This window comes from Ictalurus furcatus, chromosome 9 (assembly GCF_023375685.1).
Source record: "Ictalurus furcatus strain D&B chromosome 9, Billie_1.0, whole genome shotgun sequence".
NCBI lineage: Eukaryota > Metazoa > Chordata > Actinopteri > Siluriformes > Ictaluridae > Ictalurus > Ictalurus furcatus.
In genome coordinates this window covers 6,536,812-6,680,990 of record NC_071263.1, presented here as the reverse complement: position 1 = coordinate 6,680,990, position 144,179 = coordinate 6,536,812, and the positions used below count along the sequence as shown (strand labels likewise).

General features: G+C 40.7%; 1 protein-coding gene across 1 annotated transcript; it reads right to left on the bottom strand.

Annotated features, from left to right (window-relative positions):
* Positions 1-70,298: 70,298 nt before the first annotated feature.
* Positions 70,299-133,866, bottom strand: LOC128612443 (ankyrin-3-like). Its single transcript, XM_053632621.1, has 9 exons — positions 133,755-133,866; positions 123,195-123,419; positions 116,686-116,840; positions 106,661-106,872; positions 99,619-99,826; positions 95,400-95,496; positions 71,511-71,739; positions 71,160-71,285; positions 70,299-70,829 (listed from the first exon to the last, which is right to left on the bottom strand). Exons 1-9 carry the CDS (start codon positions 133,775-133,777, stop codon positions 70,590-70,592), a joined length of 1,515 nt encoding a protein of 504 aa, XP_053488596.1. The 5' UTR covers positions 133,778-133,866; the 3' UTR covers positions 70,299-70,589.
* Between the last annotated feature and the right edge of the window lie 10,313 nt (positions 133,867-144,179).

Here is a 144,179-nt window from a genome sequence, read left to right as displayed (position 1 = left end):
TCACACTTTATCACCAACTTTTACATTTTAATGTAAACAATCATATTTCGTATTATTTTAGGTCAGAAACATTTCATAGTACTATATTATGTCTAACTATGTGAAAAAAATCATATTGGAGTACGTCGGGCAATTGATTATATGAGTTTGTTAGAAAAACCACTTTCCTTTGCTCCTAGCGCCTTCTGAAGCGCTGTATAGCGTTTTGAGCGTATAAAGAGCACAAGTGTGTATGGGGAGACAGGATAAATGGGAACTAGATTTCTTATTGAACTTTTGATGAAAAGTGACTTTCTAGACATAAAATGTCACTTTTTTCACCTTATCACACTTTGTCATCAAATTTTACATTTTAATGTAGACAATCATATTTCGTATTATTTTAGGTCAGAAACATTTCATAGTACTATATTATGTGTAAATATGTGAAAAATTTCATATTGGAGTAGGTCGGGCAATTGATTATATGAGTTTGTTAGAAAAACCACTTTCCTCTGCTCCTAGCGCCTTCTGAAGCGCTGTATAGCGTTTTCAGCGTATAAAGAGCACAAGTGTGTATGGGGACACAGGACAAATGGGAACTAGTTTTGTTAATGTAGTTTTGATGAAAAGTGACTTTCTAGACATAAAATGTCACTTTTTTCACCTTATCACACTTTATCATCAACTTTTACATTTTAATGTAAACAATCATATTTCGTAATATTTTAGGTCAGAAACATTTCATAGTACTATATATGTCTAAATATGTGAAAAGAATCAAATTGGAGTAGGTCGGGCAACTGATTATATGAGTTTGTTAGAAAAACCACTTTCCTTTGCTCCTAGCGCCTTCTCGTTCGCTGTATAGCGTTTTGAGCGTATAAAGAGCACAGGTGTCTAAGGAGACACAGGATGAATGGGAACTAGTTTTGTTATTGTACTTTTGATGAAAAGTGACTTTCTAGACATAAAATGTCACTTTTTTCACCTTATCGTACTTTTTCATCAACTTTTGCATTTTAATGTAAACAATCATATTTCGTAATATTTCGGGTCAGAAACATTTCATAGTACTATATTATGTCTAAATATGTGAAAAGAATCAAATTGGAGTAGGTCGGGCAACTGATTATATGAGTTTGTTAGAAAAACCACTTTCCTTTGCTCCTAGCGCCTTTTCGTTCGCTGTATAGCGTTTTGAGCGTATAAAGAGCACAGGTGTGTAAGGGGACACAGGATGAATGGGAACTAGTTTTGTTATTGTACTTTTGATGAAAAGTGACTTTCTAGACATAAAATGTCACTTTTTTCACCTTATCGTACTTTTTCATCAACTTTTGCATTTTAATGTAAACAATCATATTTCGTAATATTTCGGGTCAGAAACATTTCATAGTACTATATTATGTCTAAATATGTGAAAAGAATCAAATTGGAGTAGGTCGGGCAACTGATTATGTGAGTTTGTTAGAAAAACCACTTTCCTTTGCTCCTAGCGCCTTCTCGTTCGCTGTATAGCGTTTTGAGCGTATAAAGAGCACAGGTGTCTAAGGAGACACAGGATGAATGGGAACTAGTTTTGGTATTGTACTTTTGATGAAAAGTGACTTTCTAGACATAAAATGTCACTTTTTTCACCTTATCGTACTTTTTCATCAACTTTTGCATTTTAATGTAAACAATCATATTTCGTAATATTTCGGGTCAGAAACATTTCATAGTACTATATTATGTCTAAATATGTGAAAAGAATCAAATTGGAGTAGGTCGGGCAACTGATAATGTGAGTTTGTTAGAAAAACCACTTTCCTTTGCTCCTAGCGCCTTCTCGTTCGCTGTATAGCGTTTTGAGCGTATAAAGAGCACAGGTGTGTAAGGAGACACAGGATGAATGGGAACTAGTTTTGTTATTGTACTTTTGATGAAAAGTGACTTTCTAGACATAAAATGTCACTTTTTTCACCTTATCGTACTTTTTCATCAACTTTTGCATTTTAATGTAAACAATCATATTTCGTAATATTTCGGGTCAGAAACATTTCATAGTACTATATTATGTCTAAATATGTGAAAAGAATCAAATTGGAGTAGGTCGGGCAACTGATTATATGAGTTTGTTAGAAAAACCACTTTCCTTTGCTCCTAGCGCCTTCTCGTTCGCTGTATAGCGTTTTGAGCGTATAAAGAGCACAGGTGTGTAAGGAGACACAGGATGAATGGGAACTAGTTTTGTTATTGTACTTTTGATGAAAAGTGACTTTCTAGACATAAAATGTCACTTTTTTCACCTTATCGTACTTTTGCATTTTAATGTAAACAATCATATTTCGTAATATTTCGGGTCAGAAACATTTCATAGTACTATATTATGTCTAAATATGTGAAAAGAATCAAATTGGAGTAGGTCGGGCAACTGATTATATGAGTTTGTTAGAAAAACCACTTTCCTTTGCTCCTAGCGCCTTCTGAAGCGCTGTATAGCGTTTTGAGCGTATAAAGAGCACAAGTGTGTATGGGGAGACAGGATGAATGGGAACTAGTTTTCTTATTGAACTTTTGATGAAAAGTGACTTTCTAGACATAAAATGTCACTTTTTTCACCTTATCACACTTTATCATCAACTTTTACATTTTAATGTAAACAATCATATTTCGTATTATTTTAGGTCAGAAACATTTCATAGTACTATATTATGTCTAAATATGGGAAAAATATCAAATTGGAATAGGTAGGGCATTTGATTATATGAGTTTGTTAGAAAAACCACTTTCCTTTGGTCCTAGCGCCTTCTGAAGCGCTGTATTGCGTTTTAAGCGTATGAAGAGCACAAGTGTGTATGGGGAGACAGGATAATTGGGAACTAATTTTCTTATTGAACTTTTGATGAAAAGTGACTTTCTAGACATAAAATGTCACTTTTTTCACCTTATCACACTTTATCATCAACTTTTACATTTTAATGTAAACAATCATATTTCGTATTATTTTAGGTCAGAAACATTTCATAGTACTATATTATGTCTAAATATGGGAAAAATATCAAATTGGAATAGGTAGGGCAATTGATTATATGAGTTTGTTAGAAAAAACACTTTCCTTTGCTCCTAGCGCCTTCTGAAGCGCTGTATAGCGTTTTGAGCGTATAAAGAGCACAAGTGTGTATGGGGAGACAGGATAAATGGGAACTAGTTTTCTTATTGAACTTTTGATGAAAAGTGACTTTCTAGACATAAAATGTCACTTTTTTCACCTTATCACACTTTATCATCAACTTTTACATTTTAATGTAAACAATCATATTTCGTATTACTTTAGGTCAGAAACATTTCATACTACTATATTATGTCTAAATATGTGAAAAACATCAAATTGGAATAGGTCGGGCAATTGATTATATGAGTTTGTTAGAAAAACCACTTTCCTTTGGTCCTAGCGCCTTCTGAAGCGCTGTATAGCGTTTTGAGCGTATAAAGAGCACAAGTGTGTATGGGGTGACAGGATAAATGGGAACTAGTTTTCTTATTGAACTTTTGATGAAAAGTGACTTTCTAGACATAAAATGTGACTTTTTTCACCTTATCACACTTTATCATCAACTTTTACATTTTAATGTAAACAATCATATTTCGTATTATTTTAGGTCAGAAACTTTTTGTAGTACTATATTATGTCTAAATATTTGAAAAATATCAAATTGGAATAGGTCGGGCAATTGATTATATGAGTTTGTTAGAAAAACCACTTTCCTTTGCTCGAAGCGCTGTATAGCGTTTTGAGCGTATGAAGAGCACAAGTGTGTATGGGGAGACAGGATAAATGGGACCTAGTTTTCTTATTGAACTTTTGATGAAAAGTGACTTTCTAGACATAAAATGTCACTTTTTTCACCTTATCACACTTTATCACCAACTTTTACATTTTAATGTAAACAATCATATTTCGTATTATTTTAGGTCAGAAACATTTCATAGTACTATATTATGTCTAACTATGTGAAAAAAATCATATTGGAGTACGTCGGGCAATTGATTATATGAGTTTGTTAGAAAAACCACTTTCCTTTGCTCCTAGCGCCTTCTGAAGCGCTGTATAGCGTTTTGAGCGTATAAAGAGCACAAGTGTGTATGGGGAGACAGGATAAATGGGAACTAGATTTCTTATTGAACTTTTGATGAAAAGTGACTTTCTAGACATAAAATGTCACTTTTTTCACCTTATCACACTTTGTCATCAAATTTTACATTTTAATGTAGACAATCATATTTCGTATTATTTTAGGTCAGAAACATTTCATAGTACTATATTATGTGTAAATATGTGAAAAATTTCATATTGGAGTAGGTCGGGCAATTGATTATATGAGTTTGTTAGAAAAACCACTTTCCTCTGCTCCTAGCGCCTTCTGAAGCGCTGTATAGCGTTTTCAGCGTATAAAGAGCACAAGTGTGTATGGGGACACAGGACAAATGGGAACTAGTTTTGTTAATGTAGTTTTGATGAAAAGTGACTTTCTAGACATAAAATGTCACTTTTTTCACCTTATCACACTTTATCATCAACTTTTACATTTTAATGTAAACAATCATATTTCGTAATATTTTAGGTCAGAAACATTTCATAGTACTATATATGTCTAAATATGTGAAAAATATCATATTGGAGGACCTCACACAATTTATAATATGACTTTGTTAGACAAACCACTTTCCATTGCTCCCAACCGCTTAAAAATCGCTGTATAGCGTTTTCAGCGTCTGCAGAGCACCAGTGTGTATGGTTACATAGGACGAATGTGAATAAGTTTTGTTAGTGCACATTTGATGAAAAGTGACTTTCTACACTTAAATTGTCACTTTTTTCACCTTTTCATTCTTTATTATCAAGTTATAGATTTTAATGTAAACAATCATATTTCGTATCATTTAAGGTTAGAAACGTTATAGTATTATATTATGTCATAAATATGTGAAAAATATCGTATTGGAGGACGTCACGCAATTAATTATATGACTTTGTTAGAAAAACCACTTTCCTTTGCTCCCAGCCGCTTGAAAATCGCTGTATAGCGTTTTCAGCACCTGAAGAGCACCAGTGTGTATGGACACACAGGACGAATGTGAATAAGTTTTGTTAATGCACATTTGATGAAAAGTGACTTTCTACACTTCAATTGTCACTTTTTTCACTTTATTATCAAGTTATAGATTTTAATGTAAACAAGCATATTTTGTATCATTTAAGGTCAGAAACATGTTATAGCATTATATGATGTCAGCAGTGAGATGCGCGAGCTGATAGTGAATGTTCAGATCCAAATCCAGCCCCTCTAGTAAAGAAGAGAAGGAAAAATGTCAACGGGCACTTAAACACACAGAAGCGGTATTAGGCGGATATTGACGAATTGGATTCACACTTTAAGATCTTTAAGAGTAACACACTATGTTTTATTAGTCACAGAGAAATATAAGAGCTGAGGAGTGCAGGCTGAGAAACACTCACACTCTCGTACAGTCAAGGGCGAGCGTGCAGACATTACACCCATACACACACCCACACACTCTCTCTGTCTCTCCCTCTCTTTCACACACACACACACACACAAAGGCCCAACGCACACACATAACATTATAACTTTATAAGAATAATAAAAATGAGTATTAAGATATTATAAGGATAATATAAGGAGTAGTAGGATATGCAGGATATTAGAAGGATAATATAATGATATTATGAAGTAGGGAGTACAGTAAACCAAGTTTATTGGTTTAAGGTTTAAGCAAGCAGTATAACCATATATAAAACAGAGATATAGAGCAAATATGAAATTAAATCATAAACCAGAAATACAGAAAAATGTAAAAGAAACTTACTCATAATTCAGATGGTGAAGATTCTTGTCTCGCGAGGAAGGGTCAGGCGTGGTGTAGACGGGGGCCTTAATTTTAAGAGAGAACCATGAGGAGCCATTTATAAGGGTAGCTGAGTCAAGTTACCCCCCCCCCCCCCCGCGAGATTATAGTGAGACCAAGGTTTTGGACTAAACTGTTATCTCTCTCTCCCACTTTCAATCCTAATGGTAGTCAGAAAGTCCTCTTTCAAAACATCATGGTAAATTTGATAAGCCTTTTTTAAACATCATGGTAATGTAGATGAGCTCTTTTTTAACCCTATTGGTATTGATATCATAGTCTTTCTAAAATATATTGGTTATTTACTGTATAAATACAGTATAAATACTGGAGCTTCAGCTCCAGGTGTCAGATCACTTCTGAGAATTCTCATCAGTGTGGATCTCATGTGGTGGAAAGAAACCAATAAATCTGGAACCTTGCTTCTTCTCACTCATGGCTGGTGTCTTATTTTTCTATCTCCAACTGGGTTAAGATCTATATGTCTGTAATCTCTCCCATGGGACTTCACTCTCTAAGCAACAGATAGGCCGTGTAGGAAGAAGGTATTGCAGATGCCTGTTATTTCAAAGCTCTTTCTTAGTGGTCTGTTAAAGAAAGTCTTTAGAAAGACTAAAGCTGGTCTCCAAAAGAACCTTGAGTGAGTGAGAAGATGTAAGAGAAGTGTGAACTGATTGTAATTGTATAAGGGCTATATATAAGGTTCATAAGACTGTTTAATGAAATTGTATGTGTTGTGTGAGTGAAAGTCCTGCAATACCGCTGGTTAAAAATTCCAGGGCTGGATAGGAAGCAGGTGGATATGAGGCCTCAAACCCCAGATACCGGCCACTAGAGGTGGCGGCTGCATTGGTGGGGGACCCCTAATATCGCTGGATTGAGTCCAGGTCTGGATAGAGAGGGGTGTAAATCCTGGGCCCAGGTCCGGGTCACGCAACTTAGGGAACGGACCCAGCGTGCCCGGTGTATGAATGTGTAATAACAAATGTGTGTGCTTATAATATGAGTGTGGTGTGAGAGCGTGCATGCATGTGCGATAAGCTCTGAAACTTAGTTTTGGAGACCGGGAAAAATGTATTCATTAGTGCTCTGAACATGAGCTCCATACATAAGGAGATATGTGTGTTGGATAAGCTTTGAAAATTAGTTTCGGAGAAAGTTGCATTTAATTTATATGACTGTAAGCTTCATACATATGGAGCTGGTGTGAAGGTGCTTTATACTCTGAAACCACAATTGTGTGTATGTAATAAAATAAATATGTGTTATAGTGTGTGAATATAATATGTGTATGTGAGCTTGCAGGCGTTGTTGATAAAAAAGGAGTGTATGTGTGTGTTCCTATCTGTTCCTATCTGCGAAGGCAGGCCTGCCGTCTGTGTGGAAGAAAGAAAAAAAAAAAGGAAAAACAATACTGTGTGTGTGCTCTTCAGATTGAGCTGGGTAACACAGAACATTGTGAGATATTTTTGCTTTTTTTGAATGTTCTGAATCTGGTACAGACTTTCTGTGAGTCGGGTGTGATTGTGTGTATTATAATTACTTTGGTATCAATAACTGCTGTGTGAGTGTTTTAAAAATTGGGGAGCATTCAAGAACATTGTAAATATTTTAGACATCTGCCAGACTGCCCATTGTGTAAATAAGAACTTCTAGACCTGTAATATATAACAACATATTCCCAGATTGTGTGATCCAGGGAAAAAGGAAGACTGAAGGTGGGGGAAAAAAAAGTGTGCATTTTCAGGCCATTGTTGAGAAATGAGTGAGTCAGTCCATTGGGACCTTTCATTTATATTCCATAAATTATGAATGTGCTGTTTAGTTAAATGACAAATAATAATAATATAATTTTCCTCTGTTGTATTCCTTCCTGAAAAAACTTATGATAAATGAAAAAGTACAGGCCCCAAAATTGGGTAAAACTGAATAGGTGTTGTAAAGATTATGTCCAAGAACAGTGTAAACATGTAAGAATTGCCGGATTGCCCGTTGTGTGAAGCTGTGTGAATTACCTCTATTCAAACTTAAGAATCATAAGATTAATTGAATTGTCATATGAAATGCATTGATATGTATGTACTCTGAGTGTATGTGAGTCCCTAGGGCAGCTGGCTGGACCGAGTACGGACAGAAGGGGAAAAACAGGCATAAATCGGTACGAGATAGGCTAAGCAGGCCGGAACAGCAGGACAAGGTAGGAGGAAAACATTTGGCTCTCAGTGTTCTTGTTATTTCACCCTTGCTGGCTATCCCATGTCCCCAGGACACACCCCATTTTCTTCCCCCTACCGCTCTCCTCAGGATTACCCTCTTCTCACCTGTCAGTCTGCCGTACTCTCAGTGTTAACAATGTACTGGCCAGAAAAGGAGGCGGAGGACATCACCATCCGTCGTGCGCAGGGGATCACACAGCAGGCCACCAGACCCAACAGGAGAAGGAGGGCGAGCAGGGACACTCCCAAGCGGGTCAGGGCAGCAGTCCAATCTCCAGAAAGAAACCAGGAGAGCCACGGCAGGAGGCGGAGGCTAGACCCAAAGCCGGAGTTAGCTGCTTGCTCCGCTTGGAGGGCCTGTAACTACAAATCCCTGCAGGCTGGTAGCTACGACACCCGTCACTTCTACTCGGGGCAAGAGAACAAGGTCCATATCATAGTAAGGAGTGGAGAGAAGCAGAGGGCCAGTTGGGCTACTGACATCAGACTGAGACAGTTTATCTAGTTTTTCCACAGCCCGCCGCTTAGTCTGGGCTCGAGTGCCGTAGGCAGGGCTCAGGGATGCATCCGAATCACTGTCACTATCGGTGAACACCACTGCCTCAGTGGGCTGCCTTGTACTGACTAGGCCTGAGGTCGACGGTTGTTCGTCGGTAGTGTCTTGCAGTAGCGGTCCCTTACCTCGTTCGGCGCGGCTGCAGTGGTTCAAGTGATACCAGTAATTCCTCCCCTCAACTTTCACAGCCGTGGGGGTTGCAGCGACCACGGTGAAGGGTCCTTCCCGACCTAGATATTCCACTTTTTGTCTACAAAATTGCAACTTTTCTTTACTTACTTTGTGGCCATTTTCAGCCAACATTCTTAGGACCTTTAGCGAGTCGTGCTGGCATTGTTCTTTGGACGCACTACAAATCAAAAGGTCGTCGACATACTGCAAGATTGTGCTACGGCACTCCAGGGCTGAGAGGTCTTGAGCCAGTATCTGATTAAATATGGATGGGCTTTCACAGTATCCCTGCGGAAGTCTAGTGTATGTGTACTGCTGCCCTTCATATGTGAAAGCAAACAAATGCTGTGAGTATGGGTGCAGTGGCACGCTAAAAAATGCTGAGCATAAGTCTATGACAGTAAACCATTTGGTCCCTTCTGGAATGTTCGACAATAGGGTGTGTGGGTCTGGCACTACTGGTGTTTCAGGTATCACGACTTGGTTAATAGCACGCAAATCATGTACTAGCCTCCACTTCTCTGAGTCAGGTTTTCTAACTGGAAAAATGGGGGTATTGCACTGACTTCGAGTGGGGATTAGTACTCCGGCCTCTACCAATCCATGTATTGTGGGCCTTATGCCTTCTCTAGCTTGCGCTGACAACGGATACTGTTTCTGGTAGGGCAACCTTGCCTTCTCTTTTACCTTAATCTGAGCTAGGTCGGCGGATTTAACAAGCCCTACGTCGGTCGAATGTTTCATCCATAGCTGATCTGGAACAGTTTCAGTATTTCCTCATTGTCCTGATCTTTTGCTGCCTTAACTGCCATTTGCGAACCACCTTGGTCCGTGCTTGTGCATATGCAGACAGTAGTGGCCAAGGCAGTGTCAACTGCCGTTGTTGAGATTCGCACAAACTTTCCATCAGGCGACTTGTGCAAAGACGGATTGGTAATTGGTTTCCACTCTTTTACTTCTTTCGCCTGCCTTATCATTGGCCCTACATCTTCCGGTTCAAGGCCTTTGGTGACCATGAGAGTGACATAGGGCGCCGTCCCTTCCAGCTGATACCAGTTTGTGATTCTCTCTGGGAGCTTGATCATAGCCGCCACTCCCTGTGGGCAGCTTATTATATCCATGGTTTTAATGTCCATTACTTGTCCCTGTTCCATGTCTTCCCAAAGCTGAGCGTATTCCTGGTCTTGTCCACCATCATCATATTTAATAGTGCAATGTAAAGGGCCCTCCACCTCTGTGCAATCGGGCCGCATGTACTGTAACCATGGTTTCCATACTGCGTATCTGTGCCAGAGTTCCGAGTTAGATGGATCGGACATCTCCAACCAGTATACCATCCTCACTTTACGGGTGGTGCTAGGTGGTTCGTGCAACAGTAGGTATTGTGTGGATATTGATTTAGGGTATGTCACCCAAATCCCAGTCACCTCGCACTGTATCTGAGCCCCCAGCTTACACAGGGCATCACGTCCCAGTAGGTTAACAGGCGCTCCTGGCGAATATAACAGGGGAGCTTGTATTGTCACGCCATCCAGAGTTAGTTCTTGAGGCTCGGTGAATTGTAAGGTCTGTATTTTTCCTGAGAAGCCCATAGTTTGAATTGCCTTACAGGTGAGAGGGAGCTGTGAACCTTCTTTCCCTATGCTTGAGTATGTAGCTCCAGTGTCGATCATAAAGGCTGCTCGCAAGGTGTTTCCAATAGTCACTGTGACAGTTGGTTCTTGTTCTGGGTGCAGTGTGGTGACGGACTGCATCAGCTCCCCCCGGGCTTCTCTAGGCCTCCTCAACTCTGGCTGGGTCCTGGCTCCCTATAGGGGCCATACATGGGGCCACCTGGGGGTACTGGGGGGGGGTACTGGGGGTAGTGCTTGCCACTGAGGTGGCATTCTATAGCTCTCCGGCGCTCTCGGTCCAAGCACCTGGCCTCTTCTTTCGGCCCTATCCACGCGGTCTCCCCAAGTTGGTCGTGGGACGCGTGGACAATTTCTCCTGAAGTGGCTAGGGTCGCCGCATCCCCAGCACCCTTCAGCTACCATATTTGGTCTTTACAGAACTCGACCCCGTCCGTATCCTCGTCCCCTCCCCCAGGGGGGTGGCGACCCTGGGTACATGGGGGCCCTCATTTGATATATGTAATCCATCTGGGCGGGGTGCAACATAGTAGTTATGTGTGGGACTTGCGGTTGCGGGTGGGCCTGGTATCCACTGGCCAGCAGCAAAGGGTCAGCCTGTGCTGAGGTTGCCGTTTGTGGATGCGGCACCATTAATGCCACTTGTTTGATGTGTTCCTTCCTCCGTTCCTTCTCTTCCTGTTTAGTCTTGGTCAGTTCGCCGAGCTGTGCTTTACAGAGTTGGCTCATTAGGGTTTCAGTGGCATCTTTAGCTTCTTTTTTCAGCTTTCTGTGTTGCTCCACGTGATGGGTCACATGTGCCAGAAATGAAGCCCATTCCATTGCGTTGAGCCACACCACTTCCTCTAACTTCTGCTGCACCTCCCCAGGGAGAGCCTTCTTCAGCAGCAGTTTGAACAGTCCCACACTTGCCACCGAAATCGTCCCATTTGGCACCCGTCTCATCCCTCCATTTGTCTTGAAACTCTTGTATGAAGGTTATCACGTTTTCTTCGTCTTTCAGTTTTATATTTTCGAGCGCATACTTGTTTTTCACAGCCGTCGCCATTTGGAATGCTTGACCTGCAAGATTTTTCAATTCATCCATTTTACCCACGACGTATGATATCCCGTCCTCCAACCGTCGAATCCTGCCCTCCAATTCCTTATCCTCCTCAATAGCATATGGGGAGAGCACCACATCCCCCTCTATACGGACCACCCGCCCCTCATTGTCTCTTGGCTCCCCTTTTTCTCCTGCTCTTGTGTGTGGAGCCCCTCGTGCTCTGTTTTCACCCTCGTGCCCTCTCTCACTCCTACGACCTTCTTGATTTTCACTGGTCCTATGCGCCTCCTGGTCCTGTATTTCCTCCAGTTTCTTGTCTCTTTGCTTGTGCACCATCGGCTGTGACCCTGGCCTCGTGGTTCTAGTGCTGGTGGGAAACTCCCCGTGCTCCGGCCACGCCAGAGTGTGGGTCCAGTTTTTCATGTACTCCTGTAGTTCCCTGTCCCTCTCTTTGTTGCCTACATGTGGGAGGTCCAGCCGTGGGCTTTCGCTCTCGACCGGGGTTCTATCCTCGTATCCCGCAGCTCCTTCTTCCATTTTGGTAGGTTCTCCATCCTCCCGCATTCGATGCCTCATTCTTTGGTATCCGGTGAATGTTCCCTGAATGTCCACCTCAGTTTCCTTCCATTCATCTTCTCTGTCCTCCAGGTCTTGCATCATGTAGAGCCCGGCAGGTGGGGCACTTCTGACAGGTCTCACTGGAGGGCGGTACTGCGGGTTATATGGGGGCGGGGCCTCGGCCCGTTCTTTCTGAATGGCCTCTTTTATCTTTTTTTCTAGGCTTGCTTCCCTTTCTTCTTTCTTCCGTACCACCGCCTCTGCTCGTTCTCTCTGCCGTCTATCCTTCTCCTTCTCCTCCGTCCCTGCGTTCACAAACCAGTCCACTATCTTCTCTGTCTTCACACATTTCTCCCTCACTCTCAAGCCTTTTTTCTATTCATTCCATACAGCTAATCTCTCTTTCATTATCTGGCATAGCTGTTCATCAAAAGTACCTTCCTCGGGCCATTTCCACTCACCACTAGTCTTCTCACTCCATTTTTTACAATAATGCCTAATGTCTTTCTCATCTGTACAGTGTTTGCTAATCACCCTCTCTATCGGGCTCATCCCTTTCTTACATTCGGCCATAACTCTACTGCAGGTCATGTCTCACACGTCTCAGCCCTTAGAGTCTTTTGTACATGCCCCCACTCTAAATCCCCTAAGTTATCCCTCACAGCCAAATGTTTTTCTCCTACCTTGTCCTGCTGTTCCGGCCTGCTTAGCCTATCTCGTACCGATTTATGCCTGTTTTTCCCCTTCCGTCCGTACTCGGTCCAGCCAGCTGCCCTAGGGACTCACATACACTCAGAGTACATACATATCAATGCATTTCATATGACGATTCAATTAATCTTATGATTCTTAAGTTTAAATTTAGGTAATTCACACAGCTTCACACAACGGGAAATCCGGCAATTCTTACATGTTTACACTGTGCTTGGACATAATATTTACAACATATATTCAATTTTACCCAATTTTGAGGCCTTTACTTTTTCATTTATCATAAGGTTTTTTGGGAAGGAATACAACAAGGGAAAATTATATTATTATTATTTGTCATTTAACTAAACAACACATTCATAATTTATGGAATATAAATGAAAGGTCCAAATGGACTGACTCACTCATTTCTCAACAATGGCCTGAAAATGCACACTTTTTTCCCCCACCTTCAGTCTTCCTTTTTCCCTGGATCACACAATCTGGGAATATGTTGTAATATATTACAGGTCTAGAAATTCTTATTTACACAATGGGCAGTCTGGCAGATGTCTAAAATATTTACAATGTTCTTGAATGCTCCCCAATTTTTAAAACACTCATACAGCAGTTATTGATACCAAAGTAATTATAATACACACAATCACACCCGACTCACAGAAAGTCTGTACCAGATTCAAAACATTCAATAAAAAAGCAGAAATATCTCACAATGTTCTGTGTTACCCAGCTCAATCTGAAGAGCACACACACACAGTATTGTTTTTTCTTTTTTTTTCTTTTCTTCCTGCGGGAGGCCTTTATTCAGACTGGTCTTCAAAACTAAATTATTTATATTTATATTAGTACACACACAATTGTGGTTTCAGAGTATAAAGCACCTTTATGGAGAGGTGTTATTTGCTTGCACAGAGGAGAACACTCTCACTGACACACTCACTTATCCAAAACTAATTTTTGGAGTTTATCACACACACACCAGCTCCGTATGTATGAAGCTTATAGTCATATGGATTAAATGCAACATTCACATTCGTCTCCAAAACTAATTTTCAGAGCTTATCAAACACACATATCTCCTTATGTACGGAGCTCATGTTCAGCATGCACTAATTAATACATTCTTACTTGTCTCCAAAACTAAGTTTCAGAGCTTATCGCACATGCATGCACGCTCTCACACCACACTCATATTATAAGCACACACATTTGTTATTACACATTCATACACCGGGCACGCTGGGTCCGTTCCCTAAGTTGCGTGACCCGGACCTGGGCCCAGGATTTACACCCCTCTCTATCCAGACCTGGACTCAATCCAGCGATAGTAGGGGTCCCCCACCAATGCAGCCGCCACCTCTAGTGGCCGGTATCTGGGGTTTGAGGCCTCACTTCCACCTGCTCTCTATCCAGCCCTGGGTCTTTCACCAGCGGTATTGCAGGACTTTCACTCACACAACACATATACAATTTCATTAAACAACCTTATACACCTTATACATAACCCTTATACAATCACATATCGTTTCACACTTCTCTTACCTTTTCTCACTCACTCAAGGTTCTTTTAGAGACCAACTTAGTCTTTCTTCCCACCCCAGGGCTTCCCACTCGTAACAACAGCTCACTAAAACAGAGCTTTGAAATAACAGGCGTCTGCAATGCCTTCTTCCTACACGGCCTATCTGTTGCTTAGAGAGTGAAGTCCCACGGGAGAGATTACAGACATATAGATCTTAACCCAGTCCCATCTGGGGTGCCAAATGCTGGCTCAAATTTAGCCTATTACCTGAAGACACTTAAAAATTCAACATAGAAGCAAATACTCACATCTGCAAACCCAGTTGGAGATAGAAAAATAAGACACCAGCCGTGAGTGAGAAGAAGCAAGGTTCCAGATTTATTGGTTCCATTCCACCACACGAGATCCACAGTGATGAGAATTCTCAGAAGTGATCTGACACCTGGAGCTGAGGCTCCTTCATTTATACAATGTTCTACACAAAGAATACCATTATTTTTTAGAAAGAGCTTATCAAAAATACCATTCTGTTTTAGAAAGGGCTTATCAAAATTACCAGTATGTTTTGGAAAGAGCCTTTTCCAACCACCATTAGGTTTGAAAGAGGTACGAGACACAACATTTCGGAGAGACCTTGGTCTCACAGTTATCTCGCAGGTGCAACGTGACTCAACTATCCTTATAAATGGCCCCTCTTGGTTTTCTCTTAAAAATTAAGGCCTTCGTCTGTATTACTCCTGACTTTTTCCCGTGAGACAAGACTCTTCCCCACCTCCAAGTATATTATGACTTAATATGATTGACATGTTTAGACTTAATATGAGATGGTTCACATGTTAATGACTTATGATTCCTTAGTATGTTTATGCTTTAATATGATACTACGACATATTTCACATGTTTATATACGACATATTTCACATGTTTATAACTTAATATGAGAAGTTTCACTTGTTTATGACAATATGATTCTTTGACATGTTTATAACTTGACATGATACTATGATGTGTTTCACATGTTTATGACTCAATATGAGATATAGCACTTGTTTATAACAATGTTTCTTTGACATGTTTATAACTTAATATGGGATGGTTCACTTGTTTATGACTTGTTGATTCGTTGACTTGTTTATGAGATATTTCACTGGTTTATGACTTAAATGTTTCTTTGACATGTTTATGACTTAATATGAGATGTTTCACTTGTTAATGACATGATTCTTTGACGTTTATAACTTCGTATGATACTATGATGTGTTTCACATGTTTATGACTCAATATGAGATATAGCACTTGTTCATGACTTAATATGATTCTTTGACATGTTTTTCACTTAATATGATTCTTTGACATGTTTATGACTTAATATGAGATGGTTCACTTGTTTATGACTTAATATGGTTCTTTGACATGTTTATGACTTAATATGAGAGAGTTCACTTGTTTATGACTTAGGTTGATTCATTGACTTGTTTATGAGATATTTCACTTGTTTATGACTTATGTTTCTTTGACATGTTTATGACTTAATATCACTTGGTAATGACTTAATATTATTCTTTAACATATTTATGACTTAACATGGTTCTTTGACGTATGACTTAATATGAAATGTTTCACTTACTTATGACTTAACATGATTCTTTGACATCTTTATGACTTAATATGAGATGGGTCAATTTTTAATGACTTAATATGATACTGTGATTTGTTTCACATGTTTATGATTCAATATGAGATATTCTTTCTTTTGTAGGTGTTAATTTTGTAGAACATTTTTCCTCACTTCCCTTAACACAGTCGTACTCAAAGCACAACACTCAACACCACTTTGCCATGGGGGAACAGTTATGACCTAATCTTTGGTAGAGGAGGAAAACGGAAAACACACTGGGTATGGTAACTGCAGGAGTAGTGAAAAGCAGTGACACAGCTGACGAGGCAATACATGTGTTAATTATTTATTTTTATATTATGTTTAAAAAAAAATCGGTTTTAGGTAAAATGGTTGGCGCGTATTGATGGGTGGATGTGTGCGACTGCACCTGGCGCATATTGAAGAGGGTGATTGCCAACGTCCTGGCAAAGAACCTCAATTGGCGGGGAGTCAATGGAAAGACTTCACTGGCCAGTCTCCAACTCGGAGAGATCGTGATTGGTAAATATATCTGTTTACATACAGAATTAGCTGGCTCTCTCAGATTATACGTAAGGGGTAATCCACGGCTAGGTGTGCATTAAATGATTTTAATGCACAATGTGCAGGCAAAGAACCACTCATTCAAATCGCTTAATGCACACCTAACCATGGATTACCCCACGGTCTTTCCACAATTAATAAAATGTGGCAGGGTAAGTGATTTGGCTATCCTATTGGTTCTGCTTGGGATAGGGTTTCGGCAGACCAATAGGATGAGAGCTACCCGATTATTTAAGGACCCTTATTTTGGTAAGCAGATAGGTGTCTTGGTGATTCCGAGTTCCTCAGATCCCTGGCATTTCCGGTTCCCACTTCTGGTCAGGCTTTGTCACGGCGTAATGAGGTGAGTACCCCAAGGCTAATTTGTTTGTTTTATAGTTTTAGAGCGGCGATGGTGGCGCGTGCATTGTGGCGAATTGGCGCCAGAGATCACGTAAAGTGATCGCAACATTTAGCCGGTGGCCGAATGATGAGTATGTATGTCGAGCCGCGGTGACTGTGAGTAATTATAAGAGTAAGGGTACGGAGTTGAGCTAAGTTCTCTAAGACGAACTTCTAGCCGAAGACACTACATGTGCGCCGCTGCTGTTTTGCTTTACCTGGTTTTTGTTTAACAGTTATTTTCTTCGTTTGATTTATTTTATTTTTTTTTTCAACAATTGTGTTTTGCTTAGTGACTGATTTGCTTTTACTTATTGTTTTGGATGTATGTCTGGTTTGCTTTGGATCTACATATAGTAAAAGTGAGTAATCTGAGAGTGGTTAAATTAGTGTTTCCTAGCCTCAAACCTGTTTCAGGTTTGTTATTCCACCTAACCACTTTACTACTGAGAGGGTATATGTTGAGCCTTACTGTCTCCATGCTATAGTGGCCATAATTGTTATTATTGAATAACAATTATTGCCATAATTCTGGTTCTGCTTGGGTGCTATCCACTGCCTCCTTTTCTTGTGGTGGTGTCAGTGGGCCTGGGTGTTATAGCTACCATACCACAGTGTTTGTAATATTTGTCTTTCTGTGTCTTGTTGTTTAGTGTTTGTATAATTTTGGGTTAACTGGTGTCTTCTTTCTCTCTAGGAGCCAGTGAGTCTTGGTGGGACCGGGGAGGCTAGTTCTTAGTTTTAAAACCCTTATTGTGTTTCATGGGAAAGAAAATCTAAAATCACATCTTAAGTTTTAAATGATGCTTAAGTGTCATAATAAAATATAATTTTTTATATTCGTACTCATGTCTCAATCTCATGTTCCTTGCCCCGATTGGTGAAACTTATCTGTTTGCCTTTTGTTTGGGAGTATTTCCCTGGTTCTCCCCCAGGGTGGCGGATTTACTGAATTTGGGATGGACATTTTCCCTCCACTTGGGAATATTGCCACATTCTGGTGTGGTCAGCAGGGTAGACGTCCTCCCTTCATATTGGAATGCCACATTCTTTGGCGTAGTTGGCAGGATTTACCTGGTAAGGCAAGGATTCATGTAGATGAGATGTGGGTACGCTTGAATTAATATTGATTGTGACTTGTTCTTTTTTTTCAGAAGCAAGACAGCAGAGTGCATTCGACCTTTTGGGGGACTCTCTGTTGTCCTGTTCCATTGTGTGGTGAGTGTAGTGGTTGTAGGTAGGGAGGAGGAGATGCAGGAGTTGTGAGGATTAGTGGCGCAATTAAGAGCAGACACCGACCGGTTGTGTCATGAACAGATGTCAGATGAATCACCTGGTTCTAGCACTGCTCCTTTTGTTGCCACCATGCCGGAATGGTTTCTTTGTGCCTTGGGACCGACGGTTTCCAAAATTTAGTGGTAAATCCAGCGTAGTATAGTCATATAGTAGATTTTAATGTAAAAAAAAAAACACTTTTGTATCATTTTAGGTCAGAAGCATGCACAGTATCATATGTTATAAATAAGTGAAAAAATGTCATAATGGATTAAGTCACAAGTTGATTATATGCGTTTGTTAGAAAAACCACAGCTTGAAACTCGCTGTAAAGTCTTTTCAGCGTATGAAGCGCACCCCTGTACATGTACACACAGGACTAATGAGAACATGCTTCGTCAGGGTACATCTGATGAAAAGTGACTTTCTTCACTTCATTTATCACTTTTTGCACCTTATCATAGAGTAGATTTTAATGAAAAACTCATATTGTTTTAGGTCAGAAACATGTGTAGTATCATATGTTATAAGAATGTGAAACATGTCTTACTGAATCGCCTCATTGATTATAAACGTTTGTAAGAAAAACCACTTTCCCTTGCTCCCACCGGCTTGAAACTCGCTGTATAGCATTTTCAGTGCACCCCTGTGTGTGTGTGTGTGTGTGTGTGTGTGTGTGTATATATATATATATATATATATATATATATATATATATATATATATATATATATATATATATATATATATACACACACACACTAATGTGAACACGCTTTGTCAGGGTACATCTGATGAAAAGTGACTTTCTTCACTTGAATTGTCACTTTTTGCACCATCCATCCATCTTCTATACCGCTTTATCCTTTTCAGGGTCACGGGGAAGCATCGGGCACAAGGCTGGGTACACCTTGGACAGGGTGCCAATCCCTCGCAGGGCACACAATCACACACACCCATGGACTCTTTGGACATGCCAATCAGCCTACCATGCATGCCTTTGGACTGGGGGAGGAACCCGGAGTACCCGGAGGAAACCCCCGCAGCACGGGGAGAACATGCAAACTCCGCACACACGGTCACGGTGGGAATCAAACCCCCGACCTTGGAGGTGTGAGGCGAACTTACTAACCACTAAGCGACCATGCGCCCCACTTTTTGCACCTTATCATACTTATACTCATATTATCATATAGTAGATTTTAATGTAAACAATCATATTGCATGCACAGTATCATATTATGAAATAAATAATTCATTATGACATTTTTCAGTTGTCACTCAATTGATTATATGCGTTTGTTAGAAAAACCACTTGAAACTCGCTGTATAGCATTTTCAGCGCATGAATATGTACGCTGAATATGCACTCTGTATATGTACACTCAGTACGAATGAGAACACGTTTCGTCAAGGCACATCTGATGAAAAGTGACTTTCTTCACATAAACTCTCACTTTTTGCACCTTATCATACTTTATCATATAGTAGACTTTAATGTAAAAAATCATATTTCCTATCAGAAACATGCATAGTATCCTATGCGTGATTGCGTGTAGACACGTAACACAAAGAATTAATTTTTCATAATAAAATCACTTCATCTAGCAATGCAAACGCGTGTAGATATTTATTTCAGATTTATTACAACAAATAAACACTTAATTATTAGAAATATGCATTCATTGTTACTTCTATAACAGTTTGAATTATTTTATTTTAATATAGTTTTATAATGGCCTATAATTAATTAATACCAAAAACGGGACTGCAATGTTGTTGGTTTTTTTCTGCATGGGATTTGATATAACAGTATATTACTGTTTATGAGATCAGTAAATTGAAATTACATTAAATGACAATATACACATTTCTGTTAAAATTAAAATTGTAATTCTAATTAAAGAGTGTAAACATTAAATTATTATAAAACATTTGTTACTGTAAAAAAAAAAACACATTATAGTGAGAAATTAAAATTGTTTATTTCACTTATTACCAGATTTTTTTTTCAACCAGGGTCGACCTCTAATTGTCATTTGTGAACACGTCGTACCGTTTTCTATTTTTCTTTTTCAAAATTGTTCAAAAATGATTTAACTAAACTTATAAATGACATGTTAACATTAAACACCAATTACTTGTTTTACTTATTTAAAAAAATATATAAAAAGGGTTACTTTACAAATAATACATGAAAACAAATCAGATAATTAATAAATAAGTTTCATAATATTAACCTTTCATTGCATAATTGTTCATACAATGACAGTGAATTTTGTTAACATTTGGTTAATATTCTTTCTAAGATCTTGGTTTGTGACAGGTTTGTAAAAAACAAACAAACCGTAAGTTAAACAACAGAATTTTAAATTTGGGGTTAACGGTCCCTTGAAGGACATATGTCCAATACAGTAAATGTGGGAAAACTATAATGTCAGTTACACCTAAAATGTAAAGCATAACATATTGACACTGCAGCAGCAAACTCTAAGAAACTCAGTTGTTGGCTTTTGTTGGACCGATTGTAGTTTGTTTTTGCAATGTCAATTGTCTTTCAGTGGACTAAACCAGATGCCGGTCCAGGTTGACACAGCATCTCTTCTGCTGTCTAATTCTTTGTAAACTGCAATGAAATACAGGAAGCATAATGTGACAAACAATAATTATTGTAATTACAGTTCAAATAATTTGTGACCAACATTAAATTAGACAAGTTTGTAATACATGCTTTGTATTCAATCTTTTTTCTTTAATCCCCCGTTTGGTTCTCTTTACAGTGTTTCTTTATGATTTATATGAAATCTTGACTTTTTTTAATATGTCTAAAAAAAATTCCTATAATGGTACAACAAAAAAAATGTGCAGAAAGTTCTGGTTAGAAAAAATTCTAAACAGAAAATAGCTTTATCAAAACTTTGAAGTGAGGTTTTGTGTGAAAAACGCATTTACAATTATTCAGGAAATTTGCTAAAGCCATGACTCCAAATAGTATTTTGAAATGACTCCTACAGTCATGTCATCACATGACTGTAGATAAGCCCTGACATATACGGAAAGAGGAAATTACAAGAGTACATGCAATGCCACCGCATGTGGGCTGTCACTAATTTTACGTAATGAAGGTTAGGACGGATGCAAATGCAGATAAGAGATTAATGAAAGTGAGACAGGCAGACAAATCCAAAACATGAGACAATAGTGAGGTCAAGAAACAGACAAAGGGTCAGGCGATTGGCAAACAGGCATAAACTGGGCAAGGCTAGAATTATACAGGGTATAATCGCCTGGTACAGTGATAACTAATACTTCGCAAAGAGTAAATGCCTAGAAACTCCTTTTAAACTATGGTGTGATTGTGTGTGAGCTCAGATGCAGGTGTGCGTGATTAGAATGAATGAGTGTTTTGGGAATTGCAGTCCATGGCAGCCATGTTTGTAGGCCACAGTGCAGGATGGGAACTGTAGTCACTGGTTTGCTGTGATGTGACAATTGCACCTATGCATTATTCATGAATGACATGCCATTATGTGGCTCTTTACATCACCACTACAAGTTTAATCTAGTTAATGCAAAATTTCAAGTTCTGGGCTCACCATTGGCCGAAACATAGATGTCCGTATACGCAATTTCGTGTTTAGGCACAATAACGCTTACAGACAATATTTTATCTGTACACCAAATTCGTCTGTACACGTAAGGTCTAAAAATATTTTTTGTCCTTTCGGCATGCTACTACTCCCTACATCCTACATCCTACTCCCTACATCGTACTACTGATCTGCGGCAGAGCACATTCAGAAAAGGACATGAAGGTGGAGGATGACAGGAGTTTGAATTAAGTTTAGAGCAACACAATAATACAATCTTTCATAGACGTATTCATGTTTAAACACAATAAATATAAATAACATAATATTCCATTAATTACTTCTATATATATCATGTTGCTCAAGCAAGTGGCAAAACACTTAAAGATGGTACTTCTCTTATATGAAAAGATAGTATCACAAATATTTTAAATGAAAACTTGCCATCCGCACAAACAAGGAATCCTGCGGGTCATTCACAACTTTCCATTCACTTGTGTTCCGTTACGTTGTGAACTTTTCATATACAAATATATATTCTGATGTTTCTAGCAATAGAGTCACCAAGTACCAATGCGATAGGCTGATATCTCAAGTACAGAGCAGGGAGAGTTGTCACCTGGGAATGAGATGGTTGTGGTGCACTTGAATTCAAGGGCTGATTAGGTTTATTATCTATTTTGGCTTGAGTCTTCACAAAGTGATAATTTGCACTTTGGAGACAAAAAGACTTTATTTTTAAATTGTCTTTTGCTTTTGTTTAATTTTATTACATTTGACAGTGAGAAAATGTAATTGCTTTCATAAATCTGTATTTTATTTCTCGCTTAAAGGCAAGTTCTTGTCTTTAATGGCAGTGAAATCAGGTACTTACAGTAAGATGATTTGCATACTCTTAATGGGGTGCCCAAAAAAACAGATTTACACATGGGTGTGAGGCTCTTCTAGATAAAGAAAACTTTCCTGCAAATTGACAATTCTATTGGACTTGAATACTTTTTATTACAGCTTTCAATATGGCCCATGGGAAATAAGGAGGTAGAGGAGCCTGGATGAAGAAAACATTGATGTGGTGAATGAATGACTGGATGGATAGTTGGCAGTCTGGATGGATGCTTGGAAGAGAGGAACCAGGGGTGTCCATTGCATGGAATAAGTTATTTAAAGATGGCAGTTGAGCAGATAGAAGAATCCACTTTCTCCTACTCTTTTGCTCTATTGATTCATCAGTGGATAATCAAGGCAGGAAAAAGCCCCCAAAAGATTATTTTCTGACTCAATACATGCAGTAAATCTAACTGAGTTATATAATGACAGTACTTAAATAACTAAACATAGCTACAGGATGCTACAGGAATCTGCGTTAAACTCATGGTTGTTTTGTGCTCATAAAAACACTAGCATCTGATTACAGGAGCAAATAATAATAAAAAATAGCTACACATTTACAGTCTCTCTTTTATTCCACATATGAATATATAACAATGTTTCATTGCCAATAAAGTGTCTCCTTTTAATAAACACACTATATATATATATATATATATATATATATATATATATATATATATATATATATATATATATATATATATACACATAAAGTATAACTACAAACACAGGAAAATTGGTGTTTTCCTGAAAGTAAGAATTGTGCATACTGACAAAAAGGAAGCATCATGCAGAGACTGCTTCATCCTACACAACTGTCACATTTTCGAATCCAGACCCATGCGTAAATTGGAGGTGGGGTGGGTGTAGCCCAAAAAAATTTACGGTAGAAAAAGTATTTTTAAATTAGTAAGAGCAGTAAGACTGTGTTCAGCAGTCTGTTTTCAGAAAACTGTATTTGAGCACATACTAAACACCAGCTTATTTAAGTCTGAGTACTCACTATATCAAAATGTCTATAGTAATCGTTCAACCATTTTCTTTCACGAGAGTTTCAGGTTCTGAATGCAAGAAGCTGCTATAAAAAAAAAAATAATAATAGTTAAAAAAAAAAAACCCCACCACCCCCCAAATATCTCACAATCATTACAGTGATAGGCTTGACTTTCTGGACAGTACTTGTGGAAAGGGCTTAAAAAAGAAATAATTGAAGAATGGGTGTTTGGTGGGATCTAAATTTTACCATCTGCTTTCTTCACAGCGCTATCATCTGCAAAACTTCTGGTGCCAGAAATGTTACCATAGTCAAATATGGGCCCTTCCAGCAAAGTCACAATATCCATCCGGTTCACTTTGGTCAACACCGCAGTCAGAGCATCCGCTGGGGAAAGAGTACACACAAATATTCTGGTGTACATATTTTATGTAAAATACATGACCAGAACTTGTCTAAAACATTGTCTATTATTGTGTCTTAAAATAATCTTACACTGTTTCAATGAAATACACAATACAGTATCTCCCAAAAGTGAGTACACCTCTCACATATTTGATTATATCTTTTCATGTGTCAACACTGAAGAAATGACACTTTGCTACAATGTAAAGTAGTGAGTGTACAGCTCGTTTAACAGTGTAAATTTGCTGTCCCCTCAAAATAACTCAACACAGCCATTAATCTGCTGTATTAATGAGCCTTTTTTTTCAGATCCTCAGAGAGTTCTTTGCCATGAGGTGCCATGTTGAACTTCCAGTGACGAGTATGAGGGAGTGTGAGAGCGATGACACCAAATTTAACACTCCTGCTCCCCGTTCACACCTGAGAACTTGTAACACTAACAAGTCACATGACACTGGGGAAGGAAAATGGCTAATTGGGCCCAATTTGGACTTTTTCACTTAGGGGTATACTCACTTTTGTTACCAGTGGTTTAGACATTAATGGCTGTGTTTTGAGTTATTTTGAGGGGACAGCAAATATACACTGTTATCCAAGCTGTACACTCACTACTTTACATTGTAGCAAAGTGTCATTTCTTCAGTGTTGTCACATGAAAAGATATAATAATATATTTACAAAAATGTGAGGAGTGTACTCACTTTTGTGAGATACTGTATGTACTATGTGTATGTGAAAGAGGAAGATGCATCTTAATGCATAGAATTAATGTTAGCTTAAAGTTAGAATGAAAAAAAGTGTGTGCATCCCTGAAATAGAGAGGGAAAGAGAGACAAAGACTCACTTGTTGCATTTTTTCCATCTCTGCTCACCCATTTGTTCAGCAGCATGAAACTCTGGGCAGTGAGGGATTTGGGGTTCTCCATGCGGATGTGATTGATCTCATCCACTGAGAAATTCATTTCTCGTGCCAACTCTGCATCAGATAACAAACACATTATATTACCACATGCCACACCAAGACTACAAAATACAGGTCTTCCTGATCAAACTAACTGAGCAGATCTATACAGCTCCCAAATTTTTTCAACATCAACATGAGTTTTGAGCTTTAGATGCCAAGGTGGAAAGAAGTGCTCTTAAAATGCGTTAAAATGTACTTGAAAGTTTGCTTACGGTACATTTGTATTACTAACATGGTTACCTAAAGTGGATTAAAATTGTATTCTATTGCACTTTAACATATTTCTAAAAAGTATACTTAGCGTACTTTGCTAATAAATACAGTATATGCTTAAGCTTTTAAGAAATATGCTAAAACACAAGCCGTTTTTGCAACATTTTAGTCTATTTATTCAAAACATTTATTTCACTCTTACTTAAATAATCTTTTATGTTTACTTTGTGTAAGTACATAGTGAAATAAGTCAGCTTTTTAGTGGGTTAAAAATATTTCTCATTTATGCTTCCGTGTATACTGCAGTATATTTTAAATATTTATGTAACGAACATGCACCAGCCTGCTTTTCAAAAGTAAGATTTATTTAAAAATATTTTACTAAAGCGCATTAATTCACTCACACATAAATACAGTATAGCTACAAATTATGCAAGTGAATTCTTATTAATGTATTATAAATATAATTTTGTAGACTGTGCCTAAGTATAGCAGAAAGTATAGTTAAAATCAATATGTAATTAATAATATTCTACTTGTTTGTAGAATATAATTCTAGGAATACTTAAAAAACTGAAAAGGAATACTTAAAAAAAAAACTTTAAAAAATACATTTTTACTTCAGTTTTAAATGATACATTAATTGTAATGCTATTTAGCTGTACTTCCCACAAACATTTCTCCATCCATTTGAAGTGCATCATAAGTCAGTTTTTCAAAAATATGCTTTTGGAACCTCATTATCCGGGTAAGATTTGTATTACTTCATTTCTCTCTGTAACAAACTTCAAAGTCAGGCAAGGAGGAGGCGGGAACCGCCTGAATGTAAACATGTAAAAACGTTTAATCATAAACCTGATCTCAAACATAACAGAAAACAGACAAACGAAACACAAAGCTCATGTATGTCTCTCTCTGGCGCTTCCAGACACTTCTTTATCGATCTTTCCCACTGATTAGACAACTCAGTGCAATTGAGGGTTAAGGGGCTTGCTCAAGGGCCCAACAGTGGTAGCTTGGTGGTGCTGGGGTTTGAACTCATGACCTTCTGAACAGTAGACAAACACCATAACCACTGAGTTACCACTGCCCTTTATTTCGTCTGACAGTAAGCATAACAGCAAGTAAAATAAGTATTAATGTTTTTTTTTCAGCGCAGTGCATTCAGTTCAACCCAGGCACGTGCACACAGACATCAAAGGGGACTTGCCACTTTTCTTCCTTGAGAGAACGTGCCCTTTTTTCTGGGGTGCTTTTTTCTTAGCAACCAGAGTGAGACGCGCTAATGTCACGACCTTGATGAGGGTCGCACGCATGCACGAGCTACGTGCACGAGCCACGTACTCTTCGGATGTTTACTGTGGACACGTGGGTTTGTTTTGTTTCTGTTCCGAAGTATTCTGTTACGTCGCGAGACATAAGGGAGTAGAGTACGGAAGCAGGTAAAGACGTAGTTATTTAAGGGCAGGCAGACAAATCCAAATCGTAATCCAAAAAACTTAGTCAAGACAGGCAAAGGGAATCAAAGTTGTGGTCACAGTTGTGGTTACTATGGACTGGGAGCAGAAAAACCAGCGGGGAGTAAATGAACTAATCTATAGTTTAAACTAACTAAATCTATCAAGGAACATAACATTAACAACATAGCTAACTCTACTATAATACTCCGCGAGGTGTACAGGGACGCGAGCGGTATATAGTCCCAATATAATCAGCCGAATAGAACCATTTTTTGCACTCTTGTCAATGGACTTTATTGTTGTAGGCTACAGTGTGTTACATTCTTTCAGCAGTCTAACCTAACATAGGCTATTCAAGGGGGGGGGGGGCTCAAAAATGACCACATAAAAATATTTTTAGTTTACTCATTTATTTATTTAAAGTTATACTGTGCCTTGTTGGTAGCCTATGCCTGATGGAATGAAAAAAAATGTTCAGTGTTAAATAAATATTTTGAAATTGTAGTTTTTGTAATTGATTTGTTTCTTTGAAAAGCAAGACAAAACAGTAAAAAGCACATTTTGACTATTTAAGTTATGCAATGGTGAAAAAAATGGCAAAATAAATGGAAAAAACGCGAAAAAACATATTCGGTATTCGGCCAAGCTTTCATTCCAGTTCATCCCTTATATTGTATATATATATATATATATATATATATATATATATATATATATATATATATATATATATATATATATACACACACACGTACACATATATCTTCCCTGTAAAACAAATATATTTATTGAATAAAAAATAACAGGTCAGGAGATGAGACTTTGAGTTCTGATCCAATCTGTTGGATGTGCTAATAAAATTCAGACTCCTCCAGATAGCCTTTACTGCAGACATTACCAAAGTTTCCATGCAGATAGCTTTAACAGAAAGGGATAAAGATGCTATTAGGTTCCTGTTGTTAGATGGACCTCCAACCAAGGATTGTAAGAATGAGCTGTGTATCATGAGAATGTGTAGGGTGGTATTCGGAGTGTTACCCAGCCCATTCCTGTTAGCTGCAACAATAAGGAAACATAGTAAGCAGTATGAAGGAGAGCAGCCTAGGGCACTGCAGGAGTCTCGCTATGTAGATGAAATCATCACCAGCTCATGCAGTGTGCTGTATGAGCCTTTTCAGTAACCACAACAGCAAAGGACATTCTGTCCCATGTCAGCATGAACCTGTGAAAGTAGGTAACAAAGTCGCCGGATCTGAGAGCCAAGTGGGCAGGAAGTGGGGTGGAGCACATCACAGAAACCTGTGGAAATGTACTGAAAGTGTTAGGGTTCATATGGAAATTACAGAAGGACAAATTTGTGTTTGATCTAAAGGGTTTACTAGACATAGTAAAGGGCAAAGAAAACACAAAGAGAAATGGTCTATAGACATCAGCTTACATAGTTGACCATATCTGGTTCCTCACTCCATTCACCATAAGAGTAAAGTGCCTGTTTCAAGAACTGTGGGAAAGGGGAATCGGCTGGGATGAACAGTTACCCCCAGACTTGGCTGAAAATTAGGACCAGGAGTGTACAGAGCTCCTGCAGCTCCACTGGGTGGCCTTGCAAGCTGGTACCAAATTGAGATCCAACCAAACTCACAGACAATCAAACTGCATGTCTTCTGCGATACCAACAAAAAGGCATACAGTGCCGTGGCCAATCTGCAAGGACAGAACAAAGAAGGAGATGGTGTGACATGTTTTGTGGCATCCAAGTCAAAGGTAGCCCCATTAAAGTAAATTACTTTACCATGCTTGGAACTTATTGGGGCTGATTGGATTAGGGGTGATTGGAGCACAGTTAGGGAATAATCTTCTCAAGTCACTGAACATGGAGAAGAATCAACTTAATATGTGGACAGATTCACTGATTGTTTTCCATTGGATACACAGCACAAAAGTGGAAGCCTTTTGTGGCCAACAGAGTGACTGAAATACAAGAGCTCACAAATCCAGAAGTGTGGTCTCACTGCAATGGCAAAACCAACCCTGCTGATTTGCCTACCAGTGGCCAAAGTGTCAAGAACCTCATAAAAAAACAGCTGTGGTGGAGTGGGCCTCCCTCACTGTCATCAACTGACCAAACAGAGAGCATTGATGTTGACTGTGTTACCGATGAGGTAAACGCTGAACTTGGGTCTAGTTTCAGGGTGTAATACAATTTACCAATACTTAACAAGCTGAGCCCTTTTTAGACATACAGAAGTACAGCATGTTAAAAACAGTGCTGAGAATAACTGAATGGGTAAAAAGATTCATAGTTAATGCTCAGTCTAGTGAAAGGATTCAGAGAGTGCTAACTTCTGAGGAGTTCACTGTGAACTTCTGAGAAGTGTACTGTGTGAAGCTGACTCAAAAGCATAGTTTCAACCAAGAAATATGACCTCAGACAAGACTACTGAAACATTTCTCTCAGCCTTAAAGAGATTTATTGCTAGGCGCGTACTGTGCAAGGTTATTTATTCAGACAACGCCAAGAAATTCAAGAGAGAATACCAAGACTTAAAGGAACTGTGGAAGCCATTCAGAGGAACAGAGTTTACAGAGTTTTTCATAGACAAGGGGATCACTTTGAAGTTCATAGCCGAGCAAGCTGCTTGGTGGGGTGGCTTCTGGGAAAGACGTGAGGTCTGTGAAAACATGCTTAAAGAAGGTCCTGGGGAGGGCTTCACTCAACTTTGAGGAATTGACAACCATGCTTGCAGAAGTAGAGGCTGTGTTCAACTCCAGGCATCTGTCCTATGTACACAGTGCTGTGTCAGAGCCCCAGCCACTTACACCTTCTCATTTCCTGGTTGGAAAAAGACTTACCTCTCTACCACCAAAGATTATGCTACCACCATCTCAGGCAACCAGTGTGATTAGAGAGGACATGGGCCATAGATGGAGGTACCGGCAGAGACTCTTAACTTTTGGAACAGCTGGTGAAAGAACTAGTTAATGGACTTGCAATCAGCTCACAAGTGTGAGATACCTACACCCACTGTGCTGAAGGTGGGAGCTGTCATCCTGAATGGAGAAGACAATGTTCCCATGCAGACCTGGAAAATGTCAGGATAGCAGATCTGTTTCCAGGGAGAGATGGACTCATTCATTCCTGTACTGTTCGTACTTCTACAGGCAGTCTGCTGAAGAGGTCTGTTCAGTTGATATATCCTTTAGAGATGAGTTAAAGTGTTGTACTGAATAGTAAAGAACAACTGTTCATTAGGCCAGAGGATGTTGTGAATTGTTTAAGTTAAAAATAACTAAAATGGTACACTTTCTATGAAGCCCATGCTTATAATGAATTATAGCCCCATTCATACAAATTCATAAGAAAGTATTTCTGCTCTGTAAACACATTTATAATGACAAATAAAGACGTATACGTCGTTATAATAACAGTTATAGCTACATTTATATTATTGTTATAATTACTTATAAGTGATACATTAGCTTTTTCAATGCCCATGCTCATAATGCATTATACACCAATTTATACTACGTAGCAACATGGAAGCAGCAGGAGGGTGTCACGCCAGAGTACATGGGGATGACTGGCCACCCTTCATGGCAGTCCAGTTTCCCCAGTGGACTGACATAGACCTCCTAGATCCGAATTATGGATTGTGCCAAATGTACTTTTCTGCCGAACCCCAAGTCAGATAAAGGGCAGTGTCTTGGGTTCCTTGTGTCCTGGCTTTATGGCCCGGCCTACCAATGGGCACAGCAACTGGTCAGTACAGGGTCCAGTGCCCTCATCCAAGTAACTCAGTTTGCGGAACTATTTTTAAAGGAGTTTGGGAATCTAGGGCAGAACTGCAACCTGAATGAACTGTTGAGAGGAGTTGGTGTAGCGGGCCAGCATGATCTGCCTTTCCACACTTACTATGATTGGATTTACAGGGTGGCCTCCACAGCTGAGCTTCAGCCCAGAGTCGTCAGGGCAGTGGTGGAGGTGAGATAGACCTGCAGGAGCGAGGGCTGCTGTAAAGAAGCCCAACTACAATGTCCCACCTGTAGTAAACTTGGGATACCTGGATCACATTTCGGCTCGCAGGAATGTTTCAAGGGCAGTTGGCGTGCCCTCAAAGGGCTCCACAAGAAAGCAAGAGCAGCGCTCCGACCTGAGATTCATGAGGTGGGCTCACCTGCCGAGCTCCAGCCGGAGGGCAATATGGCGACCTCCTCCGCAGAGCTCCAACCTGAGATCCACGGGGTGGGCTCACCTGCCGAGCTCCAGCCGGAGGTCAATGTGGTGACCTCATGTCCAGAGCTCCAACCTGAGGCCCATGAGGTGGGCTCACCTGCCGAGTTCCACCCAGAGGTCAATGTGGTGACCTCATTTCCAGAGCTCCAACCTGAGAACAACGAGTTGGTCTCACCCACAGAGCTCCAGCATAAAGTCAAGTTCCTACTAGAGGTCAACGAGGTGACCTCCCAAGCCATGTTCTGTCTCAGGTCAAAGAGATGACGTCTCCAGCCAAGATCAAGTCCGAGGTCGAAGAGTCTGCTGACACGGACAACCAAGGTCTACTCATGCCCTAGTCTGCTGACATGGACAACCAAGTTCTGCTCATGCCCGAGTCTGCTGACACAACCAACCAAGTTCTGCTCACGCCCGAGTCTGCTGACACGGGCAACCAAGTTCTGCTCACACCTTAGTTTGCTGACTTGGATAACCAAGCTCTGCTCATGCCTGAGTCTGCTGACACAACCAACCAAGTTCTGCTCACGCCTGAGTCTGTTGACACAGCCAAGCAAGTTCAGCCTGCAGAGTCGATGGAGGAGGATGCTCTGCCCTCCTGCCCCGCTGAGGATGTCGCTCTGTCTTCCTGCTCCGCTGAGAACGTCGCAGCAGACTCAAGAAAGGCCTACCAAGTCAAGCACCTGTCATAAGCTGACGACACAACTTCTCAAGCCTGGGTCTTGCCTAAGGACCCCGGCGAACCAGCCCCAGCCTCATGTCTGCTCCTCGGCTCCTCAAGGAACCTGCTGCTTGTCAGCCAATGCCTGCATTGTAACCTGAGGGGCTGTGAAGACATTTTGGCCAGAGGACCAGGACCGCTGGGGGAGGGAGTGTATTTTGGTGCGTCGAGAGAAGTGCCATGTAAATAGCTACATAATGGCATGTATACATACATGGGAATAGCTACAATCATGCATAAAAATGTGACGTGCCGTTGCCATATCATAGTGACCACATTTCCCATCCTGCACTGCGGCCTACAAACATGACCACCATAGACTACAATTCCCAGAAAACACATATTTATTCTAATCACGCACACATGCATCAAATTCACAAGCACAGTATAAAAAGACTGTTTGAACACAATGACTTTGCGAAGTATTGTGTGTTATGACCATACCAAGCATTTGTACCAAGCGAGTTTTGATTCATGGTCTTTGATCTTGTTTCTGGTTTCACGCTCTCGATTCTTGCCTTTCCTCGTTTATGCCTGTTTGTTGATTGCCTGACCCATTGCCTGTTTTTGACCATGCTATTGTCTGATAATTTGGATTTGTCTGCCTGTCTCTCTTTCTTAAAAGCTCTAATCTACACTTGCATCCGGTGTTTACAATTATCACTGGATAGCATGGCCTCTTCTCTGCCGCCTATGACAGCTGCAGCCTTCATTGGCTTAGACACGCTGAACTTATGGCTTCATCACTCCCAAAATACACAATTCTAGACCTTGTGGCTTCCATTCTTTCATCAATGGCCAGGTTCTGGTGAGACTGGTAGTATACCCTGTATGTCAGTAAGAGCTGCTTCCTGGTGGGCTTCACATAAAAGAGCCAATTATAGCCAGTGTTGCCTTTTAGCCGGTCAGTCTGAACATCATCTTTGACGTTGCTTGTACAGGATCCAGAATATTGCCTCAAATCTGTAGAATGCCAGGACAGAAGTATGTAAGGGAAAATTATGAAGCTTACTCTTTCTCTACAAATCTCAAACTTTTGAGATCAAATTTGGTGAACTGTATAATCGTATCACATGAAGACTTGTGGCCATTAGATGACCGCTAATTGTAAAGCACTAATTGTAGCGATGTCGCAGTATCCTGTACTTTAAAACACAACTGTGAAAGATTATAAAAACAACTTAAAAAGAGAGTCTGCCTGGTTTTGACGGATGATGTTATATCCTGTTCCTGCCCATATTCGCAGCGGCAGACGTCAAAAATACGCATGCTTAGCCTAGTTTGAGCGGCCGTCATGACTGCACACACAGAAAGCCACTCTTATAACAGAATTGCAGCGGTGAAATAATTCATTTGTTTACACTGATTGAAAATGTCCGATAAGTCAATTTCCATTCCGCCGGTGGAATGAAACGCCAGGTTACTGGTAAAAGCTCTCCTCATTTACTGATAGATGTCTTGCTGCAATGAGCAGTGCCATCAAAGAGACAATCTCCCAGATGAAATTTGCTGGAGAACTTTTTCCAGTAGCCAGCACCTTCTGAGAAACAGTGTGTCAGCCCCTTGTTAATGCACTTGTTCATCTCAGGCATTTCTTGATGTCAGGAATTTGTTTGTCAAGTATTTGTGTGACTAGAAAGTTTGACTTGTTAAACGCTATAGTTCTTCAGCTATATGTATGGAAATTATGATTTGACCTTATACTTCAAAAATTAATGTTATGTTTTGATGGCATGTAACATTTAAAAACATCTTTGCAACTGTTTGCATTAATATGATTTCCTCATTACTTTATTAAAACCATAATTGTACAGTAGTTACATTTACAAATAAACAAATTTAAACACATTTATAATGCATAATAAGCACATTTCCATGATTTCTTAACATTTGCATTACAGAAACTGCATAGGATGCTTTCACTTTTCTTAAAGCCACCAACGATGAATTTCTAAATGTTAGTAATTGTTTTGTAACTCACAATACATATTTAAAAGGCAGCACAACACAACTATCAACAACAATATAAAATAATTCACTCATTGGACATAGAAAATAATCTGAATTACCAATAAGTCATTATAAGTGCAATATAATATTATAAAAATGCAGGCTGTATTTTTATGACTACATTAATGGAACCATAAGACTGACTAATTAGTCCTGATAATTTGGGCACTGAAAAAGCTAGTGTATCACTTAAGTTATTATAACAATAATATATGTGTAGCTATAACTGTTGTTATAATGAAGTATAAGTCTTATGTTGTTATAAATGTGTTTATAGCGCCGTAATACTTGCTTATAAAAAAATATAAATGGGGGTATATATCATTTTAATCATGGACTTCATAGAAAGTGTTACCACTAAAATGGTTAGATTCATGTTCATATAGTTTCAAAATAGTTTAAAAGGAATGCTAAAACCTTACTATTTACACTATGTACAGTAAATAGGTGAGAAATGTTAACCTGTTAAAGGTAATTTATTCAGTATTGTCATGAAACACGTTAAAAGGAAATGCTTTATTTTGACGATTTTGGAAGTAACTTGAGATGCATATCTGTGTCAAACTCCTTTTTGTAATACAAATATGTTTCTTAAGACCACGTCCTCAATGTGGGAATGAACTATGATCCCAGGAAGCATTGCAATTGACATAGTCAAATAAAATCTTTGCAGAAATATAAAACTACTTATCTAATTGTTATTGATTTATATATATATATATATAAACAATATCGTTTGTTTATTGCAAAAAATTAAGGTATATACAAATATTTAAGTAGTTTGAGAGTGTAGGGACTCATTCTCAGTGCTTCATGGGAGTGAGCGTTCACTGTAATTTCTTTGCATATGCTCACTTACTGTAGCTTGTTGCTACTTATGAGTAGCTTTGGAGTCACATGCAAATTTAATGGCCGAACAATGGGTTCACGGGCCAAATCTTCTTAAAATTCACATCACGTTCGCCATTCTCCGCTATGATTGTACCCGATGTGTATTTAAATGTGTCCCTGGAGAAAGAGAAAAGACTATCCCAAGATTCAGCAGGACCAGACAGGAGACCAAGGCAAAAGTGCTTGGCTATGCTTTTGTTTAAGAATCTAATCCCACACAGAAATTAAAAAAATTATTCATTGTGTAATGTATTTTTTTGTAATCATTATTAATTCGTTCCTCCTGTATGGCTTTGATGCTTAAAAGCAGCGTGGTTGGCAAAAGAATAATTTTTGTCTTTACTTTGATGTCACACAGGTATAATGCTTTGGCTTTTTTCAACAACCGGAAATACCCTAATGCCCTAGGCTAGCCTACAAGGCTTTGTATTTAACGTCCTCAATGTGGGAATGAACTAAAATTCCATAAAGCATTGCAAATGACAGTCAAATTAAAAACTATGCAGAAATATGAAACTATGGGCTGTAGAGATGGCCTTTATCTCCGGATTAAGAGAAAGGGGTGTCCCCTTCTCAAGTGTTGGACATGAATATGGAAGTCGTCAATCCTGCCAGGATGACGTATTTTTGTAGGCCACCCCAGAAGTTCCCTGGTTCCCTCAACAAAAATCCAATAGGATTTTTAATTGGTTTTTGGATTATTGCAGAAATAAACTCTGTGACCAACAAAGGTTTATGATTCTTACATATTTTGTTCATCAAGATAATCTTCACAAATGAACACATCTTTCTGAATTTACTTCATAAATTCTGAAGCCTAAATACAACCGGCAGAAGTAAAAACTAACGTTAGGCTATAAATGAATCATACCATGGTCGCATGACTTCAACGTCACCACCACTATGCTTCCGACAACTTGTTTCAATCTTTTTTTTTTTTAACCCCCACTACAACTGGAAAATACTATGAACTGATAAATCTACACATTAAAAATTAACTCGAGATCACAAGAAAACAACTTTTATGTCAAGATCACAAGAAAATTACTAGTACTGCTGGTTACAAATTACTGCAAGATCACATTCTCTTTCTCATGCATTTTAATGGCAACATCTGTACAACATACCCTACAATCCACACAGGTTGACTTATTGCTTCAAATAATCCAGCAATATCAGTGACTTTGTAACTGAACTCTGCTTACTGTAAGCAGTGTTGAGCCTCTTCTAAATCTGTGTACAATGTAACATATACAGGCTGTACTGGATAAAAATGGGTGAAGAATCTGAGAACAGTCTTTGGCAGAGGACTTTTCCCCAGAACACTCATGTCGATCTTGATAAGCATGTAGTCAAAGCTTTGAAAGGTAAATGAACAGGCATTAAAATGTGAATGTGAAACACATTTATTTAATGCTTTAAGCCATGTGTCCGGAATCCAGGACCAACTTCTCTTTTTATGTTACAAATTTTTTACCTGTGTACGGCCACTCACTGAAGTTTTTGTATTGTTAATCTGAACAATAAGATGTATAGCGGAGTATAAATGCAGTTAAAATGTTGTTGTCTGCATGTTAAAGAATAGGTTTACATTTAAGATAAATGTTACTATAGTTTATCTTAATAGAATACTCACATGCCCATGTTTACATTGAGGACGTTACTGGTCACTGTAATCATTCCTCTTGTCTGTATTATCTGTAAAGACATGACTTCCTAATGTAATTTGATGTAATGTGATTTATATGATGGGTGATCAAATTCACCACAGTTGTCATTTTTTGTATAGATTGAGTTGCATAGATCTTCCGGTTAAAAAAGACTGTGATACGGTGATAAAAGATTATCATAAGTGATAATCCAAATTTTATAGTTGTTATAAGAATTTATTTTAGCTGTGTGTTTATGTATGGCCACTGGCATTAGGAAAATCCAGTAGCATAGTGACTGCATTTTATTAAGTGAATCATTGTTATAATCCCCCTGCTTGTTTCTTATTCTTCCTAGATTGCCCTTGCTGATTCTGATGTTACAAGCCTCAAGAGGATGTTTGAAAGTCTCAACAAATGAAGTTAATAATAATTATTGCAATGTACACAAGCACGTATAATACATTAAAAGTTTGCTGGTTTTCAAAGTGTGTGTGTTTTAAAACATTTTTATACTGATTTCTATTGTACTGAAGGGGCATTTTGCACTGTATGTTTAATACAGCAATAAAACATTTTTGTCATACTGAATTTTTTTAAAAAATATACTAATAGTGACTATTGTAGTGTACTGGTAATAAATTACTAATACACTGATATGCTATTGAAAATGTTCTGAAAACACAATGTGATGCTTAAAATATATTCCAACTGTACTGCAAGTATAGCATTAAACAGAACGCGCGCGAGATTACGGAAGGAACTATGTCCTATGGACACATGCCTTTGCTTTGGTTTTATTCTCTTCCCGTTTAAGCATTGGCTGATGTTCGAGGGTGTGTCATTATTGGTCCCAGCTGTCTATGGTCAAGCGTGATTATGTTTGTTATTTAAAGCCCTCGTGTTACTGTGCACGTTGTGCAGTATTCCTTGAACAAGTGAATGCAATGGTGAATGCGTTAAATATGATAAGCGGTCTTGTTTTCTTGTCCGGTTTCTGTTCCATGCCTCGCATCCAGTTCCATGTTTAAACCGTGATCATCTTTTACTGTCTAGACCACATTTCTTGTTTATTGACTTCTGTCTGAAAACAAAGACGTTGATCTGCACTTGCTTCTGCCTCTACTCCCGTTTCATAACACTTTGAAACAGTGCCTATTAATAAAGCTGATGCACTATCAAAGGACACATAAAATTTACATTTTGTATTAATTTTCACAATTTAAAGAAACAAAAACAGAGCCATCACATGTAAAAAGTAAGTATACCCCAACATTTATCACGCTTTCAAAGCCATAAAATTTTAATCAGGTGTTCAAGATTGGGTGCCAATGATTAGAACCTGCTTAGGGAGTGCAGGTGGAACATGCCTTATTTATACCCCTCTCTAGTGTCTGGTGCTCCCTTTGCTATTGTGGTGTGTAGTGTCATCATTCCACAAACTAAAAAGTTCATGTAAGGCCTTCAGAAATAATGTTGGTGATGCCTATGAGTCTGGCAAGAGATTTAAAAAGATCTCCAAATTATTTGAAATACATCATTCCACTGTAAGGATCAACCAATGGTACAGATTTTAAACGACTATTGGAATTATATGCTCTGGACAGATGAAACAAAGGTAGAGTTGTTTGGCCACAGTAACAGCAGACATGTTTGGTGCAGACCAAAGACAGCTTTTCAGAAATGTTATGGTTTGGGTTTGCTTTGCTCACGGATTGGACAGCTTGCATTCATTGATTCAACTATGAATTCTGCATCATATCAAAGAGTGCTTGAAGATAATGTTGGGCCATCTGTCTGAAAGTTGAAGTTGAACCGAAAGTGGACGTTTCAACAGGGTAATGATCCTAAGCACACTAGCAAATCCACCAGAGAATGGCTGAAAAAGAAGAAATGGAGGGTTATGAAATGGCCTACTCAAAGCCTGGTTTTGGATCTATTTAAATGTTGTGGGGGGATTTGAAACAGGCAGTACATATAAGAAAACCCTCAAACATCTTGCAGCAGAAAGAATATTGCATGGAAGGGAGGTCAAATATTCCAGCTAGCCTGGTGGACAACTGTGCAGAACACCTACAAGAAGTTATGCTAGTTCTGCTAAAGGGGGCAGTACTAGCTTCTGAGGCCAAGGGTGTACTTACTTTTTTTTTAAACTATTTTATTTATATACATATTTCTGTTGAATAAATGATTGAAAAAGCTAATTTACCTTGTGTTTTTTTTCAAGTATATCAGCTTCATTAATATGCACTGTGTCAAAGATTATCAAATGTTTGCTTGTCCAAATATGTCAAAAAAAGGCCAACAATTTCCATTGTGTGTACTAATTTTTTCACATCACTATTTTCTATTATTTGTAATCAGGTGTAATTCAATGACTATCCATAAGTCACAGAATTTAGCAAAACATTATATATATATATATATATATATATATATATAGATATATATATATATATATATATATATATATATATATATATATAATGTTTATATATATACACACATACATACATATACACACACACATTTTTATATATATATATATATATATATATATATATATATATATATATACACACACATATAACACACACACACAACATAAAATAATATACTTTTTATATTAAATCACCATCATTGTTCACATATTTCTACAGTGCTGTAATTATATTTAAGGAAGGAATTATATTTATTTGATTCAAGATTCAACCAGTCTCACCGGTCCAGCTGAGTCCCAGATGATCAGCTACAATGGCCAAGCGAAGGCCTGTTCTCTCACATGGGCTCTGTGGACCTGGGAAACAGAAAACATCATAAATTTGATGATGAAATCAAGAATAATTTACAACTAATTAACTAAATCATTAAAACCTAAAGAAAGAGACTACATTTAGCTGCAGCCTTTTCTGGCCAAATCCCACTTTTTGAGATATATTAAAATGGAATTCTGGCATAAACCTAGACTTATTTGTCAAACTAGCATCTCTCACAATAGTACATTGTTGAGGTTACTGTCTGTACCTGCTACAGGTTACCCAGCATAAAGTATGTAAATACATTATACAAACATTAGGAATTTCTCACCACGACATAGTGAAAACTAATTATTAGTGGTATATCCTTTGTGGTCTTACTCCAATATCTTAGTGCATATTTAGAAAAACTTTTATTTGCGCTTCATTGCTGTCAAAGCAAGTGTGCAATGTTTCTTTAGTATATATTAGGACAATCACATGTTTATGGTGCAGTGTTCCTTTAAATATGATCAGAAATCTAGTATTTCAAATTGCTACAAAGGGTACAGGAACAGAATATTGAGGTGGAAAAAAAAAACCACACACAAAAAAAAAATCAGTGTGTCTAAATATGCAAAACTTAAAATGTCCGTGTATATAGGTTACAGAAGTGATGCACAAAATAATTTTGACTTTATAAGCCTACTATAAACTAAAAGATATGTAATTCTTTTAATACATAAGATGGTGACTCTTGAGATGAGGAATTAAGCATGCAGGAACTCTAGCATTCTACTAAAAGTAAATATTGAAAAGACATTTCTGTTAGCAATCTTTGCACAGACAGACTGGTGAGTGGAGCACATCCCATAACATGCTATACCAACCTTTACAGGTGGGGAGAGAGAGAAAAGGCTATCTGTCAAGTACAGTACACTCAAACAGTACAGAAATTAGAGAATGACAAGAATGACAGCTATTATTCACACCACAGGCAATCTGGTCAGTCAATCACAATGGCTCATGCAACTAAAGATCAAGTGAAGTTTTTAATAAAGTTTTACAAACTAGTCTGGATCTCCGCGATGGGGGGCAACCCGCAAACCCCTGTGCCCCTATTGCCCTCCTTCCCTCTTCCTTTCCTTCTAGTTCTCCTCCTCTTACTGCCCGCAGAACTTGTGATCTTTGACCTTACGGGTGTGACCCCTCGGGAGGACCCATCAGAGAGTGAGGGCTGGGACTGGGAGGGGTCCAATAGGGAGGTACTTCGTGATGTGCTGCTGTCCTCCTCCGACTGCTCTGCCTGCTCCTGTTTCTCCTCGTCTGAAAGATGCTCCGTCACTTTTGCTGCTTCCCCACTAATGCTCTGAAGCAACTTAATGGTTTGCCTATAGAGCCCACTTAGGTTGGCTCTGTCTGCCTCACCTGAACAATTGTTTATAGTTCCTGATGACCTGTCTCTGGTTTGCAGCTGGGATGAAACTACTTTTCTAACTACCCTTTGTGCCTCCCCAAGCTTTCCTAACTTGGGCCGTACAGCAGAGCTGATTGCATTATTCCTTTTGATATCTTGGACTGGAATCTTAGATCTGGGCACTATACTAATAGAATAAAATTTTCTGGTCTCAGGTTTAACAACCTGCTGAGATATATGATTGCCTGAATTATGTATGTTAAAGCTAAATCCTGAAATCTTGACTGGAAGCCTAGACTTGGGCTGACATTTTATCTCTAACTCTTTTTGAGATCCTGTTTTCCACTGAACAGTCTGAGTATTAGATTTGTCCTCTACTAACTCCAAGAAATTAGCTTCTATCCAGCTGGCTTTCTCCAGGGTGGGTTCTGAGGATGATTGGAGATTAAACACAATGCTATCACCATGGATGTAATTGGCCAGGACACTTGAACCTTCTAGGTTACTGTTGTTATTGGAGTTCCTTGAAGGGCAAACTTTACTATCAGATGGAGAATCAGAGCATGTGCTACCAAACTGACTTAAGTTTACATGACTTTTCAAACTACCATACTCCAGCATCTGACTTGCTGAGGAATCTGCCCTAAAATCAGTCCATTTAGCAGAGTCTTTCTTTATGGTTATGGAAGCTGCAATTCCCATCTTTATTGGGATGTGATATTTAGGGTCGACCTTGGAGGCTGTGACAGTGCAAGAGGTGGTTTCACCTACAATATCAGTGCATGATGGTACATCCAGGCAGCCACTGATGCCCGGAGTTGGACAGTTTCTGGATGGTGTAATGTTTGTGGTGGCCTCTACCATCCCCTCTAAAGCGCTCCCTCCAGCCTTTGATTGGGAAGCACCTACCACCACACTCTGGCCCCCTTTTACCTTGTCCCCTGACTTCCCATTTGCAGTATGCTCACCAATCTGAAAAAATTGAAGCCTCTCTTCAACAAAGTCCCGCTTGCTCATGTCAATAGCACCACTGCGGGTCATCTCAAACATCTTGCCCTCATGGAAGGGAAAGGGGTTAGGCTCACTAGTTGGGGTGCTGTCATCGGTTGGTGTTCGAGCTGGAGTGGTGTCTGGTGTAGTAGCTTGTGATTTGTCCTCCATCAATAAACCAAAAGGTTTTGGATCTTCATCCTTGCTTTTGGTCTCAAACACTTCTTCCTCTCCTCCTTTGTTTGACCATGGATCAATGTCCAAACCTTTAGTGGAAACAGTTTTGAAAGTAGAAGGTAATTCCTCCTCAAGCTTGTAACTGAAATAGCTATCTGCAAACTCTTGTCTATCAGGGTGCCTTCCCTCCAAAGAGTAGATCTGGCATTGATCTTTACCACTTTCTGTTTTTTTGTAGAAGTTGCTTTTAGATTTAGTCTTTTCTCCAGCATCCTCATTTGGGGTGCCCTCTTTTCTAACCTCCAGTGAGGTCTGGCTGAAGGCACGATTAATTGTCTTTCCACCATTTGAAAAGCTTGAAGTTTTGGCATCATTCAACCCATCATCCTCATCCTGCAGGTCATACCCATCCAAAGAGTCTATCTCTGTGGCATCACTATCATGGGAAAACTCAGCTGTTGTTGCTATATAGCAGTCAGTAACAGACTGATCATTGTCATTTTGCTCATCCCCTTCATCTCTCTTAATGACACTATTTATGTTTTGTAACTCTTTGTGATGGGAGCCATTTCTATCTGGGTTCCTAGGTTTTGTGCATTTTTTACCATTCTGAGTTAAATTAAAGTTCTTTTTGAGAGGAAAGGGCTGAATGACAGATTCATCATCACTGGAATCTTTGTTGTCAGCCCCATGTGGGAGAGGAGATGGTGTATGGATTTGAATGACAGGCTCTGCAAAAAGGTGTCTATCATGCTCCTCTTGAAGATTCACCTCCATCATCTGTGTGTCTGCCTCAGAAGGTGGTGAGCTATTCTTCCATTCCATCTGGTCAGACTGTTGAATGTCTTGGGATGGAAGTGGTAGAAACTCCAAGTATTTTACCCGTTTGCCTTTGGCTCTTTTTCCAGGTGACTCATGGTTCCCTTTGGAGAATTCTGGTGGAGTAAATGCTTTGGGTTGCTCCTCTTCCTCTGACCCCTCTGGAATTGTGCTAGGTACACCTGCCATAGAACCAATTACATAGTCTGGTGCTCTGGAATTCAAGTCATAGCTAAGCCGTTCAGAGCTGGGTATCTCAGGAGTGAAGGGACTTCTTCCAGAATTGTCCATAAAAATTACATGCCCTCGTGTGTTATTCTCTGGGTTCCCCTTAGGTGAAGGCTGCTGTCTCTGTTTAGCAGTATAAAACACTTCTCTTGCCTCATGCATTGTTTGGCTCCCGTGGCTAACAGTGTTTTTGTCGGTGCTAGGTTGTTCAGTGACCGTCTCTTTCTCAAACTGCTTGCCCACTGGCATGCTGACATAAACTGGTAAAGGTTTGATAACTGCTGTGACACTTGGAGTCATTCTATCGTCATACCAAATTTGTTCACTGTCTTCATCATTGCAGACTACATTAATATTTCCCAGTGACAACAAATCACTGAATGAATTATTTGCATCACAACTACAATACTTTCTTCTAGCTAATGGTGGTGTGTGTGTACAACTGTAGTTTTCTGTACTAGAGGGGTCGTCTTCCTGAATCCGTAGCTCAGTATATATTATCTTTTTGGTTGTTTCTTCTTTGGTTAATTTATCACATCCATCACTGTCAAACAAAGTGTTTTCTTCAAGTTTATGGAAATTTTTTGACTTCTGGGATTTATGGTGTCCACTGCCATGACTTTCCCAAGTTGTGTCAACCTTATCATTGCTGTATAAACATTTATGGTATTTGGGGGTGATGTCACATACATTAAATAATGTGTCTTTTCTGGCATTATAACTTTGCCTCCCCTCACTATCTAAAACCTCCTTTGGGCAATGCTCACCTAGATCTGTAGGATTTGGGAGAGTCCCTCCAGCAACCACTTGATAGATGGGTAATTTATTTTCCTGCAACTTCTTTGCTAGTACACCAGATGCTTGACCACATTGAGTCACATTATCTTGCTTCTCAGCTTCAAATTTCATTCTAACTGAGCTAACCTTAGATGTTGATGGCTGGAAACATTTAGAGGATTTACTTGCACTACTTGCTAAGGAGTAGCCCCCTTGTTTTGTGTTATCATCGCTGTACTGAAGCAAAACACATCCCTCTGGGCTACTTGGAAGCCTGGCACACTTCCTATCATGAGGACCATATTTGTCTCTAAACCTTTCTTTGCTCCACTGCTCTCCACCACCATCATTCTTCAATATTGTTCTCTCTGGGCTGCTACAGGTAGAACTGGGCACAGACTGTGTTTCTCGAATGTTTGGCCTATGATTTTTCTTCTCAGGGGACCGGTGCTCATTCTTCAGTTTTTCAGTTTTATCCCGGAAGAACCATGAGACCTCACTAAGCTTTTCCTCTGCTTCGTTGACAGTTTTATCTACCTTGTCCTCAAATTTAAATTTCTCTGTACAACCTCCCTGCCTTTCCTCATGTTCTCTTGTCCAAATGGATTTCTTTGAACTAGCAGGATCTGAGGCATACTGCAGTAGGGCTAGATTATCACAGTTTTCGATGCCATCTAAGACACCACCTGGTTTATCTGGTTTAAGCATGATATATCCCATTGAGCCACCATGTGTTCTCACTTCATAATAATGAGATCTTTCAGTCAAAGATTCATCTGAGTCAGAATAAGAAGAGTCAAATTTCTCAGTAAATAGCATTTTATCTGTAATTTTTTTGGATTCTCTTCTCATAACTGATGAATCTTCTTCACAGTACTCCACTGAGTGTGGTCTTTGTAATTTTAGAGTTTTGTACAAGTCTTTTATCTTTATCTGGACAGTGGTGGTTCTGACACTGTCCTCCTGTGAGAAAGGGGGGATTACATTTTCCACTTCAACTCTGTTTAGAAGTTCATTCTTGCTGCTGCTACTTTGATAAATATTAATTTCTTCCTCAGGGTGATTTTTGGTTTCCATTATGATGACTGCTGTTGGTTCAGTTTTATTTCCTTTTTCAATGTGAACCTCAATAATGTGTTCTACTTTGGGCATTGAGTCTTTGCTCAGAGGTCTTTGTGGTCCTTTCCATCCCTCTCTGCTGCCCTGATTTTCAAATTGGTCAGTTAACTCTCTGGAGGGATCATGGCCAGACTGTAAGGATTTCATAGTGGTCTCTTCAAACCTTTCTGAGGTTGTCTCCTTACTTGCCGGCTTGTGATGTAACATTCGAGTGGTGGTTGTTATACGAGTCTCCTCTTTAAGTCGCATGCCTTTACACATGATATCATCCTCAGGACTGGGTCTGGATTGGTATGTTTTTACGCTATCTTTATTGTAACCAGTTGGTAAACTGAACTCTGTGTCAGTGCGTTGGGCTGGAGAATTTGCAATTTTAACCTCATCCAATACAGGTTCATTGGTGTTTTCTGGAGGTTTGTAACTCCACGTTACATGTACAGTTTCAGTCCGTGTTTCAGTGATGACTGGTGAGATTTCCTGAAAGGGAGTTGTGGGCCCCATGCTGTCAGCACTCTGTGGAGCTGAGGGTGTCCTCTCACTCCGAGTCTCAAACCCGCTGTCTGACAGGGGACTATTAGCTTGATCATGAGAGACATCATCTGAGTCTAGAATGGCTTCTATACCAAATAATGCATCTGCTAATTTAGATAGCTCTTTCTTGGATGGTGAAGGGTACACCGTCAACGGGGACATTTTGAGCTTGTTGTCTTGAACTGCCATATCAGGTTTTAAGACACGTTTCATTTTTTCTTTTCTCTCTCTTCTGGTCTCTTCATTTATTTGTGTTGCTGCTACAGTTCTGGGTATGGAATGTGTGCCAGTGTCATTAGTTAGATAGTCAACCACTTTTGCCAAGTTAAAATCTCTGTCAGTCATGACTCTTGTTTTGACCTGAGGTGCTACTGTCTCATATCGAGGGGGGCACCACCATTCATTTTGTTGGCTGTTATCAAGGTTATCCTCTAAATCTTCAGCCTTGCTACCCTTCTTGAATTTTTTACCTTCCTTCAGAATATCATTGGTTAATAGCTCACAAACTTTAACTAAGTCTTGTTTGACTTTCTCCATAATTGTGTATGGTTCCTCATCTTCTATGTTATGTTCCTTATGAGAATCAGATTGGAAGCCTTTGGAGACAGAGAATCTATCAGTTTGCAAAATAGCTGACATTCTTTTTAAATCCTTCTTCATTTCATGCACATCCTTCAGTATCTCCTGGCTGTTTAACAGAGGGGATGAGGAGGATTCAGGGGACATGAATGGGAAAGATTTATCTGGGGACAGGATTCTGGCAGATGTAGACTGCATTTGAGCATTGGCCTCTGAGGGCATAGCTTTTCTGTTGGACAAAAGCACTGCTGTTGATTTGGAGATGTCAGGAAGCTTTCTAAACTGCTGTTCTGGCAAAACATCTATAACTGAATAAACAGGCACTGCAACTGTGGAGTTGGGGTGGGGTGTAAGAGACACAGAACCTGGAGACTGGATAGACTGATAGGAAGAGGGTGGAGAGAATGACACTGCCTTGAGTTTTTCATAACCTGCAGCACAAGAGTTTAGTGTCCTCTCTACTTCATCAAAAGCAGCATTGACACTGGTTGTGGCAGCAATTGTTGTAGCCTGTATCCTCTCTTGTAGGCTGCCAGACAGGAGAAAGATGGGTGATGGGGCGTGATATTTAGTTGGAGAGCTATGAGAGCTGGACGTATCAGTTGTTTTGTTTGCGGTGAGTCCTGATAATGGTTTAATGGGGGAAGGAGCTTTTGGAGCATTTAAAGTATTGCTAGATTTATATGAAACATTTGAGTTATGTATGTTCAAAGAAGACTTAAGTGAAGCAGGTGGCATCATATTGATAAAGGTTTTTTCTAGCAGTGCGCTTCCAGCTGGGGGTGGAGAGGTTCTGGCTGAAAGGGATGGCAGGGCTTTTACAGAGACAGAGTCAGGGACATTTTTTACTGGACATGACAAGAGGGTCAGAGATGCCTGAACTGGGGACTGGGCCTGTTGATCCACTGTCTTTTGTGAGGAGGAGACAGCTCTGTAGGAGTGTATTGGTAATGCAACATCACTGACAGACTTGATAGAAGGTGTAAATGAGCCGCTGATGACTGATCTTATGGGGGAGTCAGAGTTTTCCAACAACACAGACCTCAATGGTGAGGCGGATGGAGTGTTGGAGGATGAACTAGAGAGAGAGACAAATCCTGACTTGGCTTGGCTACTGGCACTAGCAGCTGGGATGTTTACCCAAGGCTGGTATTGGTGTGTCATAAAAACAGGTTTGTAGGAGTAGCCAGAAGTCTGTGATGTGGTTTTCAGCGTAGTGTTTCCTCTTTCAGTCTTTTCTATCATAAACATATAATAAAGTTAAAATAAAATTAACAAAAAAAACAAACAAACAAAAAAAACAGAGAAGATAAAAGTTTAGTTAAGTCAGATCTTCCAGTGTCATTATGGATAATGAAGTATTGTGATTAGTGTTTGTAGATGGTTATGACAAAAAATAAGTGTTTATGGAAAACAAATACTTCATCAGAAAATGTAAATGGACACAAATAAAGCAAGAAACTTTTTAAAGGCAAGGCCATTCAAATACCATGTAATGTACAAGCAGTCAAATTGCAGTAAAAAACAATTTATGCTCTAGGCTCAGAATAATGAATCCCAGTACATAGGAACACTTTAATAGAAACACCTATACATCTGCTCATTCATACAATTATACTAATCAGCCATTCATGTAGAATAAATCAATCAAAGCATAAAATCATGCAAATAAGTGTTGTTCATATCGAACATCAGAATCTGGGAAAATGTGGTCTCAGTGACTTTGACCATGGCATTGTTGTTAGTGGCACATGGGCTGGTCTGAGTATTTCAGAAACTACAGATAACCTGGGACTTTCACATGCAACAGTCTATAGAGTTTGTATAGAATGGTGCAACAAACAAAAAACAATGAGTGAATGGTAGTTCTGTGGACAGAAATGCCTTGTTGATGAGAGGACAGACTGATGAGAAAATAACCAGACTAGATCAAGCTGAGATGATGGCCTTAGTAACTCAAATAACTAGCATTGGCATAAGCATCTCAGAAGAGACAATATGTCAAACTTTGAACTGGATGGGATACAACAGCAGAAAGCCAAATTAGGTTCCACTCCTGCCAGCCAAGAACAGGAATCTGTGGCTACATTGGACACAGTTTCACTGAAATTGGTCAGTTGAAGATTGGGGAAAAAAAAACATTGACAGAATATAGATATTCTGTCAAAAGTGCTCTTTTTTGTTGTTGAGTTTAGCTTGGCTTGAAATAGCATGTCTTTATTCAACAAAGAACATACAATGCAAAAAATAAAACAATACTGTTCAGGAAACCTGCAAAACATAAATCTTTGAACAGAGAACAGAAGATATGAAATAATAGAAACTCGTGTGTGTGTCCACAATGAACAAGTAGGATGAACAAGCAGGATGACAACACATGCAAAGAACCAAAATATGACGTAGTATACAGTACTCACTGGGCACTTTATTAGGAACACCTGCACATCTACTCATTAATGCAATTATCTAATCAGCCAATTGTGTGTCAGCAGTGCAAAGCAGCATTAACCATTAGAAAGAGGAAAAAATGTGATCGCAATAATTTTGACCATGGCATTATTGTTGGTGCCAGACTCGCTGATTTGAGTATTTATATAACAGCTGATCTTCTGGAATTTTCATGCACAACAGTCTCTAGAGTTTACTCTGAATGGTGCAATAAAATAAAAAATAAAAAATCTAGTGTGTGTCAGTTCTGTGGACAGAAACACCTTAGTGATGAAAGAGGTCAATGGAGAATGGCCAGAGTGGTATGGGGTTATTATTTCTTTCATTTTTGTGAATCTTGCTACATTTATTTGTGGATCATAATCTATTTATTTGGAATTATGAAACAATTCTAACCCTCATAGAATGGGTCAACTGACAGAAAGGCTACAGTAACTCAGATAACTACTGTGTACAATTGTGGTAAGCAGAAAAGCATTGTAGAATGCAAAACACGCTGAACCTTGAGGCAGATGGGCTAAAACAGCAGAAGATCATGTCAGATTCCAATTCTGTCAGCCAATAACATAAAGCTGAGGCTGCACTGGCCAGAAGCTCACCAAAATTGTACAGTTGCAGGCTGGAAAAATGTAGCTTAGTCTGATAAATCTTGATTTCTGATGAGGCACACAGATGATAGGATGATCAAGTATAATCCATAGAGCCAACCTGCCTTGTGTCAACAGTCCAAGCTGGTGAAAGTGGTGTAATGATGTGGGTAAGGTTTTCTTGGCAGACTTTTGGCCTGTTAAAACCAACCAATCATTGCTTGAATGCCACAGCCAATTTGAGTATTGTTGCTGACCTTGTGCCACAATTTATCCATCTTCTAAGGCTACTTCCAGCATGATAAATGTACCATGTAACAAAGCAAAAGTCATCTTAAACTGGTTTCATGAACATGACAATGAGTTCAATGTTCTTCTGTGGCCTTCCCAGCCACCAGATCTGAATCCAATAGAACCTTTGGGATGTAGTAGAAGAAGAGATTCTGAGCATGAAAGTGCACCTGCAAAATCTGCAGCTAAGATTGTGAGATACAATCATGTCAACATGGACATGGACAAGAATTTCAAAGGAATGTTTCCAACATCTTGTGCAATCCATGCCATGAATAATTGAGTTTTGAGAGCAAAGGGAGGCCTTACACACTAGTAATATAGTAGTTTATTATAGTGTAATTAAGTGCTCAGTGAGTGTATACTGGCACTGTTTATTTGAACATATTTGAACTTTATCAAATCAGTTTAACTCAATGGCAAAACAGTTAACACTTCATCTGTAGTGGAATGCAAAATTATCCATAAAAAATAAGACTCACTGGACGTGGGATCAGACAGACAGCTGAAGCGCTGTCGTAATGCTAATGAAGCAATGATATGACGTCGATCTTTGTCATTCTATAAACAGAATGTAAAAAAAATGCCATCAGTTAAGTAATTCAATTACTTATATTTATTATTTTGTTAAAGTTTCTAATTATCTAATGTTATGCAAGTTGTACAATGGATATAATATGTCTACACACCCCTGTTAAAATGGCAGGTGTTTGTGATATAAAAAAATAAACAATGTTAAATCATGTCAGAACCTTTTTCACCTTTATTGTGAAATAGTAACATTAAAGTTAAAAATGTCCAGAAACCCTCTGGCTTGAGACAATAAATACCTGTGAATGAAAATCTCCCAGGGAGTGCCATCCAGCAGCGATATTTCAAAGGACCATATTCGAGCTGGTGAATGTGGTGTTACTAGAAGAAGACGTAGACAGACTTTGTAAACTGTTGGTAGAACTTGTGAGAGCAGAGCGATCGGGGAAAAGTGTACAGACGTGACCTCGGCCACGTGCACCATGGCATGCAGCCCCAATGGTGCGGGAGGAGTGAGTGCAAACCACAGAGGGAAGCGTGTTGTCACCTCTGAGGCAAACACATCCACTTCCACTTGGCTGAACCACTGCCATATGGACTCACTTGTGGTTGGGGCCTCCAAGCCCTGGGCCTCTGCCTCAACAGGATCTGCCCCCACATTCCAGTTGCCTGGAATGTACGTTGCACTCACTGACAAAACTTCCCCACTGCCAGAGAAGAACTAGTTGAGCCTGCCTGTACAGGGGGTGCGAACATAATCCTCCCTGGTGGTTGATATGAGGCTACCGCTGGTGACCTCTCAACTGAGAGGAATTCAGTGCTAGGAGTATGGCACACACATCTATGCAATTTATATGCCACGCTACATGAGGAACCATGAGGGAGGCGTCTGACTGACATCTTGCGATAAGAGACACCCCTAGAGTGTGACCCAAGGCTATAAACCAGGCACACCTCCAAGTTCTCAGAGCACGTAGGCATTGCTGTGTGACATCGATTACTCTCAGGGATTTCGTCTTCAGATGAAACCCCCGACTTTCCGCCACCACCGAATGGTCTCATGTGCAATGGGTCCAATGTTATAACATTGGCTGCTATTGCCATAAGCCCCAACATTCTCCATAGAGACTCAAGGGGATGCCCAGACCTAACCTTATCTTGCTCAAAGCTGATCGGATTGCACTATGCATGTTGGGGATAGACACGCCCTCATCGTATTCGAATTCCATATAACCCCTAGAAAAGTCGCTCTCTGACCTGAGCCCCAAGCTCCTCACGTTGGTGAGAACATCATCTCGATGTTGACTCGCCAACTTCCAGGACCACGCTAGAATTGTCCAGTCTTGCAGGTGGGTATATTACACAGATGTCCTGGAAAGATGTCCAAAGAAGCCAGCATGGCATCCATGTACTTTGTGATGGTGTGAGGGGATAAACTTAGACCAAAAGGAAGAACCGATATTGATACGTGTTGCCTCCAGACACGAACCTCAGGAACATCCTGTAACTGGGCACTGAAATATGCTTTTGTTAGATCCATTGTAACAAACCAATCCTCAAACTGAACTTGTGGAATGATACATTTGAGTGTCAACATCCTGAACCTGTATGCCCAAAGGGTATGGTTCAGATGAAGCAGATCTAAAACTGGCCACATACCTCACCTTTTTTTTTTCTGTGGATCAGGTAATAATGTCTGTAAACTCTCCCTCCCTCAGAGAAGAGGTACATGTTCTATGGCCCCTTTGTCCAAGAGAGATCTACTATCTGGGCTAACATCAAGCTCTGCATTGTGCTGACTACTGTGAGGAGCATGCCTCTGAAACGGGGGTCGAGATATGAACTGGAACCGGTACCCTTTTCTATGGAGTACAGAACCCATGGAGACATATTTGGCAGTAGTTTCCATCCTGCCAGATGGTCTTTAGTGATGGTAACTTTCCACATTTTGAAAGCATCAGATTTTCATTGCCTTGTGACAGCTTTTTCTGACCAGAGATACTGAAAATTTGGGATGACATTGGCTAGGGGGGGCTCTACAGTATTATTGGGGGCTAACTGCCCTAACAACCTCTCGCACATGGATATCTGCCTCCCTGGCTCCTCAGGACTGCTTCTTTTTATCTTTTTGGCACTGAATATCAATTTAAATCAGGAGTACTAGCAGGCTGCAATTGTAGCCGCCCGGTCCGCCTGGCTTTCTGCGGGGGGAGGCAGGCCATCACTCATCTTCGGTGCCTCACAATTCAGCAGGTCTGCCTGGTAGACCTGCCACATTGCCATTGTAACACTTCCTGAACTCTCTGACCCATACTTTTCTTTTTTTCCAAAGAGACAGAAAAGTAATGGCATTTTCTTTTAAATAGAGAAGAAGGGAAGAGTTTTTAGGAGCATTCACACAAACAGTCTGACATGTCTTTCACTGAAGATAATAAGGCGGCTAATGTGGTTTACAGGCACAATTTTATAGTCCTGCTACATGCGAAATGCCATGTCACCTTACCACGGCAGGCCTATAAATCGGCGTGATTTTACAGAGACTTCAGATACCGGTCACGTGCGAGGGCACTTCCCACAACGTGAAGCTCACGCAACATTTCGTTCCCTTTGAAAGGGAGCTTCCAATAACCAGCTTGAATAAGCATGCAAAGCCTTTTATAATTGGGAATGTGGCAGTGTTCAAAATCAACCATTCACATTTAAACTCATGTTAAATACTGATTAGTAACCTCTCTCTGAATCATAGCTTCCTGTTTAAGTCTTTGTTTGTATTTAGGCATGAGGAAGATGATGGCGTGGTCAGCTTTTTCAAATGGTGGATGAGCCTGTGCCTTAAATGGGGTGTAGCAATGGTCCAGTGTTCTCTTGCCCCTGATGGGCAAGAGAACAGATTGGCAGTGTTCTCTTGCCCCTGATGTGCTGGTGGAGGTTTGACACTGCACGTTTGAGGCTGGATCTGTTAAAGTCCCCCGCTACAATGAGCACAGCGTCCTGTTGATTTGTCTGCTAAATGGTGAGAGCATCATGAAGCTCACATAAAGCAGTGTCTGTGTCTGCCTGAAATGGGATATAAATGGTGCTGACTATGACCGAGGTAAATTCCTGTGGAAGGTAGAAAAGGCGACATTTGATGGTCAAGAGCACAAGGTTGGGTGTACAGAGAGCATGTTAGAGGAACAATGCCCTAGGCAAGGTTCATCCTCAAAGTTCATCCTTTTGTCGTTTTATTTTGCATCTCAACTAACAATCTTGACTACTACTGCCAGAAATATGTCAGCAGCATTAGCATAAAAATTATGCTATGATCATTATTGTTCATAATACCATAAAAAAACTAAAAATCATAGTCACACACTCCATAGTCACACAGACACACCAACAGTGATGACTGATAAGTATGATGTATTTTTTAATTTTTATTAAAAAAGAAATAATAATTAAAAAAACCCACCAGTGATGAGTGTCGTGTTGCACTTAATACAGCCTTGCACACACCACCACATTTTTACATCAGCAGTAGGGGACACCAACAAACCAATTTGACCAAACAAATTTTTCTGAGGTATTAATAGACATGAGGAATATTAAATGTGGCTCATTACTGTTAATCGGATTTGGTGGGGCGGCGGTAGGGCAGCGCCCCAAATATTGTGATGCCCTAGGCTTATGACGCCTAATGGATTGATCGGTCCTGCCTGCCATCAATTAAAGTGACTGATTACCCTCAAATAAAGTACAGCTGCTCCTAAAGGAGTTTCCTGACATCATCATCATAGTATCTAACTGGAAAAGCTATGGGCTGCAAAGACCTTACAAAGCATGTACAGGCTCTCATTGTTAAAAAATATAAATCAGGGTTACAATTTTTTTTTCCAAGGCATTGGATATACCACGGAACACAAAAGACAACAATCAACAAGTGGAGAAAATATGGCACGACAGTGATACCTACTGAAGAACAGGACTTCCTTTTAAAATTGATGAAAAAGATCACGAGAAACTGTTCAGGGAGGCTGCAAAGAGGTCTACAGCAACATTAAAAGAATTGCAGCAATTTCTGGCAAGTACTGGTTGCTCCCTATATGTGACAACAATCGCCATGAATTTTTCATATCTCTCGGTTGTGGGGTAGGGTGGCAAGATGGAAGCCTTTACACAAAAAATTTATTAAAAATACATCCAATCTCCCAAACAATTTGGAATAATGTGTTATGGTCTGATGAGACCAAAGTAGAATTTTTTGCCATAATACCAAACAGATACACATCACCAAAAGAACACAATCTCCACAGGGAGATTATTTTCTTCAGCTTGAACTGGGGCTTTAACCAAGGAAAGTAACAGAGTGAGGGGCTCTCTGAGGAGCTGGACTGATGGGATAAGAATATGCACATGCAGAAGTCAGTTCAGAATTGACTTGTGTATTGACAGAAGATATACAAAAGAACATTACTTTTTACAGAAAAAAGGTAAAAGGTATCAACTTTCATAGGGTACATCTTTCTCTTGTTAACCCTCCAGGGTATCTGGGTAGCTTGTGTGCATTTAGTTACATACAAGTAGATAGGAGTCGGTGTGCCACAAGATGCATGAGTTTGTGTGGATGCGTCGGGCTTCTTCTCAGGAGGCCCATCTTTGGAAGGTCCAGGGTTCCTCTTGGGAGGACCAGGATTGTTGGTATTTGACCTTAACGACTAACCACAGAAAAACAACAACAACAACAACAAAAAAAACACATAAGACATAAAACTTAAGGGCACAAGTCTGAACCAGAAAAAACAAGGTGCAAAAGAGGGTGTACACGATAGATAAAACTTAGTGTTTACTCACCCATAACAGAATGTAAAGCTGTCACTCATCCGTGGTGGAAAGTAGATCAAAAGTAGATAAGGAGGTAAATTCTAAGAAAATATAGACCCTTCATTGTAAATAATACAAAATAATGATGCAAATAGTGGCATAAGAAACAAACAGAGACAAAAGATAATGGAAAAATTTAGGGCAGCATTAAACTAATGAGGATACCTTTGGAGACCTGTGATTGGAGGTGCAAAAAGTGAAATGCATGATTGCTAAATGTTGGATAAGAGGAACATGCATGAAATGTATATGTATATGTTTAAATTAGGGGATTTTATTCCAGACTGCACCTGAAACAGCATGGAATTAACTATGCAGATTTTGGGGCAGTTAGAACTTAGGAATTGAAATCATCTATATTGGTTGACAGAGTTAAAGTATGGTTTTCTACAACAAAATGAGTCTGTCTCATTTTTCCCTTCCCTTACAAGCAGTAGGAAATAATGAAACAAATGAGCACAACCCAGATAACATTACATAGACAACGGTAGCAGCCTCCTATCCTGGAGAACACCACATACAAATATAATATTTGTATAGATAAAAGACCATATGAGGCTGCTTCAGTTCAAAAAAGTGTCAATTAAAATGAAATATGCAATTACCCATTATATTATTTGGTATAACTAATACATTTTAAACACTGCAATCATTTTGGCTATTTACCACTCACATATGTGAATAAACACTCTAGTGCCACTATGGAAATTAGTTAAATGATTTAAACTTCCTGCTCATCCTCACACTGGCACATGTACACCCTGTCACACAGCATTCGATGAACACCTTTCTCTTGGTGTTCAGTAAAAGACCAAATACAAAACTTTCCTTCAACATCTTGAAAACATGAAGTTACTAGATCATCATTATTTCACTCATTTTAGGGAATATACTTTTTCATGGGCATAAACAATAAGATCAATAAAAGTGAATAAAGCTCACTCTGATGCATCACACCCACTCTGAAATACACACAGAGGGCCTATGGAGCACGTTTTTCTCCCCTCTTTATCTAACAAGAAAAACACACTTAAACAATCCAAATTCTGCACAAAATGATTCCAATATTACTTTAATACCGATACGACATCAACACTTAGGATCTTTGAGAAATAATGATAAAATTTACTTTCAAATGTCTCAACAGAAATCGGCCTCGGACAGGAACTTGGCTTGAGTGGTCGCCTCTTCAACCTCGTACATGAACTTAGCATGGGAGGTCGTTTCTTTGACCTCAGACAGGAACGTGGCTTGGGAGGTCACCTAGTTAACCTCTAGCAGGAACTTGACTTTATGCTGGAGACCTGTGGAGGAGGTCGCTACACTGACCCCTGACTGGGGCTCTGGAGATGAGGTCGCCACGTTGACCTCAGACTGGAGCTCGGCAGGTGAGACCACATAGTGGGTCTTAGGCAGGAGCTTTGGGGAGGAGGTCAGCCAGTTTGCCTGCTTATAACAGGTGGTGAACACCATGCCAGGTTTATCTATGAGGCAGGCCTTCCCCAAACAGTCTTCCAGGTTGGGGGTGTAGTCTGGACTCCCAAAATCCTTTATTAATAGACCCACAAACTGAGTTACATTGTGCAGACCCTTGGAATCTGTACGGGCCAGCCGCTCCACCCACTGGTGGGCTTGGACAACGAGCCAGGAGAGTATGAACCCTAGCCACTGCCTCTGGTCAGGCTTGGGGTGCGCCAGGCTCAAAATATGCAATTGGCAGTCAAACAAAAAATACTCAGGGTAGCCAAAAATTCCATCATATGGCGCTGGGAGATCCATGGCAACCCACTGAGGAAACTTGACAAAGTTCAGTCTTGGTAGAGTGTTCCTTATTACCTTGGCATGATGTATCCTCCTTACTGCTAAATCCATGGTGAGGCGAAGTGTTCTGTCACGTAATCCTTGTAATGAAAGTTAGGATGCAAGTGCAGTCAAAGACTTTTATTAAAGAGAGGCAGGCAGGCAGACAGACAAATCCAAATCATGAGACAATAGTGTGGTCGATAAAACAGGCAATGGGTCAGGCAACCTACAAACAGGCATAAACTAGGCAAGGCAAAAATCGAGACGAGAAACAAGATCAAGATCAAGGACCATGAAACAAACTGAGGAATAGGGTATAAATAATTGGTTCTGTGATAACACTAATACTTAGCAGAGTGACTGCCTAGAAAGTCCTTTTAAACTGTGGTGTGATTGTGTGCGATATTGGATACAGGTATGCGTGATTAGAATGAACGAGTGTTCTGGGAATTGCAGTCCATGGAGGCCATGTTTGTAGGCCGCAGTGCAGGATGGGAAATGTAGTCATTGGTTTGCTGTGATATGACATTACCCAAAAAGACTGAATACTGTGATCAAATCTAAAGGTGCTTCACGCAAGTATTAATTTAGGGGTGTGCACACTTATGCAACCAGGTTATTGTACATTGTATATTTTTCATTTTCCCCACCTAAAATTATTCTTATTGTTTCTCACTTTAACAGGATAAAATTTCACAATAAAGGTAGAAATGTTCTGACATGATTTATCTTGGTTTCATTTTTTTACATAAAAAAAAAACTGCCATTTTACCAGGGGTGTGTATACATTTTATATCCACAGTATATATATATACAGTATTTCAGTGAAATATTAAGAGCAAGGTTATGGAGATAGAATAGTCTCAGAATGAATACATTCATAAAATTAAATTCACAAATGTGTAAGCTAATTCAAATTCACAAAAAACATGAAATATATTCACAAACAGCAATCCGCACATTCATAACCTAATTCATATTCACAAAATACGATTTACAAATGCATAAATAAATTTACATTCATAAAGTACGAAATCTAGAAAAAGGTCATATTTACCTCATTATCAGGTTCTGTCTCCATCTCCTAAATTTCCCATGATGCATTAAAAGAATTAAAGGAATAATGGACCAGTAACAGTTCCGCATTATAGCAGCATGACAAGATGGGAGTAGTGATGAAAAAAGCAGGGGAAAAAGAGGTTCAAGGAGAAGAATAGCAACCACAGAAACAACAGAACCAACAGTGATTTTCTGCGTCAAAAGCACAAGGCAGCAACACAGTACCATGTGCTAGCAATGTATGTGTTCAGTACTGTGTCAAGTCTAACACGTCAGTGTGTGTACATCTTATGTTTCTTTGTGAAGTTCCTTTATGAAGTGGTAGCATATTTAGGGGGCCAAGTGTCCCCCTATGCATTCCTATGCATGGTGGAAAGTGGTCATATTCATATATATATATATATACACATATATATATATATATATATATATATATATATATATATATATATATATATATATATATATATATATGTATATATACATATATATATACACACACACACACACACACACACACACACACAGTGAGGGGAAAAAAGTATTTGATCCCCTGCTGATTTTGTACGTTTGCCCACTGACAAAGAAATGATCAGTCTATAATTTTAATGGTAGATTTATTTGAACAGTGAGAGACAGAATAACAACAAGAAAATCCAGAAAAACACATGTCAAAAATGTTATAAATTGATTTGCATTTTAATGAGGGAAATAAGTATTTGACCCCCTCTCAATCAGAAAGATTTCTGGCTCCCAGGTATCTTTTACAGAGGTAACAAGCTGAGATTAGGAGCACACTCTTAAAGGGAGTGCTCCTAATCTCATCTTGTTACCTGTATAAAAGACACCTGTCCACAGAAGCAATCAATCAATCAGATTCCAAACTCTCCACCATAGACCAAAGAGCTCTCCAAGGATGTCAGGGACAAGATTGTAGACCTATACAAGTCTGGAATGGGCTACAAGACCATTGCCAAGCAGCTTGGTGAGTAGGTGACAACAGTTGGTGCGATTATTCGCAAATGGAAGAAACACAAAAGAACTGTCAATCTCCCTCGGCCTGGGGCTCCATGCAAGATCTCACCTCGTGGAGTTGCAATGATCATGAGAACAGTGAGGAATCAGCCCAGAACTACACGGGAGGATCTTGTCAATGATCTCAAGGCAGCTGGGACCACAGTCACCAAGAAAACAATTGGTAACACACTACGCCGTGAAGGACTGAAATCCTGCAGCGCCCGCAAGGTCCCCCTACTCAAGAAAGCACATATACATGCCCGTCTGAAGTTTGCCAATGAACATCTGAATGATTCAGAGGATAATTCGGTGAAAGTGTTGTGGTCAGATGAGACTAAAATGGAGCTCTTTGGCATCAACTCAACTCGCTGTGTTTGGAGGAGGAGGAATGCTGCCTATGACCCCAAGAACACCATCCCCACCGTCAAACATGGAGGTGGAAACATTATGCTTTGGGGTGTTTTTCTGCTAAGGGGACAGGACAACTTAACTGCATCAAAGGGACGATGGACGGGGCCATGTACCGTCAAATCTTGGGTGAGAACCTCCTTCCCTCAGCCAGGGTATTGAAAATGGGTCGTGGATGGGTATTCCAGCATGACAATGACCCAAAACACACGGCCAAGGCAACAAAGGAGTGGCTCAAGAAGAAGCACATTAAGGTCCTGGAGTGGCCTAGCCAGTCTCCAGACCTTAATCCCATAGAAAATCTGTGGAGGGAGCTGAAGGTTCGAGTTGCCAAACGTCAGCCTCGAAACCTTAATGACTTGGAGAAGATCTGCAAAGAGGAGTGGAACAAAATCCCTCCTGAGATGTGTGCAAACCTGGTGGCCAACTACAAGAAACGTCTGACCTCTGTGATTGCCAACAAGGGTTTTGCCACCAAGTACTAAGTCATGTTTTGCAGAGGGGTCAAATACATATTTCCCTCATTAAAATGCAAATCAATTTATAACATTTTTGACATGCGTTTTTCTGGATTTTTTTTGTTGTTATTCTGTCTCTCACTGTTCAAATAAATCTACCATTAAAATGATAGAATGATCATTTCTTTGTCAGTGGGCAAACGTACAAAATCAGCAGGGGATCAAATACTTTTTTCCCCTCACTCTGTGTGTGTGTGTGTATATATTATATATATATATATACACACACACACACACAGAGTTGCTCAACAGTTTCTGAATTCACTAGGTCAACATTTTTACCTAAAATCCTTATACGTTCACCATGAAACTCCATTCAGTCTTGAAACAATTCGCCTACTGCTCCTTTCAGAACCTTGAACATTTCTAATTGACTTGAAATATTTTTTTTCCAAGTTATGGACATTTGTTTGTTGCAAGTCAATACTTCTGTTGACTGCCATTAAAATTAAGGGATAGTAATTATTTTCCTTAATGTTGACTTCATTTAATAGTCAAATAGTCGTTTAAATAGTCAAATCAAATAATTCCAGATCAATGTAGACATTTTTGCCATCAAATTGCAAGCACTTGACACTAACCATACAATTAACTAAATGATTTGGTACCCACTTTGTGAGCTTTTAGTGTCTGACACCTCGTCTGACTCCCCTCCTCCATGCATCACGAAACAAAAAATACATTACAATACAAGCAGCTAGAATCCTGTACCAGACAAGAATGGGACAACATTTCTCTCCCAAAACTGCCATTAAATTCAAAATTATTTTTTTTTTCTTAAAATGGTACATTTCCTCAGTTTAAACATTTTACATGTTTTCTATGTGTCACAAAATGGAGGCGAGTGCAGGTTACGCAGTGTAATACCAAAAACAAGAAGTCCAAAGTATAATGCAAAATCCACAAACATAAACAAGCAGAGTTCAGGTGATCAAGCAAACAGTCAAAACAAGGTTAGGCAGAGAGACGAGTTCAAAAAAACAGATTATTCAGAGTGATATTGGCCGATATTGATAACCGATACTGATACTTCTTCCTTTTATGCCTTCTTTTAAATTAATAATTAATTCCATAATTCTTAAACAAATGCAAATAAAAACTTTATTCTTTCCATTTCAACAAGTTGTTTCACAGTAACTGGTCTCATAAACAGAAACACATTACTCAAATTAACATTAACACATTAACTAAATTCTGAAGATTAAAGTAAGATTTCTTAAATTATTGAATTTTATTAATTCATATTAACATTGACTGAATTCTAAAAAACCTCCTGTTAGACTCACATTCACTCACCACAAACAAAAGCATTTCTGCTTCATCACTGAACATCAAACTGGTAATATATAGGCCTAATATAAACTTTTTTGTGATATTAACTCATTAACTGGATATGCAAAATACTACTCTACAAATATATTTTTATTTGCAAACCATCTTCATTTAGATCTTTCAACCGTGTACTGGCACTTTAATTCAGCTCGAGCAGCGTTGGGGGGGGGGGGGGGGGCGGGTGTGGGAGATTTGGCTCGATGCTGAAACTCACGCTTCACTGCTGCCCACTTCCAATGTAAAATATTAGTGGTGCAGAGCTTACAAACTGCAGTTTTGTCATCATTCCACACAAGAGACATCAACTTTACACACAGCACGAAATTGATGTGTTTTCCCACTCTTTTGATTGATAGGATATAATCAGCCCTGATCATCGGATGTTTATAAACTATCGCCTGATAGCGGGAAAAATAGCCTATATCAGCAAAATACACTGTTGCCTCCCCTCCCCACACTATATTTTTATATATATATGTGTGTGTGTTCATTCATTCATATAGCCTTTAAGAATGCCTTTAACAAAAGAAGAACTTATTAAAGTAATTCTCATGGCTGGATCAGGAAGCTGTCACACGGTTGCGATGAACTTTAACAGGAAACATGGTGAGCACATTACACATGACACTGAGAAGTGGACGTCCATGATCACCCACTGACGATATATAGTCCCATATCTATGGAGACTTTTGGAGCACCCTGTAGTATTGTTGATTGTAAGATACTGAGCCGAGTAGAGGTCATGTGACAAATGAATAAAATACGCAGTCCGAAGTAGAGATGTGGTTTTCACATTAATGAATACCTGTAGGAGGTAGTCTGAGCTTTGCTGCACTGGAACATGTTCAAGAAGTAACCTATGCATGTGTTCTAGAAGATGATGACATCATTAGTTTCCACAACACATATGTACCATAAGTGACAGGGGGATGTTGTGGGACACATAAGAGGTCAACTGCTGCACATAATGTCTCTTGCTCATAATAACAATAGTCATTTCTTTACACTGAGTGTTTGAGGTGGTTTTCACACTGGGCATGTTTGCTGGGTCCCAATCCTGCAGAGTTGATCTTATTTCAGACTCACTTGACTCTATTGAACTCGCATTTGCGTTCATCTTACAACATCACAAACGTGCATGAAGAACACAACGTGACTCACCATACATTATTTTTAAAATTATTTTGGTGCTCTTATGTGCAACAGATATTATGCACAGCAGTGGACCTCTTCTGTGTCCCACAACATTCCCCTGCCACTCATGGTACAAGTGTGTTGTGGAAACTAACGTCATTGGCTAAAACACATGTGCAGGTTACTTTTGTTCCTGAACAAGTGCGGACCTGAGTACAAGCTGTGTTCCCATTCATGGGAATTGCGCTCAGTTATGCAAGGGGCTTTCACACTGGCAGTTTAGTCCAAAGCAGAGTACAGTTGTTGTGTTGTCTACTAATAAATAATGTTATATTTGTGAGAGAGTTTCCATTTTGAATATTGTAGATCTTTCTAAGAAATGTGTGCTCACTCACATAGCTGTGATTTTTTTAGGCTAAATATGTGACCGTTCTCAAAAGGCACGATACATGGACATATTGATCATGTGTCTCTTTTTGCCCCTTAGTTTGCTCTTCCTTTGCCATTTAGACAAGGCTGGGGCTAGGGGGAACCAGAGTTTGACATTGGTCCGCATGACAGCTTTATTTTTCATTCAAACCGTTCAGTGTTTTGGACTAACCTGCCAGTGTGAAAACCCCCTAAGGACTGCTCTTGCATCGTTTAAACATTCATAAATCAAACAATTCCCGCTTAAGCTGCACATTTTAGCATCAGATTGATCAGCAAGATAACCCTACCCTGACCCATATAATTAGCTAAATGATTTGGTGAATATATTCTGAGTTCTGGGTGTTGATCTACTATATCACAAGTCTGTAAATGCGCCTTACTGACGTGGTCATAAATCGTTGCAGTTGAAAATACACATATTTAGGCATCAAATTGATTGTGTCCCACAACAACACATAATACCCTGTCTCCTCATTAAAACATAACCTGGTCTCCTCTGTGGCCCACAATGGCAGCTTCAGGCATGAACAGAAGGAGGTTGACCACCTGAAATACTGTTTGGGCCCTGTGATCTACTGCCTGCAAAAGCCTGGTAAGTGCCAAAACAAACAGTTGCATCACATCAACCTATTGAAAAAAAGTGTCAGGCCTGCCCCTGTGCTATCTACCTTTGCTGATGTGCCCTCTGAACTCCCAGAGTGTACCTTGGTCCAGAAGGGGGAAGACCTGAACCCCTCAAATCGACAAGACCTGACAGAGATGGTGGACCAGTTCACCGACATGTTCTCAGTGTTCCCAGGAATGACACACCTGGTCCAGCACGAGATCAAAACCAACAGGAGTTCTGGTTTGACAGAAGCCCTACCACATTCCAGAAGCCCATGGGATGGCATCAGCAAAGAATCCCCCAGCCCAAAGCCCAATGGAAGTCTCAGGCTGTGTAATGACTTCCTGAAGCTGAACCAGGTCTTAGACTTCGACAGCTACCTTCTCCCCTGACTTAGGGAGAGCCTGTTTCATTTCCATCCTGTGGGTACTGGCAGGTAGCCAATGTTCCAATGCCTCTTGGACATCGTCCTACATCCCCATCAACAGTTCATGGTAGCCTACCTGGTCGATGCCATAATCCACCCCACCACATGGTCACACCTTATAGTGATTGTTTATTTCTTTTTTTTCCTATAATATTTTGTTATTATAAAATATTGGAATGGCAAGGCCAATTCTCTTGTTTTTGCTATACACAGAAGACATTTGGGTCCTTCAATTTCAAGTGGTCCAATGCAGGTTCCATCCATTTTCTATGCCGCTTATCATACACAGGGTTGCAGGGAGCCTGGAGCCTATCCCAGGGGATACGGGGCACAAGGCTGGGGACACACACCCATCGCAGGGCACAATCACACACATACCCATTCATACACTATGGACAATTTAGAGATGCCAATCAGCCTACACGGGGCGGACTTATCATTAGGCAAACGTTGGCAATTGCCTTGGGCCCCGAGCTATCAAGGGCCCCCAAAACGCTGCATAAACTTATGGTTAAAAAAGTTCTTTTTTCTTTTCACTAATTATGTTTTTCTTAAAATCCATATGCTAAAATGCCATCAGAATGCTTAATTCATGTGGGTCTCAGGGCCCCCCTTCTGTACCCTATACATCGGACAATTCCACAATTTTACTGCGCATCTGCGGAAAGGATTCAGGAAGAAAGTAGCCAACTCGTGCAAATGTCAGCAACGTCACGTGTAGTGTACAGACAGAGCAAAAATGAAGCTAAGCAGCAGTGCTGAAAAAAGGAGAAAGCGGGAGGAAAGCAAGAAGTTTTTAACAAAGCCTGTGAAGTGTTTTAAATTAACAGATATTTCATTTGGCATGAAGGCAAGTTGTAGTTCTACAGGCGCTGATGGCTCTAGCATTACAGCCCAAGAACAGCGAAGCTGGGACAGGCAGCAGAGTTCATTCTCTCTCTCTCTCTGTCTCTCAGCATGGTTCATTCTCGCTCTCTCTCCAAATGAAACTGAACTCTGCAGACATCATATGTGAGTTTAATGTCACATGATAGTATGGCATTCAGATGTGGATTCATGTTCAGTGCTACTTCAAATAAACATGTTTAAATATTACCACAATTTAGATAAAAGAAGAATATTTTAATAAGCTGCTGTCCTACTGTACCATACAGTGACATATTGTTAGCTCTTGGTTAGTGATTGAAAAACTTATTTATTAATATAGGCCTAATATTAAGATTGACTTCATAATATTAATATTTGAAAATAAAATACATCATTATTATTATTATTATTATTATTATTATTATTATTATTATATTAGTATTAGTAGTAGCAGTCTTAGTGGTAGTGGTCTATTTTTAGGGGGTAAAATTATTAGATGTGGATTCATGTTAGTGCTAAAATATAAAATTTCAGTCCGGATTCAGGAGTCGTACAGCTGAGTGGTGTAGCTCCCCTGCACTGTACCCAGATGATGACCCCTGTCAAGATAACATGCTGTCTTGATCGTTTCATATTCTTTGTCACACTGTTCTTCTGTTTGCATATTTGACAAATATGACTTGATGTGTGTTCAGTGCTAATTCATATACATATGTTTAAATAGCATTTATGTTTCTGTATTGTGTTAGATTTTTATGCTATTAAGTGGTGTTATTAGCAATATACAGTAATTATTCACCCAGGTGAACAGTGGATGGTGAGAGTTTCTTGATTTTCAGTTGAAACTGGTTTTAGCATCGGCTGTCAGATTTATTCACACCGAGCTATAACTGCCCTTCCTTGTTTCTATGAGCTGTTTACACATTGCTAGATTAGAGGTAATTTTGATATTCTTATTCAGTTTCGGTCGTGAGTTGCTCGTTCACACGATTACACTTTGTTTTGCTAATTAAAGAGGCAAGCCCAGGTGTGAAGCACCCCACCACAGTACTTAAGAACTAGGAAACAGTGATGTGGAAGCATCAGCCCTTGTCGTGTGAAGACCGAGCTCATGTAAAGACCTGCGAGTCTACCTGCACGAGTCCACCGAGCAAGTACACCGACAAGACAACACTTATTCTGCTAAGTATACTTTTCCTCCTCCTCTCTTCCTCTCGCTGTTTACCACAACCTCACTTCCCTCTGATAGCCACCTTTCCTCACTGGACTTAAACACGGACATGCAGCAGCACATCTAGTCTTCAACAGCCCAAAAGGACCCATGTCACACCCCTCTTCATCTCCCTCCACTGGCTTCCTGTAGCCGCCCAAATCAAATTCAAGGTCTTGATGCTCACGTACAAGACCTTGTCTGGAACAGCACCGCCCTACCTCAACCCTCTCCTGAAGGCTTACATTCCCTCACGCTATCTGCGATCGATTAATGACCAACGCTTAGTATTGCCGACTGAGTGTGGCTCAAAGTCCCTTTCCAGAACCTTCACACTAACTGTCCCTCAGTGGTGGAATGAACTTCCAACCTGAATCCATACAGTAGAATCTGTCATTATCTTCAAAAAACAGCTAAAGACCCACGTCTTCTGTGAACACCTAAATAACCTCTAAAATGACAACCCCACATTACCCTTAAAGAAAAATAAAAAAATAAAAAAATAAAAATACTCTGGCCTCTACATCTCTACTTTGCGCACTTTGCTTTTCTAGAACTCAATTAAAACATCTTGTATGGTAGCACTACTTGTATTGTATTGTTCTCCACTTGATATATCACTTTGCTTGTATTTCCTCATTTGTAAGTCACTTTGGATAAAAGCGTCTGCTAAATGAATAAATGTAAATGGTGTTAAAAATTGGTCTCACCATCAATGAGCCGGTGTGTTATGTTGTGGGCTGGGTGTGGTGGTCCGCTCAGGGCCAGAAAGCCTAGGGCCAGTTTTTGGTACCAGTTCACCACGATTATTGGTACTAATGCTAAATAATGTATGCTGAAAATGTAAATTTCAACGTTAAAACACTGAAATGAGGGCCCCATCCCTATATTTTGCCTAGGGCCCCCAAATCACTAAATCCGCCCCGATACCAAAGATGTGGGATTCCAAAAAAAAAAAAGATTAAAATTAGCAATAAAAGCAGTCTTGTACACATTGCATGCATTTTCAAGCCAACTGTGTAAACTTAAGTGGCTTAAGCGGTCAGTACCTCTCCCCTGTGAGGGGATTTGACTGGAAATAAAAACAGATTTACCACAGTGCTGGAGAAACATGAGAAGATGAGTAAAGTACTTTTTTAGTAGTTCTGATGTTTGGTCATGAGTACCATTATACCCAACATGGATGATCATGTCGCAAACATGTGGGTGCTTGTTTAAAATACTGGGTAGCTGTCGGGAAATGCCATTTACCTTGGCACCAGGAAGTATGTAGTTCAGCACGTTTTGATGTTTTTAACAATAGCATCACCAATTACCATCTTAAAAGGCTAGTATCTCGCGGGCAGAGCCTGACGAGTAATCTGTCCTGACGCTACTTGGGATGGGCGGGGGCAGGGCTTGTCAGACACATCTAGCCAGGTCATAGAGACATGGCTCACATTTGCAGTAATTAGCATTGTGTTTTGTAGCTCTTCATCCTCCTTAATTTGGTGAAGCATAGATATTCTGCTCTCAAGTTCAGCAATCCTTTCAGTCAGATGGGAGCAGGCTTCAGTGAGGGAGTCTCATTTTTAAGCAATAAAAAGGTGTCAGTAGCACCCTCTGTTAGTTCTAGGCTAAAAAACAAGCCACTCTAGAAGGCTACATATAAAACCATACTAGCAGGCTAAAAAAACAAACCATGCTAGCACTGCCACAAGCTAAATATAGTTTCTTTATACATTAAACATATATAAGTTTCTTTACACAAGTATGTAAATGAGTATGTAAAGATCAGAGTATGTAATATTTTCAGCACCACAATGATAAAACGGATGACAACAATCTGGCAACGCAATGATTATCGGCGTACAATAAACGTCATCAATATAGATTACTGAGCCAATTCCAGAAGCAGCGATGCAAGCCATGGCCCACCAAGCCATCCATAACACTCAAATTAATTTCTTAGTGAAGTCACCAAACAAGACTTGAGGGCGTATCTCAGTAATAGTGTGACAGATTTTGACCAAACTTTGAAAACCAAAAATCAAAAGAGGTTTTGTCTAAATTCCCTTTAGGGGGCACTAACGCACAAATTTGTAAAACTGTTCATAACTTTTAAACCACTCAATCTTTTTTTTTAAGAAGTCTATCCACTTCTTTCTCTTTATTTTGTGGAATGTGCTAACATTGTGTCATGTAACAGATTTGTGATTTTCCAAAAAGAAAATTGGCCATTTTGAAATTTAATAAAAAAAAGTTTTTTTTGCTTCTTCTCTTATAAATTGTCCAATCATAAAATTTGGATCACAGCATCATGAGATCAGTGCAAAAAAAAGTTTCTTAGACTTTTAATATGTATGCCACATTTCTCCATAACCGTACGAATAACCCAACATGATATCCAGTTAAGAACCAAGACTTCATTTGTATTGTGGGAGGGCTAATGAAAACAGCAAATAAGGCAATCTCTCATGAACAGCTTGTAGCATGGTACCTTACTTATGGGGTTTGGGCACCAGACAGTAGAGGACTGCATTGGGATTGGGATCCCGCGGGTCCCGCGAGACCAAATGCAAATCTCACGGGAGCGGGCGGTTTTACCTGTGCTGCGGGTGGGAGTGGGCGGTCAAAAAAATATAGCACGGGTCACAGGATTTGCCGTGTAACAAGAATGGAGTCAACAAATGAAGCTGAGAAGAAAATTAAAGCAGCTATTTACTTCACAAAAACAAAGCAAGTCCAACATTTAGAAACAATTTTCAGTTGTTACTGAAACAAATGGAAAAGAATTTAACTTTAGCCTGTAAGTCGCTATAAATGTGCTAAAGTATTTGTTTACAACGGGCACAAATCTGGCACCTCTGGGTTGAGGCGACATACCTGCTCCGTTCTCCAGGGTGCATCCTGCGTTTCAGCGCCAAAGCCTGTTGATGCTGAAATAGCGGAATATCTCAACACCTGACTTACAACCCAAATCCAGACAGTGTGCTTGAATGGTGGAAGTTCAACAGTGAGTGCTTTCATGCGCTCTCAAAACTTGCACGTTTCATTTTGAGTATCACTGCATCTAGTGCGCCGTTAGAGAGGACATTTAGTGTGTGTGTGGGCGGATGTTGGAAGAGCGACGCACAGGCCTGGGACCACAGTCGATCACTAACATTCTCTTCCTCCATAGCAATCTGGAGTAGGTTAGGCCAAGTGATTCATAATTTCATTAATTCATTAAGTAGCTTACAGTTAATGTTTTATAGTAATATTTATTTTTGCTATATGTTAATTTGCTACATAAACACCTGATCTCAGATTTTTATTTCCTATTTATTTTATATTTTATTTGTTTAATTTTTATTTATTTTATAAGCAGTTCAATTAAATATTGTGCCCTGTTGGGTTACCAGAGTTTAACTATTATTGTTAGGGGTGTGTGTGTTGTTACGCATACGTTTAAATATGCTTTTAGGTTCTGCTAGTTGTGATGTTTTAAAAGTTGATAAGAGTTGTATAATGCTAATAAAATATTGGCCCATTGTGTTTGTCATGTGTGGTGCTTTACTTGTGCTTTTTTACTTATGGTTAGTTTAATTAAACGCAATGTTTTGTGTCTGTTATTCTGAATGTTTAGCATAGCCTTAAAGTGTGTGTAAATTTTTCACAATATCTACAAGCTGTGACAGAATGTTTGCCTGTGCGGGCGGGAGTAAATACAAACATTGCAGGTGCGGTCGGGAGTGGAACACACATGTTGCGGGGAACGGGCGGTAATGGTCAGAAATTCAGCGGGTGTGGGCGGGAGCGGGATTAAGAAAACAGTCCCGCGCATGGCTCTACCAAACAGTCTAAATTAACCATCACTTATAATTTGGACATCCCTCAGCAGAAAAAAGCAGTAGAATACTCAATTCTCACAAAATAAGATTATTATTTCCTGTCATGCAATAAACGTAAGTAAATACAAATCCTTTTCATTCATAGAAACCGAAATAACAAAAATAAAAAAGTTCCTATACGTGGGATTAATAGACGAAACAATAAGGAAACAAGCCTCTATTCATAAAAGAAAAACTGCACAATGTTGCAGTTGAGGCAATGTTGAGGAAATACCAATCTGTGCCCCCCAATATACAGTACACAATATTTTCTCTATGTCCCCGTTTAATGAACCCTGCCAACGGATCTGTCTTTTCTTCATCTATTCTATTTATTTATGTCTATTCCTTTTTAATATATTTCCTTTTGTTAAGGAAAATCGTTGTGTGCCCTCCTCCAATTGTACACTTGGTTGCGCCCATACTCAACGCAAGTTTGTTGATATATTTTAGCCGCTCAGTCTGTAAGAAATGGAGACAGCAGCCAAGTGTAGAAACATGCAGCAGAGCATACGATCTTTTTTTCCAGACAGTAAGTAACTAGATGCCTAAATAGTAGGTAACCTTAGCTTAGTATAGAAGGCATCATACCATGGCTTGGTTTGTACTTAAGAACGTCAATTAACTTTTGATGTTTGCACACCCACAAAGTAGGCTAGGCTAACGTCAGTTCCAGTTTTTGACCATTAAGGTTACACTCACTTGCATATCCTTCTGCCGAGTTCGTTGTGAACCCTCACGTTGTGAAAGACTGTTATAAATGTGAGTGAAAGTGAGGAAAGTTGCACAGCATTTCATTCCTTTACACTACATTTGGGCTAAGGACAACTAAGTGGACCCCCCAATGTCCATACCTTGGTTACGCCCTTGTGTTTTGCATTCAAATTCAGGTAATGTCTAAACCAGCTCCCTAGTTAATTAGTCAGGGAACTGATCAGGGAGTCACCTATTTTAAGGGCTGTCACAAAATGCTTCCAGTACACTGGAATGTTTGCTCCCTAAAAAATCCCACAATCCACCACAAAAACCAGGGAGCATCGATGCACAAAATGTTCCCTTACTGGAAATGATGTCATGTTTTCTGAAGCTTCTCAGCTATAAAATGAGGGACAAACTTTCAGCCAACTTCTGGCTACAAATGTAAGTAGCTTGTATTCTTTGTTGTAGCTCCCAAATGATCAATTACATTAGTGATTTTTTAATTTTATATAGAAATTCTGTATACAGTTTGTTTGCATCTAATGACATTTAAGTGTTTCTCATATATATATATATTAATCCACTAGCTAGGGTATATGATCCTGCTTGAAATACCATGGCAAATGCATGTGATTAAGCTAACAAATTTATATAGCGCATTAAACTTAAATATTTTAAAGTTTTTAATTTTTGGCGATTTTCTACAACACAGGTATGTAATTGTGTCACCAGAAAATTAACTTATCAGTGTACCAATGTGCAGTGAGTCAGGGTCCTTACCAGTGCCTGAACTTATATACACAATATACCTATTTACGAGCAAGGCAGCTAACTGAAACATAGCCTTAATATATCTAATTGGGAGCAAACACTGATGATCCCAATGGCTTCTGGTCTTCCTCCATAGCTAAAGGGTGGTGACAGAAAGTGCTTGGCCCCCTTAATTGTTGTATATATTAAAATATTCTTATGTGAATTTGTATGTGTGCCATGTGCTGGCAGTATGAAGTCATGTGTGTGTCAGTGTGCATGTGTCTGAAAAAGAAGGAGATTATGTGTGTACTTTTTTGCACCTTCTTGTGTGCTGGCAGTAAGAAATTTAGGGTGCAAATAGCTCTCTGTGGAAGGCTTTTAGTAGGCTTCAGCTCTTTGTGAAACAAAAGTCTTCCACATGGCTCCTGTCCCATGTCCCACACCTAAGCAAACACAAAAAGTATACACAGATACATACAAAGCAGCCATAAGTGGAGATACAGTACACATTTTTATCATACAAATACAGATCATACTACCATAACAAAGTTACTAGTTCAGCATCAGTTCAAAATCACTTCTGGGCATGATAGCATATCACACCAATTAATTCCATTCCTATTTCAGTCATAAATCAGTATCAATAACTTTTCCCTTATGATATCTCTGTAAGAAATGGAATGATGGGTGATCACATATTTACACTGCTGGACTGACAGTCTTTTACTCATTCTTTCTCTCACACACCAACCCATACAAACAAACATACACACCTTGACATTAAAAGGTAGTCGGTTCTCTTTGAAGGCATAGAAGGTAAAAACAAGCTGCTGGCTGATCTTGCTGACAGGAGACAGATTGCCATAGCAGTGCACATAGATGGACTTTCCCTCTGAAATCTGCAGTTAGTACAAGAGGATCAATCAAAACCAGTCTGGCTTATGATTGACTGTCCAATATTTTGACATATTAAGTAAAATTTTGCATAATATGCTATATGTGGAGTAGTGACAAAAATGTTTCTAGGTGTGCCTGTGTATGTACACATGAAAAGCCAAATGTTAACTGTATAAATTTGTCTGCAATTAAGCCATTGTTTGTGTTCAAACTGCAAGTGTGCATACCTCAATATCTTTGCTCCTGGCCACTTCCTCGAAGTTTTCCTGCTGCTCAAGTGTTTTATCCACCTTATCGTCAGTCATACAGAAGCAACGCAGCTCTGCCACTGCTAAGTCAATGGGCTTTGCAAACACCACAAATTTGGCAAGGTATGGCACACAAATCAGCTCCTTGTAAACAGGGGTTGCCAGAGCAACTGTCTCACTCCCTTGCTGACAGTCTGCCAACCAGAATCTGCAAAGAAAAATACAGAAAAGAGAGAGGGTGAAATTTTCTCAAACATCAATGATTGGCCACCATATTTTAAAATGTGTATGGGGTGGGGGTCATTTTATGCATTGCCATTTTTGTCAAACATACTTACCTGCACAATATACAATTCATAACGTTTCAATAATGCATGGTACAGTTCAGTTTTAATTTCCGGTAACACTTTATTTGAATGGTACCTTTGTTTGGCAGTCATTACACATTCTTAAGCATTGCATGAATCTTTATAAAATAATACGATAGGATTTTGTGAACGAGTACCTGCTTTTCGTATGTTGACAATCGTGACACTGTGTACATTGGACAGGTGCTTTTGTTATGTTTCTGTTATGTCTCCTCCCTGTTCTGTTATTGGCTGTTATTTAGCGTGCGTCTGGATTGCTGTCAGCCGTCAGCAATTAAGACGCTGATTGTGTTTGTATATATCTCCCAGCACACGGCGCGGAATATTTTATTAGGTTAGATTAGTTTTGTATATCAACCCTGTATTCCGTGACCGCGACTGTGATTCCTGCTTTGCCCTGTGTATGCCTGTTTGCCGATCGCCTGACCTTTGCATGTTTATGGATTACGTTTCTGATCACGATTTGAATTTACCTGCCTGTGTCTCACATTTAATAAACTGTTAAACTGCAATTGCATCCATCCCTATCTTCATTACGTCTCGAGACGTGACGCTATGAAGCACTATATACAGCCTTTAGAACTTTAGCTTATTTAGGAGCCTTATTTATGAACCAAATAAGTAGTTATGAAATGTGATGTTAGTAAAAAAATAAATTAATATTCTTTTAAAATAGATTTATGGATAGCTTGTTGAAGAGAAAAATCTAAAATAAAAGAGTTTACCTGTAAAGCACAGTTTTGCCTAAGTGCGTAAACTCAGTATGTACTTAATTGGGGTAATTCCAAAACAGTCATATGCACAGTCCCAATCCATAGTGGGGGTCATAACATAATCAGGCAGAAACAAACTAGGATAATCCACAGAAACTAAAAAACAATGCTTAGAACATAATGAGACTAAATGCAAGATCTATACATTGAGAAAATTAAACACTTAAGAACACAAAACAATCATGGGAGGACCTTAAAACAGGTCAGAACAATCATGACACAAGGGGAAAATAAACCAGACCAGGGTGGAAACAATGATTCAAAACAAACCGCACATGGTGATATAAACAAAAATGCACATATTCCCACACCATCAAATGGAACCCCTAAGGGGACATGATGGGAAAAAAAAATATAAGATGGGAGGAAAATGTATATTTCAGTGCTTTGGCATTGTCTCCCAATTTTTTGTGTTCACTTGCAAAACTTTTGCATTCTCTTGCAAAGATTTTTGTGTTCTCACGCACACATTACACTGCCTCTGCCGGCTTGCCTTCTTCCTATAGTGCATCCTGGTGCCATCTCTTCCCCAGGTAAACCACCTGATGTAAGTGAAAACATGATTCATCAGACCAGGCCACCTTCTTCCATTACTCCATGGTCCACTTCTGATGCTCACATGGCCATTGTAGGCACTTTTGGCAGTGAACAGGGGTCAACATGAGCATTCTGACCAGTGAGCGGCTGTGCAGCCCCATATAAAGGTGTCTTCTGACACCTTTCTAGCATAACCAGCATTAAATGTTTCAGCACTTTGTGCTACAGTAGCTGTTCTGTGGGATCGTACCAGATGGGCTAGGCTTCGCTCCCCACAGGCATCATGAACTTGGTCATCCATGATCCTGTTGCCAGTTCACTGGTTGTCCTTCGTTGGACCACTTTTGGTAAGTACTAACCACTGCATACTGGGAACACTGGGATATACTCTGACAATTTGGAAATGCCAATCAGCCTACAATGCATTGGACTGGAGGAGGAAGCCAGATTGCCGGAGGAAGCCAGATGCATGGGGAAAATATGCAAGCTCTGCACAAACAGGGTGGCAGTGGAAATTGAACCCCCAAGCCAGGAGGTTTGAGGCATACCATTAAGCCACCGTGCCCCCCACCCTAATTAACATAACACTAGAAATGTATGATAACATGAAATGTTACAGTTGAGGTGGTGCGATGTCCTCAGTCAAGCAGGGAGGTGGGGTGACATCCTCAGGGGAGCTTGGTATTGAGCCCAGCTGTGAGTTGATCCAGAAGCACTTGGTTGCACTGAAGACTGTTTGAAGGGAAAGATAGCTACAGCCCTAAAGTGAGAAAACACTGGGAGGGGAATACATGACTGGCACTGGCGTCCCCTGAGAAGTGTTGTGGTGGAGGCAGACGGGTTTTACAGTGAGAGCTGGAACTTGGGGAACTGGAAATGGAGCAGGAGGTGCTGCTGCAGGTATGGCTGGGGATTGGGAACAATCTTGTCAAGCTAGGCTTAAAGGTGATATAGCAGCTGCATATTAAGCTTAGTCAGGTTCTCCATGGCATGGGTGCTCTTGGCAAGGCTGTGGATGTATTGGAGATGTTGAATGAAGAATGTCTCTTGGCTAGACAGAGCTGAGAGCTGGAGAGCTGGTTCTGCTGGGTACATTTTGGCCAGATCCTTCTGTTGTGATCACAGGAATGAGGGGACCCAGATGCAGAACACAGATAAAAGAGTTCAGAGTTAAACAGGTTTTATTGAGGACTTGAGGAAGCAGGGGTGTGTGGAAAAGGCGTGTTAGTCGAGGTATTCCAACTCGGGTCAGCAGCGTGAAGGTTGGTTGCTCAATTGATGTGGCACAGGGAGGGGGAGATTAAAATTGTTTCTGGAGAATGAGATTAAAATGTTATCAATGATAATTTGTTTACATTTATTTTAATTATTTTTAAGGTTGATGATTTTTGGAGAAAATAGTATCGTTAAAATAAAGAGTTGTATTTTACCCCTCTTAACCACAAAGGGTGTTGTTTTAACACCTGTATAACAATCAGGGGTGGTGTTTTAACACCTGGACACTCTTCTGGGTGCACACATCGAAACTTGTAAATTGTTTGGTTTTTGTTCTCAGTGGTTTGGGATTATTAATTGATTTTTTTTATCCTCTGCTACCTTAAGAAGTAGCAGGCTTGTGTTTTCACTCATTATTTTCATGGATTTCCCTTCACATTGAGTGCAGCCCGTAGCGTGTCGGGGACATTGACTTTGTTTACCTTCTACATATGTTTTGTTTTGGTTTCTGTCCTGTCTCTGCCCCTGTTATGTTATTGGTGCTTTCTCAGCTGTTTTGTATTATCCCTCTTTGATTCTGCTAATTATCTGAACCCCTTGTGTGTCTTTGTTCGACATGAAGTATTGTGTGTTCAGCCAGACCTTTACCAAGCCTATTATAATCGTGTTTCTAGTTTCATACTTTTTATTCTTGTTTTGCCTGACCATTTGCCTATTTTTTGACCATGCTTGTGCTTCACAATTTGGATTTGTTTGTCTAGCTCTCTTAATAAAAGCTCTTAACTGCAGTTGCATCCGTCTGAAATCTCATTACAAGACAGAATACTTCGCTTACAACATAGATCAACAGGAAAACAAAGGGAGCATCATGACAGGATCTGTGCGATTTCCTCAGTGGCTTTGCCTGGATGATCTGGCTTCCGCTGAGGGCCTTGAAAGCCCTCTGAAGGGATTTTTTCTCCAGTGCCAGTTTTATTTTGAGAGCCTGGTGAACCTAAAGCCCAAGGAGAGACAGTGGCTCATGTTCTTGTTATCCCGGTTCCTTGGTCTTGCCTTGGCTTGCCAGTGGGTGGAGCTCCTGACCCTCGTGTCATGAGGGTGATCTATGGGAAGTCAGACTTCAAAAAAATTGCTAAATTGAATTTGAGGAGGGCCAGCCTGACGGACGAATCTGCGAGGCCACCTATAATGAGCAGGCTGACAGGGCGGCCTCCACAGTCCACCTCCAGCCCGAGACCCACAAGGTGGTTTCCCCTGCAGAGCTCCAGCTGGAGGTCAACATTGCAACCTTATCCCTAGATCTCCAGCCTGAGCCACACAAGGTGGTCTCCTCTGCCAAGCTCCAGCCAGAGGTCAACATGGCGAGCTCATCTCCAATCTTCTTTTCATGTCGAGGTTCCACTTCATAGTGGAACCATCGTGGTGGAAGGATTAGCCGCTCTGCTGAACATTGCCCAGGGTGTGCACACACATTCACACACCCATTCATTCATACACTACGGACACTTTGGACATGACAAGCCGCCTTCCATGCATGTCTTTGGACTGGGGGAGGAAACCGGAGTACCTGGAGGAAACCCCCGCAGCACGGGGAGAACATGCAAACTCTGCACACACGGTGGGCCACGGTGGGAATCGAACCCCCAACCCTGGAGGTGTGAGGCAAACGTGCAAAATGTACACCATTTTAGCTAAGGTCAATCTGATTCCTTGCTGGGTTGTTAAGGTCTTTCTGCAACCAGGTTATGCATACATCTCTTTTTGTTAACAAATACCAAAGGAGTTTATACAGCACAGAAAAATTATGGATATTTACGAGTGTGCAGCCAAAACTGGAGGACACTAAAAGTGGGATATGAAAACAGAGTAACTGGGTGCTAAAGAAAATGGCAGACCAGAGGAGAGGTCCATGCCTGGTTAACCTGACAAAAACTAGGGTTAGAAATCTAGTTAATATCCCCTAGCAAATGGTACTACTACTAATATTACTACTATTAAGATAGCTAGTAAGTCACTAACACAAATGTCATCTAGATAGGCAGTAACTGGGAGACCTCAGTCACTCCAGATCACAGTCCCCAGTCAGTCCGGATCACAGCCTTCTCTGCCTCCAAACCGGATTTGAAGCAGGTGAAAACCTGGCCAGCAGGAGCTATCTCTGCTCTTTAGGACTGTTTTGAGCACACTTACTGGCACATGTTCAGGGAGGCTGCAACTTCACCAACTTGGAGGAATACATGGAATCAGTGACCAGCTACATCAGCAAGTGCATTGATGACATCACTGTCTCCAACACCATCACTAGATGCTCCAACCAGAAGCCGTGGATGACTGCAGAGGTGCATGCACTGCTGAGGACCCAAGACTCTGCCTTCAGGGCAGGAGACAAGGTGGCCCTAAGAACAGCGAGTCACTTCATGGATAGAGGCGACACGGGGCGCATGCGGAACGGCATTCAGGCCATCAGCAACTACAGGAATCACCCGCCTGTGACAGTGATGCCTCCCTTCCAGTTGCGCTGAACAATTCTACGCTCGGTTTGAGGCGCAAAATGACGTGACAACCACCCCTCCTACCAATGACCAGGTGCTGTGCCTAATCATGGTTCATGTGAGGAACACTCTATGCAGAATCAACCCACAGAAGGCTGCTGGACCAGACAACATTCCTGGCAGAATGCTCAGAGAATGTTCAGACCATTGGTGGATGTTCTCACTGACATCTTCAACATCTCCCTGAGCAGTGACATCATTCCAACATGCTTCAACGGCACCAACATTATCTCCATGCCAAATAAGTCTTCAGTGTCCTGCCTCAATGACTACTGTCCTGTTGTGCTCACACATATCATCATGAAGTGCTTCGAGAGGCTCATCATGAGGCACATCAAGACCCTGCTGCCCCCTTCAGTGGACCCCCTGCAATTTTCATTTACATATCATCCCAAATGCTCAACAAATGATGTCATCGCCACCACCCTAAATCTGGCCCTCACCCACCTGGACAAAAAGGACACCTATGTTCAAATGCTGTTCATAGACTTCAGTTCAGCATTCAACACAATCATTCCTCAGCACCTGATTGGAAAGCTGAACATGCTGGGCTTGAACACCTCCTTCTGCAATCCTGAACTTCCTGACTGGGGACCTCAGTCAGACCGGATCGGGAACAGCATCTCCAGCACCACCACACTGAGCATGGGGGCCCCCAAGGGCTGTGTTCTCAGTCCACTGCTATTCACTCTGCTGTCTCACAACTGGGCAGCAACACACCACTCCAATCACATCATCAGCTTCATCGATGACACAATCGTGGTGGGTCTTATCAGCAAGAACAAGAAGTCAGCATACAGAGAGGAGATGCAGCGGCTAACAGACTGGTACAGAGGCAGCAACCTGTCTCTGAATATGGACAAAAAAAAGATGGTTATTGAGTTCAGGAGAGCATAGAACAATCATCCTCCTCTGAACATTGATGGCTCCTCCTTGGAGATTGTGAGCATCAAATTCCTTGATTTTCACCTGGTGGAGAACCTTGCCTGGTCCCTTAACACCAGCTCCATAATTAAGAAAGCCCAGCAGCATCTCTACTTTCTGCCCATCTCCCATCCATCATCCTCATCACATTCTACAGAGGAACCATTGAGAACATCCTGAGCAGCTGCATCACCACCTGGTTCGGAAATTGCACCATATCGGATCACAAGACCCTGCAGCAGATAGTGAGGACAGCTGACAAGACCATCTGGGTCTCTCTTTCCTCCATCATAGACATTTACACCACACTCTGTATTTGCAAAGCTACCAGTATTGTGGATGACCCCACACACCCCTCACAACTCTTCACTCTCCTGCCATCTGGAAAAAGGTACCGAAGCATTTGGGCCCTCACGGCCAGACTGTGTAACAGCTTCTTCCCACAAACCATCGAACTCCTCAATACTCAGAGGAGAGACTGACACAGACACACAGAGACACACATACTCATACTGAACTGAACACCATCCCACTCCCCTTGCAATTTTTCAACATTTCTATACTGACTACCTGTACTTTGCTGCTACTGTACTTATAAAAATATTTAAAATATTATGTTTAAATTCTTGTCACTATTATACACTTTACCTGGCTGCTACCCCAATAGCTGCTATGTCCACATATGGTAAAAGATAATTTGCTGAATACTATTCATAGTATGTTATGTTTATATTCACAGCATTTAAAAAATATATATTGTTATTCTTTTGCATTACCTGTTATATCTGACACTTTCACACTAGAACTGTGTACTGGTCAGTTCTACTTTGTCAATTACTGTGCCCATTGTCCTGTTTAGTATTTACTGTACTGTCTTGTGTTGTTTGCACACGTTTGCACATGCACTTTATGTAGAATGTGTAGGTCTTATTTAGTTCTGTGTTGTCTCATGTAGTTAGTGTATTGTTTTATGTAACACCATGGTCCTGGAGGAATGTTGTTTCATTTCACTGTCTACTGTACCAGCTATATATGGTTGAAATGACAATAAAAGCCACTTGACTTGACACTGTGATTTGGGATGATGAGAGCTGGTCTTCACAAGGGACCAGGGTGGATGGAGCTCATTTTAGATTCACCTCTGGTCCCAGGTCCTCCCTCTTTGGAACAACCATTGCCAAAGCCATGGGGACCACCGCTCTCCATGGTTTAAAGAGATTGAGGTGGTAGATCTGCCAGGCACAACTGTTTGCTTTACCACATAATCAAAGTACCCAGCTCACCATGTGACCTTGAAGGGTCCTTGCGACTTAATGAGTAATTGGAGCTTGATATGGTTAACAATATGAGCAGTATATTTCCCTTTGAAAATCCCATAGCTGAGAATCCATATCATACAGCCGGGATTGATGTTCTTGCAGCTGCTACTTGCCCCAATGTGTGGAGATTTGCTCTCAGGTCAATAACATACTTTCACTTTCATTAGGATATGCCCAAATAGCAATTCAAATGGGGAGAACCCTCTGGAGGCTTGTAAGACTTCTTGTACTGCAAATAATTGGTGTTCTATGGAATATTTTAATCAATCAATGTGTCAATTAATGTATAACCAACTCATGCATAACCAGTGTATGAGGTTTGATGATTAAGAAACAAGTTATGATCAAAGAAATGAGTTAATCCACAGATCCTATATTTACGAATTTGTTTAAGAGTGGAATCAAATGTTAATCAGTAAGATGGTACCTGTCTGTGCTGGGCATGCAACCTTTTTGGAATGCAGTTTTTTAAAAATGAGAGCTGGCGGTACCACGCCACCTTTATAAAAAAGTCAGGAAGGTACCTAGGACTTGAAAATAATAATGGCGTGGAGCCAAGGTGTGTTCAAATAAAAAAAAGGAAACGCTTTGCCATATGAGATCAGTGTTTCAGAATGGTATAAAAATCTGTATCAAAATCACTTATGTCAGGTGATCTGCACACCAGCTCAGACTTCTATAAAGTCTATTTTTTGGCATAAAGACCCCAAGACTCTTAGAGTGTTTTTTTTTTTTGTTGTTGTTTTTTTAAAGAAGATTCTTCCACATGACATTGGTGACCCAAACATGAATGGAAAGGAGCCAGGAGAGTGGGAAGCTGTAGTGGACTAACCCAAGCAAACTGGCACGGTGGCTGCCTAAAATAAAGGTAAGCAGTTTTGTGTATAATTATTAGTTTGCGTGGTTTGCTGATGGTCTGCCCATGGCTGTAAGAACACACTTAAATGGTTCAACAAATGAAATTAATCAGATTGATAGAAGGGGGTTTTGATCTCAAAAAAGAATAAATTGCATGCAAAATATCTGTGTCTGCTGTTAAGTGGGCCTTGATGGATAGCAGTAAAGTATATGGTTAAAAAAAGAGTTAGGGAAACATGCCAATTCCTACGAATACCATTCTATTGTGAATTAACAGAGGGCTAAATTGGTAGGAGAAATCCTGCTGATACCACTTTTCGCTGTATCTGAGAAGTGTATCAGTGAAAAGAGCTGAAAAAGTAGAAAAATAAGTGTTTGTAAGTCTGTGAGTTTGTGTTGATTAGTGTTAATCTTATCTAAATTAGATTAGGCATAATCTATTTGCTTCCTTAAGGACTTTCTCTGCTTTAATCCTTACCTTTGCTAGTTTTTCCCTTTTATTTCTTTTGTGTTCTCCCTAGTTTGGGGGCGCTGGGGTAGTTGCTTCTTTCCTAAGTGAATTCCTGGCAGCTTGACCTACCTGAACCCAAACCACCCACAGTACCTGCTGTGAGGTACTCTGTATCACCTGTCACTAGTCCAGCGTATCCACACCACATTTACAGTATCACTCATTGGACACTCCAATTTGCTGAGTCAGCGTGCCACTTGTTTTGTGCTGACTGCTCCATTTTGAGTGTTGTCCTTTTGTATTAAAGGTCTCGGTCTTGTGGTGTATGGTACTGCTGAGTGCGATGCATGGTGGGACCCCAGTCCTATCAGTTGTGTGACTGGGAGTGCACGGGTGAGGTGTCCTTGCTTAGCAGGTTCCACTTGGGTGGGGGCAATCTGCCTGGAGCACTACATTGGGAGCCATCACTATCTTTTGTTGTAGAAGTATATGAATTCCCTTCTTAAGGGAACTCAACTTTGGGTGAGCTTCACACTGTGGGAAGCGTCCTCTCATATGATTGGTATCTGAAACTGAATTGTGAAATCATGCCTATTTATAGGCCTGCTGTTGTCAGGTAAAATGGTACCTTTGACCCACTCCATCAGCCTTATTATCTTCAGCGAGACTGCATATTGGTCATTTTGTGTGAAGACTCGCTAAAAGACTAAAAGACATTTCCTCTCTATATTTTGAAAATATGTTTTTTTTTTTACTTTTCTGTACCTTTAAAAAAGAAAAGTATGAGTGAGAAAGAATTCAGGAAGTGTGTCAAACCATGCTCTCATTTTATTATGGGAGGGACAGACACACTTTCTGGGGATGGAGATACCTATCAGCCAACAGTGGCCCTTAAGGGGGCTGACTGCGCAAATTGTGATAGCTTTACAATCAGGCAGCTCTGCTTGAGTCTCACTCTCTTCTCAGTCAAAGGGAGTTGGGTTTCAAAGCCTCGCGGATCTGGGCCGGCAGCTGCCGATGCAGCAAGCCAGTTCAAGTCCTGGGGATCTCATATGGATCTGGTAGAAGAGCCAGAGACGAGCACTGCTCTATCTCTTACTGTCTTCTGGGTCCGGCTCTCCGCCAGATTTTGGAACTCACATCGCAACTCCTTCTGTTATGAAAAGCCAAAACACCCTCTGATTCCGAGAAGCCATTGCACCAGAAACAGAGAGCAGCTCTCAAGCATATAAAAAGCTGCTTGAAGTGATTACTAGGGTGGAAGAAAAACTTAATCTAGACTGATCCAGGGAAGAGGAAATGGCTCATTCAGCAGGCTGAACGAGCACTATTTCCCCAGTGAAAATAAATCTCCCTCACACTACAGAAAACTCCCCTTTTTCCAGAAGTGCATGATGAAATAACGTGCTTCTGGGGAAAACCATACAATAGCCCTGTTTATAACCCCGCACCGTCGGATAATTTGGCCATCATGGGGAATGAACAGTACAGGTGTTTAGCTATGCCAAAGGTGGAGGAGGTGCTTGCAAGGTACCTTTCTCCATCAATAGCAGGAAGTTTAGGGGGGCCGGCTTTGCCATCCAAAGCATGTAAGGCCACCTCGGCATTGGTTGGCAAAGCCTATGCAGCAGCAGGTCTTGCTTGTGGGTTACTGCATACAATGGCAGTGTTGCAGGCCTACCAAGCAGACCTGAGCTCTACAGTGGGGAGGGAATTGGGCCTGAGGCAGTGGCGGAGTTTCGCTGTGCCACAGATTTGTCTCTCCGGGTGACCAAGCAAATGGCCCATCATATCAGTTGCTCAATGGGTAGCTTGGTTGCACAGAGAGGCACCTATGGCTCAACCTCTCAGGGATGGGGAATAATGGTAGGGTCTCCCTGCTGGACACCCCTGTTGAACATTATGGCCTGTTTGGCAGCATGGTTAACGCCATTGCCAACAGGTTTTGCGAGGTGAAACGGCAAACGACAGTGTTCAGCGAGTTCCTTCCCACATTATGTTGAGTTTGCCCAGGCATTAACAAGTGGAGCCCATAAGGGAGGCACAGGGAGGCACAGAAGGTGAGTGTGGTGGCCTTCCTCCCCCAGCAGAGAGCAAGGGGCGCGGGCACAGTCGCAGTCTGCTAATAGGCCTGATCTGCGAATGATAACAAAGACCAAGCAGACATAGAAGGAGCAGTCATGATGGAAGTATCAGGGGATGTTAAGTTGTTAGGGCAGTTAGCCCCCAGTATTACTATAGGGCCTCAACTTGCCAATGTCATCCCAATTTTTGAGTCTTCTCTAGGCAGCAAGCTGTCACAGGGCAACAAATACCTGATGCTTTCCCTCCAACAGAGTGTGAAAGAGTTAACATCACTAAAAGGCCATCTTGCAGCATAGAAAATACTGCCAAATGTGTCTCCATGGGTTCTGTCCACCATAGAAAAGGGTTACCGGGTCCAGTTCAGAGCCCAACCCCCCTGGTTCAGAGGTGTGCTCACCACAGTAGTCAGCACAGAGCAGAGCCCGATGTTAGCACAGGAAGTAAGATACCTATTGGACAAAGGGGCCATAGAACATGTACCCTGAAGGAGGGAGGATTTTACAGCCGGTATTTCTTGACCCGCAAAAAAGATGGGAGTATGTGGCCAATTTTAGATCTGCAACATCTGAAGCGTACTCTTCAGATATACAGGTTCAAGACGCTGACCCTCAAACTTATCATTCCACAGATTCAGTTCGAGGACTGGTTTGTGATGATAGATCTAAAAGACACATATTACCACATATAAATATTGCCCAGTCACAGGAACTTCCTGAGGTTCCAATATCCAATATCGGCTTTTTCCCTTTGGTCTAGCTTTATCCCCTCGCACATTCACAAAGTGAACTAAACTGCCTGAACAACTGATTAATTGTAGTGCGATCCAGGGAACAGGCGATTCAACATCGAGATGTTGTTTCCGCACACATGATGTGCTTGGGACAAGTAAAGTATGCTTTCTCCTGTGCAGAGGACAACTTTTCTAAGGGTTATATGGGATTCTACTATGATGAGGGCGTTTTTATCCCCAACATGCATAGGGTCAATCCTATGATAAGCCTAATTTAAACAACTTTCTAATTACAAGAGTGAGCATGGTCAAGTCATGTAGTATAGGTAATTATAATATTTTAATTAATGTGCCTGCATTGTGTGTATTTGGGTAGTGCTGTGGTAACATGCAGGTTTAGTATGTTAGTGACTAGGGTTTGAGCCTGGGCTCAGTTTAGTGTTTTTTAAATGAGCTGGGTTTTTTCCAATGAAGAAAGTTCCTCAAAGTAACATTGAATGAATTCCATCTTCTCTTTTCTTGCCAGTGGAAACTTTTGTTTTTTCTTAGATGAAAAGTTATTTAAAAACTGGTTTAAAGTGAACACAGATGGCCACACACTGAAAAATCTCATTAAATTTGCTTTCAATTTAATTGAATTGAGTTACATTGTACTGTACTGTGTGAAAATCAAAATGAAACCTAATATTCAAACATTTTCTGTATTAATTTAATGTGGCAACATTTATCAAATGTGCTGTTATAGAAATAGCATATTCACAAGGTGATTTACATATCCTGACAATGATGGATACTCAGTTAAAAAAAAAAAAAACTTTTAATTGGCCATAATTATACTCTTACTCATGTTCATTTTTAATCACAGAAATGTACTTTTACTTCACTACATTCGGTGCCATTCCTCCATTACTGTTAAATATTAATGAATATATGTAGTTATAATAATTAGTTTAAATGATGTATAATGAGGTTGCGAGCCTCGCAATACGCTGCAGTGATCTGACACAACAACCGCTCACATTTTTAGCATCCTGGAGAGGGGGAAGAAGCGAGTGTGTCAACACAAACACACAGTTCTCCATGTAGTCTGAAATTCTGGATTTTCATTCGATTTTAATCAGATCCAAAGTAACTAGTAACTTGAGTAGTCTTCTCATCTTATACTTTTACTTAACACCACTGTGGTATCCCCACTGAACAGTTGCTCTACAAGGGTTCAGCTCTACCTGTACTGCTTGAATCGCACACACACTTTACATAGTTCAATCTTGTAATTAGAAACTTGTTTAAATTAGGTTTAGCTTAATTTTGATGAGAAACGTAATATTTTTTTCTTCAATCTAACCGATCACACATTCCATTTTTTTAGTGTACTATGTGTTCAGCTACAGTATGTTAGCTGAACACATAGTACACTATGTGTACCAAATGATCAGATGTGATTAATCACATGAAAAAACACATGCATTCAGGCCACATCTGTAAATATGACAGATTGCAGTTCAGAATGGATAGAGGACTATGCAGTTCAGAATGCTCTGCTGAGGAAAATCATGAAGCAAGCAGGACAACAAAATTTGTACTCGCCCTAAATTTGGAACAGTGATGCATTTACTTGCATTTGAGTCTATCAAAAGGGAACTCCAGGTTGCACCAACACTCCAGATTAAACCAAACCATTTCATTAGTATGTGGCTAAAAGAGCAGATGGATTTGCTTCAGAAGTATTAATGAAACATGTAGTGGTAGGAAGAAACAGCCAATCACATACTATAGCACTAGGTTGGACCTTGTAGCACAAGATTATCCTCCATGCTAGCAACAGAGACTTGATGCCCTGTATTATGCATATGAAAAAGTATCCACAGGGACTACCCAGTTATTATTTACATACATCAAAAGGTAGTGGAAATTCTAGAAGAGGGAAGATTCTTTCTGACCCAGGCTCAAAGTTTAACTTACATTTATGACCTCACTTACCCTGACATTACTATTAACCATTGCACCACAGTAAATCCAGCTGACACATGTTCCCTTTGGAACATGAGGGACAGTTGCATGTCTGTTTAGTAGACTCTCTGACATTTACTCGACTTCGACCAGACCTTGAGTCCACACCCAATCCAGATGCAGATGTTGACTACTTTGTGGATGGCTCATGTTTTAAGGATCACTTAATTAATCATGCAGGATACTCAGTAGTCAGAAAAGACAAGGACAATTTTGTGTCCATTATTTCACAACATTGCACACAACCATGCTCTGCCCATTTGGCTGAATTTAAGCCTCTCACTACTGCATGTCAGTTGGCTAAGGGTTGAAGTGCTAATATATGCAGTGCTGTGAAAAAGTATTTGCCTGATTTCTTCTGGTTTTTTTTTTATATCTCATACTAAACAGTTTAATATCTTCAAAATAAATACAACATAAAACAAAGGCAAACTGAGTAAACATGCAATACAGTTTATATTTTTTATTGAAGCAAAATAAAGTTATCCAACACCTATAACCAATGTGTAAAACTAACTGCCCCTTAAACTTAAAATCTGGTTGTGCAACCTTTAGCGCAATAACCACAACCAAACACTTCCAATAACTGGAGATCAGTCTTTCACAGCACTGTGGTGGAATTTTGGCCCACTCTTCTTTGCAGAACTGCTTTAGTTCAGCCTCGTGGGAGGGTTTTCAAGCATGAACTGCCTGTTTAAGGTCCTGGAACAGCATCTAAATTGGTTCTAGTCAGGACTTTGACTAGGCTTCCCCAAAACTTTAATGTAGCTTTTTTTTAACCATTCAGAGGTGGATTTATTCCTATGCTTTGGCTCATTGTCTTGCTGCACAATCCACTTGCGTTTGTGTTTCAACTTATGAACTGAAGACCAGACATTCTCCTTTAGGATTTTCTGGTAGACAGCAGAATTTATGCTTCCCTCAATTGTGTCGCTTATTTGGAGCTGTGTGGAAACAAAGAGGTTTTAGAAAAAGTGATGGGATGCCCATATAGAATGCTGAAGAAATTAGGTGAATAAAAATAACAAAAGCTGAACAAAAATAATCTCTGCCATGTGTCACAATGTAGAGGCAGAGATATGTGCAAATGCAGATTAAGCAGTTTTATTAAATAAAGTCCAGCATATAATATGTAAGGCAAGTTCAAAGGCAGGCAAAAGGGTCAGGCGATCAGCAAACAGGATATCGTAGAGAAACCAGAATACAAAATACCAGGAAACAATCAAAGTAAAAAAAAAAAACAACAGAATAATAAATGCTTGGTAATGACAGAACACAAAGGAAACTGAGCAGTTACTTCACAGGGGTACAGTGACAGAATGAGGCTTATATAGGTGCACAGTGATGAGTGTGAAATTGTGAACAGGTGCAGACAATCATGTGATGTGATCAGGTGAGGTGCAGTGGCTGATGGGAATCGTAGTCTCTAGTCCCTTTTCCGGTATTTCCATGACAGAAGCCCCCTTTTAAAGGGTGTCTCCCGAAGTGCGTAATAAGTTTAGGAGGGGTCCAGGACACCCAGACCAGATGTTTCTAACGATTTTCAAGTTCACTTGATTGTCATCCATCATGGGACCAGGAAGAGAATGCTTGACATGTTCTCTGGGTTACAGATGCAGGGCAGTTTCTTCCGTATCACAGAGACATGACTAGATCTCCTCAGCCTGGCTTGGACACGAAGCGACAGCGCAGCCAGCGGGGGGAAAGAAGCTCAAAGCGGAGCCTGAGGGGGAAGTGAAGTTAACCATGGAGCTAGAGGGGAGAGCAAAGTTCTCCGTGAGGCCAGAGGGGGAAGCAATGCTCTCTCCGTGAAGCATGAGGGGGGGATCAGTGTCCTTGGTGGAGCAAGAAGGGGGAGCAACATGCGGCACAAAGCAGAGAAATGGAGTGATGTCTTCAGCGGAACATGGAGGCAGAATGAATCCTCAGCCGAGCAGGAAGGCGGAGCGACATCCGCATCCGGGCAGGAAGGCGACGTGACGTTCTCATCCAAGCAGGAAGGCGGAGTGACTTCCTCAGCCGATCAGGATGGTGGAGTGACATCCTCAGCCGAGCAGTAAGGCGGAGCGACATCTTCAGCCGAGCAGGAAGGCGGAGTGACATCCTCAGCAGAGTAGGAAAGTGGAGCGATGGCCAAAAAGAAGCCTGGCATAGTGACATCCGAGGTGAAGCAGGGAGGCAAAGTGGAGCTCATGGCTGAAATGGGAGGCGGAGCAACGTCCTCAACTAAACAGGGAGACTGAGCAGCATCCTCAGCTGAACAGGGATGCTGAGCAGGTTCTCAGTCGAGCAGGAAGGCTGAGCAAGATCTGCAGTAGGAGAGGGAGGATGGCGAAAGATATTATGTGAGGCTTGTGAGGCTGTCTCGTCGGCCTCAGACAGGAACTTAGCTTGAGAGGTCACCTTGTTGACTTCCTGCTGGAGCTCGGCAGGGGAGACCACCTCTTGGGTCTCAGGCTGGAGCTCTGGAGATGAGGTCATCATGTTGACCTCCGGCTGGAGCCCTACAGGAGAAACCGCCACATGGGTTTCAGCCTGGAGCTCTGGAGATGAGGTTGCCACATTTACCTCCGGCTGGAGCTCTGCAGGGGAGACCACCTCATGGATCTCAGGCTGGAACTCTGGAGATGAGGTTGCCATGTTGATCTCTGGCTGGAGCTCTGCAGGAGAAACCACCTCATTGATCTCTGTCTGGAGCTCTGCAGTTGAGGCCACCATGAACCCCAGCCATTGCTTCTCTTCAGGCTTGGGTTTTAACAGGCTCTCGAAATAAAATTCGCATTGGAGAAAAAAAATCCATTCAGGGAATTTTCAAAGCCCTGAAATGGAGCCAGGGCATCTATGAAAACCCACTGGGGAAACTGGAATAAAATGCTGTCAAAAAGATTCTGGCATGATGTTCTTTTCGCTCTCCTGCTGCATCCATGTTGTTGTAATTGGTCACAATGTAGAGACGGAGATGGCTGCAAATGCATTTTAAACAGTTTGATTTAATAAAGTCCAGCAAACAAATCCAATATGTTAGGCAAGTTTAAAGTCAAGGCAGGCAAAAGTGTCAGGCGATCAGCAAACAGGATATCGTACAGAAATCAGAATACAAAATACCAGGAAACAAAGTAAAAAAACCAGAATAGCAATACGGGAGTAAAGACTTGGTAATGACAGAACACAAAGAAAACTGTGCAATTACTTCGCAGGGGTGCAGTGACAGAATGAGGCTTATATACATGCACTGTAATGAGTGTGAAATTGAGAACAGGTGCAGGCAGTAATGTGATGTGGTCAGGTGAGGTGCAGTGGCTGATGGGAGTCATAGTCTCTAGTCCCTTTTCCGGTATTTCCAAGACACCATAATGATGCATCCACAGTATTTAGCAATCATCAAGTGTCAGGTGCACAAAAAAGGTAAGGGTAACAATGTTGCAGATCTGGAAGCAAAAAAGCAAGCCTCAAGTTGCCAGGTAGAATTGTTGGCACTGATGGTTCTTATTCAACCTCAACCTCAATTAGATGACATTGGCATCAGGCATCTGCTTATGAACATTCAGTGTGGCAACACTGAATTTCCGTTCATACTCCCATATTAGGACCCAACAGTAGCAGTGGATGATTTCTTTTGGCTTTGTGGAGGAAAGTGCTTGAGATCCACATTACCCAAAGAATGGATAGGACTATGCGCTAGGGTATGATTGCTGCAGGAGATCACAATGGTGAACTAGAATTTGGAACAGCCTGTTATGGGAAAAGCAAAGAGGAATCATCGAGTTAAGAGGGCTTATGAGATGGACCCAAAGGTGTATATAGATTCAATAGGACAGCCAAGTGGTATACCCAATTAATATAAAGCTAGAGGTGAAATGAAGTCAGAATTTGAGTCTATATTGATCTGGATAACAGCCAACATAAATGCAGAATGGATCAATTATATTTACCATAATTAGCAGAGGTTTTTTAATTATAATGATGATGCTTTGTCAGCATTAGCAGAACAATTAGCTGCCACAAGTAAAATGACATGGCAAAACTGACCAGCACTAAATTGGTTTCTGCCAGAAAAAGGAGTTGCTTGTGTGATGTTTCGGGATCAATGCTGTACATGTATTCTGAACAATACAGCACCTGAAGCCTCCTTTACCTAAGCTATGAACACACTGAAGTCACTGAAAATGCAGGAAGAGACAAGACTCTTGGGACTGATTTGAGTCAGCATTTGGACAATGGGGAGCTTGGAAAATGACAATGGGAATAATTATAGCAATATCATTGTATGTAATATCAGCAGTTATTGGTGGATTGTTGTTTTGTACTGTTCTTCAGACTCTCAGATGGCTTGTGATTCATGCAACTGCATGAATCACAAGCGATCTGACAAATGTCACTGCAGGCTGGAACATCCAGGACTGGTGACTCAATGGTGCATGATGCACCAAAGAAGGACTCATGTGATGCCTGTCTTGACTTGGCCATTGACTTGCCCACTGAAGACAACACCAGTTCCTCAAATGAGAAGCAAGTCTGATGAGCCATGCCCTGAGTGTAAGTGCTAGCCTAACCTCTCCCCAAGGGTGACCCTCTATGATATACTTCAACCCAGACACTTTGCATAACATCATTATGTTAGGATGGCCATCAGCCAAGAGAAAGAGACTCTGTGTTTTTAGTGTTTCATTACAAGCTTCGATTATGTCTAATCATTGTTGCACTCTACACAACCATGACAACCACAGGCAACAGTGAACATCATGTTTGATTTTTCTTAAATATGTCCCTAAGGACAAAGGATCTTTTTCTCCTTCTTAGTCAAGTGTGGTGGGAGAGTTAGTATATTAGTTAGTATAATCTGAAAGGACTGGATTGTGAGACTGCTCTCTTTATCTAGGTGGGACCTAGTCCCAAAGAGAGGAAGATATATGGAATATTTTAATCAATAAATGTGTCAATCTGTGTATAACCAACTCATGTATATCCAATATATAATCTTAGATGATTAAGAAATGTGTGGGTTACACATGTAAGCCTGTTCCCTGAGAAGGGAACAAGACTTTGTTTGAACTCCAAGCTGTGGGAAGCACCCTCGCAATGACCGGCATCTGAAGCTTGTGTAACATCATGCCTATTTATAGGCCTGCCTTGATCAGGTGACGTGGCAATTAAGCATGTCACGTGATATAAAAACGGCACCCATGAACCTCTTCATCATCCTCTATTATCTGAAGCGAAGAAGCAATTCACTGGCATGCTCCAGTGTGACAAACCTATGCAATGTCTTGTTCCCTTCTCAGGGAACAGGATTACATGTGTAACCCAGACATTCCCTTCCAAAGGGAACTCAACATTGCGTGAGCTCCACGATATGGGAATGACAATGCCCACTCCGTCGTACTGAAGGACAAAAAGCCTGTACAAAAAGATCAGAGCCTGAGGGTCACTGCAAGACACTTGAGGCTGGGGTGGAATGTAAATCCAGGTTGTAATACTCAATGAATGTATTTGGGCGTAGTCAACATCCCTAGTGGAATGAGTCCTTAAGCCAAGAGGTGTAGCGAGACCGTGCGCCTCATAAGAGATAGAGATTGCTTCCACTGTTCAATTAGAGATGCGCTGCTTTGACACATCATCTCTACTGTCACTGCCAAAGCAGACCAGCAGCTGCTCCGACTTACGCTACTGGCCAGAGCAGTGGACATAAGTACAGAGAACCCTTACTGGACAAAGTAGGTGCAATTTCTCTTGTTCTGGTGTGAGGAATGAGGAGGGCAGAAAGCCTGCAACACTACTGATTGGGCAGCAGATGTAGGCACTTTATGAATATAATCTGTCCTAAGATATAGGAAGGCCTTGGCTAATCCAGGGTCAAAGTCAAGGCAGGAAGGGACAACAGAGAGAGCTTGTAGATCTCCTAGTCGCTTGAGAGATGGCAGGTCCAGCAGAAGAGCTACTGTTAGAGTCTGAAGCTTCTCTGAGGGCTCAAATGGGGCACCTGACAGACCTTCCAGGACCATAGAAAGGTCCCAGATGGGCCTTAGCCACTTGACACCACGCATAAACCTCAAAGTTAGAGGATGGTGCCCCACAGAGGCTGCATCAATAGTGGCGTGGCTGACCGAAATGGTGGCCATGTATACCCTGATTGTAGAAGGAGCCAACCCTGCTGAGAAACGTCCTCTTAAGAACTCCAGGACTGTAGCTATTGCACAGTTCACTGCGTCTAGCTGACGTTCCTCACACCATGAGACAAAAAGTCGCCACTTGAGCACATACAATTTCCTCGTGGATGGTGCTCTAGCGTTCAACATGGTCTCTACAACCTCAGTTGCGAGACCAGAATCTTTGAGCTGTTACTTCTCAGGGGCCAGACCCATAGTTCTGGCTGAGTCCTCTGGCTTGAGACAGTAGATCTCTGCGGATGGGAATCTCCCAAGGAGTTCCGTCCAGCAGGGATAGTATCTCTGAGAACCATATTTGAACTTGCCAATAAGGTGCTACTAGCAGCAGAAGTAGACATCTGAGGGGATGCCCAGATCCAGCTTTATCTTGATCAATGTTGATAGGATTGACCCTACGCATGTTGGAGATGCTCGAGAAACTCCCTCCATGTAGTAGAATCCTTATAACCTCTAGAAATGTCCTCTGCATTGGAGAAAGCATACTTTTCTTGAGGTTCAACCTGAGCCCCAAGCTCTTCATGTGGGCGAGAACATCTCCTCGATGTTGAATCGGCAGTTCTCTGGATCATGCTAGAAATAACCAGTCGTCCAGGTAGTTTAGTACACGGATGCCCTGGAGTTGCCATGGAGCCAAAACGGCATCCGTGCCCTTTGTGAAGGAGCGAGGCGATAAAGTTAGCCCAAAGGGAAGAACCTGATATTGGTATGCGTTGCCTTCAAATGTAAACCTCAGGAACTTCCTGTGACATCCTGTGATCGGGGGGTGTTTGATCAAGCTCTTGACCAAGCTTTTGATCAAGCTCTGAACTGAACCTGGTAACCCTCTTCTATGGTAGACAGAACCCATGGAGACACATTTGGCAGTAGTTTCCATGTTGCCAGATGGTCTTTTAGTGATGTTAACTTTTCCACATTCTATTGGAGGGATAGCATCAGGTTTTCATTGCCCTGTGACAGTTCACTGATCAGAGCACACTCAAAATTTGGGACAGCCTAGGCTAGGGGAGACACTGTACTGAGGGCAAACTGCCCTAACAAACTCATGTCTCCTGATACGTCCCTCTGCAGCCCCTTAGGACTGCTCCTTCTTTGTCTGCTCGGCCTTTATGATCATTCTCAGATCACACTCACCTTCTGTGCCTCCCTCGCACTAACACTGGGGGCTGCACTCGTGGATGCCCGGGTGAACTCAATACAAGGGGGAAAGAACTGGCTGAATGAGGCCATATGTCGAGCTCACTCAGCAGGTCTGCTTCGTAGGCCTGCAACACTGCCATTGTATGCAGTGATCCACAAGCAAGACCCACTACCACATAGGCCTTGACCACCAACGCCGAGGTGGCTTTACATGGCTTGGATGGCAAAGCTGGCCCCCCAATTTACCTGCCACTGATGGAGAGAGGTAGCTCGCAAGCGCCTCCTGCACCTTCAGCATGGCTAAATAGCCGTGCCATTCATTCTACGCAATGGCCGAATAATCTGACGTGGGTTTATTAATGCAGCTTATGTATGGTTTTCCCAAGAAGTGTGATATTTCATTATGCACTTCTGGAAAAAAGGTGAGTTTTCTGCAATGTGAGGGAGATTTTTTTTTTTTTAGATTTATTATTTATACTCATCCAGCCTCAGTAATCACTTCAAGCAGCTTTTTATTTGCTTGAGAGCGACTCTCCATTCTTGGCACACCCTCTGGCTCCTTGGAGTCAGAGAGGAAATTTTATCTTTTTAAAAATTTTTTTGGCTTTCCATAGCAGCCAGAGGAGTCGTGGTGCGAGCTCCAAAATCCGGTGAACAGCTGGACCCAGAAGACAGTGCAAGTGGTAGAGCAGCACTCATCTCCGACTCCTCTTCCAGATCCATACGAGATCCCCAAGACCTGAGTCGGCCTTCTGCCTCGGCAGGGGGCGAGGAGGAATGATATCTTGCAATGTTACTGAGATCCTTATGCATGTCCATTATTCCTGCTTCCAACACATCAACTTTGAGAACTGACTGTTCAATTGCTGCCTAATATTGCCCACCCCAGGTGGACACCAGGTGCCATTGTAATGAGATAATCAATGGTATTCACTTCACCTGTCAGTGGTTTTAATGTTAGTGGTGATTTGTGTGTGTACATATTTTACTTAAACACCTTATTTTTGTTCTTTCTTCTCAATGTTCCTTATCAATGTTACATGTCCCAAATAAAGTCCAGGCTCTTGGACCCTTTAGTAGCCTAAAGGAAGCATGTTCAGCAACATAGAAGAGAAACATACCCTGTACACATTATTGAGCAAGTACAAAAATTCTTAGGTATGCAAAAAGAACTTCAATTCAATTGAAGCAATTTTAACAATGGAAATTGTCCCAAAGCAACTTACAGAAATATATAAAACTCACGAAGCATAATTACACACAAAACAAGTACAGCAGTTACATGATGAATTACCAGCAGTTTGCCAGAAGATAATGTTCCAATAACAACAGTTACAAGGTATAGGGAACACAGTGCAATACACATTTCATGTTCAACAACACTTTACACACCGTTAGTCAACTATCCCAAACAGAGGGATAAGATCTTATAGAATTTAACATGGTTAAATAATTCCTGTAGGACATAAGCAAAGTTAGCTCCTCTATTACCAGCTTAAAAGGAGGAATGATATCTTGTTTCACTTGATATAGTTGAGAACATTATAAGATCAGCTACTGACAATCAGGCATGGAAAAATACTGAGAAATTATACTAAAGTGAACATATATAGTATAAAGTAACTTTTAGTACCTATCTAAAACTGCTTTAGCCCCCCCAAAATATTCATTAGCCCCCCTAAGCAAATCAATATATCAGCCAATATATTTTCTTTTTTATTTCATTTTCTTCATCAACAGTTCGATTCCATTGCATCTTAAACATGTTCTTGGGTGGGCACTAGGACCTGCGGGAGTGATCCAAACATTTTACGTTGGTTTTATTAATAATGCTGACCATTATCATGATTACAGTTCAGCTGCTCACTCACACACTTGCTGCAGACTCACACACAGGTAGCATGACACAGTCATGCGCCCATCCTGGTCTTAAAGGGCAGTACTCCCACATCACTCCCAGATCAATTGGTGGATTTGCCCAAACCATTTCAATCAAATTGTTTATGCATTGTGTCATGTATATTCGGACAGACAAATAAGACTGTAGCTCAACTACACAGTAGCTCGATTATAACTGCCCATGTAAACATAGTTAATGTAATTAACAAAGACATTGTGCAGTAATGTAGTGTTGATTGCCATCTCACTCACTCACTAAATAAAATCCAAAAAGTATTTTGGCTACATAGTACAACCATTTTTGCCTTTTGTTGGTGTTGAATGGATGGGGACAAAGTGGATTTAAATTTCTTTATTTTGATATAATTTAAGTAAGTCATATTAGTCTCTAACACAAATTATTAAACAGATATACCTTGACCAAAAATAACCATATTTCTATAGATTTAACACCCACTGTTACTCTAAAATATACATGATTAGAAAGATGTTTTGGTGGCTTTAAAATTTTTTAGGGGGAGTATACCCAGACCCCACTAAAAGAGGGGTTAAATCTCTTGTGACATCCCTGGCTTAGGTCCAAGTTCAGAATCAGGCATAATTGAGACACACCTCTATTTTACTTTGGCACACGTGCACAAATCCCGTACAATTGTCTGAGTAGCAGCTAAGTCCGTAGGCTGAGGTCTGAATCCTCATGCACAGAATTTCAGTATAATTAAACAAATATAAAATAATCTTTAGAGTCTACAAAAAAAATAGCACAAGAGAGAAAATACTAGTATTAAAACAAGAGCACCAATAATTGTGGAATTGACTTGTGGAAGTTTTTCTGTGTATTACCTGGCTGAAACATTTGTGGTAAATGAGACACAGTCAGTGACAAAGGAGAGTGGAGTAGTGCCAGTGATATCATCCCACTGAGCTGGAGAAGTGCCACCTACATGCAGATACAAAGTATTTTTATAACCAAAAACATACAATTGATACAATTCAAACAATGGCAATCAGTGTACTGTAATTCTTTTTCACAACCAGTGACAAAGATAGCTTATTTGGTTGTTTATAGTTACAATATCTCACATTTTTGTAAATATTTGATTATATCTTTTCATGTGACAACACTGAAGAAATGACACTTTGCTACAATGTAGTGAGTGTACAGCTTGTATAACAGTGTAAATTTGCTGTCCCCTCAAAATAACTCAACACACAGCCATTAATGTCTAAACCGCTGGCAACAAAAGTGAGTACACCCCTAAGTGAAAATGTTCAAATTGGGCCCAAAGTGTCAATATTTTGTATGGCCACCATTATTTTCCAGCACTGCCTTAACCCTCTTGGGCACGGAGTTCACCAGAGCTTCACAGGTTGCTATTGGAGTCCTCTTCCACTTGTCCATGACGACATCACGGAGCTGGTGGATGTTAGAGACCTTGTGCTCCTCCACCTTCCATTTGAGGATGCCCCACAGATACTCAATAGGGTTTAGGTCTGGAGACATGCTCGGCCAGTACATCACCTTCACCCTCAGTTTCTTTAGCAAGGCAGGGGTCGTCTTGGAGGTGTGTTTGGGGTCGTTATCATGCTGGAATACATGCTGGGATCATGCTCTGTTTCAGTATGTCACAGTACATGTTGGCATTCATGGTTCCTTCAATGAACTGTAGCTCCCCAGTGCCGGCAGCACTCATGCAGCCTCAGACCATGACACTCCCATCACCATGCTTGACTGTAGGCAAGACACACTTGTCTTTGTACTCCTCACCAGATTGCCACCACACACACTTGTCACCTTCTGAACCAAATAAGTTTATCTTGGTCTCATCAGACCATAGCACATGGTTCTAGTAATCCATGTCCTTAGGCTGCTTGTCTTCAGCAAACTGTTTGCGGGTTTTCTTGTGCATCATCTTTAGAAGAGGCTTCCTTCTGGGACGACAGCCATGCAGACCAATTTGATGCCGTGTGCGGCGTATGGTCTGAGCACTGACAGGCTGACCCCCCACCCTTTCAACCTCTGCAGCAATACTTGCAGCACTCATACGTCTATTTCCCAAAGACAACCTCTGGATTTGACGCTGAGCACGTGCACTCAACTTCTTTGGTCGACCATGGCATGGCCTTTTCTGAGTGGAACCTGTCCTGTTAAACTGCTGCATGGTCTTGGCCACCGTGCTGCAGCTCAGTGTCAGGGTCTTGACAATCTTCTTATAGCCTAGGCCATCTTTATGTAGAGCAACAATTCTTTTTTTCAGATCCTCAGAGAGTACTTTGCCATGAGGTGCCATGTTGAACTTCTAGTGACCAGTATGAGGGAGTGTGAGAGCGATTTCACCAAATTTAACACACCTGCTCCCCATTCACACCTGAGACCTTGTAACACTAACAAGTCACATGACACCGGGGAGGGAAAATGTTTAATTGGGCCCAATTTGGAAATTTTTGCTTAGGGGTGTACTCACTTTTTGTTGCCAGAAGTTTAGACATTAATGGCTGTGTGTTGAGTTATTTTGAGGGGACAGCAAATTTACACTGTTACACAAGCTGTACACTCACTAATTTACATTGTAGCAAAGTGTAATTTCTTCAGTGTTGTCACATGAAAAGATAATCAAATATTTACAAAAATGTGAGTGGTGTACTCACTTTTGTGAGATACTGTATATGTGTGTGTTCTCATACCACCTCCAAAATTTGTCAATCATGTATGGGGTACTCCAAAAAACCTATGACAACTGACAACCTGAATAACAACATGGGCCAGACTGGAGACCACACTTTTCATCCTACACTGGGCTGCATTTTTACTGTGCCTTGCAAAATGTATTCACATTCACAAAATATATTTGGCACATTTTGTAAAGTTACAGACTTAATTGTCATTTTTAACATGTAAAGGTGCAAAATATATTTATTGTGATACAAAATGTACTTAAACAAAAAGGTTGCTTCCATATGTATTCACCCCTCTGGGTCAGTATCTGTTAGACCCACCTTTGGCAGCATGTAAAGCTGCAAGCCTCAATCAGGGTTATGTCTCAATCAGCTTTGCACACCTGGATTCTAATATTTTTGCCCATTTTGCTCATGCTCTTTCAGACCGGACTTAGACTGTTCCTGAACAGCAATTTTCAAGCCTTCTTCTAAAATTCTAAATCAAACTGAGGTCTAGGGTTTGACTGGGCCATTGTACAATATTCATGGTGTCAAGTATTTGCAGTTTTCAACCACTCCACTGTAGGTGTTGCAGTATGCTTAAAATCATTGTCTTGTTGGAAGGTAAACATCTGCCCCAAACTCAAGTCTCTTGCAGACTGGAAAAAGTTTTGCTCTAGGATTGCCCTGTCCTGTCCCAGAACCAAGTCAGTAGCTTCAAATCAATACGTGTGAATACTTATGCAATTACCACTTTTACTGGCCCCCTCTACCCTCCAAAATATAATCTAAGGCCATTTCAGTCCCATGCTATAATACTGCAAAATGTGGAAAAGTTTTGAATCTGTACACATTGAACTATAGCTATTTTGTGAAGTTGGAGCATATCTCATACACTAATAGCTATTGTAGTAATCAGTCAATCCCATCAACTCAAACCCTTTCTTTTTCAAATGTTTTATGCAGAGTCTATGTGCAGTGCTTATTTCTTCTCTTTTTGTGCTTATCTCATAGTAAATAGTTTTAGATCTTCAATTGAAATACATCATAAAACAAAGGCAACCTGAGTAAACACATAATACAGTTTTAACTTCAGTGAAAGTTAAAGACTTTCAATCAGCCTTTCAAAACTTTCTAGGGCTAGAAAAACTCATATGCTTTGGATCATTGTTTTGCTGCATAATCCAGTTGCGCTTGAGTTTCAATTTACAGACCCAAGATAGGACATTCTCCTTTAGGATTTTTTGGTGGGGAGCAGAATTCATTTTTCCCTTAATTATTGCAAGTTGCCCAGGCCTTGAAGCAGCAAAGCAGCCCCATAGCATCACAATTCCACCGCTATGCTTGACCGTAGGTATGATGTTATTCTTGTGAAATTCTGTGTTTGGTTTAATGGCACCCCTGTCTTCCAAATAGTTCCATCTTTGACTCATCAATCCACACAACATTCTCCCAAAAGGTCTGAGCATCATCAAGGCGTGTTTTGGCAAATTTCAGACAAGGCTTAATGTTATTCTGGGTCAGCAGTGGTTTTCACCTGGCCACTCTTGCCATTTTTTGCCCAGTGTCTGTCTAATAGTGAAGTCATTAACAGTGACCTTTACTGATGCAAGAGAGTCCTGTGGTTCCTTTGATGTTGTCCTTGGTTCTTTTGTGACTTGCTGGATGAGTCATTGCTGTGCTCATGGAGGAATTTTGGAAGGTTGGCCACTTCAGGGAAGGTTCACTACTGTGCTGAGTTTTTCCATTTGGAGAGAATGGATTTTACTGTGGTTCTTTGGAATCCCAGAGCCTTTGAAATAGCTTTGTAACCCTTCCAAGACTGAGGTATTTCAATCAACTCTTCCTCATAATTTCTGGAATTTCTTACAATTTTGGCATAGTGTGTTATTGGGTAAAACCTTTTATCCAACTTCATGCTATTGAAAAAGTTCTATTTGAGTGTTGATTTGATTAAACAGGGTTTGCAGTAATCAGATCTGGTTGTGCCTAGTCCAGCTGAACCCCATTATGAATGCCGTTTCAGATTTGGAGAATTAGTAACTATTGGGGCAAATACATTTTCACATAGGCTCAATTGGTATTGGGTAACTTTTTTGCTCCAATAAGTAACATTATCATTTAAAAACTGTTTTTGTGTTTACTAAGGTTGCCTTTGTTTTATCTTAGCTTTTAGTGAGATATACAGAAAAACAGAAGAAATCGATTACTTTTTCACACACACACACACACACACACACACACACACACACACACTAATTATATATATATATATATATATATATATATATATATATATATATATATAGTCTCAGTCTACTTTATGGCACTTTTAAATGATGCATTTTAAATATACTCATTTAATTGACACTCAATGCCAACTGCCTTTTCTCTCTCCAAGTACCTGTGATGCTGCAGAGCAGTCTCAAGCAGGGAACAGGATCTCCTTTACGTCCTTTAGCTGTAACCTCCTTAGCTCTGGGTGGGACAGGAATTGTTATGGTGATGGGCTTATGAAACTTCCTCCTCCTGGGTTCTATGGTTACAATGGGGCTGAATGAGGCTTGGTTATCAATCACACTGTGCACAATTTCCTCTGGCACTGGCTGAGCCTGTGGAGCAAAGAAGAAAGATGAGTAGGTTTGCTAATCATATAGAATATAAGTATTCTTTTGTGTGTGTATGTTCCTGTTTAATTCAGGGCAACCATATACCAATATTATTGTATAGGTATATAACCTGTAATACATTAGAAGAAGAGTTTGACTTTAACTCTTATGTTATGATTATGTTAAGACCTTAACATTTTTTTTCGTAAAATTGTTTAAAAAAAAATTCAGAACCGATTTCATTTTCTTGACACAGTCTCTCTATGTTATGTCAGTACTGTCACAGTAGTGCCAATATGGCACCAGACTACATCATCCACAAGCTTTTTCATGTCACTTGCTCACTGCACACACCATGTCACCTGACCACCTGTATCACATTGCTGTCTAATTAGCACAAGTATTTAAGTCACACATTGTATAGCACTCTGTCAATCTTTAGCCATTGTCACCCTTATTTGGAGCATGTTCATGTTATTTTCTTGCATCGTTTGTGTAATGAGAATACACTCAGTAGTACGCAATGTGCACAGAGATACGAGGGGTTTATATAAAGAACGTAATCATGGGTTAAACACGGGACAGCAGAAAACAATTATGAATCACATTCGGGAAACAACCAAGTGACAAAACAGGGCCAGAGACAGAACATAACCATAACAAAAGCACGTGTCCAACGTAAACAAAGTCAATGTCATTGAAGACTGAAAAGCGTGCGTTTGCTAAGAACTTGCACACTGAGCTCATGCACGAGCTTGGGCTTCGGTTTTCCGAGGGGAAATCATGAAAGAAACCCCCTCCCCCGCAAGGGGGAGAACACACTCCCCTCCCCTGGCGGTTCTGGCCCTTTGGGAAAAATGTCTTCAGCTGAACCGGGAGACTGAGCGGCGTCCTCAGCGGAGCAGGGAAGCAAAGTGATGTCCTCAGCGGAGCAGGAAGGTTGGTTGGCTGTGTCGTCAGTCTCAGGGATGAGGAGAACTCGGTTGATCGTGTCGTCAGTCTCAGGCATGAGGAGCACTCGGTTGATCGTGTCTTCAGTCTCAGGCATGAGTAGAACTTGGCTGTCAGTGTCAGCAGACTCGGGCGTGAGCAGAACTTGGTTGTCCATGTCAGCAGACTTGGACGTGAGCAGAACTTGGTTGTCCGTGTCAGCAGACTCGGGCGTGATCAGAACTTGGTTGGTCGTGAAGTCGGTTTCAGACATAAGGAAAATTTGGTTGGTTACATCAACAGACTCTGGCATGAGCATAACTTGGTTGGTCATGACGTCAGTCTCAGGCTGGAACATGGTGTTGAAGGTCACATCGTCGATCTCAGACTGGAACATGGCATGGAAGGTCACGTCTTCGATCTCAGGCTGGAACTTGGCGTGGGAGGTCACCTTGTTGACCTTTAGCTGGAACTTGGTGTGGGAGGCCGCCTCGTCACCCTCAGACAGGAACGTGTCTTGGGAGGCCGTCTCTTCGACCTTGGACAGGAACTTGGCGTGGGAGGTCGCCTCATCGACCTCGGACATGAACTTGTCTTGAGAGGTCGTCTCTTCAACCTCGGACAGGAACTTGGCTTGAAAGGTCGTCTCTTCAACCTCGGACAGGAACTTGGCTTGCGAGGTCGCCTCTTCGACCTCGGACAGGAACCTGGCTTGAAAGGTCACCTCGTTGACCTCTAGTTGGAGCGCTGTAGGTGAGACCACCTCATAGGTTTCGAGCTGTAGCTCAGGAGCAGGGGTCGCCATGTTGACCTCCGACTGGAGCTCGGGGGATGAGACCGCCTCGTGTGTCTCATGCTGGAGCTCTGGGGATGAGGTCACCACGTTGACCTCTGGCTGGAGTTCGGCAGGTGAGACCACCTCATGGGTCTCAGGTTCGAGCTTTGGAGATGATGTTGCCATGTTGACCTCCGGCTGGAGCTCAGCAGGTGAGACCACCTTGTGGGTCTTAGGTTGGAGCTCTGGAGTCGAGGTCACCTTGTTGACCTCCGGCTGGAGCTCGGTAGGTGAGACCACCTCGAAGGTCTCGAGCTGGAGCTCTGGAACCATTCACCTCCGTCTGGAGCTTGGTAAAGACCACATAGTGGGTCTTAGGCGGGAGCTTTGAAAACGAGGTAACCCAGTTTGCTTGTTCATAATAGGTGGTGAACAGCATGTCAGGTTCATCTCTGAGGCAGGGCTCCCCCAGGTTTAATCTATTTTGGACGCCCTTATTCATCTTAATTTTTTTTCATTATCATAGCTTGCTAAGTATTATATTCACAATTATGTTAGCCTACATGTTTATTAAAAATAGAAACTTGGTCAATCATTACACAGAGAGATATGTAACGTTTGTAAAGTGTTTTAACTGTGATTTATACAGATTCTCAAGCCACTATGGGCGTTTACTGTACCACTTTCATGTTTTATTGCACTGACACAGCCTGTCACTCTTATTTTTGTTGGTAGTCAAAAAAGGCAAGCAAGAGAGAGAAGAGTTTGAAGTGGAGAAAGTCAGTTGAGCAGGATAAAAAAAAACTATATTAAATTATTCTGGACCACCTAGTAAAAAAGCTAGGAGCTCCAGAGGGTCATGATATGGAAGATAAGGATGAGAACTGTGCCACACAATTCCTGAATGTTTCTGTCTTAATACTCAAGAAAACATATTGTGTAATGTTATTATATATTACAGAGGTATTTATATGTTTTATTATATTTACACATATCAACTTAAACTTGACTTAAAATAAATCAGGATAAGGTTGACTAAATACGATAAAAACTATCAAAGACATCTGACACAGGACTAAGACTAAGACAAAATTAAAAAATTGCTAAGAAAAGTTTTTACATAAACACCTATTTGAACTTGCCATATATTGGGTAGACTTTCATGCACTTAGGCAGACAGGAAGGGAGAGGAGTTGCATGAAAAGGCTGAAACAGAAATCCAACCTATTCCTGCAGAGTTATGGAGTATATTGTTATTCTGCATTTGTGACAAAGGACATTATTTTGCATTGCTGCCAATATATAGTTTGCCTGCATTAGCAGAAGATATTATCTTGCACAAACTGCAAATAACAGAGAGACAAAGTGTCTTGCTAAAGAGACACAGGCCAAAAGGCACTGAGACACCAGAGATAACACTTAAAATCACTGCCACTAAACTCATAGGCAGGTGTGAAACGTATAAATGTAAATTGTGGACTTCCAGTTTGGTGTGATGGAGTAGACGTGTGTTAAATCCCGCTCCTGTAACTTTTCATTCTTTAATCGCCTTACAACCCCACGATTTCTTTCCACCTCTCTAGCAAGTGGATGATATTGTTATGGCATACAGATCATTATTATGATCATTATATGCCATTATTATGGCAGCTAAATCAACAAAACAAAGCAGGAAAGACCAGAAAACGGAGGCATGTGGAGATGATGATAAAGATGTTAGCATGGCAGCTATTGCTAGCCTTCTGGAAGATAATTGGTGTTCTGTTGATTTGTCCTATATTGTCAAATTTTCCTACCATAGCGCAAAATTATAGCTATATCTTTCAATCCACCCTACAACATCGAAAAATCCTACTGTGGGTTTCTGCTTCAAGTCTGTTACTACGTAAAATAATTCAGTGTAACTTTGCTGAACATTCTTTTAGGCAATGGTAGGATGATTTGACAGTAAAAAATGTTGATGTTAGCTGGCTTCATAAGAATGTGACTGTAAACAGTTCTCATTGCTGCTAGCTGTCTTGGTATAATAATTTACCAATAATTTAATGCAAGAAGAAAGAAGAATGCAGACGATGACAGTCAACCATGGTTGGCTTTCACAGTCGAACATCACCAATTTGGGATGGGTCAGAACTCACATTCACAAGGGCTACATAACTTATTGACTCTGTACCATCAAGCACTGAGAAAACATTTGATGGAGATAACAACCTGTCTCAGCTGTTCAAGCAACAATGGGTTGCTGAATATGCAGTTCACATCAAATGTGGTCCAAACTATCCTGTCAATAGGACAAGCTCATCATGTGACAGCAGCCATATACACTAAATTGATAGCAGTTTTGGAAATATTGACTCTGATTAGCTAGGAAGATTCAAAACCTTTAGACACCATAGAAAAAATTAGTTCTCTTCAACCAACACCTTCAGAGAGTTCTCCCAAATCACCACCTTCCAGGAGTTCTCTTCAAGTAACATCTGCAAGAGTTCTTGTCCATCCATCAACAGCAAGGATTTCTCTGCAATCAACATCTCTGTGAGCCGGTCCCTGCAAAGCTTCCCGACTCCAGTCATGAAAGTGCCAAGAACTGCACCGCTACTCCTCAGGTGCTCCGCTGCAATTCGTCCATGAGACTCCACTGGTGTGCACTTCAAAGCATTCACCATCCTGATTGGTCTTCCAAGATGCCACTCAAAAGCGACCAGACCGCTGACAAATCCCTATCACTGGGGCTCCCTTCCACACAATGGCACAACGAGGGAATCCCCATCTAGAGCAACTTAAATGCAAGTACAGTACCCCCAGATCCTAGTCCAGTATGGTGTATTTAATAGAGCCCTTCTAATTGAAGTGAAAATGTAACAAATTTTTGATGGTTCGTTCAGGCCCAGATCTAAAAATGCATATGGTCATTCTCTTTCAAAGCCATTCTTTCAAAGCCTTAGGGATGTCCTTAGGGATCCCCATGCAGCTGAACAGGAGCATGAATTCCTTTGCTATGTTGCGGGAGATGGCTTTCCAAATTGGGACCACATTGGTAGGAAAGTCGATGCTCAGCAGGATGTATTCATGACCCCAGGCGGACTTAGGAATCTGCCCTACGACGTACATGCCAATCCTGCCCTACGAGGTCCATGCCAATTCTCTTTCCTTGATGGGAAAGAGAATCGGCGGTATGGGTGGGGGCTTCTGTGTCTTCTGGCACTGTGAGCACCTCTGGCAAAAAAAACTCTGCATCCATGCCAGGCCAGAGGAAAGTGGTTTAGTTGATGTATGCATCTCACCTTCTGCTGTGGTGTCCCTGCCCTCCTGGGCCATGTTAGATCGTTGGTGTGGTTCATCCTCCTACAGCTGGAAACCCTGACAGCTTTGGGTGAGGTGGGTGATGGGGACCCTGGGTGATGGGAATCTCTTCCTAGGAGCAGGGAGATGGGGAGCTTGGGCATGAGCCCAATGAGGAGCTTTGAACTGACTTTGGATTTTTACCTCCACTGTAGGCACTTCCCGAATGTCCCAATGGATGCAGGCCACTGAGAGGGTTCCCTTCTTCTTGACCCTTTGTGGTACGGCTGTGGGTCTGGCCAGGGTTATTTTGCTGCCAGAATCCAGGGTAGCTGAGATGGGCTGACCGTTCACTTCGATGAGCAGGGTGTGTGCTGTGTGTGGGTTACCTGCATGTAGTGTGCACCCGGTCAACCAGGGTTTGTTGGGCAACTGGTCTGGTTCGGTGGGCATGGCCTTGTCCTGGGGTGATCCATATCTGGGGTGTATTTTTGTCTCCCTACACTCCGTGTTGCATCTGTTCAGGCTGGGTTTCTCGCCACCCTTCCTTGCCCAGTCGCAGGGTGGCTATGGCATGTTCTAGGGCCTCAAGCATCTCTCTGGGGTTGCTGGGGTTATGTATCCCAATGGCTTTCTGTTCTTTGGATGGCAGAGCTTGCAGAAACCGGTCCATCGCCACCCTCTCAGTGACCTTGGTGGTGGTGAGCTGGTCGGGCTGTAGCCATCTTTTGGTTGTACAGTACGCAGTAGGTTGTCCATCTGGACATGAGGGGGACCTCTGGGCCGGAAGATGCTGTAACATGGGATCCATGACTGAGTTGAGGTGGGCTTGGTCTGTGTTCATGCCTGCTTTCTCCACCACTATTGCGCACACAAGGCTGGAACACACAAACTCAGGAATGCGTGAAAATTAAGGTGCTGATTTATTTACAGAAGGAATTGGTCAGGGTAAAGGGGTGCTGGTGAGTGTAGTGCTCTTCAGCAGGACATGCAGTCTCAGAGCTAGCTTCTTCATCTGTGTTAGAGAGAGAAAAAATGTTAGCGGGACCAAGCATAGCTCACCTGGCTGGCTCTGCTCCCTTTTATACTCTCTGCATATTTGCCAGAGGGTAGAGGGCTGCAGCAGCAATTACTCCTTGCCAGCCGTGTGTGTTTTTGTCACTCCACCTCGCAGCCATGTGCTGCTTTGCTGTCCTGAAGTGGCACTGTCCTTTCAGCACCTCAGCGGCAGTTGCGCAAGGAGCATGTTGGCTTTGTGCATGGGCTGCGTGCCCACTGTCACAACACCTATGAAAACTTGCTATCATGCACTTTCATGCACTTAGGCAGACAAGAAGGGAGTTGTGTGACAAGGCCAAAACAGAACTCAGACTCACATTTTATATCTGTCTGAAGAATGTCTGCAAATAAAATTAATCTGCTGTAAAGATCCTTTTGTTGCCAGTGGTTCAGACATTAATGGCTGTGTGTTGAGTTATTTTGAGGGGACAGCAAATTTACACTGTTATACAAGCTGTACACTCCAGATTTATCCTTTTACACTCTGCACCTGGCTGAACCATTATTCTGGTATGATAGTCAACACATCATAAAATTAATAAACACAATTAATCTTTGTCCGTGCCTATTTCTGTTACTGGTTTTAGGATGGCAGAATATCAAGTCCAAAAATCTACACTTAGGTCTACGTATATGCTCATATTAGCACAGTTTTCCTCCAGGTTCTCAGATTTACTTCCATATACAAGTAGGTGGAACGGCTACCAAAAACTGTGAATAAAATGTGAAAGAGTGTGTAGGGTGTACTGCTATAACAGGCTATATGCATATGCGCAGTATTGCCTGTGTACCTGTAAGCCAACACGTATCTTCTTGGTGAGTGCTCCAGGAGGAAAGACAGCCCTCACCACTGGAACAGATTTACTGGTTAATATTCCACCTGTGGGACCCATGTATTCGCTCTCCTGTTTAATACGAGACACAACTGCAAAGTATTGCGGGAAGTCTTTAGTAATGATGCGGCAGATATGCTTCTTCTCCAGCTCAGCAGGGCTGTCCAGTTCTGGAAAAAGACATACATTAATCAAAATAAAAATAGCCTACACATTGGAACCTGCTATAATAATCTGTAGACTGTAATAATCATTATTAAACACTTTGTATGGATTTACAAGATATGGCAGTAATCTGAAACTGGATTAGTCACAGTAATATAATTAGGAATGTTGGTCAGAGAGACCATGTAAATTTAATTTGGTCATTTTCACTTTTGTTGCCAGCGGTTTAGACATTAATGGCTGTGTGATGAGTTATTTTGAGGGGACCGCAAATTTACACTGTTATACAAGCTGTACACTCACTACATTACATTGTAGCAAAGTGTCATTTCTTCAGTGTTGTCACATGAGAAGATATAATCAAATATTTACATAATATTTACTATTATATATATATATATATATATATATATATATATATATATATATATATATATATATATTATAGTGATTACTACAACAGTGTTTTGGTTCAGGTGATCAACTAATCAGTACCTTAGTCAGTAGGATGAGTTGTGCCCGTGTTAGAATTCATTTTGTAGTCGTCTTAATTTTATATATATATATATATATATATATATATATATATATATATATATATATATATATATATACACATACATACACACACACACACACACAGTATCTCACAAAAGTGAGTACACCCCTCACATTTTTGTAAATATTTGATTATAGCTTTTCATGTGACAACACTGAAGAAATGACACTTTGCTACAATGTAAAGTGGTGAATGTACAGCTTGTATAACAATGTAAAATTGCTGTCCCCTCAAAATAACTCAACACACAGCCATTAATCTCTAAACTGCTGACAGCAAAAGTGAGTACACCCCTAAGAGAAAATGTCCAAATTGGGCCCAAAGTGTGTGGCCACTATTATTTTCCAGGACTGCCTTAACCCTCTTGGGCATGGAGTTCACCAGAGCTTCACAGGTTGCCACTGGAGTCCTCTTCCACTCCTCCATAACATCATCACGGAGCTGCTGGATGTTAGAGACCTTGTGCTCCTCCACCTTCCGTTTGAGGATGCCCCACAGATGCTCAAAAGGGTTTAGGTCTGGAGACATGCTTGGCCAGTCCATCACCTTCACCCTCAGCTTCTTTAGCAAGGCAGTGCTCGTCTTGGAGGTGTATTTGGGGTCATTATCATGCTGGAATACATGCTGGGATCATGCTCTGCTTCAGTATGTCACAGTACATGTTGGCATTCATGGTTCCCTCAATGAACTGAAGCTCCCCAGTGCCGGCAGCACTCATGCAGCCTCAGACCATGACACTCCCACCACCATGCATGACTGTAGGCAAGACACACTTGTCTTTGTACTCCTCACCTGGTTGCCACCACACACACTTGACACCATCTGAACCAAATAAGTTTATCTTGGTCTCATCAGACCACAGGACATGGTTCCAGTAATCCATGTCCTTACTCTGCTTGTTTTCAGCAAGCTGTTTGCGGGCTTTCTTGTGCATCATCTTTAGAAGAGGCTTCATTCTGGGATGCGGCGTATGGTCTGAGCACTGACAGGCTGACCCCCCACCCCTTCAACCTCTGCAGCAATGCTGGCAGCATTCATACGTCTATTTCCCAAAGACAACCTCTGGAATTGACGCTGAACACGTGCACTCAACTTCTTTGGTTGACCATGGCGAGGCCTGTTCTGAGTGGAACCTGTCCTGTTAAACCGCTGCAGCTCAGTGTCAGGGTCTTTGCAATCTTCTTATAGCCTAGGCCATCTTTATGTAGTGCAACAATTCTTTTTTTCAGATCCTCAGAGAGTACTTTGCCATGAGGTGCCATGTTGAACTTCTAGTGACCAGTATGAGGGAGTGACACCAAATGCGATGACACCAAATTTAACACACCTGCTCCCCATTCACACCTGAGACCTTGTAACACTAACAAGTCACATGACAATGGGGAGGGAACAATGGCTAATTGGGCCCAATTTGGACAGATTCACTTAGGGGTGTACTCACTTTTGTTGCCAGCCGTTTAGACATTAATGGCTGTGTGTTGAGTTATTTTGAGGGGACAGCAAATTTACACTGTTACACAAGCTGTATACTCACTAATTTACATTGTAGCAAAGTGTCATTTCTTCAGTGTTGTCACATGAAAAGATATAATCAAATATTTACAAAAATGTGAGGGGTGTACTCACTTTTGTGAGATACTGTATATACTTTTACCAACCAAACAGTGCTGTTTCTTGTACTCAAGCCCAAGATCTGCTTGCGTTTGACCTGTGGATCTGTGAACCTCTCTCAGAACCATTTTTCAATAAACAACAGAGCACATTAAAGGTTGTTGAGCTGAAAATATGGAATGTGTGGTCAGCTAGATTTAAGAAAAAAATATTACGCATGGTTTACATGAAAATATGACATTTCTCATCAACACTTACAAAAATGTACCTGATTTAAACAAGTTTCTAATTACATGCGTGAGCGTGGTCGAGTCACATAGTATAGGTGACTACATTAAAGTGCAGTATGTGTCTGTGGATAGCGCAGTGGTAACATGCAGGATTAGTATAACAGTGAATGGGGTTTGAGCCGCAGCTCAGTTTTGGGTTTTTAAAATGAGCGGGGTTTTTTTTCACTGTAGAAAATTACTTGAGGTAACGCTGAACTTCTCCTTTATTGCCAATGAAATATTTGTTTCTTTGATTAAAAGTTATTTAAGAACTGGTTTAAATTGAACACAGAAGTCCACACGCTGAAAAAAATCTCATTGAATTTACTTCATTCAAATTCGTACATCGGTTCCATGTGATTGAATTGAGTTATATTGTACTGTACTGTGTGAATCGATCAAAATTAAACCAAATATTCAAACATTTTATGTATTAATTTAAACATGGTAACATTTATCATATGTGCTGTTACAGAAAGAGCATATTCACAAAGTGATTTACACATCCTGACTACCACGGATACTCAGAGGTAGGTAGTAATTTACTTTGTTACATTTACTTTTTGAAAAAAATTACTTTCTCCATTAGTGTTAAATATTAATGAAGAATTAATGAAGAAATTAAGAATTAATGAGGTCATGAGCCTCGCAATATGCTGCAGTGCTCTGACACAACAACGTTCACGTTTTTAGTGTCGTGGGGAGGGGGAATAAGCGAGTGTGTCAGAGCACACACACACACACACACACAGTTCTCCATGTAGTCTGAAATTCAGGATTTTCCCTTGATTTTAATCAGATCCAAAGTAACTAATAACTTGAGTAGTCTTCTCATCATATACTTTATTACTCTTACTCAAGTAATTATTCATATTATTACTTTTATTTTCCACCACATATTTATCCCCACTGAACAGTTGCTCTATAAGGGTTCAGCTCTACCTGACCAGCCGACCTACATGTTGGAGGTATGAAAAGGAAGGTCTGAAAATGTCTTGGCCAAAAAAAATAGCAGGAATTATCCACACCCAACCCCATGCACAGGTGCAAATGACCCATAACCGTAGGCCCACACAAACCCAAAGTGTGGAGCAGGGACGTGCTGAGAATTCCTCAGGGGCAGGGGTTCATACTTCAAAAAGGGCTATATCACCAAAGAGCTAATTTTACTACTTTACTAATGTTAATTTAACTACATATTCTTATCACCCTGGTATACATTGTAAACACATGCGTGGTCACAATAATGAATACGAGAATGACACTACTAATATAACCTAATGGTATTTTATTTTCACATTCATAGAAATAATTACAACAAAACGGCAACTTTTATTGGAGAGATGAATCGATAGAATCTTTAAAAGAAAATGTAAGCATCATGAAATAAAAAACTACAGTATTAGAATCCACAAATGTAATGACATACCCACTGTATGTAATTTACTGTAAAGTCAGTAAAACTATTAATTTCACAATTAAATTTACATCTGGCAGCAGCACTCTTCTATAAAACTGCAGCACTGCTTGCTGAACTGGCTTTTTAGTCTCAAAGCTTGTCCTTTTTGCCTTCTAAATTTCATTTTAAAAAGATAACTTGAGATTTTAATGATCTTATATCACAACTTTCTTCATATCAATTAGGCTACAGGACAAAATTTTCCATATTAGTTAACAAGGGGCAAGTTACTGTATGTATATAGTATAACTATATTCGCAATCTCTGCAGCTCACGCTGAATGGAGCAGATGCTTTCAGTTCATAGCATCCGGTGAACGTTCTCCAACTAAACTAAATGGTTTTTATTTACATAAAAAAGTAAAACGACAGTGGGGGCAGTGCTGCGGTGGCACAGGTAATCCGTGTATGGCCGAACAGAACCCCGTTAACACTGACTATTGCAGCAAGCCTAACTCTGTAAACATATGATGCCTTTTTTTGCAAAAATCACAAACCTTTAAGTGCAGATGAGGACAAGTTCAAGTTGCACATGGTGCAGTTGGAGTTGGAGGCTGTGGAGAAGCAGATCCGCAACCTACTAGAGAAGCAGGCCCAGCTGCGTGAGCGGAGAGCCATGCTGGAGACATCTTGCACTGATGCTCACGAGTCAAAGTAAGTTTGTGGTGTCATACAATTACTCCCACTACCTCTACTTTGTGTGTTTCTCTGCACAGGGGCCATGCACCCAGGACTCGATTATCTGAGAACATCTGAGCTATCGTGCTGCATGCAGGGGTGAACGACTTCAGGCTGCAGCAGATAGAAATCCTGAAGAAGGACTTCGGCAGCCAGATCAAGACGGTACACAGCACATCACATCATGTCTGGACCTCGGACCTCTCCACACATACAGACGTGGACTTGAAAGGTTCAGAAGACTTTTTGCTCTAAACAAGTGTTTAATATCATGGTGTAATGAACAGAAACTGCTCTACTCAACAATATACAGTAATACGTTTAATATTACTCAGAGAACAGGACATAAGTACAACTCATTTGAAGTGATTGTGCTTAATGTTACACTTTTAGGTATAGGGAAAAAATCCCTGCTATCTCTTGCTGTGGCTACCATGTATAGGACCTCCAGGGCCCTATGTTGATTTTTTAAAAGAGTTTGCAGATTTACTTTCAGACTTAATAGTTATTATGGACAAAGCACTGATTGTCTGACATTTTAACGATCATGTAGATAATAAAAATTTATCAAAATAAAAAGACCTATTTACAGATTGCATATGTGGGGCGGCTGTGGCTCAGTTGGTAGAGCGGGTTGTCCACTAATCATAGGGCTGGCGGTTTGATTCCTGGCCCGCGTGACTCCACATGCCGAAGTGTCCTTGGGCCCCACACTGAACCCCAAGTTGCTCCCAATGGCAAGTTAGTGCCTTGCATGGCAGCTCAGCTACCATTGGTGTGTGTGAATGAGACACAGTGCAAAGCGCTTTGGATAAAAGCCCTATATAAGTGTGCTGTTTACCATTTTACCATTTACCTAGTGAACTCCTTTGGAGACAACATTTGGGCCAATTGTGGATGGGGGGGTGTGTGGCCTACCCACATAGCAGCCGGTCTTGGGCCATATTTGGCCTTAGGATGGCACTGCTGGTGTGGTGCCGGTACTGGCATGCAACATGTCAGCCAAGTCTGGGCAATGTATGGCAATGATGGCACTGCAAACGTGACAGCAGACAATATTTGGGCCAACTGTGGATGGGGTGTATGGCCCACCCACATAGCAGATGGTCTTGGGGCAAATGTGGCCTCAGGATGGTACTGCTGGTGTGCTGCCGGCACTGACATGCATTATGTCAGTCAAGTGTGGGCCATATGTGGCAATGATGGCAGTACAAACATTACAGCAGACAACATTTGGGCCGATGGGGGGTGTGTGGCCCAGATCATTCTAGTGATTGCAGGCCACACTTAGAATCAGATTGCAATTTTGGACAAGAATTTATAGTCCTGCTATGTACAAGCCAAGATTCTCATTCTCTCTCTCTCTCTCTCTTTCTCTCGCTTTCTCTCACTCTCTATTTCTCTTTTTTCAGACACACACACACTTTCATGATATTAAAATGTGTTGCTCTATGAATTAGAAAGTACTTTCATTTACTGATTTATAGGTTCAGTGAAAATAAGGGGTGTCAGGATTCTCAGAAATGTAATTAAAAAAAAGCTTACTCGACTTGAACAAAACATGCATTTTTTATAACAAGATCAAATGTTGTATTTAAAACAATAATTAAATAACAAAATAAATAAAATAATTTTGTTTTAAAATAATATTTTAAAATAACACTGATTCTCATCTTATTTATCTAAAGAAACAATACTAAAACATTATGTCAGCCTTTAATTTTTTTTAAATAAATTGCCAGACACACATGTCTGGTAGAGTGACCAGATGCATCATTTGGCTACTCAGTGTATTTTATTGCTTTTCAAATAGAATGTACATAAATGAAAAACCCCGTGTTCCCTCTCCCTCTGCATTTTCTTTTTCCTGGGGAGAGTTGGAGCTTAGCCTGTGTTTTATCTAGTTGTCAGTGCAGACCAGTGTTGCCAAACTTGTGACTTTTCAGACCCCTTTAGCAACTTTTTTTTTTGCAAAGAAAAGTGCCTAGCGATAAATTTAGCGACTTTTCAGACAAACCTTACTGACTTTCCAAACACTTTTGCCAGTGCTGTCCTGCAAGCACGAGGTCTTGCTTTCCTGCTGAACTCACACCTCTCTCTGCGTCTGCTCTGTTCAGTGAGTGGCTGAGAAACAGAGATTTAACAATGTCATGGGTATGACACATGCCCTTCGTCCCAATTTGCATAATTCGTATGCGAATGTTTTTAGAATGCAAGACGAATGGAATGCAACATGTTTTACATGTAAAATTGTACACATTATTACAACCTAGTTCTCTTGTTCAAAGTAGTTATAGTGTTCAGAAACAGTTTTGATAATTCATGTTCCATACCTGTCCTTTATATAGTTTTATAAAAGTCATAAAAGTTATTTAAAAAATCATAAAAGTTTAAAAAAGGGGGGGGGGGGGTGCTACATGATAGGGGACGCTTGGAGGGGCTTTAGTTACAAAAGGTTGAGAAGCTCTGATCTATGTGAATAAGAAACATGTACTCTCAGTCCTCTCAGAGTGGGTTTGTTTTTGGTGTTTGTACTTTTTTATTTAGTTTTCCTTTGTTATTATAAAAAGAAAAAAACTGTGAATGATTGTTGCTGTGTGTCAGTCAGTTTGTTTTTCTTCTCAATAAAACTTTATTGGAAAAAAAAATAGAATATCTAGATTAACAAATAATAAGTCACAGTTTAGTAGCAATGACTTCATGGAGTTCTTCACTGAGAAAACTGAAAGCATCAGGAACATAATTAGAAATGTACAATCAACAGCAGCACCACAGGTTTTTAGCCTCCAATATAATTTCCCAAGAAAAATTGCAGTCCTTTACTGCTATTGGACAGGAGGAGCTTACAAAACTTATCAACACATCAAAATCATCCACATGTATACTAGATTCTATACCCACTAATCTAATGAAAGAGTTGCTTCCTGTAGTAGGAGAGCCTCTTCTCAATCTTATGTCAAAATGACAAATGACTTACTTTTAGTGCTGTGTTTGACACTATCGACATAGTATATGACATACTCTTAGGTAGATTACAAAACTACATTGGTATTCAGGGACAGGCATTAAAATCTTTTAGATCCTACCTGCCTGACCGCTACCATTTTGTTTGTTTAAATGATGAACTTTCTAACTTAACGACAGTAAAGTATGGTGTGCCAAAAGGATCACTGTTAGGCCCCCTGCTGTTTTCTTTATACATGCTGCCCGTTGGAAATATTATTAGAAAAACACGGGATTCATTTCCAACGTTATGCTGATGATACTCAGCTATATATTTCTACAAGACCAGATGAAATTTCTAAATTTTACACCTTGACAAAATGTGCTAAAGACATTAAAGACTCTATGACTTGTAATTTTCATCTACTAAATTCTGATAAAACAGATATTTCTAATTGGACAAAAAAATCTGTACACAAAAGCTCTTAAAATACAATCTGCATTTAAAAGGATGTACGGTTACTTCATCCTCTACAGTTAAAGACCTGGGTGTTATATTAGACGGCAACCTGTCATTTGAAAATCATTTTTCCCATGTAATAAAAATAGCCTTCTTCCACCTTAGAAATATTGCCAAGCTACATAACATGTTATCTGTTTCTGATGCAGAAATCTAGTTCATGCATTCATGACCTCAATATAAGATTATTGTAATGCACTGCTAGATGTTTGTCCTGCATCCTGAATCAATAAGCTACAGTTAGTCCAAAATGCAGCTGCTAGAGTGCTTACCAGATCACGAAAATATGAACATATAACCCAATTTTATCATCTCTACACTGGTTACCTGTTAAGGTCCGTATCGATTATAAAATACTGCTACTAGTTTACAAAGCCCTAAACGGCCAAGCTCCTTTCTATTAACCTTCTATCACGTTACAATCCTTCACGTTCTTAAAAACTCTGGACTTTTGATAATACTGAGGAAGTCTACTATCAAAGTCTACTAAAGGAGGTACAGCTTTTTCACACTTGGCTTCTAAACTCTGGAATAGCCTTCCTGATCATGTTCGGGGTTCATTCACACGCTCTCAGTTTAAATCCAGATTAAAAACACATTTCTTTAGCCTAGCATTCACATAACACATCATAACCTTGTACCTAGTCATCTCTGAGACAATGACAACAAATGCACATGGTCATCTCTGCCTGAAATACAATGAATAGCAGCTACGTTAATCCTTCTCTTTTTGTTTCCTGTTCCTATCTTGGAATGCCCATCCCGAGATAATCAGTGAGTGTGCCAGCTCCAGCCCAGAACCAGCCTCTAAGAAGATTCCAGATGACGCCAACAACTGCAAAGATGATACCAAGATGATACCAATGTCTAATCGTCACAATCACAAGCTCTACACATGTTGCTCCTGGGGTAGTAGTGGGCCTGACCCGTTCTGCTCGCCGGGCCGGCCTGAACCGTCCTTGTGCACTGCTTCTTGAGATCTCATCACTTGGAGGCCACTTGCTGTTGCTGAGGATAGCCTCTTAGGGACAGCCTGAGGACACACTTGGAAGCCGTGAAGATGGCATTGGACTGCAATTGATGCGAGCATTTTTGGTGCAGTCAGCACAGTTTGCAGTTTTGGGACTGCAATTGCCACAAACAATTGCACAAACAGACTTTGCGCTTGGGTCTACATGGGGTCTACTGTACATCGGTGGACAGTTCATATGGACATAGTTATAGAAGGGAATTATTTATACTTGCACTATGCAGTGTCACCCAGATGAGGTTGGGTTCCCTTTTGAGTCTTGTTCTGGTCAAGGTTTCTTCCTCATATCATCTCAGGGAGTTTTTCCTTGCCACCTCTGCCTATGGCTTGCTCATTAGGGATAAATTTACCAATTTAAAATTTAGATCTGAAATTTATATATTTATGCAAAGCTGCTTTTTGACACTGTCCATAGTTAAAAGCACTACACAAATAAATCTGAGTTTAATTACATTTAATTAAACAGATAAATTCAGAGTCAGATAATTCAGTACAATTTGGCATCAGATATTTATAAAATAAATACATGTGTTTAACCTTTGCCTGCACCTATTACCCATTGGTTTTAGGATAGCAGAGTACTAAGTCAATGCAAGACAATATATATCAGAAACAGATATTAGCTTGACTGCAGTACTGGAGGCTGCTACCTATTTTCGCTTCATACAATACAGACTGTAAGACTAAGCTTTATCAAAAGACTCTGTATAATAAATAACAGTATTCACTATTTATCTTAATTTCATTTACCTTCATCCATGCCATTCAGCAGATCAATGAGATCTTCTCCAAAGCATTCATATTGATGCTCCTTCCATGTATCACCATTATCACTGCGCAGTACAATCAGCTCACGCTCCATTCCACGCATTGAGCCAAAATGTGGGATCTCCAAAATTACTGGCCTGAAAATCAATGAAGGACATAAAATAATTGCAAATGAGTTCTCAGCGTTATATACTGTAATGCAATGCTTATTTTTAATGCCTATAAGTGCTATAGTTACAGGTGCCTATACAGTAGGTGCTATAGTTATTTATTATCCAAAAAAAATTTTGGATTAGTTTTGTCAGTTGCACAACCATAGGCCAATATTAAACCTCCGCTTTAACTCCAAGATTCTAGAAAAGACAGCAGTTATGCTTATACCTACCCAGGAATAACATTCATAAAATCTATCAATCAGACTTTAGGCCTCATCTTAGCATGGAGAGAGCCCTGGTTAAAGTAGTAAATGACCTACTACTGGCCCCTGATCAGGGATGTGTCTTCATGCTTGTGTTGCTTGACCTTAGTGCAGCTTTTGACACAATTCATATTATTCTCCTTGATAGACTAGAAAATGTTTTTGGTGTTATGTGAATGCGCATCTCCTGGCTCAGGTCTTATTTGACTGAACGTTATCATGTGGCAGTTGCACAGGAATGGCAGGAGGCGGAATGGGCTCCGCGACTCCTCCCCTCCAGCATCAAGAGAGTGGTCCTGCAGTGCGGTGGCCAGACACCTGAAGAACACCGGCAATGCTTCCTTTCACTGCAGCTCTGAGAGGTCAGCTACCTCTTCACCTACATGCAGCAGCTGAGGGACTTCTGTCACTCGTGGAAGATGGTGGAACAGATCATTGAGCTGGTGGTACTGGAGCAGGAATAGTGTAGTGGGTCCGGTGCCACCAGCCTGCATCCATGGACAAAGCCTTGCAGCTGGTGGAGGATCATATGGTTCCAGCTCCCCAAAACCAATGTGCTGGGGCCAGGAAACCACGGACCATGGTTACCACTTAATATTATCTCCCCATCCTCTGTCTTGCCATGATCAGTGTTCCTGCATTGAGGTGGAAACTCTAATCTGGATCCCTGATGCGCCTCAGGCCTCCTCCGATCGAGCAGGAATGTACTACATACCGGTGAGTATACAAGGGAGTACACATCAGGCCTTAGTGGACCTGGGGTGTAATCAGACCTTAGTCCACCAAAGCCTTATTTGAGGCTTTCTGAAGTGCACATTTAGTGAAGGTGAGGTGTGCATGGGGATATTCACTGGTGTATGGAGTATCACTGGAGTATCTGCTGGTGCTGGTCACTGTTAAATTCTGGCAGCAAAAGAATAAAGCGGAGGCTCTGGTTAGTCCACGCTTCACCCATCCACTAATCCTTGGGACAGACTGGCAAAGATCAGCTTGTCATGTCAGTGGGACAGGGAAGGTGGGGAGGGCTCTACCCCTCCATGCTTGGTGGGGATTCCCCTTTGGGGATTTCCCCTTGGACCAGTCATGCTGATGGCGATGTTAACTGGTGGCGTTCGGCATGTCAGAAATGTCAGCTGGTGAATCTGTCGTCCACCCCTATAGCACCATTGTGCCCATTACCCTTAATTGAGGCCCCTTTCAAAAGAATTGGTATAGATCTCATTGGGTCATTAGAAAGGTGCATGTGAAGATATCATTTTGTGTCAGTCCTGGGGGATTATGCAACATGATATCTGGACACAGTGCCTCTGCGCAACATCTCAGCATGCAGTGTTGCGGAGGCACTCGTCTGTGTTATCTCCCGAGTCGGGATCCCAAAAGAGATCCAGACTGACCAGGGCAATACATTTATGTCATAGGCATTATGCAAGCTCTATAAATGATTAGGGATTAAATCGATTTGCACCAGTGTTTACCATCCACAAACAGATGACCTGTTGGAGCGGTTATATCAGATGCTAAAAAACATGATTTGTAAGTTCCTTCACGAGAATGTTTGAAATTGGGATAAGTGTTTACTTCCTGCAAGCTTCCACGCAGTTTTCCCCATTTGAACTATTGTATGAGTGCAAGCCCCATGGCATCTTAGATGTCAGTAGAGAAACTGAGGAGGGACCATCTAACAGTAAAAATTAAATTTTTACTTTTCTGAACCTGAGACCAAAACCCAACACCTTAGATCACCTAACACAGGAGAATTTGCATCAGGCCCAAGAATGACAGTCCCAACTGTATGACAGAGGTACTTGACTATTGGAATTTAACTAACCACATCAAGCTCTAAATTACTCGCAAAGTGTCAAGGACCTTTGAGGTTTTGAAAACTAGCACCACTGGTGGGAGTATGCGAACTTGATATCAAATTATTGTCTCAGTCATATACTTTCAATGTTGCTAGAAATATCCCTCAAAAAATGAAAAAAGCTTGAAGCTAAAATTGTAGACTTCCAAACATCAATAGAGGTTACCAGAGAGCAGAATGGTATTAAGGCTATTAAGTCCAAAAAACACTTCTCGCAGACCTGCTGGCTGACCATTCTTTCTTTCTAAACCAAACAAGAACTTCGATGGGGCACCTATTTGCATAATATTGTGAAAACGTGACCTGACCAGAGCTCCCTGTGCTTTCACTCTGAAGTCACTATGTTCTGTCTCTGCACTCTGACAATGGGAAAGAGCTGACATAAGACAGCGGGCTGTACAGCTTTATAACAAACTGTATGGAAGTGAATATAGGGAGGATGAAGCAATGTCTGCTGGCTTTTACACAGGCTTACCAAGAGTCCAAAATATGTCAATGGCAGAGTTGGAGAAGTCTTTGTGTGAATGAGAGCTTCATAACACATTGTTGGACATGGAAGGTGGAAAAGCTGCTGGCATTGGTGGCTCCCTATTAAGTTTTATACAACTTTTTGGGAGATGCTGCATAAGGATCTCTTGGCTGTCGTCAACAAGAGCCTAGTTGAGGGTTCACTGTGACTGAGCTGCAGGAGAGCAGGGATCACCTTTCTGCCAAGAAATTGTGATCTACCAGAAATTAAGAATAGGTGACCCATTAAAGATTTATATCAGGACATAGAAAGTGTGCTACAAATCAATGGTGGTTTGAGTGCCTCTTGTAGCAGTTATCAGAGAAATTTGGCAAAGATGTACACTCTCCAGAATGTTATACTCCTTGGCAATTGAACCAAAGTTACGCTTTAAAATAGAAGGTCTATTATTTCCTCATAATAATCTACAACATCAAATATCAGCCTTTGCAAATGTCATCATGATTATGGTCAATGGACAATATGACTTTAATTCCCTGGTTGCAATTGTTGAAGATTTTGGAAGTATTTCATCTGCCAATATAAACTGCGGTAAGAGTGATGCACTGGCTGTTGGGAAATGGGAGGGGGGTATACCGTCATTACTTGGTGGGTTGACTTGGAAAAAAGCAGGACTCAAATATCTAGGAGTATTTATTGTGCTGTTACACAAGAGAAAAAATGGAAAGGGATCATTGAAAAATTGGTGGGTAGATTAAGAATGTGGAAGTGGATTCATCCAAAATTGTCTTTTAGAGGGTGGGTTTTAATTAGTTATTTGATTGCCTCAGCATTGTGGCATAAACTGTCATGTGTGGATCCACCTGCTGGTCTTCTTTCCAGGCTGCAAGCGATTTTATAGATTTGTTTTTTTGGGATTGTTTTCATTATGTTCCCCAAAGTGTACTCTTTCTTCCAGAAGAAGAAGGAGGTCAAGGATTAATGCACTTGTCATGCAGATTGGCAACTTTTTGCTTGGAGTTCATCCAGAGATTCTTAACAGGACCCGTGGACTTGGCATAGAGGAAGGTATCCCAGATCATCCTGCAAAAGGTTGATGAACTTTGGACAGTGCTTTGTTTCTTAAGGATTAAAAACAGTTGCATCTAAAATAAATATCTGCCTTGTATAGTGGCATTTTCAAAATGTGGGGTCTTCTTGAACCTTAACAGGATATGAAAGACAGAATCTTTGTTTTGGCTGCTTGAGGAGCCTTTGGTGAAGGGAGCTTGTTTGGCCTTATCAAATGTGCACCAGGCCTTGCATTGATGCTCTGGAATGGTAAAACAGACATATGACTGATGTGTCAGGGCCTGACCTAAATAATGCAACTGCAGCAGCCACTGTATTAGCCAGTGGTTAATACATCAAGCTGAGACATTTTTTGAACTGTGGAAAAAAAGACTGATGGAAGAGGAGTTAACATACCTGCAAAACTATGGCAATGGATTTTTGGTACTAGATATGATGGACCATTTTACAAAACTTGCTGTTCCAACCAATTTAAAAAGGTATGTCTAGCTTTTTGCTCGACCTGGAAGGACTCCAATATTTGGATTTGGACTTGGTTGGAGGTGATAAATGTTTTGTTAAAGTATTTAATGAAGTAGCTCTAAATGTGAAGAGGGATATGGTGTGGCAGGAAAAAACTTGGGTTAAGGAAAGAAGTTACGAAGAATAGCCGTGGGAAAATCAACGATGAAATCATTGGACAGAATTTTCAAATCGCAGGACATTTCTTTGCCCACAAAGACACGACTCGTTCACAGTCTCATCTTCTCCATTGTAACATATGCCAGCGAGAGTGGACAGTCAAGAAACAAGAGCAGAAGAGAATCGACGCCTTCGAAGTGTGGTGCCAGAGACGAATCCTGTCGATACCGTGGACAACCAGATGGACAAATAAATCTATATTGGAGCAAATCAAACCAGACATGTCTCTCGAAGCAAGGATCACCAAACTACGACTTGCCTACTTTGGACACATTGTACGAACAGATCACTCACTGGAGAAGGACGTTAGGATGGGACGCATCGAAGGGGACGCATTCTCCTCACGGAGAACCTCACTCCCCTCTATGGCCTTGCTGAAATCTTTGAGTTTCTCTCGGTCCTTGCGCAGAACATCGCTCCCCTCTCCTGTCCTGCGGAGGAAGTTATCCCACTGTCCTGCGCCGCCGAGGACGTCGCTCCGCTTTCCTGCCCCGCCGAGGACGGCGCTCCGCTTTCCTTTGCGTTTCCACTAAGAACGCTGCACGGTCTCTTGGTTCAGCTGGGGACATTTTGCCCAGGAGGCTGGGGCCACCAATGAAGATAGATGTTTCATGGCGCTCTGGGAGGAGCACCCTTTGGCGGGGGGTTATGTCACGGTTTCCCCTGTAAGCAGCGCGCTGGAGAGCATGTGGGCGTGCGTGCACGAGCAAGGTGCGCAAGCACCTGCTTTTCGTATGTTGACAATCATGACATTGTGTACATTGGGCATGTACTTTTGTTATGTTTCTGTTATGTCATTGGCTGTTATTTCACGTGTGTCTAGGTTGGTGTCAGCCGTCAGCAATTTACCATGATTAGGTTTGTATATATACCGCACGCCTCCCAGCACAAGGTGCGGAATATTAGATAAGTTACTTACGTATTATTAGATTAATTTAGATTCCATACAATAGTTAATCACAGTCATAGTCTTAGTTATTGTCCTTGTTATGTTCCATGTTTAGATTAGTGCATTTAGTCCACGCTGGTTTCTCCGCTCCCAGATCCTCGTTATAGTTTGTTTCTTGTTTTGAATATCGACCCTGTATTCCATGACCGCGACCTTGATTCCTGCTTTGCCCTGAGTATGCCTGTTTGCCGATCGCCTGACCTTTGCATGTTTGTGACAATGTCCATTGTGAAAAGTGCTATACAAATAAAATTGAACTGATTATAAGGAGCTGCAGCACAAATAAACAAATTAACTGCAAGTGAAACTGGTATGACTACAAGAAGCTGATTTAGCTCATAGCTTATTATTGGCACTTAAAACACTTCTACCTTTGTTCAGAAGGCTATTAACAAGCCTAAAATATAAATATTAACTAACATTTGGGTTCTGCTTTAGGAATATTTATAGCTAGTGAGGGACACAAAGGGGGTTAAGGAAAACTGAAAGACAGCTGGGGAGGCAGAAAAAGTCACTTTCAAATTCATTAAAAATATATGGGAAAAAGAACCTTTAGATAAAAAAAATTTAATAATAACAATGAAATGTTTGTTTTGTAGATACATGTGAATATTACAAATCTGCCTGAAAATAATGAGAAATAGGACCTATTAATGAACAAGAAATCTTTGACTAATCTATTGTTTATATACAGTATGTTCTATATTTTCTGTTCACTATGAACATTGATTAATCAGATTTAGAGGGAAAAATTCTTTATATAACATTTTTTTCTTTTGGGTTCAAAATATTAAAAGTACTTTACATACAAATGCTTAGAAGGTCACAACATTATTAAGCCTATTATAAAGCCTATGTAAATATGAAACTTACTAGGAATCATGAAAACTATATTTAAAATAAGTCCCAGGTCTTAGATTAGGCCAATTTAAATGAGTATGCTTGAGTTAGCATTCACAATGTTTAGAGTTAATAATCTAGCCAAACAAGAGCATGGACTTTTATAATGCCTCATTTGAATCAAGATGACCATCTGTCTTACCCCAAAAAATGGGCTCCGGTTGGTCCCACCTCTACTAGCCTACTAACAAGCCCCTCACCTTCCACCATTGGGGGGGGATATGGAAGGCACTGGTGTTTTGACAAGCGGCATGTGACTCGCATTGGTGCTGGACACTTCCTGGGTGGGATGATAATGCGCATGCCATTATGACGACTTCCTCTCATAGATCCACCCCTCGCATCTACCATGAAGCTCACTAGGAACCTGCCAAGAATGAACAAGGGATTAGAGAGAGAGAGAATTGAATTTCAAAAGCCTTTTATTTACAAGCTTTTAAAAGCTACATCGACCTATTTCGGTCCCACAGAGTCATTGCAAATGACCCTAAAAGAAAAAAGTTAAATAAATTTATATTTTATATTATATATATATATATATATATATATATATATATATATATATATATATATATATATATAGAGAGAGAGAGAGAGAGAGAGAGAGAGAGAGATAGATAGATAGATAGATAAATAAAATAATTCTCCCTCCAGTTGCCTTTACAACCCACAGGGAGTAAAGAATATAAAAAAAGCAAACAAGTTTCAAACAGTATGTACCCTGTCTTCTAAAAATTGATGAAATCTCACTTTTTCTTCTGCAACCACAAATAATGCCCCTTCCAGACACCATATATTTTCAAATGATACAAGGTCTTTCATCTCTTGGTAAAACTTAAAATCGATTAATATCCTAGATTTTAACAGAATCAGAAAAAACAATAAAATATTGTCCCCTGAATTTGATTCAATTTTGTTTCTCCTGCTGACATATATGGCCATCTTTGCCTGCCCTATGATAAAATTTATCAACTGACACTTAAACCTTTTTTTCTTTTTGAGAGTATTTAAAACCAAAAATAAAAGTTTCTATTGTAAAACTCTCAGTAAAATGGCCAAACAGTCTCTGTAAAACAGTAAAAATAGGCTTCAATCTTACACAGTGCATAAACATGTGAAAAACAGATTCTCTCACGGCACAGAAAGGACATTCATAACTCACATCAGGGTTTAAAACACAAATAAAAGAATTAACAGCCACTGCACCGTGCAAAATCCTCCATTGTAAATCCCCACACTTTTTTTGTTAATGGTGACTTGTACAAGGCTCTCCATTGTGGCTTTACATGTTCCTTTATTTGTAGAACAGAACGCCAAGGTGTGTCGACTCTTTTGTCCAGAAACTTTTTATTTAGAGATAGTACACAAATTTTGTACAGTTTGTTCCCAGATGGTAACTTGGGACCCACAAAACTTAGCTTTTCAGATAAAAAAAAAAACACCTGAGCACTCATGTACATTTGCCGAGACTCTAAAATCCAGAAAAGGATCTTGGTCATTGGGACTACTTAGCCCTCCGGAATATTCCTCCAGCATTTTCAAGACCTCTTCAGTCAACAGGGACCTCCATTCCACAAGGAACTGCGTGACTACACGGACTGACCTCATCTTTATGTGTCCAGCAACTGCCACCACGTTCCCAAACTCTGGTCCTGCTAAGGTCAGTAGGTCACCCAGAGTGATGACTCCAGCCCTGCGGAACCCCTCCGTAAGCGCAGGAAACGGCTTTCTCTGAGATACATCTAAAATTGAACCATTTATGATTGGCTCCTGCAGCAGCCAGTAGAGAGAACTTGAGCATTATACTCTCTGCACTGTTAAAAGTCCCCACACTTTAAAAACATTACGGTAAAAAACAGGAAGTTTCCTGATGTCCATCTTTTTCGGGTCCATCCAGAAAAGATGTTTATGTAAATCCAGCCCTTCAAGTGTCTGTAAAATGGCACATGCTACAGCCTTCCAGTTTGCATTTACAGGTCCATGTAGCAGCCTTTGCACAAACTGTAACTGAAAGGCTACAGTCCTGCTCTGCAGGTGTACCAGTCCATGTCCCCCTTCATCCTTGGGGAGAAACAGAACACTCTGTGGAACCCAGTGTAGATTGTCCCAAAAAAAAATTAACCAAAATTGACTGGATTTTAGATAAAACATGTATTGGGGGATCGATGCACGCAAGCCTATGCCAGAGGGATGATGCTACGAGGTTGTTGATTATAAGCACACGCCCCCTAAAGGACACTTTTTTAACAAAAAAATTCCACTTCTCCAAACGACCCTTTACCTTCTCAACAATCCCTTCGAAGTTTTTCCCCATAAACCCTTCATCTGCTAAAAACACCACGAAATACTTAAAACCATCTCTACACCATTATAAGCGGTCTGGGAGGCTTGGGACGCCGCCTAACCATCTCCCGATTAAAAACGCCACGCTTTTCTCCCAGTTTACCTTGGCGGAAGAAACAATTCTAAAATCGTCAGTGATCTTCAACATCGTATCAATATCCCTCTGGCTGCCAACAAGTATCGCCACATCATCAGCATATGCTGATAGTTTAAAAACATTCTCACACTTTGGAATTGTTATAACGTGCAGTTCTGTTCTCAGTTTTGCTAAAAGAGGTTCAATTGCAAGGGAATACAACATGCCTAATAGCGGGCATCCTTGTCTTATTCCCCTATGAACTTTAAAAAGAGCCATTTTTAATCTTTAATCTTTAATCTTTAACCATTAATCTTCAGTATGCTTTCACTGTCACGGTACAGAACTCTTATTTTATCGATAAAATCCGATTTAAAACCAAAAGCAGTCAAAACGTTCCATAAATAGGTATGCTCAACCCTGTCAAAAGCCTTTTCCTGGTCAATTAAAACCAAACCACATTCCAAATTAAAAATCCTTCCGACTTCTACGACATCCCTAATGAACGAAATGTTATCATGAATAAATCTACCCGGCACACAGTAGGTCTGGAAGGATCACCTCTTCCATGACTATACTACGTCGGTTTGCCAATACCTTAAAGAGCAGTCGATATTCCACACAGAGAACTGAAACAGGTCTCCATGATTTTATGTCGTGTAGATCTCCTTTTTTGGGCAACAGAGTCAATACTGCTCTGCGACAACTGAGTGGCAGCCGCCCCGTGACTAAACTGTCACCCAGTACCTCCAGTAGGTCAACACCCATTTCAGGCCAAAAAGACTTATAAAAGTCAGCCGGTAGATCATCGATGCCTTGCCACTCTCCATACCCTGGAGGGCTCATAGCAGTTCCTCTAGGGTCAACACCCCTCCGAGGTTTGCATGTGTTTCCTTTGACACCTGAGGGAGATCCTTCAAAAAGACATTATCATGGGCCTGTTCGTTGGAGATTTCACACTTGTACAGTTCCTTGTAGAAACCGACTGCTCTCTTTCAAATTTCTCTATGGTCCAATAAAAGTGTCCCATCATCAGAAAACACGCCATGTATCATCTTATTTTGACCATTCTTTTTTTCCAAATTAAAAAAGAATTTTGACGGTGCATCCATACACTCCAAAGTCTGAAACCGTGACCTGACCAGAGCTCCTTGTGCGGTAACGTCTAGCAATTTAGTCAATAAACTCTTTTTTGTTCTTAAATTTTCTATGCATACCTGCTGTCCTGTGTTTTTCATTAACTCTTGAAACGCCATTATTTCATTCTCCAAGGATTTCATGCGTAGAGTTGTGTCTCTCGTGACATTGGAGGTATACTGTTGACACAGCTGTTTAATTTGCATTTTGGCAAAATCCCACCACTGTTGCACCGATTTAAAAGAAACCTTTGTGGTTCTAAAATCACTCCAAAAATATTTAAACACATCCCAAAAATGAACATCTTGCAATAAACTAGTGTTAAAATGCCAATACACACTCTTATGTTTGAGTTTATTTAAATACACAGTAGAGAGAACCATACAATGGTCCGTAAATCCTACTGGTATAATTACACAACTTCTAAAAGCACTTAACTGGTGTTTAAAACCATAAAATTTATCCAATCTGGCCATAGAGAGCATATTATTATAGGAGTGCACCCAGGTATACTGCTTTTGCATGTGGTGAAAATTTCTCCAAATGTCCACAAGGTCACAGGAATTCATTAACTCGACTAGCCTTCTACGTGATGGCATATGGGGCTCTATATGATTCCTGGCTATACCCAGCTCTGTACAATTAAAATCCCCCCCTAGAATTAAAAAATCATCAGACTCACAATTCTTCAGGACATTATCTAAGGTTCATAAAAATAACATTCTTTCAATGGCTGCAGTCGGGGCATAAACACAAACAAAAACAACCCACCTATTCTCATATTGTGCTCTAACTTTTAACAGTCGACCCTTTATAATTTCATCAACTTGATAAGAACAGGGAATAAAATTATGGGAAAATAAAATAGCTACTCCCCCACTGGTAGATGTCTTATGACTTAAAAAGGATAACCCTTTAAACTCCCTCTCTGTCAGCAGCATTATTGGCGTCTGTGTGGGTTTCCTGAGCAAAGATTACATCAATTTTCTTTTGCTTTACCGTTTCAAATAACAAAAATCTTTTATTTCTTTCCCTTGCCCCATTTAAATTCAATGACGCAATTTGAAACTCACTCATAAATATGAGGAAAAATAATAGATTTACATACATAATGTCTACGATTGACTATCACTATCATTATAGTCTAACATTACATTGACTTTTGTAAGGATTTTCTTTAGACGGTATCCCTCCTGATCAGTGAAACCCCCTTCTGCCATAAACCCCCTTGTTTTTCTAATGAACTGTTCCACATCCGGAAAAAACTCGTCAATCCTCACATTCCTAGCGTGTTTAGTTTTTTTCAGAAAAGCCTTGATGTCGTCCACGCTATATTCATGGCTCGAAAAGCCACTTAGATTTACACTACATGTAATACTACAGTCAGACGCTTCGCTCTCACTCTCTACCTCCACAGAATTCAACTCCTCTGCAACATCTTTCCTCTTAGCCTGTGCATGAGGACGGTTTCTCCGTCTCTTTCTCTGGGGCACCTTGAACACATTCTCTTCCGTGTCCATATGAGAGCTTTCATCCCCAACTTCATCAGCAAGGCACAGATCAACACTATCTAGTGACACCGTATTGTCCTGTGTATCCTTATCACATAAATCAGGCTCACTCTCAGCCTTCTCTTCTTCACCTGGTTTAGCACCGACACCCTGGTGAGAGGGGCCAGCTTCAGGTGTCTCCACCTGAGAAGGTACTGCAGCTCCCTCTCCCGGTGTGTGGGCCCCATCCACCCCAACGCCCTTTCCAGCAGTAACCTCGTTACCAGCGGCCTCGTTAGCATTATTACCATTTTCGGGATTCACACGTTTTTCCGGACAGGCCCGCACCAGATGACCAGATAAACCGCACCCAAAACACTTCATAGTAGTAGTAGTAGCATAAATGACATAATTAAAATCTTCCACCTTTACATTGTCAGATCCAGATCATTATTATCTTTCATAACCATGTACACAAACCGTCTGAAAGACAGGATATGTTTTACACGAGGGGATTTACTTGTAATCGCTATCTTCTTGATCTGAAAGACCAATTTTCCATAGCGGGATAAAGTTTGTGACAGAACCTCATCCTTAATAAAAGGAGGAACATTCGACAGGATGACTTTTTTAGACGGGGTTGATAAAGGAAGCACTAAGTGGAACACATCATCAATCACAACTCCGTTGTCCACCATTTCGTTTGCCAACTCCACCGTTTTCAGAAACAACACGACGGCACTATTCATACGGGCTGCAGACAGAATGTTGTCGTATCCAACACTCTCCCCCACGGCCAGACTAACCTCCTCAACGCTGGCGGTAGTGGCTACTTTTATAGCATGCCGCCATGTGAGGGAATCATACTTCCCCGTACCTGAGGCAGCCATGCACCCAACCACGGAAACAGCCACCCAGGCCAGCGGGAGAAATCACACACACACACGCACACGGGCGCGCGCACACACCAAACAAGAGTAAATTAAGACTCCCTCAGAAAACAAAGACCTAAAAGGAAATCGTATTTCTGAAGAAAAAATAGATAGAAAAAAGAAACAAGCGAAATTTGGAGCAGCGGCCTCGGCCACGCTACGCACACACTCACTCACTACCGCTCCGACTCCGCCCACTCACTCAGTCCATGCGCACACGAGAGAGAGAGAGAGAGAGAGAGAGAGAGAGAGAGAGAGAGAGAGAGAGAGAACTAGAAGACACTAACCCACAACAATGGCAAAAAATTGCAATGATTGTCAGCACTGTGGTGATGAATTACAATTTAATAAGGATAATTGGAAAGAAAGGGCAAGAACGAAATATATGAAGAGAAAGTAAAAAGGCAGAGAAAGGAAAAGAGGGCTGGATCTCCATGCCACTTAAAAGAAAAGTAGAAGTAGCTCCACTTAAAAGAAAAATAATTAGAGGGAAAAAGCTAGCACCCTGGTATAAAGATCACACACAGACCACAAACAGACCACTTGAAAAGTATAACGTAAATGGCGTCAAACCAAATTGGTAGTATTTCAAACAGAAATAATCCTAGATTCTTATTTAAAGTGCCCTAATTTGCTGTATTAAGTGTGCCTAATTTTGTTTTAGAGGTGTCATACAATAGGTTTAATTGCACCCAAGGTCAAAAAACACTTTAATTTTCTCAAAATTTACATTGCAGCATCACCTCTTTTTCTCAGTGTCACAAACGACTCGCTCAAGGATCCGTTCACTCTAAACTCCTCCTCTCAGAGAACCTATTCTGCTCTGATTAGTCAGATGTCCCAGCCTGTTGTGATTGGTCTCCCGCGCGGGTTGGAAAGGAAAAGACCATTACCATAACTGAATTTCAGCTCAGAAATAATGTCGTTGGTTTTACCTTATCAATTTGAGCCCGAGTCCGACTGTGATACATTGGAAGATCAACCCTAACCACCATCGCAAGCACGAAGAGAACAGGATGTTTCTCAGTGATAAATTTGTATGCAGTTTGACATACATTGAAGATGAGATGTTATTGCTTTTGCAGAGCAGAAAACAACGTCTTTAGACATGGCGACAACAGGAACCTAACACTTTCAGGACGCAACTACAACTGTAGTGTTTGAGGGTGGGCTAAAGTACATGTTGTTCGTGAGCAGACAATGAAACAAGCATAACTGGGGCACTTTAATACTGTAGCAAAATTAACTAGGAATAAAACCACCATAGAAACCTGCATACAATCATTATATAGCAGCAATGATTTCATAAATTTTTTCCCTGGCAAATTTGCAAATATTAGACAAAAAAATTCAGCCTATGAATTTAAAGCCAGACAGTTTTATAACTAACCCTGTAGATAATAATATAACAATATCTGATCAACGAATAGATTATTTCATTCCCCTTTGAGAGACTGAACTAATTTCATTCATTTCTTTATCAAAATCATCAACTTGTATACTAGATCCGTTACCTACATGTTTCTTCAAACAGATTATTCCAGAAGTAATCAAACCCCTTCTAAAAATAATCAATTCTTCCTTAGCACTGGCTATGTACCTAAATCATTGAAACTAGCAGTTATAAAACCCCTGATTTAAAAACCTGACCTCGACCCCTGTCAATTGTCTATAGCAGGCCAATATCAAATCTCTGTAGCTGTAGTACAGAAGCTATGGTCATACCTACATAGGAATAACATTCATGAAATGTATTAGTCAGAATTTAGGCCTCATCGTAGTACAGAGACAGCGCTGGTTAAAGTGGTAAATGATCTACTACTGGGCTCTGATCAGGGTTTTGTCTCCTTGCTTGTGTTGCTCGACCTTATTGCAGCTTTTGATAACATTGATCATACTATTCTTCTTGGTAGACTAGAAAACATTGTTGGCATTAAGGGAATGGCCCTCTCCTGGCTCAGGTCGTATTTGACTGATCATCATCAGATCTTAGATGTAAATGGTGACTTCTCTATGCATAATGGGGTAAAGTTTTGTGTTGTGCAAGGTTCTGTTTTAGGCCCACTGAATTTTTCTTTATATATGCTACCTCTGGGTCAAATTATTTGTAAACATGGATTTAGCATCCATTGTTAAGCTGATGACATGTTTCAGCAAAGCCAGATGACAGACACCAGCTTAATAAAATTAAGGAACATGTAAAGGACATTAGACACTGGATGCTTATTAACTTCCTTCCTTAACTTCCAACTTCCTTCCTACTTAATTCTGACAAGACAGAAGTACTTATATTAGGACCACATGCAGCTAGAAGTAAGCTTTCTGTTTAAACAGTAACACTGTAAAAGACCTTGGTGTAATTACTGACTCCAGTCTTTCATTTGACGCTCATGTAAATATTATTATATTATTATTAGCCCTCTTTAATCTCAGAAATATTGCTAAGAATATAATGTCACTACATGATGCAGAAAAATGTCACCTCTAGGTTGGATTATTGTAATGCCTTACTGTCTGTATGTTCCAGTAGGTACAAGCTCAAGTTAGTCCAGAATGCAGCTGCAAGAGTCTTTACTAGAACCAGAAGATATGACCACATCACCCCTATCGTATCCACACTGCGTTGGCTCCCAGTAAAATTTTGCATTGATTATAAAATAGTACTATTGACCTATAAAGCACTAAATGGCACAGTATCTGAGCAAACTTTTGGTCTTTTACGATCCGCCACACCTACTATGATCAGAAGGTGCAGGCTATTTGTTGATACCTCGAATAGCCTACAGCAGGGGGAAGAGTTTTCTCTTACAAAGCACCACATTTATGGAACAGCCCCCCCCACACACACACTCTGCATTCGCCCAGGTTTGTTGAAGGTGGAGTGGCTGGCTACCTTATGTCCCAGGACGCCCTCATGTCTGTGTTACCTTCTGGCTCTCCCTTTTAGTTATGCTGTCATAGCTAGTCTTGCCAGAGTCCCTGCTTGCACTCATGTAAAGTACATTGTCCTTAACCATTATGGGACAATAAGCATACCTAATAATCTCTCCCTTGCTTTCCCTCTCTCTTCCTGTCGAGATACACATGATACTCCTCAGATACCAGTGATCCTGACTCCTTCTGCTACCCAGACCTGCCTGGTCCATCTTGATGCCCTACTTCTGGCTGGAGTTCTCATCAATTGGATGTCACATGCTGCTGCTGAGGATGGCCCCACATGGTGTAGCCTAAAGATCATTGAGATTACTGAGGATGGTACCACTTAAAAACCATAAAGATATCTTTGGACCTCAATTCATATGAACAGTTTTGCTGTGACGGCTAGGACTGCAATTGCAACAAACAGTTTTGCACTCAAGTCTCCATCATTGAACAGTGGATAAGTTCAGCAAAAGACTTCATGTAAAAACTGTAATGAATTTTACTGGTAACACATTTACACTATTTGACCATATATTAGCACATTTGTAGAAGGGATTTATTTATTTATAATTGCAGAATCCGTTGTCACCCAGATGAGGATGGGTTCCTCTCAAGGGTTCTTCGTCATAGAGTCTCAGGGAGTTTTTCCGTTGCCTCTGGCTTGCTCATTAGGGATACATTCATACATTTAAAATCTATATCCTGAATTTATATATTTCTGTAAAGCTGCTTTGGGGCAATGTCTGTTATTAAAAGCACTATACAAATAAAACTGAATTGAATTGATCTCTGACAGGTGGACAACAGTGAAAGTTTGAGTCAACACCGGAAGTGTCAGGTCAACACAGGAATCAACGAGAAGCTCTGTTTCCCAGAGCACACTGCAGCATACAAATATGGCCACCATGACCCCTTCCACACTTCCCACACTTCCCAAGACCCCTGGACTTTGTCACATTCACATTCGCCTGAATTCTAATCACGTACACCTGGGCACAGTATATAAGGACTCCAGTTCCACACTCGCATTGCAAAGTAATGCTCTGTGTGTATCTACTTGAACTTACCAAGCCTTTATCTCCATGTATTTTTATTCTGGTTATGACTTTGTTCTGTATCTTGTTTATGATTTTGGGTTTTGCCCAAGTATTGTTGTTTGTCGATCGCCTGAACGCTGCCTGTTTTTGGATAATGTTTTTGTACACTGTTTTGGATTTGTTTGTCAGCCCCTGTAATAAAACCTCAAACTGTATTTGCATCTGTCTTTGTCTTGATCTCATGACAGGGAAAAGAAAAGATGACAAGAGGATACAGTTTTCACCTGGAGTCATATGGAGGGAGCTGGGAGGAAGGGAAAAGGAGAAAAAGAGAAGAAAAAAATAGTGTAGGAAGCAAAAAATACTCACCATGTAATTTTTTTTATTTTTTTTATTTTTTTACAATAAGCAAAGAAAAAAAAAATGCCCCCCACAACCCAAAAATGTGGATCCTTTATAAAATAAAATACGTTTTTGAAATACAGTACATTTACAAACTGGCTTTGTAGGCATTTGGGTGGGTACCAATGCAGAAAAATATCTATTGCACAAAATTAGACTTGATTCACTGATCTCACTGATCTCACTTGACTCACTGATCTTAATGACAGAATAATGGAAGACCTCAGACAACACAATCAAAATATTAAATACAAGGAGGATCATTAGATGAATATTCTTCCCCCAGGGAGCATCCAATGTTAATCTCAATAAATGTGTGTATCTCAATTAGACTCTTGATGTAGGACAGTTTCTCTCTCTTACCCTGAGTGGACGGGACTGGACATGGTGTTCTGTGCATGGTCCACTGTGTCTGGGGTCCAGCTATATTGCCTGAAACACTCATTCTGTTCCCGGGTGACTGCAAGGTGCTGGAAACATATGTCACACACACACACACACACACACACACACACACACACACACACACACACACACACACACACACACGCACGCACGCACACGTGCAGACATTGCAGACATGTACACAGGCAGATTTTGTACTAGGCTATACTGACATATTGATGAGTAGGATGCTGGTAGAAGAGTGTTTCAGCTATGGCCATAAAACTTGGAGATATAAATTTCCCAAATAAATATAAATTTGTTTTATAACAAAACATTGCTATAGAAATGTAAGTAATTTTTTGACTCATCACTGAAGTGATGCTGTACTATGCATTCATTTTAGCTTAGCATTAATTTTAGCTTAATAGTCATTTTTAGTCTCTGAACCAGTTAACTATATATATGAATATATGTTTTTTTTGATAAAGACTATAAAGCGCTTCTAGTGTCTGCTAAGTTCTATAAATGTAAATTATGTGCAGCATTTAAATATTTTTAGATACACTTCATGGACCTTGTGTGTAACTCACATTTAACAGGCTAAAGATTTGACATACATTTAGACTCATTCCCACCACAGGACCACATGTTTACAGCTGCTGAATCATGCAGTTCTGTGAAATGTTATCAAACAGTTGAATGGCATTATTAATGTAAAATAAAATTATTTATATAAGATGTGTCACTACAATTTGAAAAATTCATTCAAAAATATAAACTTTTGGACAAAATAATTTCAGAATGAGTTACAACTTGTTGGTTGCATTAACATAGGAAATAATAATAATAATAGTAATAATTTGCCGAATATCTGAAGGAAATTTGATGTGATTCCTTTGAGAGTTTGTAAAAACTATCATGATAGCGCAAAATCTGGCATAGAACCACACTACCCACCATCCCCATGTTCATGCTTATAGTCTTGTTTTAGTTATTTGTCTGTGTATCACTAGTTAATTTAATTTTTTTTAAAAATGCATCTATCTCCAACTCCAATATCTGACAGAAAGCTAGACCCAACAATGGATCCAACAGAAGAACAGCCTCATGTGGGAACAACAGCAAAGAAGAGAATGGGTCAGTGCCATGCTGGGATGACTTGAAGTAATGCACCCCATGAACAAATTTTTGGGAGGGGCCTCCTGACCAGGCTGGGACCAGTCTCTCACCCTTCCCCACTGAGGAAGCTGCTCTGCCTCATTGCTCATCTGGGGACATCCATCTGTCCCTCTGATGTTACAGCATCTGCCTGCTCTGCCGAGGACATCGCGACGCCACTCGGCTCTGCTTCAGATGTTTCTCCACCATCCTGCTCCACTGAGGAAAATGCTTTGCCTTCTTGCTCTGTGGAGGATGTAGCTCCACTTCCTTGCTCAGCTGTGAATATTGCTCTGCCTCCTTGCTTCCCTAGGATGTCATTCTGCCTCTTTGCTCCGCTGAGGACACTGCTCCTTCCCCTTGCTTCATGGTGTATGTCACTCCCCCCTCTTGCTTCGCAGAGGACGTGACTCCTCCCTTGCCTCGCTGAGGATGTTGCTCCTCACTCTTGCCTCACCTGGAATGTCGCTCCCTCCTCTGGCTCCACGGAGGACATCTCCCCCCCCCCACCCCCACTGGCTTTGTGGTGGCCATCGCTCCGCTCTCGTGCTACACCTTGGATGTAGCACCACCCCTTAGCTATGCAGAAGAGGTTGCTCCACCTCACTGCTTAGTGAAGAACATTGTGTCTCCTGACTGCTACACTAGGGGTATCTCTCCTCATCAACCTAAGGTATTCTGGAGGAACCAAGACTTTTGTGAGGGAAATTACTCATTTTTACTTCGTAATAATTTTGTTCTTGTTCATGTTCATCTGAGGATAATGCCAAAGAAGGCCATGTCATGTCACTGAGATCAGTACAGAATGTTTATCTGCTTACAGAGACACAAACATGTTCTTCTGTTCAAGGTTCGTCTGTCCAAGATCCTAAAACAAAGCCTGTTTGAACTGCCTCAAACTGCGTCTTATCGGTACACAGAATTATGTCATGCTCTGCGTTTCATATATATAGTATTGGGCTTCAGAGCGCTTTCATTATTCTATCCTGCTTTATTCTATCCTGTATTAACCATCTTTCTGTAATAAACCTTTTTTACCTTCAGAGGACAAGTCTGCGAGGGTTGTCTAATTTCCATGACAATTTGGCGTCTCCTGGCTGGGCTGCACGAGTCTTTCAGCTTTTCTGGACAACAAGCAAACCGGAGGACGCCCGTGGAAAAGTTTCACCCTGAAGTCTGTGTTGACATGCAGGCGGTTTGCCCTTTATTGTGCAGAGCGAAAGACCGATGCAGCCTTACCACTGACAGGTAGGAATCATCAAGAAACAGCCTTAAGGTAAATTAGAATTTTATAAAGTCATTGTGTACTGCTGTCTGTGTGGAAGGGAGTCAATGATATAAGAAATGCACGTATTACATTGAGAGAAGTATTACATGGAGGTGATTTCTTATAAGAAGTTCGAGGAACTTTGCTTCTGCGACGGCAGAGATATTGGTGTTTCTTAGATCACAGCTTCAAAACTAAGATATATACAGACGGGTATATATATAGAGAGAGATAATAATGGTAAAAATATTTGCTAATGGAAAGAGTCCGTTTCAAGCAACAAATAAGTAAAGAGAGTACTTATGAAGAAGCGCAAGAGGTGCAGTATTTTTGTGGCGGATTATTATCAAGTGGCATGCTCCACTGACTCATTCCATCATATTGGCGGTACATGATATATTTGGCAAATTTAACACACAAGTAAATTTTACTGAGATAAAAAAAAAAAAAATACTACTAAATATTAGTTAAAAAATAAGAAGAAGAAAGGGAAGAGAAAACTGTAAGTCCTACATTGTTGTATGTGGACTCGCGCTCACAGGTAAACTGTTTTAAATTCTTAAGGTTTGCTCTACTGAATCTATAGGTTATATGATTCAATGTCTAGAGATTTGGCACACATTTTGAACCTTTTCTTTCTGTGCACAAGAAAGCATATTCATTTGATTTTCATAGCATGTTAAATTGATTAAAACTTTGAAATTTATAGAAGCTGTAAAAGAAAAATATATATATATAAATAAAAAAATATGGGAAAAACATGTAGCAAAGCACATCCTGAGACACATGCTATGGTATGTACAGGGTGCTCATATGTTGATCCTAATATCATGTTTATGCATGTGAATTATGGGGAAGGATGTTTGAATCGATATGATGTATGGGTTAAAGAATGTGCTTTCCCAGAAAAAGGTAGTTTTAGCCTCAGACAGTTAGAATAACTGAAACTTAATTTGGAGACAAAGGAGAGAGAGAGAGACCCCTAAAACAAAGAGCGAAGTGCAGGTTTTGGCTGACTGGAACACATTTGCTGAATGGCAGAGCGAGGCACATAAAAGAGAGAAAAAATGTCAGGCAGGGCCCTCATCTGTTTCTCAGTATGCTAAATTGCAGAAAGCCGATCCCAAACTGGACTCCGCCCCACCACAACGCCCACAGCCAGTAAGGAGGGAGGAACCTGCAGTTTCAGAGGCACCTCCTCATGATGTAGCGGCCCAGCCTACACCACTCTATCCGAACATGTCAGAACTGAGCCACCATCCCCCACCGAACTATGTGCCAGCCGTCCTTACTTCACCGGTGGCGTTACACATGAGATCCCAAGTGAAGGGACCAACAACATTGAGGGCTTCAGACCAGCAAAATCGGACAGAGAAGGTACAGTGCATGCCGTGGTAAATGCCCCAATGCTAGAAGTGGCCAGAGAAGGATGCCCTATGCTAGTTCACAGACCCTGGACAATGGAGGACATCAGGAGCAGCATGACGCATCTGCCGGCGCTCCACGAAGTAGGAGGATGAAAGTACGGGGATGAACTTCAGATATTCTGCAGAGAATTCAGACCCACTACTCATGAACTACAATGACTGCTCATGGCGAAACTTGGCACGGACTTGGTCAAGGTTTCACGTGAATTCCCAGAGAACGATGTCTGCCTGATCAACCTACAGTGGGATGATGGAGTCAATGCAAGGTACACTGCACAAATCACGGCATTCCAGCAGAGGCTGACGAACACCTTTCCTGTGCGACTGGACATGACAAAAATAGCGATGTGTAAACAACACGACTCAGAGACTGTATCACAGTACCTGTCCAGGCTCACTAAGATCCATGACGCAAACTCAGGCATGGAGAAACCCAACGCTCTGGCAGATGGGCAAGCGGCCATCACAGCATGGGAGGCACATCTCAGAAACAGATTTATGAACGGCATGAAACCAGAAATCGCCGCTATAATCAAACAACAATGTATCACCTGGGACACCAGAAACCTCACACAAGTGGAGAGGTATGCAATCCACACAGAGAAGCTCCTACAAGAAGCAAAGGAAATTAAGATGGAGAGGAGAGGAAAACCAAAAGCACGCAGACGAGGAAGACCCGGCCATCTTCGGACCAGGCTATGGACTAGGATTAAACTGTTACAACTGCGGAAAAGTTGGACATTTTGCAAGAGACTGTCCAGAGCAGAAGCGAACTGACAGGCGGATCTAAGGTTAGGCTGAGGCACCTGGGAACAGAAGAGGTGACATCAGACACCCAAACTATCAGTTAGGTCACAAAGAACAGGAATATATGCACACACCCACATCCAACATTAGTCAGACTGACAATTCACAAATGTCTGAACCAGTCATGAACCTTAACCTTTTAAAGTATAATACCTCTCCTTTCACACAGTTACCAGTCTTGTAGTTAATGGACAAAGTGTCACATTGTTGGTAGATTCAGGAGCAACGCATTAAAAGAATTAAAAGAATCCCCAAAGATGAGTTCACGGTCACTACGCTCCATGGGTGTGACAGGACATTCAATATTAGAACGTTTCTCTGAACCGTTAGTTTGTGAATGTGAAAATGGCAAAAGAGTAACCCACCATTTCCTAATTTCGTCTTCATGTCCAGTAAATCTACTGGGCAGGGACTTAATGTGCGTTTTACACTTAAATTTGATGTCCTCACCTCAGGGAGTAACAATAACTGATGACTCATCTTTGGGAACTCCATTTGTTAGAGAAACAGAGCTCTGTGTTTATCAATGGTCCATGCATAATAAGCCTAGATCCTGTGCTCGTTTGTTGAGATTGGCGCATGATAAGATGAAGGACAACTATGTTGATTTTATGCTGTCCTCTGTCCTTCATTGCACAGCGCAAGTGCATGAAGGAAGAGATTTTAATTTTGAGAAAGAATGGTTTATGGATATCCCAGAAAGTGAAGAGCTGTACCTAAAGGCACTATATTGGTGTGATAAATTTAGTGCATGTTCAGTCAAATTGAGTGACACGCAGTTGTGTGTATTTTTTGTCCCAGAATCAGCGCCTCACGTCTCATTAGCCAAAATAAAAAACAAACAGTGGAAAGACATGGGACCGTGGGTCAGATTATGTGAGAGTGGGAAAATTACAGATTGGGAACAGAAACCCACCTCCAACATATGGTACAGCCCGACGCTGGGAGTTTATAAAAAATTATTTCAGGAAATGTGCAAGATTAACCAGGATGTAATATGTCATGAAAAGGGAATGTTTCTGAACCTTGGGACAAGCCCCACACCCCTAGAGATACACCCACAATTGAAGAAGGTGCCTCCCGGGCTGTGGGCCCAAGGGAAACATGACGTAGGCCTGATTAGAAGTGCACCACCAGTCGTGATCACGCCCAAATCTGACATTAGGCCCAGACAATCTCAATACCCTCTTAAATCAGAAGCTATTGAGGACATTAGACCAGATTTCAATTCATTATTGAAGGCAGGGGTCATTGTTCCCTGTCCTGATTCGTCAGTGCGCACTCCAATATTTCCAGTAAGAGAAGCAAAAATAAATAAATAAATAAATAATCAAAAAACCCTATAACCTGATGAATGGAGATTTGTACAAGATTTGCAAGTGGTTAATGTAGCAGTAAAACAGAGAGCTCTAGATGTGACAAATCCTTACACTACATTAAGCCAGGTTCCAGCAAATAGTTTTCAGTCGTAGATTTAGATAATGCATTTTTCAGTATACCTCTTGATAAAGACAATTTGGTTTGCATTTATATTTGACGGACGTCCTTACATTTTCACTCGCTTGTGTTAGGGATATTATGAGTCACTAACGATATAGAACCAAATGCTAAAGGACAGCTTAGCACCTCTACCCCTTTCTTCAGGGCACAGTGTGAAACTGACATCATTAAATTGTTGCAGCATCTCGCCTAAGAAGGCCACAAAGCCAGTCTCTCCAAATTACATTATGTACTACAAGAAGTGAGATTTCAAAGACATGACATTTCTGCAAAGGGAAAGAAACTCTGAGCTGACAGAGTATCTGCAATCCAGAAGATTCCGAAGCCTCTGATGAAGAAACAAGTTCTCTCTTTCCTAGGTACGTGTTCGTATCGCAGAACTTTCATTCCAAACTATTCCAGTCTAGAAGCACCATTCAGAGAGATGGCATATGCAACAGGTTGGACAGCTCATTCTCAGGTAAGTTGGATCCAGTCGCTGCAGGGTTTCCCCCGTGTGTACGTGCAGTAGCAGCAGCTGTGAAAGCTGTGGTGGAATCCAGAGACCTGGTAGGTTACACAGAATTGAACCTCTTGGTTCCACATGAGGTGTTGTTACTCCTACTTGAACAGAAAACCTCACACCTGTCCACCCAACAGTGGCTGCACCATAACAGTATACTACTAGACATGCCAAATGACACTATAAAAAAATGTACTGTCCTTATCCCTGCTACTCTTCTTCCAACAGAGGGAGATGGGGAACCATATGACTGTGTTGTACTGATTAACGAACTCTGCTCCCCTAGAGTCGACCTGAAGGATGGTCCATTGGAAAACCCAGATCTGATCCATTTTGTGGCCAGGTCTGCATCACGTGACCCAGAGACAGGTGAAAATCGAGTGGGCTATGCAGTAGTAACCGCACACGAGACGGTCTGTCAGGAAGTCTCCCCTCAAACCTTTCAGCACAAGCAGCTGAACTATATGCCCTCATAGAGGCATGAAGACATGCTGAGGGGCAGTCAGTAAATATCTACACAGACAGTAGATATGCCTGTACATGATTTGGGGACAATTTGGAAACACAGGAACTTCCTGACGAGTTCAGGAACACACATAGCCCACCACAAACTAGTCTCTGAGTTACTGTACACAGTCCTACTCCCCAAAGCTATTGAAGTATGCAAAAGTGATGCACACACTAACAAATTAGACCCTGTTTTCTTAGGAAAGTTTGAGTGGACAGTGCAGCAAAGTAAGCAGCTACATCTATGGTCCCAAAACACAAAAGAAAATAATCACTCCTTCTTTACAGCTTTCAGACCTCCAAGCACGAGCTACGTACGAGGAAAAAGCTTAAAGACTAGTGAGATGGGGTTTGACTGGCTGAACTCAGTACTCGGGGGATAGGGCTCATGGATATTAACCGTCTGTCTACCAACAGGTGCAATGATTCTTCTTGTCTTGCTCATTTTGCCTTGTGTTGTCTTGCTCATTTTGCTTTTTCTCTCGTTCGGAGCAGTCTCTCACGCTCATTGAAATCTCTAATGACCAAACGCTAATGTTGACAAAGACTGATTACTATCTGATTACTACCCATTGACATCCATTTCACACCTATTGTAAATATTCCTTTGACCATGACGACTCTCATTTCACCCTAAATGAGCTTGCTTGACTACAGGATACTTTATATCTGCAAAAAAAAACCCTTAGTGCATTCATTAATCATTGTTTTATGATGAATATTGTTGAACCGTGAAAGGATTCTGAAGTTCTGATGTACTCACAGCATAGTAATTTCTCTATTAATTTTAGTTATCATATTTTGTAATGATAAAAAGGGGGAAATGTGAGGGAAATTACTCATTTTTACTTTGTAATAATTTTGTTCTCGATCATGTTCATCTGAGGATAACGCCTAAGAAGGCCATGTCATGTCACTGAGATCAGTACAGAATGTTTATCTGCTTACAGAGATATGAACATGTTCTTCTGTCCAAATTCCTAAAACAAAGCCTGTTTGAACTGCCTCAAACTGCTTCTTATCGGTACACAGAATTATGTCATGCTCTGCATTTCATATATATAGTAGTGGATTAGTACAAGGGCTTCAGAGCGCTCTCATTATTCTGTCCTGCTTTATTCTATCTTGTATTAACCATCTCTCTGTAATAAACCTTTTTACCTTCAGAGGACGAGTCTGCGAGTGTTGTCTAATTTCCACGACACTTTCCACTTGACTGTTCAGGACACCCTCTGAACTACATATTGCACTTTTGGAGCTGCACGTTAAGGAGTTAAGCTGCACTGAATACAGCACAGAACTATACTACCCATCAGCCCCTGCACAACACCTGACCAAGTCACATGCACCACTGATCACTCACACCTGTTTAGACTAATTAGTGTAACAATTATTTTAGTGTCTCATTGTCTAGCTTTTGTCGTTTGTTATCATGTGCCACTCATGTTATGATTCATTTCTTGTCTGTTGGCTAGTGTCCATGTTCGTGCTTATAATCTTGTTTTGGTTATTTTTTGTGTATTACTAGTTGATTTATTTTTTTTTAAAGTCTGCACTTGCATCCATCTCCAACTCCAATACCTGACCAAAACTCAGTTGTGACAAAAGATAAACACAAGTAAAATACAAAAGTTTAATAATAAGGAGAAAGGTCACCATCGATTTAGTACAAAATGTATGAGAATGTAGTGAATGTAACTGATAGATAGAACAATCAACTAATGTGGTCATGGAGAAAGTTTTATGATTCTGTGTGGACAGATTTTAGTGGGAAACGCATATTCTGCAGGAGTTAGGAGCATAAATTTCAGTAGAAAGTGATAAGTTTGTAATGTTAAGTTTAGTAAAGTACTTGGTTGGCATGTTGTTCTGTGCTTCGATCCATGCATAGAAATTATTCAGTGCATCTTTGAGCAAGGTGTCACCATCAGAGACAAGTGGTGTAGCTTTGTAGTCTGTGATAGCCTGAATGCCTTGTCAGATTTATGTAGTTAAAATCAATGAAATGAAAAATCTGTTGGGGTGCACTGTCTATAGGTTACTGATAGTCCCCAAACAACACTTACTGTACACCTGAGCTTTGCTCTCCAATGTTCAGCAAAAATTTCCGCTGATAGACATGTTCACCAGTGCTTCCGATGTACATCTCTTTAAAAAGTTTCCCAACTGGTGTAGACTACAAAGGGGTCCCAAAGTGGCCTCTGCATGCTACCACACTGCCATCTTGGAAATCCTTCTATCATATGTGTTGCACAGCAATCAGAGAGAATTAAGAACTGCAGAGATAAAGTGGAAGAAATCACAACTTGACAAGTATCTTGTCTCTTACCACACTCTCCTGTCCAAATCTTCATCTGAAGTGAGTTCTGCTAAGATGACCTTCTACAAGGAAAAGCTGGAAACTTCTGCACTAGATCCTCACAAGCTCCACATCTTTTCTTCCATCCATGCCTGCCATCAGGATCAACTTGGGGTTCAGTGTCTTGCCCATGGACACTTCAGCATGTGGATCCGAACCACCAACCCTGCAGTTTGTTGAAAATCCACTCTACCACCTGAGCCACAGCTGCCCTATCATTACTGGCACCACATCTGTTTATGTACCAACTGCATTCAAGAGAGCAAGGGTTATTCTCATCCTGAAGAAACCTACTCTGGATCCCTCAGACATCACCAACTACTGACTTCAATCACTTCTCCCTCTTCTTTATAAAATCCTTGAATGCACTGTCTACAATCTCTCACAAAACAACCTCCGAGATTCAACCAGTCTGGTTTCAAAGTAGCACATTCCACAGAAACTGCCCTTTTAGCTGTCACTGAGAAGCTACTATAGATACTATAGACTCCATGCTACTATAGATAAGCCAAAGTCTTCATCCTCCTAAAACTTTCAGCAGCATCTGACACAGTCAACCACAAGACTCTTTTGTCTATCTTCATCCTACTGGACTACTGCAACTCCTTCCTTCCTAAGTTCTCCCACACCACCACTGGCTTCCTGTAACTGCCCGCACATGCTTACTGATGCTTGCCTACACAGCCAAATATGGACCAGCTCCTCAAAGCACTTATCACACCCTGCACTGTATCACACTCTCTCTGATCCTTTCGCACTGCTTGACAGGTCCCACCATCTCTCAGATACAAGGAAGGACTGTATTAAGACTCTTCTTTCTGTTCTGACACCCAGGTGGTGGAATTAACGTCCCCTAGATGGCCATACAGAGTCT

Coding starts and splice junctions, on each gene's coding strand:
- LOC128612443 (XM_053632621.1), bottom strand. CDS start 133,777: ATGTCCAGTCCCGTCCACTCAGG. Junction 99,827..106,660: donor AGATACGTGTTGGCTTACAG/GTACACAGGCAA, acceptor TTTGCTCCACAG/GCTCAGCCAGTGCCAGAGGA. Junction 70,830..71,159: donor GACTACCTTTTAATGTCAAG/GTGTGTATGTTT, acceptor GTGTTTGCTTAG/GTGTGGGACATGGGACAGGA.